The 121,896-nt window shown below is 50.7% G+C and overlaps 2 protein-coding genes and 1 long non-coding RNA gene across 8 annotated transcripts; 1 reads left to right on the top strand and 2 right to left on the bottom strand.

Annotated features, from left to right (window-relative positions):
• Positions 1-18,906: 18,906 nt before the first annotated feature.
• Positions 18,907-26,830, bottom strand: ATP5MC2 (ATP synthase membrane subunit c locus 2). 4 transcript variants are annotated; one of them, XM_025458724.3, is made up of 5 exons: positions 26,706-26,830; positions 23,410-23,479; positions 21,496-21,573; positions 20,751-20,944; positions 18,907-19,183 (listed from the first exon to the last, which is right to left on the bottom strand). In XM_025458724.3, exons 1-5 carry the CDS (start codon positions 26,780-26,782, stop codon positions 19,069-19,071), a joined length of 534 nt encoding a protein of 177 aa, XP_025314509.1. In that variant the 5' UTR covers positions 26,783-26,830; the 3' UTR covers positions 18,907-19,068. The 4 variants fall into 4 exon arrangements, with proteins under 4 accessions (XP_025314509.1, XP_025314510.1, XP_035563209.1 ...); XM_025458725.3 differs by having other exon boundaries at positions 26,644-26,713; XM_035707316.2 differs by lacking the exon at positions 26,706-26,830 and adding an exon at positions 25,635-25,772.
• Positions 26,831-54,695: 27,865 nt separating this feature from the next.
• On the bottom strand, positions 54,696-71,386 carry CALCOCO1 (calcium binding and coiled-coil domain 1). Of its 3 annotated transcripts, XM_025458722.3 has the most exons (17): positions 71,229-71,386; positions 68,938-69,117; positions 68,506-68,608; positions 67,524-67,714; positions 65,221-65,379; positions 64,357-64,505; positions 62,271-62,361; positions 59,623-59,778; positions 59,144-59,398; positions 58,558-58,683; positions 58,004-58,099; positions 57,580-57,688; positions 57,233-57,429; positions 56,749-56,855; positions 56,578-56,668; positions 56,429-56,500; positions 54,696-55,776 (listed from the first exon to the last, which is right to left on the bottom strand). In XM_025458722.3, the coding sequence occupies exons 2-17, from the start codon at positions 69,091-69,093 to the stop codon at positions 55,696-55,698; spliced, it is 2,139 nt and encodes a 712-aa protein (XP_025314507.1). In that variant the 5' UTR covers positions 69,094-69,117; positions 71,229-71,386; the 3' UTR covers positions 54,696-55,695. The 3 variants fall into 3 exon arrangements, with proteins under 3 accessions (XP_025314507.1, XP_025314506.1, XP_025314508.1); XM_025458721.3 differs by lacking the exon at positions 56,578-56,668; XM_025458723.3 differs by lacking the exons at positions 56,429-56,500; positions 56,578-56,668.
• A 738-nt stretch (positions 71,387-72,124) lies between these two features.
• LOC118352603 (uncharacterized) lies at positions 72,125-73,683 on the top strand. The gene is made up of 3 exons (XR_004809972.2): positions 72,125-72,260; positions 72,760-72,887; positions 73,639-73,683. It is a non-coding gene; the product is annotated as an uncharacterized LOC118352603 (long non-coding RNA).
• The last annotated feature ends 48,213 nt before the right edge of the window (positions 73,684-121,896 follow it).

The raw sequence follows: 121,896 nt of genomic DNA, 5'->3' as shown, positions 1-121,896 counted from the left end.
CTTATCTCAGGGGCATATCAACCCTCTAACCCTACAGCAGAATTTAATTTACAGTGGCCTTGAGTGTCATTCCTTTCCACAAGATACTGCACTGGCCCATTACATCAAGAACATGATGCTGATTTGTACAGCCAGGTGGCTCAGTGGTTTAGCACCGCCTTCAGCCCAGGGCGTGATCCTGGAGACCTGGGATTGAGTCCCACATCGGGCTCCCTGCATGAAGCCTGCTTTTCCCTCTGCCTGTGTCTCTGCCAATCTCTGTCTCTCATGAATAAATTAAAAAAAAAAAAAACCACATGATGCTTAGTTTTTGTTTTGTTTTTTTTTGATTAGTTCTTGTGAGCAAGAAGTAGCAACCACTGCAGACCGATTTGTAAGATATTTGCATGCTGGTGGGTGGAAAAGAAATCCTGCAATTCAAGGGTCTTCTAGCTCAGCGCAAGTTCTAGGGGTCCAGTAGTGCGGGGCATGTGGAGATATCCCTTCTACAAGGTGAAGGATAAGTTGTTGCATCTGGCCCCTCCTATAAGCAGTAAAGTCACAATGGGCCACTTTGATGCAACATGCTCCTCATTTATGTGTGTCACTGCAGCTTATTTACCAAGTGACCCCAAAATCTGCTAGTTTTGAGTAGGGCTCAGAACAGGAGACAGCTCTGCAACGGGGCTTATGCAAGTTGCTCTGCCACTTGGGCTACATGATCCACCAGATCCAATGGCACTTGAAGTGGCAGTGGTAGACAGGGATGCTGTTTGGAATTTTTGGCAGGTCCCTACCAGTGAATTGCAACACAGAACCTTCAGATTGTGAAGCAAAGCCCTACCATCCTTTGCAGAGAACTACTCTCCTTTTGAGAAACTGTTCTTGGCCTGCTAGTTGGCCTTAATAGAGACTGAATTCCTAATCATGAGCCAAGTTACCATATGACCTCATCTACCCACCATGAACTGGGTGTTATTTCACCCACTAAGCCATAAAGTTGGGTGTACATGGCAACACTCCATCGCCAAATGGAAGTGGTATATATGTGATCAGGCCTGAGCAGACCCTGAAGGCACAGGCAAGTTACAGAAGAAGTGGCCCAAATGAGCAGCCTGTACTGATGGCCTCAGTCAGAGTTCCCTATGATCAGGGGATAAAGGAAGAGGAAGCTGAGGCCTAGTTTATAGGTTGTTCTGCATGGTATCCAGGAATCACTCTGAAGTAGACAGTTGCAGCACTACAACCTTTTTCAGGGACGTTCCGAATGGGAAATCCTCCCAGCAAGCAGAACTGGTTGTTCTGCACCTGGTTGTTTACTTTGCCTCAAAGGAGAAATAGCCAGACATGTGATTATATACCAATTCATGGGCTGTGGTTAACGGTTTGGCTGGATGCTCAGGGACTTGGAATTTCCACTCATGTTGGAAGGAACATGAGTGGGAAGTTGATGACAAGGAAATTTAGGGAAATTTAGGGAAGGAGGATGTATATAGATTTCTCTGAATGGGCAAAAAAATGTGAAGATATTTGTGTATTTTGGGAATGCTCACAAAGGGTGACCTCAGCAGAGGAGGATGTTAATGTCCAAGTGGATAGGGTGATCCATTCTGCGGATACCAGTCAGCTTCTTTCCCTGGCCACTCCTGTCATCACCCAATGAGCTCATGAACAAACTGGACATGGTGGCAGAGATGGAAGTTATGCATGAGCTTAGCAATATGCACTTCCATTCACCAAAGCCAAACTGTGTATGACCATTGCCGAGTGCCTGAGTAGGGACTATTCCCTGGGGCGATGTGCTTGCTACCTGGTGGCGGGCTGGTTACATTGGACCACTTCTATCACAGAAGGGGCAGCATTTTGTTCTTACCAGAATAGATACTTACTCTGGATATAGATTTTCCTTACCTGTGATGGTTCAGCCAAAATTACCATCCATGGACTTACAGAATGTCCTTATCCACTGGCATGGCATTCCACACAGCATTGATTTTGACCAAGGAACTCACTTCATATCAAAGAAGTACAGCAATGCGTCTGTGCTCATGGAATTCACTGGTCTTACCATGTTTCCCACCATCCTGAAGCAGCTGGTTTGGTAGAACAGCAGAATGGCCTTTTGAAGACTCAATCAGAGTCTGCTAGGTGGCAATATCTGATTATTTTTGCTAATATATATAAATACAACTGATTTTTACATATTTATCTTCTATCTTGTACCTTTGCTAAACTCACTGATTAGTTCTAGTGGGTTTCTTGTAGATTCCATAGGATTTTCTATAAACATTTATGTTTCCTGTGGAAAAAAAAGACAGTTTGCTTCTTTCTTTCTAAAATGTATGCTTTTTATTTCTTTAGTATATGATTCCTCCAAGTAGAAATTCTCCTAGATAACATACTAGAGCCATCACAATCAGAAAATTAGCATTTGATACTTTACTACCATATAATTCACAGACCTTAAAGCTTTGCCAGTTGTCCCAAAGATATCCTCTAAAGCAAAAGGATCCAGCGCAGAATCACATGTTGCATTTAGTTGTCCTGTGGCTTTCCTCTCCTTCAATATGGAGAATTCTTGTTCTTTCCTGGACTTTTATGACTGTGACACTTTTAAAGATTACAGGCAGCTACTTTGTAGAATGTTCCTCAATTTGGTATGTTCTGATATATCCTTGTGATAGATTCAGTTTATGCATTTTTGTCAGGAATTACAACAGAAGTGATGTTCTAATTGCATCCCACCAGCCTATACATTATTTTGGTCTGTCCCATTAATGGTAACATTAAGTTCGATTTCTTAATGATGGTGATGTGCACTGTAAAATTATTTTGTATCCTTTTCTAATTAATGAGTGTTTTCTGGGAAAGTACTTTCAGGCTATGGAACTATCTATCCTATTCTTCATTCAATTTTCACCCACTGGGTTTAGAATTCATTGATGTTTTGTGGATTACTATGATAGTTACGAAGTGGCATTTTCTTTCTTTCTTTCTTCTTTCTTTCTTTCTTTCTTTCTTTCTTTCTTTCTTTTTTTTTCGAAGTGGCATTTTCTAATTCCATCATTCCTTCTATGTTTGTCATTTTACTGAGAAAACCTTTTTTCTTCTTCCCATTTATTAATTACTATCAGAATGACTCATAGATTCGTATTTTATTCAGTGGATTCTAATCTTTTACTGTTATTATTTTGTTTGATATTCATATTGTCCCAGATTTGGCAGTGGGAACCCCTTCAAATTGGCTCTTGCATCCTTTGTCAAAAGCCCTATCGCTTGGGACTGCATCCTTTGTCATATCCACACTTTCTTAGCAGAATCAGATATTTCAGGTTTATCTTGTACTTCCTCCTCTTACCCTCAGCCCTTGAATCAGCCCTCTCTCCAAGGAGCAATGGTCCTTTTTTATGAAGAATGGTATTTAGAAACCAATACCAGATGTGATCAATGCTATGGTGAGCCATTATTCTGAGGTCCTTTCAAAACAGAAATTGGGGACAAATATATATGTATGTATACACATATATGTATATGTATATATTTCACCCTCGTATCTCCAATTCTAACCTAGTTACAGAATTCATTCTGATTTTGTCCTTTGCCATAGTTGAGACCCTTATCTGGCAGAAAAAACTCTGGCTCTCTTTATCCTTGATATATTTATTTGATCACTCCCAATCTTCTGTTGCTATTGCTGAGCATCCCCTCCCTGCACCATGAATGCCTGCTTGACCTCCAGTACCTCATGCCAGACTCCCACAGCATTCCCCCCATTGGTAGAATTGGAACCCTCTCCACCCTCCTCAGGCTCCAACACTCCACAATGGGCCACTGTTGTTGCTCAACTAACTGGACTCCTACATACCTCAGCTAATGGCTTTTAGACTGAATTATTCAGGAAGGAAGGAGGAAGAAAGGAAGGAAGACAAGCAGGCTCATAATTACTTTTTAATTAAGAAGAAAATATCCTCCAATAATTTTAATTTCTCATTGTTATTCACAATATTGTTAGCTACTCTTTTACTTGTGGCAGAAAGGTTTCATTATTAGACTAGGTGTGTCTACTCTGTGTCTATAATATTCTTTTTCATTATATTTTATTATTATTTTTGAAGGTTTTCTTTTTATTTTAAGATTTTATTTATTTATTCATGAGAGACATAGAGAGAGAGGGGCACAGACACAGGCAGAGGGAGAAGCAGACTCCTTGCAGGAAGCCCGACATGGGACTCCATCCCGGGTCTCCAGGACCACACACCTGGCTGCAGGCGACGCTAAACCGCTGCTCCACTGGGGCTGCCGGGTTTTATTTTTTTAAGTGATCTCTACACCCAACATGGGGTTCAAACTTGCAACTTCATGATCAACAATCACATGCTCTACCAACTGAGCAAATGAAGTACCCCCATGTCCATAATATATATATATATTTTTTTTAATAATTTTTAAAAAGATTTTATTTATTTATTCATGAGAGACACAGAGAAAGAGGCAGAGACATAGGCAGAGGGAGAAGCAGGCTTCCTGAAGGGAGCCCGATATGGGACTTGATCTTAGAACCCCGGGATCACGACCTGAGCTGAAGGCAGATGCTCAACCATTGAGCCACCTAGGCGTCCCCATAAATTTTTTTTTTTTAAGATTTTATTCATTTTGAGAGAGAGAGCAAGCGAGAGAGCATGAGCAGTGGTGGAGTCAGAGGCAGAGGGAGAAGCAGGAAGCCCAACATGGGGCTTCATCCCAGGACCCTGAACTGAAGGCAGCTGGTTAACCGACTCTGCCACCCAGGTGCCCTTATGTCCATAATCTATGTATTTTTTAATTTAATTAGTTAATTTTTTTTAATTTTTATTTATTTATGATAGTCACACACACAGAGAGAGAGAGAGGCAGAGACATAGGCAGAGGGAGAAGCAGGCTCCATGCACCGGGAGCCCGACGTGGGATTCGATCCCGGGTCTCCAGGATCGCGCCCTGGGCCAAAGGCAGGCGCTAAACCACTGCGCCACCCAGGGATCCCTAATTAGTTAATTAATTTGACGGAGAGAGGGTGAGAGAGCACAAGCAGAGGTGAGCAACAGAGGGAGAAGGAGAAGCAGAGGAAGAGGGAGAAGCATGCTCCCCACCGAGCAGGGAGCCTGATGTAGGGACTAAACCCAGGACCTGGGGATCTGGTGACCTGAGCGGAAGGCAGACTCTCAACCAACCGAACCACCAGGGCGCCCTAATTTTAATGGCTTGCATAGCCATACCAAAAAGGACCATATTTGAAGTTATTAGCTATACAAACTTTTATATTTTATTTTTTCTTCTTCTTCTTCTTTTTTTTTTAAGATTTATTTATTCATGAGAGACAGAGAGAGAGAGAGAGAGAGAGAGGCAGAGACACAGGCAGAGGGAGAAGCAGGCTCCATGCAGGGAGCCCGACGTGGGACTGGATTCAGGGACTCTAGGATCATGCCCTGAGCCCAAGGCAGCTGCTCAACCACTGAGCCACCCAGGCGTCCCAGCTATACAAACTTACAAGAAAAAATAGAATAACTGAGTCCAAGAGAGCTACCAGAGACTCAGTATTACTTTCTTATTTTTGACTAAATTCTGAAGAAGCTCAAGCATTTAGAGAAATGCCCAAAGTACTTAAAGGAAGCCATGCCTGGCAGCTTTGGTTACACTAAGTCAGGTTTCAGATTTAAGAGTTACCTTGATGGGGATGTCAGATCTGGACCTACAATGAATGATAAATATTTCACGCTGGTTCAGGGAGGCAGTGGTGCATAAGAGCATGGCCTCTTGAGCCAAAGGTTCCAACCTTCCCTGTCAAACTTACTAGTGGTGGGATCTTGTAAAAATTGCTCAGTCTCTTTTGGGCCCCAACATCTTCATCTCTAAAATGGAGACTACTTCATAGGGTTGTTTAGGGAGATTAGGGTAATACTTTAGAATAGTGCTTGGCATTAGTGGCAGATTTGACTTAAAGCTAAAGATACTTAAGTTGGGGATCCCTGGGTGGCTCAGCAGTTTAGTGCCTGCCTTTGGCCCTGGGCGCGATCCTGGAGTCCCAGGATCGAGTCCCACGTCGGGCTCCCGGCATAGGAGCATGCTTCTCCCTCCTCCTGTGTCTCTGCCTCTCTCTATCATAAATAAATAAATAAATCTTAAAAAAAAAAAATAAGATTCTTAAGTTTCAGGGGCTCTCGTCGACACAGGCTACCTCTGAAGCTCTGAATTTAAGTTTGCATTTATTCAGGCACCCAGCTGGCTTAGTCAGTTTAGCAAGTGACTCTTGATCTTAGGGTTCTGAGTTTGCGACCCACATTGGGTGTAGAGATTACTTAAAAAAATTATGAATTTATGTATTTATTTATTTATTTTTAAAAGATTTATTTATTTATTCATTCAGAGAGAGAGAGAGAGAGGCAGAGACACAGGCAGAGGGAGAAGCAGGCTCCACTGCAGGAGCCCGATGTGGGACTCGATCCCGAGTCTCCAGGATCACACCCCAGGCTGCAGGCGGCGCTAAACCGCTGCGCCACTGGGGCTGCCCCGGTATGTATGTATGTATGTATGTATGTATGTATGTATGTATGATTTATTTATTTATGATAGTCACAAAGAGAGAAAGAGGGAGAGGCAGAGACATAGGCAGAGGGAGAAGCAGGCTCGATGCACCGGGAGCCCGATGTGGGACTCGATCCTGGGTCTCCAGGATTGCGCCCTGGGCCAAAGGCAGGCGCCAAACCGCTGCGCCACCCAGGGATCCCTGCATTTATTTTTTTAAGTAGTTTCCACACCTAAGGTGGGGCTTGAGCTCATGACTCCAAGATCAAGAGCTGCATGCTTGGAGCACCTGGCTGGCTCAGTCCGTAGAGTGTGCGACTCTTGACCTCAGGGTTGAGTTTAAGCCTCATATTGGGCTTGGAGCTTAATTTAATACACATATTATAGCACACCTATACAATGAAATACTACTCAGCAAAAGAAAAAAAAAGGAAAAATTAATTACCTGTATCTAATTTTAGGAGTGGTCCTCTAATGGGGTACTCAGCTCACTCAGTTGATGACTCTCTTGATCTTGGGGTTATAAGCTTACGTCCCACGTTGGGTGTTAGAGATTACTTGAAAAAATAAAATCTTGGGGCACCTGGGTGGCTTAGTCAGTTAAGCAATGGACTCTTGATTTTGCCTCAGGTCATGATCTCATGAGTTATGAGACTGAGGCCCAAGTGAGGCTCTGTACTCAGTGAAGAGTCTGCTTGGGATTCTCTCCCTCTGCCCCTTTTTTGTCAATTGTATGTGTACTCTCTTGCTCTTTCTCTAAAATAAACCTTTAAAAATATAAAATCTTAAAAAAAAGAAGAGTGATCCTCTAAGGTATATTTATTTTTATTTTGTGTGTATTTTGTTTGTCTTGCTTTTAAATTCCTCCATTTTGTAGAAAGATAAGCTATAAGATAAGCCATAATGTAGGATACTTTTTTTTATTTTAAACTTATTTATTTATTTATGAGAGACATAGAGAGAGAGAGAGAGAGAGAGAGAGGCAGAGACACAGGAGGAGGGAGAAGCAGGCTCCATGCCAGGAACCTGATGTAGGACTTGATCCCGGGACTCCAGGATCACACCCTGGGCCAAAGGCAGGTGCTAAACCGCTGAACCACCCAGGGATCCCCAGGACACTTCTTTCATTCATTTGAAAACTATTTATTGAGTGGCTAGTATGTCATAGGTACTCACAATCTTATAGCCAAGACAGATATGTACATTAAATTAAAAACATAGACAATATAAAATGCTAGGGACGATGAGGAGCAACTGGGACTCTCATATAGTGCTGCTGGGAAGGCAAAATGATATATCCGCTTTAGAAAACAATTTGGCAGTTCGTTTGCTCGTTCATTCTTTCTTTCTTTCTGAAGTATAGGTGACTTATTATATTAGCTTCAGGTATACAAATTGGCAGTTTCTTATATCATGACACATGCATTAACCAGAAATCCCACTCCTAAGTATTTCCTCAAGAGCTATATGCCCACACAAAGACCTGTACATGAATGCTTATGGCAGCTTTATTCTAATAGTTCTAAACTGGGAAATACCTAAATGTCTTATCAACCAGTAAACTGATACACATATGATAGCACACCTATACAATGAAATACTACTCAGCAATAAAAACACATGCAATAACACAGAAGTACTACACATAGTGAAAGAAGCCAGACATAAAACCCTGCATACTGTATTATACTACTTCATAACAATCTGGAAAGGACATAACTATAGAGACAGGAATCAAATGAGTGGTTGCTAAGGGCTGTGGTCATGGTGGTGGTGGTGGGGGGACTGACTACAAAGAGGCACAAGAGAACTTGTTGGGGTGATAGAAATGTCCTATATCCCAATTGTGATGGTTACATTATATTATGTATCAGCTCAATTTCAACACATTATACATATAAAAATGGTGTATTTGGGGGTGCTTGGGTGGCTCAGTTGGTTAAGCATCCCCACTCTTGGTTTCAGCTCAGGCCATGATCTCAAGGTCGTGAGTTCAAGGCCCATAGCAGCTCCTCATCACCTCAGAGTCTGCTTTCTCCCTCTCCTTTTGCCCCTCCCTCCCTCTGCTCACCTGTACACTCTCCCTAAATAAATTTTTTTTAAAAACGGTGATTTTGGGATGCCTGGGTGGCTCAGCGGTTGAGCGTCTACCTTCGGCTCAGGGTGTGATGCTGGAGTCCTGGGATCAAGTCCTGCATCAGGCTCCCCGCAGGGAGCCTACTTCTCCCTCTGCCTATGTTTCTGCTTCTCATGAATAAATAAAATCTTTAAAAAAGGTGAATTTTACTGTATATAAATTATTCTCCAATAAACCTGAATTATAGGCCATAAAAGGCACTGTAGCTTTCTCATTGTTCTCTCTCGATCACTCACTCTAGGGGAAACCCGGTATTGTGAGGACAGTCACCATTCTTATGGAGAGGACTGTGATAAGGAACAGATACTTCTTGCCAACATGTGAATGAGACATCTTGAAATCTCATCCTTGAGCCCCAATCCTTGAATTAACTGGGGCTGCTGCCCCGGCCAATATCTTTCCTGCAAACTCATGAGAAGTCCTAAGGCAAAATCAACTAGCTAAGCCAGTCCTTAATCTCCGACCCAAAGAAACTGTGAGATAATAAGTATTTGTTGTTTTAAGCTACTAAGTCTGGGGTAATTTGTTATACAATTATAGATAGCTAATACATTGAGAGATGGAGGAGTAATTTGAGGTGAAGTTGGAGAGGTACAGGTGGATAGGGACCAGATCTTGTAGACTTATAGGTATTGTGAGAACTTCAGATTTGATTCTAAGTTCAGTGGTAAGCCATTGGTCATTTTATTCACAATTTCACTTTAAGTAATCACCTTACTATGGAGTGGTCAAGAATGAAGCAGAGAGACCACTTAGGAGACTTCTGCAATAGTCTACGTGAGACGATGGTGGCCTAGAGTAGGTTTTGCCAGTGGAGATAGATGTATAGAGTGAAGGAAGTAGGGGAATCCAGGATGAGCCCAAGGTCTTTCAGCTTAAGTAGTTGAAATGAGAATAACTATAAAAGGAATATACTAGGAGAAGTGATAAATGAAAGCAAGTCCTAAAGGAGTATATAAGCATCATGTGTCACTGCAAATTGCAAATAGGTGAGTATGGTTGGAGTTTAGGGCGACTGGATGGAGAGAGTGATGAGAAAGTAGGCTGAAAAGACAGGCATGGAAGAAAGACTGTTTACCACCATAAAGTATCTGGACTATGCAATTAGCCACCAGAAGCCACTCAAAGATTTTAAGTAGGAGAGTGACTGATCAAATTCACATTTTAGAAAGATAACTAGCAGCAGCAATAGAGTTTGGATTGAAGGTAGGAGACATTGGAAACCAGGAGACATTTTGAATAACTTTCTGATTTTAAGCAGGCAGCAGAGTATAGTAGGAAGAACATATGGGCCGCCTGGTTGGCTCAATCAGTTGAATGTCAGACTCTTGGTTTCCGTATGGGTCGTGATCTCAGGGTTATGAGACTGAACCCTGCATCCAGCTCGATGCTCAGCAGAGTCTGCTTAAGATTCTCTCTCCCTCTGCCCTTCCCCCTGCTCCTCTGACTCACATTCGCATGCTCTTTCTCAAATAAATTTTTTTTTAAAAGATTTTATTTATTTATTCATGAGAGACATAGAAAGAGGCACAGATAGAGGCAGAGGGAGAAGCAGGCTCCATGCAGGGAACCTGACGTGGGACTCTATCCAGGGACTCCAGGACCACACCCTGGGCTGAAGGCAGCGCTAAACGCTGAGCCACCTGGACTGCCCCTCAAACAAATAAATCCTAAAAAAAAAAAAAAAAAAAAAGAAAGAAAAAAACTTTATTTATTTGCGAGAGCACAAGTGAGTCTATAAATGTGGGGGTGAGGGTGGGCAGAGGGAGAGGGAGATGCGGACTCCTCACTGAGCAGGAAGCCCGTTGTGGGGCTCAGTCTCAGGACCTGAGTTCATGACCTGAGCTGAAGGCAGACCCTTAACCAACTGAGCCACCCAGGCGCCCCTGAATGAATAAATCCTTAAAAAACAAAGCAAAGCAAAGCAAAACAAAACAAAACAAATGATTTTGGAGTCAGACCCAAATTCAAATCTTGACATAGCAAATTACAGGGATGATGCCATTTGAACATGAAGGCACAGATCTACAGGTCAAGGAATCCTGAAGATTGCCAAAAATCCACTGGAAACTAAGGGAGAGGTATGGGACAGATTCAGCCTCCCAGCCTTCGCAAGAAATGGACTATGCTGACACACTGATCTTGGACTTTCAGCCTTCGGAATTGTGAGATGATAAATTTCTGTTAAGCCAATCAGTTTGTGGTACTTTCTACTGGTAGCCCTAGCAAGGTAATACATCATGGACAAATTATTCTGTTTTGCTACTCCCCAGTGTCCTCATCTGTAGAATAGGGGTAATCGTGTCTAATGGGGGGGGGGGTGTCACAAGAATTAGTGAAACACATCACTAATTGTGTTTTGAGACATAATTTTTACATCATTGTGAAACACCTGGCATAAGCAAGCAATCCATAAATATTATTGGCACATTTCTGGAGATTTTTTGAAAGATTGCCTGCAACTATCAGGACCATGTGCAATATAACCAAAAAGTAACAGGATGAATAAAATGATCTCAGAATCCCTTTTCCTGTTGGATTTTTCAGAAAGGAGGCCTGGGATTGTCTCGCGGTCTGTTGGGACAGAACACTAGTACAAGAACCACAAGCATCCTCAATGGCAGGAAGATTGAGGCTATTAACATCCTGGGGTGGGGTCAAATTGGAAAGGGAAAGAGGTGAACAAAGTTAGAGAAGCATGGGCCAGATACCTTAGGCCTGCAGGCCTCCCAGCTCACTTCCTTAGGTAAAAAATTTAGGCTGGGGATTGTCCTCTCCTTAGCTCCATAAGGGAAACCCAACGGAGGCCTCATCAGTTTCTGGAACGCCTAGTCCTTTCAAGCAGGGAGTCCCTTGCCAAAGCAAACAATCCCAGCTCTACGATTGTGCTCTGGCTGGGGTAGGGGAGAACAAAGATCCCTTTCTTTGCTTCCCCAACTCTATGGCTCCAGCCAAAGGCACTGTTTACACAATCTTCCCTGGTGAAGAATTTGTTCCTTTTCTCTCTCTAGGTTGCAGCTGGAAAAGATTGACTCCCTCCTTGCCTGTTTCTTTCCCCCAGATCCCTGGTCAGGAAAAGTGCCCCATACCTGAACCTCCCACCCTCAGGCAGGATGTCAGCACACTTAGTAATAACTCTAGGCCCTTTTGTGATATGACAGAGAACCTCAAGGTTTTAATGACAGAAAGCCTATCTGGTTGGGAAAGGGAGGCTGGCTAGAGAGACCAGGAAACTAGCTTGTCTCCATTCCAATTCCGTTTATTCCTCCCTCTTTATTCCCAAGGGATTCCTAGGCTTTCCCAAGTTCATCTGCACAACTAAATCAAATAATCAAAATTCAGGGCAGACTTGGGTTCCTTGTTTAAAAGGGTGATAAGATGGGTAGGATGAAAATAGTGTTTCTAATGGGTAAAAGTTTTCTTTAGGCTTCAGTTTATTAATTCTAGTGGTACATGTTTCCCTCAAGCCCTAAAACAAAGCAAGGAGGAGGAAAGGAAGCCCCAGAGTGGTGGAGTCTAATTTTAGTACTGGCAGAGAATCCTAGCGTTAAGTTACTCCTGGTAAATTAGCAACCAAGAAAGAGCAGAGATAGAACAATTTATAAGATATTGTGTTCTAAAAAGAAGTTTTAAAAGCTAATTCCACTTATTTCCATGACATCTCCAGGAGGCACATCTCAAGGAAATATGCTCATTTCACACAAGGGAAGGAACCTGAAGCCTAAGAGTTTACCAAAACTGACCTCAACTCAGGATTCTGGGACTTTCAATCTGGTCAACTCTACAGGGCCAAGCTGCTTTCTGAAAATGTATGGTTCTTTTGCACTACACACATTTCCTTGAGCTAAATCCCCACTGACTATTCTCCTGTTGCTAAGGGAGTTACAGGTTAGCTGTTTGTTATCCTTTGCAGCTATGTTTTGGAAACTTAAAGTCCTCACTCCAACTGCTGGGAGATGTGAATGGAAAGGTCTTAGGGGTACAAAGGAGATGCAAGTCTGTCTGGTCTTAGATACCACCCCTACATATACATAACCCTCCCGTTCCACAAGATCTGCAGAGGTGGTTTCTGTAAAAGCATTTACATAATTCCTGGAAGGCTCTAATCCACAAAGGTTAAAAATATCCTTGTTGAGGGCAGAGCTGAGCCAACTCAACTGAGCCTGCCCAGAAACCCAGGAAACAGGCAGTGGGATAAAATGAACCCAGGGGGAAGGCAAAATGCTACCTATCTTCAAGTTAACAATGGGATGGTAATTTTAAGAAAAACAGATCAATTACCTTCACTGGGAAATCTAAAAAACTATCTAGGTTTGTCCTTTCCTCGCCACCAATGTTATCGTGGCCCCTATATCTTGTGGGGTAATAAAACATAAGCAGCTTTGGTCATGGGTTTCTATTTAGTTTTAATCATTTCCTACCTAAATCACCTCAAGGACCAAGTCATCACTCATGAATCTGAGTCTTAGTTTTCTCACCTGTTAAATCAAGAAAAGATATCTACTTCATACAAATGAAATGGCTATAGTAAAAGTTCATGGTATACAGTTTTCGTTTAAAGGTCTTTCCTGGGACATCTGGGTGGCTCAGTGGTTGGTCTGCCTTCGGCTTGGGTCATGATCCTGGGGTACTGCGATCGGGTCTCACATCGGGCTCCTGCATGGAGCCTCCTTCTCCCTCTGCCTCCCTGTCATGAATAAATAAATAAAATCTTAAAAAAAAAAAAAAAAAGGTCTTTCCTTCTTTAGCCTTTCTCAGCTAAAGATTAGATTCAATGAAGAGGCAGAGAGTCGGTAAGTCAACTTTTGGTTTCCTTTCAGTGTAAGGTTCAGATGAAATGTTACTCTTTTTGTAGGTTGAAAAGTTGCACTTATATAAGCTTTCTATCACTACATAACAAATTATTACAAACTTAGTGGTGCTTTTTTTTTTTTTTAAGATTTTATTTATTTGAGAGAGAGAAAGAGAGAGTAGCATGAAAGACCACAAGCGGTGGAGAGGGAGAAACAGGCTGTGCATTGAACATGGAGCCTGATGTGGAGTTCAATCCCAGGACCCTGGAATCATGACTTTGAGCCTGATGTGGGCCTCAATCTCAGGACCCTGGGATCATCACCTGACCCAAAGGCAGCCACTTAATCAACCGAGCCACCCAGACACCCCCACAAACTTAGTGGTTTAAAACAACATCCATTCATCACCTTACTGTTGTGTATATCATAAATCTAGGAAGGCTTAATTGTGTTTTCTGCTTAGGGTTTCACAAAGCCAAAGGCAAGGAAGGTGTTGACTGGGCTGGAATCCTTTTTCTTTTTTCTCTTCTTATGTAGGCGCTACGTCCAGCATGGAGCCCAACGTGGGGCTTGAACTCATGACCCTGAGATTAAGACCTGAGCTGAGATCAAGGGTCAGAAGCTTAACCAACTGAACCACCTGTGTACCCCATGGACTGGAATCTTATCTAGGGGTTCTGAGGAAGAATCCACTTCCAAGCTCACTCAAGCTATTGGCAGAACTCAGGTCCTAGCAGTTTTAGACTGTGGTCCCCATTTCCTTGCTGGTTGCCAGTTAGGAGGTCAATTTCAGCACTTTTCAGTCCTTGCATTCAAAGCCAGCCATGGCACATTGAATCCTTTTTCTTTCTTTCTTCTTTTTTAAAAGCATATGCTATTTTTTTCTTTTCTTTTTAAAAAATTTTATTTATTTATTCACGAGAGACACAGATTGAGGAGCAGAGACATAGGCAGAGGGAGAAGCAGGACCCCGAGATCACGACCTGAGCCAAAGGCAGATGCTCAACCACTGGGCCACCCGGGCAACCCCCACCTCCCTTTTTATCTTTTAAAATTTATTTATCTGAGAGAGAGTGTGCACATACATAGAGAAGCAGACTGCCTGCTGAGCGGAGAGCCTGATGAGGGGATCGATCTCAGGACTTTGGGATCATGACCTCAGTCAATGGTTAAGACACTCAATGGACTGAGCCACCCAGGTGCCCCCAAATCCTTCTTTCAAATCTCTCATTTCTCTGTCATCAGCCTAAGAAGGCTCTTTGCTTTTAAGAGTTCATGTGATTAGCTCAGGCCCACACAGATAATCTCCCTGTTAGTCAACTATGCCATGTAATCTAACAAAACCACACCCACCACATCCCATCATTTCCACAGGCTCTGGGGATTAGAGTAGGACGTATTTAGGGGAGTCATTTAAAAATTTCTGCCTACCATGGCACTTACTCAAAAGATGAAAGGAAATGATCTCTTATGGGGTGAGGGGAGGAAAAAGCAGGAACAAATTCTCTAACCAACCATTTACACTAATAAGAGAAGCCAAGCATTTGAAAGAGGCCTGACCTCATCCATCGTATTCTATCCATCACGTCTTCTGCCATTTCTAAGGTTGCTAGCTTGATCACAATGTACTAACAAGGTGCCTTGAGATAAAATAAAAACATTTTAAGGAATGCCTGGGGACTAAAAATATCTTCTTGTATTTTAATTTTTCCTCATCAAATAATGAAAACACCAAGCTGTCCAAGAGTGTATCCTAGGAATACATGTTGGAAAATGCACGATAATTTTAGATACAACTCAATAAAGATGAAGTTTCATTGTCCAAAACGCATAGGACAATATTCTCTACTTACCAGTGTGATGCTATTCCACTTCTTTTTTCTATTCAGAATTCAATTAGAATATTCCTTCATCTCATTTCTCTTGAAAGGATGGAAGACACAGAGCAGCCTCTAAGTTCCTGGACACCAACCTAAGCTAAAACATCAATGCTGTTCCTGAATGTATTTCTCATCCTGATGACCTGAGAAAGCCTCAAACTAATAAATCCATCCTGAAAGGGAGGCTGGAACAGGGTTACTCATTACTGCTGTTTAGTATTTAGATTATTTCCAAAGGACATCATTTTCCTCTAATTAGAATGGCACTCCTCCCCTGGTTCTGAAGAAACACAAGTGACTTGAAAAAACTGAGGAATAAGAGGGAAGCAAGCCTATGTTCAGCATCCCTGGTGCTCTCTCAGATGGCTCTGTTTATAGCTAGAATTTCTACATTTTTTGGATGGTCAGTTCCCTTTTCTATGCCAACCATAAAAGAGGGAGAAGCTATCTACAAATGCCTATAATATGCCCTGAGCAACATGGAGAATGAGAAAGCAAATTATAACCAATATATATTGAACATTGATGGCACCTTCCTCTTCAAATACTCAAGGTACCTCTGTGTGTATGCATGTAATTCCTGGATGAACATTATTATCCTTATTTAATAGATGAGGACAAACTGAGGTCCTAGAAAATTACTGGTTAGTGATGTGCCCAGCATCACAGTGCCAGTGGTAGAAGAGAGATTAGAACATCTCCTGAAGGGGATCCCTGGGTGGCTCAGCGGTTTAGCGCCTGCATTTGGCCCGGGGCGTGATCCTGGAGTCCCGGGATCGAGTCCCACGTCGGGCTCCTGGCATGGAGCCTGCTTCTCCCTCCTGTGTCTCTGCCTCTATCTCTGTGTCTATCATAAATAAATAAATAAATAAATAAATCTTAAAAAAAAAAATCTCCTGAAATTAATGTAACATTGTGGTCAACTACACTAAAAAAAAGTAAAGAAAAAAAAATCTGACTACAAGGACAAGTAGAAAGCTTTCATTACATAATGTAATCAAAGTTGGAAAGATCTTCATAAAATTTGCTCTTGGACCATCTCTACTAAAACATAGCACTCTCCTTCCCAAGTTGTTAGCAACTTGGGTTGCCATTAACTATCTCCTGGGGCTTGAAACTAAGAGGTTGCCTTGATTCCTCCCAAAGAAATAATTTGCTTCCAAGCTTCTTGCAGCACCATCTCATCATTCACCTCAGAGAGCACAAAAACACGTGGGCCACTAAGCTGTGCTCTCCCCAAGCACCTAAGTTGATAAAGGGTTAGCTAGAATCACTCCCAAAGAAAGGTCCAAGGAAAGAAGCAAAACAAATACCTGGTGACTCAGAGAGGGGATGGGCAGCAGGGGCCAAAACACAGATACAAATTCAAGATACTGTAATAGAGATCTATTCCGTATCTCAAAATATATAGAATAACTTCCACTCACTCTGGGTTGGAGGAGCTATTCTTGTGAAGGCCCCACTTGGGAGCCCCAAGGCCCAGAATGCATTTTAGTTGGGGATGGTACAGCAATCTGGAAGCAAGCTATGGATAGGATCCCTCTCAACCCTTGATTACAATAGCAAAGGGACAAGGGTGAATGATTTTGGGTGACCTGCTTCCTAAGAATCAGTTTACTCTGGGGTTAAGTCTCTGCACTGGGCTTTAACTTCATAGTCATCAATTAACGCAAAAGAAAACTGTTGTGGTCATTCACATTATCAGGAAAGGACTTTAAACATACTTAGGATAAGGCTTATTTAAAGTGTATCTAATTGGGGGCACTTGGGTGGCTCAGTTGGTTAAGTAGCGCCTTTGGCTCAGGTCATGATCCCAGGGTCCTGGGATCAAGCCCTGCATCCAGCTCCCTGCTCTGTGGGGGGAGCCTGCTTCTCCCTCTCCCTCTGCCTGCTGCTCCTCTGGCTTATGCTGTCAAATAAATAAAATCTTTAAAAGACAAAACAAAATACTACCAAAAATAAACAAACAAACAAATACAATGTATCTAGCCGGGGGGGCCTGGGTGGCTCAGTCGATTAAGGGTATGCCTTCAATGCAGGTCCTAATCCTGGGGTCCTGGGACTGAGCCCTGTGTTGGACTCCCTGCCAAGGGTGGGGTCTGCTCCTCCCTCTACCCCTCTCCCTGCTCATGCTCTAATAAATAAATAAAATCTTAATTTTTTTTTTTTTTTAATGATAGTCACACAGAGAGAGAGAGAGAGGCAGAGACACAGGCAGAGGGAGAAGCAGGCTCCATGCACCGGGAGCCCAACATGGGATTCGATCCCGGGTCTCCAGGATCGCGCCCTGGGCCAAAGGCAGGCGCCAAACCGCTGTGCCATCCAGGGATCCCAATAAATAAAATCTTAAAAATAATAAAGTATATCTAGCCTTTAGAAAACAATTCTTCACTTTCATATTAACTCCACTGTCCAATGTTGCTTTTCAGGAATTTTTAAGGGAAAAGGCTTATCTTTGCTTATTCTTTCCCTCTTGCTTGGGAAAATAAGTCTTTGGCAACACTGGGCATGGGGGTCCCAAGACCGACAGTATGGTATGGCTCTAAGACATGATCCTTATTCTAGCTCCGCCTCTACTAGTGAATGATCCTGAGAGAACCCTTTAACTTTTCAAACTCTTCGTTTCCTCATTTGTAAAGTAAGGTGCGTGGTTTAGATGATTAAATAAAAAATTCGACAAAGATATTTTTGAGATGCATCATCCTAGATACTTCTAGGAATATAAAAATGAATATGACATAGTCCCTTCAAGGAACCGAGACTAACTTGGAAGATAAAAGACACACACACATATAAATCTACAATTTATCATAGACCAGAAGCATTAGAAAGGATACAAAATGCTCTAGAGTCCTTTTTTTCAGTTAATGCTCATTTGATTGATGGTAGATGGAAACCAGATGAAAGCTTCATAATCAAGAGGCAGCATTTTAAACTAAGTCTTTAAAGATAACAGGGAGTTTAACTAAGAGGAAAGTGAGTGAAGATTCAGGAAAAGAAGGCAAAGATGGCCAAAGAGCAAGGCCTGAAGATAAGGACAAGAAAGAGGGAAAGTATTTGAAAATGAAAATACCAGTTTGGGTAGAGTGTATGGGAATAAGAGATAAAGCTGAGAAGGCTGAGGTCAGACTGTTTTTGAATTGGTAAATGACACAACTAGTTTCATACTTAAGGATTAATCTGGGAGTGGTGGATAAAAGTAACTGCTAGAGGGAAGAGACTGGAGGCAGGAAGCCAGTTAAAAGGTTATTGCAATAGACCAAGTGGGTGGCAATGAGGGCCTGAGCCAGGATAGTAGCAGTGGAAACAGCCCATTCGTCGTAATTTTAAGCCAGCCTTGTTTGTTTCCACTGACCCAATCCTCCAAGATAACAGGCCATCCCAGGTGAAAATTATTAAAAAGGACTGCTAATCTGAATAAAGCCTTCCTGACACAGAATGAAGAACAAGTGAGCCCAGACTCATGCAGAGTTTAGAATTGTCACCACCCACCAGGCCTTATACTCTCACCAAGGCACTCAGCCAACTGCGGAGAACAAATATACACAGGAGACACAAGAAAGATCTTATTAATACAGTATTTATTTGTCTTTCCTCTGTCAAACCCTGAGCCAACCACTTTCCCCAGGCTGCCTGGGGAGGTATAGGAAAAGGAACATACAGGGCATACAGGGCAGACAAGACATGGGAGAAAGACCTATGGGAGGTGGAGACGACTCCTTCACATGGCGAAGAGGATGAGAAAGGCCACCATCAGGCAAAAAAGCCCCATGGCCTCCGAGAGGGCAAAGCCCAGAATGGCGTAGGAGAAGAGCTGTTGCTTCAGAGAGGGATTCCTGGGAGAAGGGGAGGAGAAAAGACTGAATTTCTAGTCCACACAAAGAAAAAGACAAACATCAAAGGCAGGCTCAGGGAAAACTCATCTCCATCTCCTCAAGCTCATCTTATGTAATGAGTCTCTCAGAGTGACACCATCATGCCCCCAATTCTTGCCTGATACATCAAGGGCTTACAGACTGAATGATGGGAGTGGAAAATACAAAATTCTGTAACATGGCCCAAGTACAAACATTACCTTCTCTAGTGGATTACCCGTATCATAACTTAAGACCTCTGGGCCTGGACATTTAACTATCCAGGGCCCAACCATAATGGAAGAGGTATCCAGAGTGGCAGAGTCTATCAGAGTAGTGTTTTGAAACTTTAAGTAGCAGAACCTCAAAATACAAAATGTATAAAAATCAAACTACAATGGCAAAAAAGTGCGGGATTTTAAAGGCTTGTTTGACTGGTCTCCCCTTCATTCTTTAAGATGGTCTCTGGGCATATTTCAAAACCCTAGGGCTTTATGGAATACAACCAGAAAAAACCCATTCTAGAGAACAAGGGAATTAGAGGGACAGACTATTTTCTTTCATTTCAAAATAGTCAAAGATTTTGGGCTTTAAGAAGCTACAAATGGTCTGTGGGGTTTAGAAACAAAATGGGATAAAAGACTCCCAACTTTGGAAGTCAATGTATCATTCTATTTCCCTTAGTCTGTCCCCTCTGGAAGCCTTGATGGATAAGGCAAAGAACACCAGCTTCTAACAGAACTGTGGACACAGAAGCAGGCAGGCTAGTTTCATATAAATCCTAACAAATAAACCTATTTCCTCAAAGGCATTAAGAGAACTAGCAGGTCTCAAGAGGATTAATTTAGTTCTAACAGTGAGTTGCCCAGAGCTGGTGGAGACCAAATAGTCCCAAGTGTCAGGAAGCTGTGGGGTTGGCTGCAAAGGCAGTTTTCCCAGGAGTGATGGGGAATTCCCAGGGATGGGGAAAAGCAGCAACAAAACCACTATGCTGACTTGAGGCTCTAGACCAGTGGCAGCAAACTTTCTCTGTAAAGAGCCAGACAGTAAATATTGTAGCTGTTGTGGGTCACACACAGTCTGTTGCCCCCCCACCCCACCCCCATTTTCATGACACTTTAAAGATGTAAAACCCATTCTTAGCTCAGCTGTACGAAAACCAAGTGGTGGCCCAGATATGGCCCTCCCACCTTGTTTTGCTGACTTTCCAAAGCTTTTCAAAGGAATTTTCCAATATGGTAGCCACTAGTCACATGTGACTACCTAAACATATTCTAAGCACACAAAATTTAAACTTTATGTACTTTTAGTTAATTAAAAATTTATTTATTTTTAAGTAATCTCTACACCCAACGTGGCACTGGAACTCATGAACCTGAGAGTCACATGCCCTACTGACTGAGCCAGCCAGAAGCCCCTACTTAATTAAAATTTAAATTCAAATAACCACATGTGGCTACTGTATAAGAGTGTAGAGCTCAAGATCCCTAGATATTTCTGCCTAGATCTTTGGAAATATATCTGAGAGCCAATGGAGGGCCCATCTTACCTGGCATAACCAATGATGAGGCTCCCAAACACAGTCCCAATTCCAGCCCCAGAGCCAGCCACCCCTACAGTGGCAGCCCCAGCCCCAATGAACTTGGCTGCCGTGTCAATGTCCCTTGAAATGGCGCTGGTTTGGAAGCTGCGGCTAGGAATAAGTGAGGTCAGGGGATGTGGGGCTGTCAAGCTGCTGAGGCTCTGTGAAGACACAGGTAGAAGGTAAAGATTTTTAAAAATCTCTTTTTGCTTCGGTAATTTTTGTACCATTTAAGCCTTCTGTGTTATCACATTCCATGCCTTTTCCCCCAAACAGAAAAACTGTTAACTCCCTGGAAAATCCCATAAAATGTTGCCAAGAACTTTTTGATACAAGGTGGGTATCAAATACCTTCAAGATTCAGGTATGGTCTAGAAGTTTAAGACTGAAGCCCTTGCCAGTTGTTGGTGCCCTGAAATCATCATCTATCTGCATGGGACCAAATACCACCAGCCAAAGTCAGTAAACTAGGTCAGGTAATGGTAGTTATCAGCAGCACACACGGGCATGTGCTGTCAGTGGCAAAAGTTGGAACACTAGATCATATGTAGTATGGGCTGTCCTCCTATCTTCACCTAAACCAATGGCCTTGATCCTTCACTAACTTTTGTCTGTGATGACTGTCCTCAGCACTCCCCCTACTGGTGCTGCCAGGCAGCCCTCTTCACCCTTCACCCCCAAACCACAGGCCCAATTCCACCTCATAAGGTACCTTATCTGTCAGTGTCTCTGGTGGTTTTAGCACCACTGCAGACAGTGATCGGCTCAACAGCTGAGAGGTGCTCCGGACCTAAGGGGAATGACACAAAGGCAAGAGGGTCAAGAAAGGCAGTGGAGGAGTTTCAGAACCATCCCAAGTTGTCACATGGATGCCCCATTCGTTCTCTTGAACTTAAATCAGAATCTTGGATCAGGGCAGCCCGGGTGGCTCAGTGGTTTAGCGCCACCTTCAGCCCATGGCCTGATCCTGGTGACTCAGGATCGAGTCCCACTTCAGGCTCCCTGAATGGAGCCTGCTTCTCCCTCTACCTCTGTCTCTGTCTCTGCCTCTCTGTGTCTCTTTCATGAATAAATAAATAAAATCTTAAAAAAAAAAAAAATCTTGGATCATTCTTTTACTTTAGCAAATTTTAGATTCAAGAACTACACTAGTTCTCTTACTTTCCAGGCTTCTCCTTTGGTTTAAGGGAAGAAATCTACTTCCTTTCAGGCCACAAAGTATTACCCTCTCACTATATCCTTTCACAGGCCTTGAGAATGGGAAGAAAACCAAGCCTCAGAAGCAATTGCTTCACTTAGTAAGAGAGATATATTGGTAATGGCCAGCCTGTAAGAGGGAAGCCAATGATTGGAGGAGCATCTTTTCCTAAACACATCCTTCAGGAAAACATGCAAAATGATCCATGCTCAAAATCCACTCCATCCTGTAGCCTTTTCTAACCCCCAGCAAAAGCAGACAACATAGTGGTTACCAGCCAGGGTTCTAGTCAGATACATCTAGAATTTTTTTTTAAAGATTTTTAAACTTATTTATTAATGATATATATGGGGGGGGGGGAGGCAGAGACACAGGTAGAGGGAGAAGCAGGCACCATGCAGGGAGCCCAACGTGGGACTCAATCCCAGGTCTCTAGGATCAGGCCCTGGGCTGAAGGCGGCGCTAAACCGCTGAGCCACCAGGGCTGCCCAAGATAGATCTAGATTCTAATTTTAGCTCTATTTCAGCTGTGTAATCTCAGGACAAGTCACTTAAATCTTTCTAAACCTGCTTTCTCATCTATTAAATTGGCATACAATAATCCAGGGTTGATGTGAGAAGTGAATGAAATTATATACACAAAATGGTACACTCAGTGGCAGGCATAATAAGTATTCCACCAACGGTATCCAGGAATAGCACCACCCTTTTCCACTCACGGATGTATGAATCAGTTATCTCCATCAACAAATAATCTGTAATTTCTGGGGCACCTGGGTGGCACAGTAAGTTATATGCCCGACTCAGTTTTAGCTCAGGTCATGATGTCAGGATTGTGAGATCGAGCCCTGCATCAGGCTCCACACTCAGAGCTGAGATTCTCTCTCCCTTTTCCTTTGCCCCTCCCACTTGTAACTCTCTCTTCCTCCCTCTAAAATAAATAATACATCTTAGAAAAAAAAATCTTTTTTCCATGCTGCTGCTTCTGAATCAAATATTTTTCCAATGTGTATTTACAGGTGTTTCAACCACCCCAATTTAACCTCCCAGAGGGAACTCTGGGCGGTGGCTCTCGAACACTCAGGGCAAGATCCTGTACACAGTGTATACTCAGTTCAAGTTAGGCTATCTACTTCATGTTTACCATTTCTAGATGGGTTCTAGTTTATAGAACAGAGAGTCAGGATACAAATAACCTGATCTTAGTCTAGATTCTCCTTTACACTCTTCTTCTAATATGGTTGGATGAAAAGAACCAACAGCTTCCAAGGGATCTGAGACAGGGAGTATCTGGTAAGCATTCACTCTCTGCTGTCAGGCTAACACAGCAAAGGACCTTCCACCAGCTCAGCTGTGAAGACAGTCCTATGGCAAGGAGAGATGAGATGGCCCTCCTGAAAAATTCTTCCAAAAAAGGCAGGTACTCACCAAGAAGGGGGTGGAGACGAACTTTGCACAGGCGTACATTTTCAGGGGATGAGGGGCTGTAGCAGGAGAGCTGGAATTACAGAAGCAGCATTGTAAACATTGTCCTTGTTCACCAAAGGACATCCTTATTAGCAGAAAAGGTGCTCTGGAAAAGTTAAATGGCCCTGAGAGCAGAGTGAATGACCTCAAGTCATCAGCAGAGATGGAATTAAAACCAAGTCAAGACTCCCTCCACAGCTGCCTTTCAAGATTTCCTTGTCATCAAGTGACTCCCCCTGTCTGAACAAGTAGCCACCTGGTCTCAACTTTAAGACCTGTCACTCAGTTCCATAGCTCAGGAGTTGGTGTTGTCAGAGGAAGTTCCTGTGTCCTCTAAATTTTCTTCAGTCTCTATTCAAAAGGAACTCTTCTCAAGATTTCATTGTCTGGGACTGAAACAGCTGCCCTTTAAAGACTCTTGGGACATATTTGTTGAAGGCCAAGACCCTGGAAGGATCTCCAACAATCTTTTACTGAATTACCTAAAACTTACTGGATTCCTCAAACACTTCATTTTCCTACCTTAATTAACAGGGGCAGATCAATGAGGAATCCGCCCATTAGTCTAACTATGACTGTTAAAGTATTCATTTTCACATTCACACTAAGAAGCATTCAATTTTGTACGTTCAAGATCTAAAACAATGCTAATACCTGTAGGTGCCCTAAGTTGGTAGAAATATTTGAGACACTTGTTGAGTTAAAGACCTACAAAAATGATTTCTCCAAGTGAGACATCCACCTGAACTACTTACCTGAGGAAAGGGACAGTGTATTCAAAATGTGTATTCAAAAAATTTTGCATATTTGGGTCCCACTTTAGACGTTCTCGGTCAAGATCTCTGGGTATAAGGCCCAAGTATCCTATACTTCAAACAAGCTTCTCAAGTGATCCTTAGGTACACTGAGAGCACTTTTTTTTTTTTTTTTTTAAAGATTTTACTTATTTATTCATGAGAGATACAGAGACAGGGAAAGGGAGAAGCAGGCTCCCTGCAGGGAGCCCAATGCGGGGACTTGACCCAGGACTCCAGGATCATGCCCTGAGCCAAAGGCAGATGCTCAACCACTGAGCCCCCCAGGCATCCTGAGAGCATGGTCTTTAAACCAGTCTCCTAATGATCGTACTCATAGAGCCAGGAATCTTCTCACACTTAAAATGCTTCCTAGCGGCACCCGAGAGCCTTTGACTCAGATCGTGATCACAGGGTCCTGGAATAGAGCCCTGCATCGGGTTCCCTGCTCAGTGGGGAGTTTGCTTCTCCCTTTACCTCTGTGCTCTCTCTCAATAAATAAAATATCAAAAAAAAGTTAATGCTTCCTAATATGAAATACTCAAGGATTACTTAAGCCTGTTAACTAACACTTCCTTAAATGAGTTGTAATCAAGATTTTCCAAGGCTACCCTTGAATCCAGCATCAGTCACTTTCGGATTAATCGATGCCTTCAATTCTTGTCCTGTCTCCAGGTGCTCATATATAACTCTAACCCAATTTTGCTGCAGACTATAAAGGTTTTCTTTGGTCAAAATCAGAAAATTTCCTTAAAGCTTAAAAAAAAAAAAAAAAAAAAAAACGTGGACAGGGAGAGGGGCATCTGGGTGACTCAGTAACTGAGTGCTCCACTATTGGTTTCAGTTCAGGTCACTGGCTCAGGGTCCTGGGATTGAGCCCCACAAAGGGCTCTGCACTCAGGCTGGAGTCTGCCTGAACTTCTCTTCCTCCCCCCCCCGCCCCCCCCCCGTCCCTCCTCCCTAAAATAAATAAGTCTTAAAAAATAAAATAAAATAAAAAAGGACTAGACATCTGGCTGGCTGTCAACAGGACATATGACTCCCAGGTTGTGAGTTCAAGACCCAACTTGGGCATAGAGTTTACTTAGAATGTAATAAGTAGGCTGCCCGGGTGGCTCAGCGGTTTAGCGCTGCCTTCAGCTCAGCTCAGGTTGTGATCTTGGGAGTCCCGGGATGGAGTCCTGCATTGGGCTCCCTGCGTGGAGCCTGTGTGTCTCTCATGAATAAATAAAATCTTAAAAAAAAAAAAAAAAAAAACGTAATAAATAAGTAAATAAACAGTTTCCCCCCAAGGCAAATTAAACCTCAGTTATTTGCAAAACATATTTCTGCGGGGGGGGGGGAGGGGGAGTAAATTAAGCAACAGGTTAACAAGTTCAAGGCGGTACTGACGTGTACAAGCCCGCAACATGGGATCCCTGAGTGGCTCAGTGGTTTAGCACCGCCTTCGGCCTAGGGCGTAACGGGGGGGGGGGGGGTCCCGAGATCGAGTCCCACGTCGGGATCCCTGCATGGAGCCTGCTTCTCTGTGCCTCTTTCACGAATAAATAAAAAAATAATAAAATAAAAATAAAAATAAAATAAAATAAAATAAAAATAAAATAAAATAAAATAAGCCCGCAACAAAGGGTGCCACTACAGGAGGCTGCACGAGGTGCAGACGGCTCCCCTGGCCACCTAACCAGGGCGGGCCTGCACCTGCCAGCCTACGCCACTGCGGACCAGGTGAGGAGCAGTCACGTCGCTAGGGAGCTGCTGACTGAACCACTAGCCGTTCGTTCCCTCAAACCTCTCCGTGTGGAGAGCGGGGTCTGGGGAGCGTCAGCGGCCCCTGACAGGAGAGCCGGCGGGCGAGGACCGGCCCACGCGGCCCCGCGCCTCCCCGGGGCCTGCTCCTCAGACAGAACCCCGCCGGCAGCCCACTTCCGGTCCTGGCGGCCGCGCCGGGGGAGGGCTGCGGGTGTAGCCCCCGGCCGCCTCCTGCGCCACGGCCTGCGTGGGAGCGGGTTTCGGCTGCCGTCCCACCACGTCCACGTGGGCTTACAACAGGAGACACCGGCCACCCCCACGGCTTGGGGCAGCAGAGGCGCAGGAGTCGGAGGGACGAGAAGGGGAAGCGGAGGCCGGCGGGGCCTGGCGTTTGTGGCAACGCCCGGTGGGCAAGAGTGAGGAAAGCGCCTCCGTGAGGGCCGAGTGGCCAGGGGGACCGAGTCGCCAGCTCCACGGCGCTCCTCCCGCCCCCCCCTCCCTCCCCACGAGGCTCCCAAGATGGCGGCAGCCCCGCGCGGCTGGAGGTCACCGGCACGCGGCGGGGGCGGCCCGAGGGCGCGGGAGCAGCGGGACGAGGGCGGGCGGGAGGCCCCGGGTGGGAGCGCGCAAGGAAGGCCCGCACAGGACTCACGCGACGTGGGCGTCCCGCGCGCGTGCGCGGCGCATCGCGGGCGCGAGGGCACAAGGCCTTACCTGCTCCCAGAGCGGAGACGACCGAGAGGGGCGGGGGTGGTGGTGGGCGGGAAGAGCCAAAGGAAGGCTCGGCGCATGCGCGGCCTGGACCAACGAGTCGCCCTACGAGGGCTAGAGTGACCGCGACGTTGGGGGTCGGCCCGGGCGCCACAGCGCCGCCTGCCAGCTGTGCGTCGGGGCCCGGCCAGTCGCTCCACCTGGTGTTGGAGACGGGGAACTGCAGGCGGAGCGGGCCCCGTGCAGAAAAGAGCTCAGCTCGGCCCGGAAAACCCGAAAACCCGAAAGCCCATCCGTAACGTGGCCTGCGGTTTTGGTCGGCCCAGCGTTTGGGGTCTCGGACGCGTGTCCCCGGTCCCAGCATGTGCAGTCGCGTTGCCAAGCCTCCCTCCCCTCCACACACACAAATACCAGAATCCAGTGCTAAGTAACAGACATCGAGTTTGGGGTTCGGGGGCTCAAAATGTAGCAGAAGGAAAATGAAGTCACGGGACTCCTGCCTTCTGTGGCCCAGGAGCCCCGACCTTATGGATGGGAAGCCCGTGCAATGGGCGAGTAAAGCCGCAGGTCTTTATTGCCCTCTCCCTCTTATTCTAGTGATGAGCCAAGAGGAAACGGGCCTCGCGGACCAGAAGGTAGGGGCTCCCGGGGGCCATGACTCCAGCGCCCGGACGCTGCGCGACCGTCGAGGAGCGGCGGGCACCAGCCTCCGCAGGGCATCGGAGGTCCCTGCAGGGCGGGCGCCATCTGCGGGCGTGGACATGAGCGGCCCTCGCGCCCTTTGGCTCTTCCCTGCCCCCCCCCGGGGGGGGGCGCTCCCGGCCTCACCCCTGCTCCGGGCCTCCTGGTCTCCCCGGGAGGGAGGGGGGCGGCAGGGCCTAGCGCCTCGGCTCCTGCCCCAAGCCCGGCCATCGGGCGTCGGGCTTGAACGCAGCGCGAGAAGGACGGGGAAAGCTCGCCAAACCCCCATAAAAAATAAAAAATAAAAAGAGAGCCGCGGCTGTAAATAAAGCCAAATCCGCCACCCTCCGAGGGGCCGTTTGTCCTCCCCTCCTTGGCCCCGTCCTTCCCGCCGCCCCCTCCCGGCTCCCGGCCCCGCGGCGCCCCGGCCCCGAGCTCCTCCATTTAATCGGATTTGGGAGAAGGGGAGGATAAATCACGGCAGCAGCTTTACGGTCCCGGAGGAGAGGCGAGCCGCAGCCAGGCACACCCCGGCCGGCGATAAAAAGCGGCGCTGAAAGCCCGCGGAGCAATTTCCCGGGACCCCGAGCGACGCCATTACAGGAATGTAATTTTGCCCGGATGAGGCCCCGAGTTTAATTATCCTCGCGGAGGAATTTCAATGCGGCCAATCCATCTTGCAGGCGGGCGGCAGAGGGATTTATATGGGCCCGTTATTTCACACCGATCCTCCATCTGCATTTTTATGGCCCTGAGCTCCTGGAGGGAGGGGGAGGCGCGGGGAGGCACCGGGCGCGGGCGCGGGCGGAGGCCGGGCCTCCCCGCGTCCACGCCGCCCGCTCGGGCAGGATTCTCACCCGTTTCCCCGAAACTCCCACACCGCCCCCGGCCCCAGGGCTAGACTCGGAGCGGGGGGGAGGGGGGAGGTGAAGAGGGGAGCTGGGATCGTAGGGAACCCATCAACAGGTATTCACCCGGCGGCCAGGGGCGCTGCAGGGAGGTCCCCGCCCCCCGCCCCACCCCACCCCCACCCCCACCCCCGAGCCCGCAGCTTCAGGAGCCGCCACCCAAGGGTCGTGGCAGCCGATGGCCCGACAGTTCAGACCACCCCCCCCCCCCAGGATTGGAAGAAGGGGCCCGCGAGGACGCTGGGGGCTACAGGCTGCAGTGCTGACCCCCCCTCGGTGCTGGGCTCCGGATTCACGCCCGACTTGCCGTGACCTTGGGCGAGCGGCTGACCCTCCTGAATCCCTGTCCGCCTGGCAGCGGGGGGGGGGGGGGGGGCGTCAGAGGGCTTCCCCAGCCCCACCCCCACCCCAACCCCCACCCCCTCCCAGCGAGGGCGCAGGTTACAGGCCCCGGAGCTCTTAACAAGGTGCTTGGAGCTCAGTACGAGTGCAGTAAGTGCTAGTAACACCAACACCAGTTCTTGGTATTGTTGTTATCATCGTTGGAGCCGGAAGCATTGCGGTTCGATTCTGCACTGCTCCCTGGGGAGACTCGATTGCAAGATCCCTGCAGGGTCGTCTCCCGAGACTCAACGATCACGTACTGCACTTTTTTCACCCTCATCAATCATGCAAAACAAGTCCTTTGGTCGGTGGATGGAGAGACGGGTGGGGAGGACGGCGACCCGGGGAGGCCTAGGGCTGCCAGGCCCGAAGTCAGAAATTAAATCAGTAGGGGGGCGGCGAGGCTGCGGGCAGGGGCTGCGGTACGTGGGACGGGGCGAATTTCAAGACAACAAAAGGGAACGTTAGGGAAGGGTCTAGGGATCTTCTGAGCCCAGGGCTTGGGAAAGGGGCCTTCCACCACTTGAGCGATGGAAAACTGGAATCCGGGAAGGAAAGGGTGTGGAGCCAGACTATCCTTTCCAATCAATCCCTTTCTTTTCCTACCAGACCATGTAACAAGGTTGGCCTGATTGGCCAGTTTTTCTAATGACTGTTAGTGGCACATTCTGACTGGTTAGCAGCCTCCCTGCACAGTGGTGACGGAGAAATGAGATTGATCTTTTCTTTCTTAGGATTGGTTAATAGCCCCCAGGGGGGCCAGAGGCTCATTTTAATTGACTGGATAGGCTAGGAGGGAGGTCCAGCACCTCTCATACAGAAATTCTGAGTGTTCTTTTCCGCAAAGGTCACCAAGAAAGAGTCCTGATTGGCTTATGTATGTTTGCCTTTGGACTGGAAACAATGGCTTAGACAAGAAAAAAATCAAAAGAAAAAATCAAAAGAATCATGCAGGCTTGCCACAGTTCCATTTGAAACCCCAGAGATGGATTCACAGAGAGAAACATAAGAAGGATAAAAAGAGAGAATAGGACATAGAGAAATGCAAAGGAAAAAAAAATTGCCAGAGAGAAGTGGAAGGGTTTGAATAATTTATTTTTCACTCCTGATGGCTTACGATGAGGCTACTTTAGGATGCGCTTTGCTAGATGCACATGTCAACCAGCACAAGGCATGGAAAGAACAGCTGTCTTGGAAGCAGGAGACTGGGGGGGGTCTAGTCCTAGCATTACTACTAACACCCCCAATAATTTTACATGTTACCATATATCTCAAAACTCCAGTTTCCTCATTTGGAAAAATCGGGGGGAAATTTTTTAAGGTTTTTAAGGTTCTCTCCAGTGTTAACCTTCTAGGATATCCTTTGTGTTCAACAGGCCCTTTTGTACAAGTTGGAGTGGTACCATTGCACTGCCTATAAGAACTATTCTTATTTCTTTTTTCAATTTATTTTTTGTGAGCCTCTAAGTCCAACGTGGAGCTCAAACTCATGACCCCAGGATCAAGAGTTGCATGCTCTTCTGACTCAGCCAGCCAGGCCCCTGGACAAGGAGGACACTAAGTCTTGAACTCCTCCTTTAGTGACTGTTAATTTCAAGCGTGGTGGGTACGCCTGTCAGATTCCCTACTTCTCCTGCTAACGCAACTCCCCGGGAGAGCTGCTGGACTGTGAGCCATCAGTAAACCTGCCTATTCCTGGAGAAAGAAAACAGTAGATGGAGGGAGGGAAAGAGTCATTAGCATCTACGCTTCCAAGGAAGGGACCAGTGATGGCAGGATAGCCAAACAGATTCCTTTGAATTTGTATGATGAATTTGTACAAGTCCTACATATTTACCTAGAAGCTATGATTAGGTATCTGTGTGAACATAGATTTGGTGCTTGCCATTTGGTAGCTCCCAAGCCAAGGAACACACACAGACAACACAGAAAACAAAAGTCATTCTGATATAATGTGAAGAGCTGAGGACACAAACTAGAGATCTGAATCTAAATTTTGTAATACTACTGTTTAGTTATATGACTGAGGGAATCATTTCATCTCTCTAGACTTCAGTTTTTTTAGCTGCAAAATGTAGGAAAGCACTAGACAACTAATTAAGTTCTTTTTTGGCTTTAAATATAAATAGCATGGCTTTGTCCTTTCTGGTTTGCCCTTGTCTCCTGTGACTTTAAGTAATCAATCAACATTTATTGAGCATCTACTATGTGCAAGGTATTGTGCTTCATATTGTAAATGGGAATAAAAAGGGGGGAAAACATAACCCCTCGTCTTCATAAGTGTATAATCTGTAAGGAAGAGTTGTGCATATACAGCTACAATATGCAGCAAGATTTAATAGGTTATTTGAGTAATAGGAGTTGAGGAAGCAGTATGATTCCAGCTAGAATGATCAAGAAGACACCACGATTAAAGAGGTCTTTTCCTTCTTTTAAAGAAGTATGAAATATTTAAATCATGAATGGATGCAAGTAACATACTATTTACTCAACAGATATTTATTGCTATCTTACTATGTGCCAGGCACTGTTCTAGGTGCATGAAACACAGATGTGGGCAAAAAAAGGACAAAAATCTTTGCTTTCCATGGAGTGCCTAGCTGGCTCCGTTGGTAGAGCATGTGACTTTTGATCTTCGGATTGTGAGTTTGAGCTCCACATTGGAAACAGAGTTTACCTAAAAAAGAAAAGAAAAGAAAAGAAAAGAAAAGGAAAGAAAAGAAAAGAAAAGAAAAGAAAAGAAAAATATTATCAATGCCACTGGGGGCCCACATATGCTTCTCTCTTATAGTAGCCTCTGAATTTTATGTTGATCATTTAAAGGATTTTTTTCATATTTTTGCCGTATATTGTTTATTTTATCTCCCCTCTTTTTCCGTTTTTTTTTTACCATGCTAAGAGTGATGTAATATTCTTTGTAGACTCCCTTTGCTTGCTCTTTTCATTCAACATTATCTTCCTAAGATTCACCTATGTTGATGTAGATCACTGTAGTTTATTCCTATTCATTGTATAATAATCCACCAATTTGATTAATTCCCCTGTTGATGAGTACTGAGGCTTGTTTCCAGCTTTTTGCCATTACAAATAATACAGCTCTGTACATGTCTCTGGATATACGTTGGCAAGAATTTCTGCATAAAGGGAATTGTTAGGTTGAGGATACGAACTTTTCTAGATAATGTCAGTTTGTTTTCCAATATTTATGTCCACCAAAGTATATAAGAGTTTTAGTTGCTACCCCTATCCTCACCATCTTTGATATTTAGGCTAATCTGTTGGATATAAAATAGTATTTCATGGTGGCTTAAATTTATACTTGCCTGATTATTACTGAGGCTGAGCATCTTTTCATATATTTATTGGCCACTCATGTTTCTCCTTCTGTGAAATGTCTATTCATGTATATCCTTTGCCCATTTTCCTATTGGGTTATTTATCACCTCCCTATTGATTTTTTAGAAATTAACAAATATATATAGCCTAGTTCTGATCCTTTGTTAGTGCCAACTATCTACTTCTAGTTCGTAGAGGGGTTGGCATTTTAGTAAAGGCTTAAAGGATGGACGATTTCAGTTCCAGCTCAGAGTCCTCGTTTAGTTGGATTAATTCATTCTTAATTCATTCATCAAATATTTATTGAATGTCTAGCCAGACAGCATGCTGGACCATGAGAATACAAATATATCCCACATTTACTCACCCCTTACCACTTCCAAAATCTAGTTGGGTCCAAGCTACTGACATCTCTTGCTAGATCACTACAATAGCTTCCTATCTGTTCTCCCCGAACTCCACAATCTATTTTTGTTACAGTCTACTCTCCACACAGTAAGTAGCTAAAATGATCTTTTATTTATTTTATTTAAAGATGTTATTTATTTATTCATGAGAGACACAGAGAGAGAGGCAGAGACACTGGCAGAGGGAGAAGCAGGCTCCCTGCGGGGGAGGCCAACGCAGGACTCCATCCCAGGACCCTGGGATCACAAATTGAGCTCAAGGCAGATGCTCAACCTTGAGCCACCTAGGTGTCCTAAAGTGATCTTTTAAAATGTAGATTAGACAATGCAACTTAACCACCCCCCCTTACTTTTCCAGTGTTCATAGAAAAAATTCCAGGGTTCAGCTTGTTCCTGCTGATTCTCAGACACACCATCTTGGCTATTTCCTATGCCCAGAACATTCTTCTCCCAGATTATACTCACTCTCATTTCATTTAGGTCTCATTTCAAATAGTACCTTCTCAGAGAAGCCTTTCCTGACTACCCCATCTAAATAGTTGCTACCTTCCCTTCTTTGGCTCCTTTCTTCTTTTATTTTTCTTTTTACCACTTACCATTGTTTTATTTATTTTTCTTTTATTGATTTTTTCCCCACTAGGAGATAAGCCCCACTGGGCCAGGACCTTATTCACCGCTATAACTTCAGCAGTTGCAACAGTGTCTGGTACATAGTAGGCTGTCAGCAGAAATTTCATAAATGACTGAACAGTGAATAATATAGAGTCCTTGGCCTTAAAAAGTTAATAGTCTATCCAGGACTACCAAGAATTAAAAGGCAAATAATTTCAACCTGGTGCAGTAGTATTGTAAGAGGGGTAGACAGTGGATGCTATGAAAACACATAGGGAGGGAATGCATCCCAGTCCTGAGAACTGGTAGTCAAGGAAGGCTTCCAGGAGGTGGTAACATTTAAGACTCACATGGAGGACCTGCATTGGGAGGGAAGAGAAGGATGTTCAATGGAGAAGGAGCAGTAAATATAATGGTTTTGAAATGAGGGGTTACATGGTCTCTTCCACAAAGGCCAAGTAATTCAATGTGGCCAGAATGAACAGTTGCAAGTGTAGCAGGGTGCAGAGAGGTGAGACTGGTTCTAGTGGCTGGGTCCTGAAGGATCCTGAGCATCAATCAAGCTAAGGCACTAAGACATTTGAATTTTATCCAGAAGGTAGCAAGGAGTCATCTAAACAGAAGAGTGAGGAAACTCTAGCATTTTATTTTATAATTTTATTTTCATTATTTATTTAGATTTTTAAAAAATTTATTTATTTATTTATGATAGTCACACACAGAGAGAGAGAGAGAGAGGCAGAGACACAGGCAGAGGGAGAAGCAGGCTCCAGGCACCGGGAGCCCGACGTGGGATTCGATCCCGGGTCTCCAGGATCGCACCCTGGGCCAAAGGCAGGCGCCAAACCGCTGCGCCACCCAGGGATCCCCTATTTAGATTTTTAAAACGTTTTTATTTATGTATTTGAGAGACAGAGAGAGAACAAGAGCTGGAGGGAGAGGGAGAGGGAGAATTTGAAGCCAACTCTGTGCTGAATGCAGAGCCTGCTGTGGGGCTCCATCCCATGACCACAAGATCATGACCTGAGCTAAAACCAAGAGTCAGCTGCTTAACCCACTGAGCCACTCAGGTACCTCTATTTTATTTTTAGTTTTTAGTTATCTCTACACCCAATGTGAGGCTCAAACTCATGACCCTGAGCTCAAAAGTTGAACACTCCACTGACTGAGACAGCCAGGTGCCCTAAAGATCCTGCATTTTAAATTTGCAATTTAGAAAGATCATTCTAGCTCTAGTGTGGAGAATGGGTGAGACGAGGGGCACTGGGGACATGGTATGCAATAGGAGTCTGTTGTCAAAATCCCGCTGGGAGTGGAAACTGGCTGGCTTAGTCGGTAGAGTATGCGACTCTTGATATCAGGGTTGTGAATTTGAGCCCCACATTGGGTGTAGAGATTACTTAAAAATGAAATCTTAAAAAGAAAAAAATCCAGGTAGGAGATAGTTGTTGCCTGAGCTCTGAGATGATAGTGAGAATGGAGAGAAGTAGACCGAACTCTAGAGGTTTAGTTTTTTAAAGATTTTATTTATTTATTTATTCATTCATTCATTCATTCATTCATTCATTCGATACACAGAGAGAGACAGAGACACAGGCAGAGGGAGAAGCAAGCTCCATGAAGGGAGCCCAATGTGGGACTCTATCCCAGGACCCTGGGTTCACGCCCTGACTGAAGGCAGACGCTCAATCACTGAGCCACCCAGGCGTCCCTCAAGAGGTTTAGAAGGAAGAACTGATAGGCCTCAGGAATTACTATGGGGGATAAAAGAGAAGGGGAGATGAAAATGGCACTTGGTTTTCTGGTCTGGGTCACTGAGTGGTGCCATTCTCCAGCTTTCTCCCAAGCCTGGTCCTCTTCCATCTCCACATTCTAGGAACCAACCTGATAGGCTCTCCAACCTAGGAGCTGCCTCTAACCTTGATCCTAAGGCTGATCTTTCTCTAACCTTGATCCTGTACCCATAGTCCTGCATGAATCTAACCTCTCTAAGTTCTACTCCCTTTATATCCAACACAGTAAATGAAACTGAAGGGGCACCTGGCTGGCTCAGTGGGTAGAGCATGCAACTCTTGAGCTCTGGGTTGTGAGTTCAAGCCCCATGTTGAGGGTAGAGCTTACTTATAAAAATAAAAATGAAACTGAAACCACCATCTAGATAACCCTGGTTCTGTCTTCCAACCCTGCCTGAGCCACTAGGCCCGCCTTATATATTAGATTGGGAGCTCATCTAAGAACAAGAATCTTCCCCAATATTTCTTTATAGAGGGTACGACAGGGTTGTGGTCCATGGTTCTGTAGGCCACCAGGAGACTCCCAGACATAAAGGACAGAAGAATAGGGAGACAGTAAAATGACTACAGGCATGCAGGTAAGTTAGTTCCATTGTCTTCAGCTAGGAACAGCAGAAGTCTTGGCAGCTGTGAAAGGACAGGCAAGAGGAGGAAACCAGCACTTCCTTCGGGGGTCAACTGGAAAAGTTTTAGGTGAAAGGTGGATTTGGGAAGCTATGAGAATGAAGAGGGACAAATTGCTTGGTGGGCAAGTCTAGGGGCTTTCTAGGCATAAAGGACAGAATGGAGGGACACCTGGGGGGCTCAGCTGAGTGGTCCCGGGGTGTGATCCTGGAGTCCTAGGATCGAGTTCCACATCAGACTCCCTGCATGGAGCCTGCTTCTCCCTCTGCCTGTGTCTCTGCCTCTCTCTCCCTCTCTCTGTGTCTCTCATGAATAAATAAATAAATAAAATATTTTTTTAAAAAAAGGACAGAATGAAAAGGGCAAGAGGAAAGGGGTCAGCATCACTATGAGACGAACAGGCTTACCCCTAATACTTTGGGGGGCTCAGGGCAGTATAAAAATATATAGGCCTACATACCAAATGTCTAAATATGTAAAAGTTATAAATCAAAGGTAACAAACTGTTAAAACACGTTCTACCCTCTTGACAACTATGTCAATACCAACTGGAAGATTTGTATTTAGGATTCTGGGATTCTTCTAGTCCCTAATCTGACATTTGGGGTTCTCTTTCCATGCTTGGCTCTGTCCTACTACCAGAGGGGCCTCACACAAAAGCGTGTGCTCAGTGCAGTCACACATCTAAGCTCCATCCACTCTCCAGGCCAACAGCGTTAGTGGTGTTCCTCTAGCAGCTCCTTCTGTGCTTTTAGGAGATTGGACTCAGAAAGAGGCCCTGGAAATGGGCTTGGGGCCGCTTGGCAAGGGATTCTGGCAACTGGAGGGTGGGTTAGAATGGGGGAGGCATTTCCCCTTGGCCTTAAGTTATCCTAACTCTGGAGGAGGAGACCATCTAGAACAGGCGTCCAGGGTAGAGGTCCGTTATGCCAGGTCGCAGGGCACAGACTCTGGAATCACGTAGACTGGGCTCAGATCCCTATTCTGATATTAACTCTTTTTTGAATCTGGGCAAACTCTTGGAGCCTCAGTTTTCTTACTTATAAAGTGGGGATAATAATATCTCCCTCACGGGGGTTACTGTGAGAATAACTACGCTAATGTGTACAAAGCATCCGGGATTTAACAACAACCACTCATTCACGTCGTTTTCCTTCCACACATCACCACGCTTTCCTCAAAGCAGCCGTGGAGGTTGGGGAAGAAATGCGAAGTTTTTTTCAGGCGAGGCTGTCTGGGAGGAGTGGGTCTGGGAAAAAAATTGTTGATGAAGGAGAGAGTCATAATCTAGGCAGTAACAATCCCGTCTCAGGCTGGGACCATGTGGGAGAAGGAGGAAAAGTAAGTTGTCTTGTATGCAGATAAATGAGAACCAGTGAAGGCTTAATTGCTTTTACAATCTGTTTGTTTTGCTGACGGTAGCAGCTGTTTACTTGGTTTTCAGGTTAAGATAGGGGAAGGAGATGGGAATAATCTAAAATAATAGGAAATCCAAACATCATTTTTCTGGTGACCAGGAACATCATCAGAGACACGCACGGTTGTAAACACGTGTAGATCCTGTCTTTCAGGTACAGAGACTGACCTTTCCGAACCGATCGTGTATCGGTCCTGAACATGCGTGGGTTCTTACCACCTGCTGTCACTCTTGCTACGCCTGCAGCTGGAATGCCCTTTTTCTCCTCAGCCATTTTAAATTCTATTCTTTATGTCAGGTCCACTCCTTTCACTTTAAGTAGGCTCCAGGCCCAGCGTGGAGCCCAGTGTAGGGCTTGGACTCACAGTCTTGAGATCAAGACCTGAGCTGAGACCAAGAGTCAGGTGCTTAACTGACCAAGCCACCCAGGGGCCCCTCCACTCCCTTCATATTGAGCATCCCTTCCCACCACCTTCCCCCTTCCCTTGAGCTCTTCCTAATTTATATCACCTAGAACTCATTCACAGTCTTTTTTTTAGATTTTATTTATTCATGAGAGACACACACACAGAGAAGCAGAGACACAGGCAGAGGGAGAAGCAGGCTCCACGTGGGAAGCCTGACGTGGGACTCGATCCAAGGCCCACAGGATCAGGGCCTGGGCTGAAGACGGCGCTAAACTGCTGAGCCACCCTGGCTGCCCTCATTCACAGTCTTAATGTGTTCTCTGTCTTCTATTGTTCTCTGACCCTTTCCTGTCTTGTCTCCCATTTATTTTTGAAAATTTATTTTTAATTTTTGTTTCCCTATTTAGAGTTTAAGCTTATTAAGGAAAGGAACTGTTTCTACTTCTCTAACATTTCCCATTTGTCTGTATCTGTGTGTTCATTCAATATCATTTATTGTGTTCCCATGTGCCTGAGCCGTGTTAGGTGCTGGGGATATAAAACATTTTCTTTATATGTATCTGTATTGATCATACACATATACACATATATACATATGTCCTTCACTAGAGGAGCTAATAATGAACGATTCATGGTTTGATAACTGCTTATAAATGTGTTGCACACATAATGGGTGCTCAGTATAGGTTTGCTGGATTGAGGGACCATGCTTCTTTTCAAGCAGGCATTCAACAAGGGAACAAATGAATAACTGAATAATGATTCCCGATACAGCTGTTCCAGGTGTACCCTCCCCTATGGACTTGGTTCTGGCAGACTTAAAGGTGTAAGAATGTTTTGAGGGGAGAAGTGGTTTTTGGAGTCATCAGAACAGATAGTCTTTTCAAGGCAGTGTTCCCTGCTTCCCTTAAGGCCTGGTGATTAAATCACAAAGCATTTTACAGGCACCGGTGAATACCTTTTGCCAGTTTGCCTCATTTAGGTTGGTGAGTTATGAGAACTGTGTCCATCATCATAATGACAGCAGCTAGTATTGGATGCTTATGATGTGCTAGGTGTAGTGGTTTCTTTATATGAATTATCTAAATCCTAACAACAACTCTATGAAGCTGTACAATCATTATTTCTACTTTACACAGGGGGAAACTGAGGGGCAACTGCTGAGCAAAAAAGATAGGACTTGAATCCAGGGAGTGTGATTTCACACCGTGTTGTCTACATAATGAATTGGGACAGTGGAGAACTGGGTTCCTTTTTTTTTTTTTTTTTAAGATTTATTTATTTATTTTAGAGAGAGAGCAAGAGATCACACGAGTGGGGGAGAGAGCAAATCCTGAAGGAGACTCCCCTGCGGAGTGCAGAGGGCTCTATGTGGGGCTCAATCTCCAGATCCTGAGATCCTGACCTGAGCCCAAATCAAGAATCACATGCTTACCTGACTAGGCCACCAAGGTGCCCCAAGAACTGAGCTCTTGAGTGGCCCTGCCTCTTGCTTGCTGTGTGACCTGCAGATGTCATTTCAGCTCTTTGGTCATCAGCTCCTTCTGATCACATAGCTCAATGGTGACCACACGGGTCTTAAGGCCTATTCTTTTGAATTCAAGTCCTGTGCTCTATCAGCCTCAACTGCCCAAGTCTTGTGGTGATCCCTTACATATCACCTTTCACCTCCTTGTGGTATCGGGGGCACCTTGTGGTACTGTCATTCATGAGATGGCTACCCTTTTTGGTAAGTTATATACAAAGATTTTGATGGCTTCATGAAAGTCTTGGCTGATGGGGAGCATAGAGAGCTGCAGAAGGACCCCTGAACCCAAATTCTTTCTGTGACTCCATCCTCCAATTGCTAGGTTTAAATGAAAGCATTTTCCAGCATGCAGGATGCTTGCTATCAAGGAAGGCTTCAGAGATCACACGGCTAAAACTAAGCTATGATGGAAGGGCAGGCGGTCGATCCAGTTCACTTCTGGGTTTAGAGCTTAACCTACAAGGGCCATAGGTTGAAGCCAGGTAACAGGGAAGAGCAGGCGAAAGTTGACTTCTCTTAGGAGCCTGTGCGTGGAAATGGACGCTACCGAGACCCTGCATTTTGTCCCTTCCTAGTGGGATTTTTGCCTTCTACGTGTGTAGACAAAGGCTAGTAATTCTCTCAACAAGTGTGCATGGTTGGCTGGCATCAGTCAGTATTCTAAATTAGTGTGCTTACATAAAAATTGGTTTGCTGTACCCCTCATGTTATTATTTGGCTCATCCCTCTCTCCTTAATCTCCCTTGTTTGGGTACCAAGAGTAGCTGTGGGTTCTGCTCACGAGGGCAGCCTCTGATTGGGGTGCCTGCTAGTGTGCTTTCCTAGGGCTCCTTTAACACCAGCCAACCTGGCAGGATGGCCTTTATGTCCCTGCCCTCACCACCTTCCCTAGCCTCCAATCTCATTTTGTCATTTTCCAGAATCATTTGCATGGTTCTCCTGTAGGCTTCTTTTTTTTTTTTTTCCAATCTTCAGCTCTGCATAAAATTCTGCAGAGACTACGGACAAAAGCCTACTAAAGAATAATCTACCCCCCCCCCCATTCTCTCTCTCTCTGTGTCACACACACAGAATGGCAGGCAGACATCGTCTCTCATCTGACCTTACCATACCCCCAAATATCAAATCAAGATCACTTCCAAAACAAACAAGAACAAAACCCTCCAAAACAAAACAAAAAAATGGAGCAAAATTAAAAAAAAAAAATCACTCCCTTCTAGGAGATGAGTCCACTTTTGGGAGGGGGGGGAATCCTCCTGAAGTTACTAAAAGACTGAATTTTTGAAGCAGCTGCTTCTATGTCAGGTTGCAGCCTGGTGACCTTGGCTTGGGGTCCTGGGCCAGGTGTATGTTATTTGCTTCTAAAGGTGTTTTCCGTAAGCAGAGAGTAGCTCTGGTTATAGGTTAGTATTCTAAATGTGTGTATGTGAGAGGCGCTTGGGGGAGATGAGAAAAGTCCTGCTCTGACCCCTGGGGGAAGGGATTCCGAAAGCAGTTTTGGTCTCTGCCTTTCCGGGAGCCCCAATCTCTGGGGGCAGACTCTGGGTCAGACGGGGTGCATCAGAGGAAGGGACCAGGGAGTTAAACTCCGTTTAGGAACAGACCCACGAACAACTGCAGACACTTCAGGCCGGGACACCCTGCAGCTGCCAGCGGAGAGCGGAGCCGGAGCCGTGGAGGAGGCAGTCGAGGGCCAAGGGCAGACTTTGCAGAAAACCGGGCAGAGCTTGGAGGAGGCGGCGCGGGAGGTGCGGGGAGGTGCGGGGAGGGGCGGGGGCCGGGCAGGGCGGGCTCGCCTCTGTCCTCGCCATCCCGGGCCCCTTCCTCCCGCTCCCCCTCGGTAATCCGCTGACATCTCTTCAAATCCAATTATCGAATTAATTGACGTGCTAACCGAGAGGCAAACAGAAAGGGGCGGCGGGCACCGGGCGGCTCAGATTTATCCTCCGGGCTCCGCAGGCCCGGCCGGGCGAGATTTACTGGGCCTCGAACACGGCGACAGTTCAAACCTTTGATTAATCATGTTTTTCTCCCGGCCCCATAATTTAGTTGCACTTTTTCCCTCCCTGCCTTTTTTTATCAGTGGAAACAGAGACGGAGTCCTCATCAGCTTCAATTACAAATATTAAGCCCCCGGACAGCACTTTGACGGAGAGGCGGCCCGCCCCCCCCCGCCCCCCTAAATCATCCCCGAATTAACATCACAATCGGCGGCCGGCGCGCCTTCGGACTTAAACGGCGGCATATTGTCCGCGGCCGCTCGCGCTCGGCTCCGGCCTCCCCGCGAGGCCGTGGCGCCCGGGCTCCAGCGGGGGGGGGCTGCGCGGGGATGCGCGGGGGTGCACCGGGGGGAGCGCGGGGATGCGCGAGGGTGCACGGGGCGAGGGTGCACGGGGGGGTGAGGGCAGGGATGCGCGGGGGTGCACCGGGGGGAGCGCGGGGATGCGCGAGGGTGCACGGGGCGAGGGTGCACGGGGGGGGGAGGGCGGGGATGCGCGGGGGTGCACGTGGGGAGGGCGGGGATGCTCGGGGATGCACGTGGGGAGGGCGGGGGTGCACGGGGCAGGGCGGGGATGCGCGGGGGTGCACGGGGAGAGAGGGTGGGGTTGTGCGGGGCGGGGGTACGGGGGGGTGCACGTGGGGAGGGCGGGGATGCGCCGGGCGGGGCCCGCGGAGCCAGAGGAACCCCAGGAGCGGGCTGGCGGGGGCCCGGGGCGGTGCAAGTGGATGCAAATGAGGGCGCCGAGGCCGCGCCTGGGCCTGCAGCTGCGCAGCCCCGCGGGGGTCGGGGGTGGGGGGTGGGGGGTGGCCGCCCGCACCCCGCGCAGGACCCACGGGCCCCTCGGTGGGTCAGGGTGGAGCAGCCCGGAGGTAGGGCTTCCTCGTGCCCCGAGTCTCCCTGGGCGAAGGAAAAACGTGGGACGAGATTTCTCTACTTCCCGAGCGTTTCCGGGAATATTTGCCCTAAGCCCCAGCCGGAAAGTCTTGAAGGCAGGTCCCAGAAAGGACTGACTGAGTGGGAAGACCGAGCGCGAGGTTGAACTACCCTTGGGGATTTTTCGGATTAGAGGATCCTGGAAATAGGCAGATTTCTCTGAAGGCGTTTGGGGGGTGGGGGTGGAGGCACATAGAACTATTTGGCTCCGTCCCACTCAAGCGGAGGAGAAATCGGAGAGTCATCCCCCTGACCCCATCAGTCCTTTAGGAATACAGGAGATCGGGAAGAAAAATGTCAATCCGGGAGTCTGGGTTTCCAGGTATTTTCATACCCACCTGCCTCCTCGGTCCTGCCCGCATCAATCTCCAGGACTCCATTTCTGCCTAGCAACACCACAACCAATCAAGATGCAATTAAGCGGGGCCGCGCGGCTCAGCCTTAACGGGATTGGCTGCTCGCGGTGGGCGCATCCCCAGTTTTCATTGGCCGACGGCCACCTGGATGGAGATGAGGATCCCGGGGCCTGGTCTCCGCAGGGCGGACCTGTGGCTGCGGCGCCGAGACCTGCGAGCTCGAGCCGGACGCCTGGGCCGTTGTTGCCCCCCTGCCCCCCCCATTCCCAAGGGGATCTCCCGAGCTTTTCCCTTCGCCCTCAGCGCCCCTGCCCGGGGCCTAGTCGGGATGAAATCCGACCACATAACGCAGAAATAATGCGGATTTGTATGCTGTTTGTATCGTCTTTGCATTCGTTCAATGTCAAGATTTGGCATCTCCCTTCCGTCCAAAGCCGCCCCACTTCCTGCCCCTTTCTCTATCCCTCGTGCATCCAAGGGGCGGCTTCTCCTTGGTGAATCTCTCAGGCCCTGCCCTCTCTTGCCCCAAACCCTCCCTTGGGCTCAGCTCCACGGATTCCCGATTGCCCCCTCCTCCCAAGCAGGATGCAGTGTAAAGAACGGTGTAGGAGGGAGTTAGAGAAAGGACCCCCCCAACACACACACACACACCCCAACCTCCATCCTCGCTCCCCATCCATTTTCTCCGAGGGAGCCGAGTTTGACAGCGAATTCATTCCGAGCGGGGAGGGTGATTTATTCTTCAAATATACCGACAAGTGCGGGCATGATGGAGCCCATTAAAATGTTGGGAGATTGTTTTTATGATTGAAGTCTGTATTACTCCAACCATAAAGAAAGAGAGCAAGGAGTCATTAGCATTTTCATGATGGTGTATTTCTGCTTGTCTCCGCGCCATCACTCATCTTTACTGCCCGTCCCTTTGCTCTCGCTCTGCTACAACGAGGAGAGACTGCAGCCTGAGTTGGGGTTGGGGGTGGGGGAGGCGGGGGCCAGAGATGCCCCAGCCGCTCTGCCCTTCACGCCAAATCCTCACCCTCCTTGGGACGCAGATGGGGGTGCGAGGCCAGACACAGAAGATGCGCCTCACCTTTCTCCCGTGGGCTCCTCCAGCGCCTGAAACGGTGGGAGCAGGGGGTCCCGCCAAAGGGTGCTTGGAGATCTGGGCAGACTGGTTAGGTAGGAGGTGTACCCCTTCCTTTCTTTGGCTCTTCCCTTCCTGGCCTACACGCCACTTAGAGCCCTCCAGCGTTATCCGGGAAGGGGTGAGGTCAAGAATTCTTGGCTGGATGCCCTGGGCTGGAGATGACAGAATAGAAGAGGATAAGAGGGGAGGAGACTCCAAGTCCCTGGGTTTGGAGACTGTGTTGGCAAGAGGATAGAAGCCTGCACATTTGGCTTTTGTCTCTGCTATTCCCTCAAGCACCCTTTGACTTTGCTCTGGGATGGGTTTAAGCCTACTGTCTCCACCCTAGTTCCCCAGATCCTGCTCCTTCCTAATTCCCTAAATCCTTGATTCTTTTTTACCCCTGTCATTTACGAGACTCTCCAGTACCCCCAAGGAAAAATTCATACCCTCAGTGAAAATAAGGGAGATAAAAATAACCACTGCCAAGGTAGGAGCCTGGAGAAAGTTGGCTATGAGTAAAACGGTAGCTCCAGGTGCATGAGGATTGTTGGAGTCACCTGTCTCTGATGAGATCCTTAACATAAAGAAACATTCTTTCTAGGTTGGGAACAACCTTCTGCGTATCCTACTGTCCCAAACTGTATGGTGGCTCTTGAGGGAGTTGATTGGGATAAAGGCTGGTTAAGAGGCGATGGGGAAACGGAAGGGTTAGCTAGCAAGACATTAACAGCGGTAACGATTAGTGGACCACTTTCCTCTTGGTCCGGTGTTTTCTCGTTGATGTCTTACAACTTGAGAGGTAGGTTTCATGACCCCCATTTCACAAATGAGGAAGCGAAGGGTCAGATGAGAGTGTGTAGGGTACCCAAGGTCATCCAGCCAGTAAACAGAAGAATCAAGATCTGAACCCTGGACTATCTTCATGAACTGATGCTGCTTGAGAAGGAATTTAGGGTCTCAAAAGTGGAAGCCGGGATGACAAAACACCCCATTTACTTTACCTGGGCTCGTAAGGAAGTGCTTACTAGGAATATTCATCCCTTGGCCACTGGTCTGGGTAGTTGGGTGTCGTTAGCATTGCTGGGTTTAACCCCTCTCTAATGGTTCAGGGAACATTAATTGAACACTTATTATGTGTCATTTTTGGTTGGCCATGCCCTGACCCCCTCTCCCTATCCCAGGCCTCCCCCTACCCCACTGAGATGGTACCAAATAGAGTTCTGGTTCCCTGGGCAGGGGTAGAGGCCCAGACAGAGATGGAACAAAGTGGGGTGTGGAGGTGAGAGCCCCCCTACAGCCCGCACAGTGCCCAGAGGCGGCTATAGCAGCAGCCCCAGATTTACAGCTGCCCTGGTGCTGATGCCATAAAAGCAAACGATCCTTCTCTGTACTAATTTCTGTGTAATTAGATCTCTCCTGGCATGGAAAGTGGGGAGTGGGGGTAGCCAGGAGGGGAGGGTGCCAAGGACTCTCCACAGAGGTGGGAGGAGGAGCTGTAGGACATAGTTGGCTTCATGGGGGTCCAGTTGGGCACATGCATCTGTGTGCACTGTGACAGAGATGGGAAACGCAATGTCACACATGGTAAAGAGGCAGGTGGGTCCCGATGTGACGACACCTTTGTGCCCAGGTTGGGGCAAGGTACGAAGTTGGGGCCTGGGATCATGTACACAGATCCTGAAGCTGGAAGAGTAACTCCTGGCCGGTCTATGTGCCCACGGAAGGTATTGAAATCCTCAGAGGAGCTGCACACAGGTTTCCCCACAGGCAGCTAGATACCAAACAAATTCCTCAGGCCTGACCGGCAAGGAATTCCTGCAGAAGCATCGCATTTATGTCCACGTTTACAGAACAACATATACATTCTATCCGCACATTTACCTGCGTGACAGTAGATACACTCGGCTCTTAACCAAAGGTTGAAATGATAGCATCTGTACTAAACAGGAGCTCAGCAAATGTCTGTCCCCTTCTCCACCCGCACCCACGGCCTGCCCCTCTTGCAGACAGAAAAACTAATGGTTGAAAAAAAGCCCTTTCTTTAAGGTTTTCTTCAACATGCTTGCAGGTGGATCCCATGAAACCAGGAAAAACAAAAGTTGCAGAATGTGGGGATGGTTAGAGAAGGAAAGATCCTGGAGCCTTTCCTTTCCTTAGGAAGAGCAGAGTCCCAGAGAGGAGAACAAGGTTGTTATTTTGACCTCCCCTCCCCCTGCTGCCTCCACCCCACGGTGACAAACAATGACCACGAGGATGGCAGTAATGCCATTTGGAACAACACTTCTAGCCGCTGAGTGTTACTTCTGCGCTGGGGTGTGTTTGTGGAGGGGCCTCGAGGGCCTCTTCCCAGGCTCTCCCCGCAGCCTCCACTCCTGCCACAGGAAGCCTGCCGGGGAGTCAGCGGCCTCTGCTTCCATCCTTCTACTTGAAATGGAGCTCTTTACTTCATAAACAGTTTGCCCCATCGCTGGGCTGCTGTAGGGATTAGAATATTCTTTCATGGAAACCGAAATCCATCTTCTTTTTAATTTCAGAATATACCATTTCTAACTACCTGTCATATCTCCTTGAGTTATTTTAATGTTTTAAGACCAGTTCAATCAAAGCATTAATCGGCCCCCACAACAGCAATAACAATTAGAGACCCATTGGAAAATCAGGAGATTTTGATCTCCTCAGATGATTGTCATGTACTTATCTTAAGCCCTTGTTCTAATGGGTAATTCCTGATTAACCTGAGTAATGAAAATGTATCACAATAAAGAAAGATTTGTCATGCCTTGTTATCACTTCATAAGGCCATCCTTCTAGATACCTGCCATAACACCAGGATATTTCTGTCCCAATAAAACATGATCATGATGTGCTTGGCTAATAAAAAGGAAAAAAGCCGTGTATTAAAAATATGTTTAAAATGATTTGCATGAGTGATGTAAATATAAACCACCACCATCATCATTGTCAACATCATCCTCAGTTTATTTGCCTTTTGAGATCCCTGCTCGACCTTGGGGGTGGGAGTAGATAAAGGAAGAGGGAGGCAGAAAATTAGCACCCATTAAATGCCAGGCACTGTGCTAAACACTCAGGGTAGCTCCACGAGGCAGCATTATTATGCCCTTACAGGTGAGGGGATTGGGCTCCAAGAAGTTAGCGGCACTTGCCTGAGGTCATGCAGGTCGCAACCAGGGCATCAGGACTTAAACTCAGGGATGTCTGAGTCCCGAACCCCCACTTCCCCCAGCCCCCGGGCCCCGGACTGATTACTTTTACTGTGATGCTGGCGGTGCCCCACCGAGTGGATCTGGACCACTCCAGGGACCGTGTGAGCTGCGCTCAAGACCTCACGCTTCCTGCCCAGCCACCCAGACTCCCCGCAGGGGCCTCGGGGTTCAGGGCCTGAACCTCGTGGCCTTGTGCTCAGTCGCGTTTCTGCCTTCACCCAGGGGCGCCCCCGCAGAACCACGGGTAGCACGAACGCGCGCGGGCACCGCGTCCAGGGACATTCCCACGCGCAGCGTCCCAGGCGCCCGGCCCCGCGCCCAGGTGGTGGCGAGCGCGGCCAGCAGGGGTCGCCGGCACACCAGGAATCGGGGCGTGCGGGCGGGTCCCCGTCCTGCGGGATCCAAGCGTTCCTCTCCTCTGCTCCCCTCCTAACATCTCTGGCCAACCCCTCCCCTTCGCTGCTTTCCTTTCCTAGGCACCCCCCACCGCTCTCCCCGTCGCCGTAGGTCTCCGATGATGCGCTAAGGCAGCGCCCCGAGCTGCCCAATCCCACCCTGGACCAGGGCCCGGGATGCTGGCGCCAGTCCTGCTTTAGGAGTGGCCCGGGGGCTGGTAAGAAGCCTGGGGTGCCCAACCTCCCGGTTCGTCCTTGCCCCATTAGGCCTCTCCCTCCTCTCGGGCCTCCCCAGTGCCCATCGCTTCTCAGCCTCCTTCACTTCCCGTGTCTGGAGCATTTATTGTCCTGGTGTTCACAAAAGCGTTTGTCCTAGTTCACTAAGCACTTGTCCCAGACATCCTCAGGCCCCGGGGGCTTTAGCTCCCTGGTCTCGGGAGGGCCTAAGAGTGGAGGAGGAAGCCAATCCCTCAGGGAGTGACCTGTGGCCAATGGTTCTGCATGAGAAACCAGGTTGGGGAGGGTTGGGGAGGATATGGGAGGGACCCAGGGACCCTGCTTCTCGACAGCAAGGCCAGGTGTCTGCTCCCTGCAGGAAGGGGGGCCAGACACTGGCTCCGGAGGCAGCTGCGGCCGCCTTCGGGGAGTGGCATCTCTCCGCTCTTTCTGCCTCCCCCCTCCCCTGCTGTAGCAACAGTGCCCCAGCCTTCCCAGGCCCCCACCTCCCGGCAGCCCCCTCCCCCAACTCCTGGAGCCTAGTGATTGGCGGCTGCCTGCTGCAGGGCCGGCTGCTTTATAGCTTTGCGGCAGCTGGGGAGCCGGCGAGGCCAGAGGCGGAAAAGTGGAAACCGACCAAGAAATGGAGAAAGCGTCAAAGAGAGGAGGACAGAAACAGAGGCAGAGAGACCTCAAGAATAACAGACACCCCGAATGTAAATAACGAGAGGGACAGACCGAAGCAGAGATGGACACAAAGAAAATTATAGAGATACTGATAAAAGATGAAAATGTGATAAAGATGGGGGAGAAGGGAGAGAAAATGCAGACAGAAAAGCATCTGCATAAGTCCTGAAAGTAGGGATGTGCTGGGCTTTCCAGGTGGGCAGGGATTTCTTGGTTCCGCAGAGGGTTCTTGGGCATCTAGGGGCTCCCAGAAATTCTATGACCCAGAGGAGCCTGGAGGGTCTTGCAGCTAAACTTGCAGTTCTCCCCACACCTGTGCTCCCATTCATCCGTTCTAGCCTTTCCCAGGGCCACAGCCTCCAGGAGTTGTTTGTTTGTTTAAGATTGTATTTATTCATGAGAGACACACAGGCAGAGGGAGAAGCAGCCCCCCCACCCCCCCCCCCGTGAGGTCTGCATCTCAGGACCCCACGATCACGACCTGAGCCAAAGGCAGACAGCCAACCCTTGAGACCCCAGACGTCCCAGCCTCCTGGAATTTTAAGGTTGTTACAGAAATGTCCTCCTTTAGGGATGACCCATGACCTAGGGTGGAAGAATCATGTCCCATTTTCCACGAAATGAATGGGAAAGCTGAGCTCTGACGCTTGGGAGGGTCTGTAACATTACAGCTCTCCTTCGGCTGTACATGGATTGACTTGTAAGGTTGTAGACTCTCTCATGGCGCCTCAGTTGGCACACACCACATTTGCCTTACGTGACAGTTGTTCCCCTACATATCCTTTCGCGAATACAGAAGCTCCTTAACAGTAAGATCTGTGTCTGCCCTTCTTTGTGGCTCCCACAGTGCCTTGTTCTTATTTATTGAGTGAACCAATGAATGGCCCTCGGAGATGTTTAAGCAGAGGTTGGATGACTACCAATGAGGGATGCAGTCCAGGGAATTTCTGTACTGAATGAGAGGTTGGAAATACACGTCTGAGCGCCCTTTTGGTTTTAAGGCCCTATCAACCCACATATACGACCCTGAGTTTGCTCTTTCTCCAAATGTGCAGGGATAAGATGCAAAACAGAACCCCCCAAATGATAAAATAACTACCATGTGCCTGGCTCCATACAAGGCATTTTACACATTTGTTCTCGTATAATCATCACAATGAGTTTTCTAGGTGGGAGTTACCCACATTTTGTGGGTAGGGGCTCAGAGAGATGGAGTGTTTTGCTCCAGGTCACATGCTTAGGACGTATGACAGATTAAATCTGGAGACCTCTAGCACCCATGTGCTCGCCGCAGCACCATGATTCCACCGATCTGGGAGATTTCCAGTTTTAGAAAAGCATAGGAGTTGAGAAATAGGGAAAACAAAAGAAGGAAGTTATGGTTTCTAAATTTAGGGCTGTGAGTTAGAATGGGACACTTCTACTCTCACCTGATGATTAACAGACCTGGAGAAAGAAAAAAATGTGAGGGGCTCAGATTGGCAACTGGAGATGGGGTCCTAACCACTGGCATCTTGTGCCCTAGGTTATGGCCTTAGAAGCATGGGGCAGAGGGGTGCGTCTAGAATGCAGTCTTGGAAATTACAGGCATGTATCTCCCTGCAAGGAGGGATGCTGGGAGTCTAGGGGTGTCCAGGTTTCAGGGGTCCCTTTCTGGGGGAGGGCTTCATAAGCACTGTAAAGTAGAAATTTAATACATAGTTTTAAATTTGTCATTTTAAGTTTTCTAGTAGTGGGATCCCTGGGTGGCGCAGTGGTTTGGCGCCTGCCTTTGGCCCAGGGCGCGATCCTGGAGACCCGGGATCGAATCCCACGTCGGGCTGCCGGTGCATGGAGCCTGCTTCTCCCTCTGCCTATGTCTCTGCCTCTCTCTCTCTCTCTCTGTGACTATCATAAATAAATAAAAATTAAAAAAAAAAAGTTTTCTAGTAGTTACATTAAAAAAAGTAAAAAGGGGAACCCTGGGTGGTGCAGCGGTTTAGCGCCTGCCTTTGGCCCAGGGCGCGATCCTGGAGACCCGGGATCGAATCCCACGTCAGGCTCCCGGTGCATGAAGCCTGCTTCTCCCTCTCCCTCTGCCTATGTCTCTGCCTCTCTCTCTCTCTCTGTATGACTATCATAAATAAATAAAAATTTAAAAAAAAGTAAAAGGGATCAGGGGTGGGTCGCCTGGCTGGCTCAGTGGGGAGAGCATGTGACTCTTCATCTTGGGGTTGTAAGTTTGAGCCCTACGTTGGGCATCCAGGTGACTTAAAAATAAAATCTTAAAAAGAAAACCCAGGGCACCTGGGTGGCTTAGTCCGTTAAGCGTCTGCCTTCAGCTCAGGTCATGATCTTGGGGTCCTGGGATCCAATCCCGCATCAGGTTCCTGCTCAGTGGGGAGTCTGCTTCTCTGTCTCCCTCTGCACCTGTCCCTGCTTGTGCTCTCTCTCTCTCTCTCTTGCTCACTCTCTCTCAAATAAATAAAATCTAAAAAAAAAAGAACCAGATAAAATTAACAACATATTTTATTTGACCCAATATATCCAAATTATTGTCATTTAAACATGCAATCAGTATAAAATTATTTTAAATTCTTTTTTTTTTTTTTGGCCCAAAGTCTTTAAATCTGTTATGCAATTTATACTCACAACATTTCAGTTTAGATTGGCCACAGTTCAAGTGTTCAGTGTCCCATAGTGGACAGTGCAGGCCTAGAGTGTGCCTCACACCTGGCCCGTCAGAACCAGTGGGAATTCTTTGATGTTGGATCAGGACATCTCGGTTCCTGCCCTTGATTTTTCTTACACCTTGACTCAGAAGTCCTTGTTTCTGGAGACATATTCCCAATTCCCACGGGTCAGCATTGTGTAACTGCTACAGGTTCTATGAAGTCCCTGCAGCACAATAAGCCTACAGAACTTCCCTCAAGCTCCTCTGGCCAAGCCACCAGTGACCTCCGGGCTGCCAATCCAGAGCTTTCCAGGAGTCATTTCCTTGGCCTCTCTGCTGCACCCGCCACACAGTCCTTCCTCTGACTGATCCTTCGCAGTCTCTGTGACTTCTCGTTCTCTGAACTTGTCTTCCATGCAGATGGTCACCTGGGTCCCGCCCTTGGCCCTCTTACCCTCTCACTCTACACGCAGGGACACCTGGGTGATCTTTCTTCCTTCTCATCACCTTTACTTTCAAGGATCTTACGTCTCTGTCTTCAGTTTCAAGCTCTCTTGAGCTCCAGACTTACATTTATCTATCCAACTGCCCACTGGATCTCTCTCTCTCCTTTGGAAGATCCCAAACACACTGGAAATTCAACATGTCCACACTGCACCAGTCATGTTTCCCTTCATGTGCTTCTCCACTCATATTATTTCTTTGGTGAATGGCATTACTGGTTATCTGGTCAATGAAACAAGAAACCTGGGATCAACCTGACTCCTGTTCACTTCCCATGTCTCATTATCACCAAGTCCCATTAATTTTGCGTCCTAAAGAGTTCTTGTCCCCTTGACACTGCCTCATCTGAGTGTTCGCCATTTTTGCCTGGGTTAGTACAAGGGTTCCTAACCGGTTTCTCTGGACTTTCATGATCTGTCATAGGGCGTAAGCTTCGTAAGGGCAGGCAGTGTGTTGTCCGGGCTGTTTCCCAGTGCCCAGAGCAGCACCCGGCACGTGGTAGCACCCAATGAATATTTGCTGAGTGGACGTCTGAGTATGTATCTCTCAGTCCATTTTCCCATCCTCACCTCACACGGTGTGACCTTCACTCAGCGGCCCTACCTGAGTGTTTAGGTTTCTGAGCCAGTTATGACTTTCCACATTCTCTTCCTTGTCTCTTTAAGATTGAGCCTCGGGGCACCTGGGTGGCTCAGTTGGTTAAGAATCTGCCTTCAGCTTGTGCTATGATCCCGGGCTCCTGGGGTCGAGCCCCGTGTTGGGCCCCCTGCTCAGTGGGGAGGCTGCTTCTCCCTCGAACTCTCCCTCTGTGCTCTCTCTCTCTCAGATAAATGAAAATCTTAAACAAATAAATAAAAAAGATTGAGCGTCTACATCGTCACCCACAGGCAGCTTTGTGTCCCCCAGTCCTGCTTAAGTATCCTTTCCCTGGGTCCCATGGCCTGCTGTGCGGATCTCTAAAGCAGTGCTTATCTTGCCTTCTTGTTTTTATGGCTTTATGTTGACTAGAAGCTGCTTGAGGGCAGTTTTTGACTGTTTTGACAGGGTTTTTGACTGTTCCATCTCTATTCCCAGCACTGGACCCATAAAGAGCACTCCAGAAAGTTCTCTCAATTAGTGTACGACATGCCTCTGTCCTGGATGACACCACGTTTTCCTCTTTCAGGCTACACGGGGCACTTTAACAGTATTGGTAATTTTTTCTAAAGCTGGCTAATCAGTCCAATGATGTCCACGTTGTTATCCTTTATCTCTTATACAAGGATATATATATCCTTTTGTATGTATGAGATATTTTATTAAAATAATCAAAACAGGGATCCCTGGGTGGCGCAGTGGTTTAGCGCCTGCCTTTGGCCCAGGGCGCGATCCTGGAGACCTGGGATTGAATCTCACGTCCGGCTCCCGATGCATGGAGCCTGCTTCTCCCTCAGCTTGTGTCTCTGCCTCTCTCTCTCTCTCTCTGTGTGTGTGACTATCATAAATAAATAAAAATTAAAAAAATAATCAAAACATTTATTTTAGGGGGCGCCTGGGTGGCTCAGCGGTTGGCTGTGTGCCTTGGGCTCAGGGCGTGACCTCGGGGTCCTGGATCGAGTCCCACATCAGGAGCCCCGTGGGGAGCCTGCTTCTCCCTCTGCCTGTGTCTCTGCCTGTCTCTGTGTGTCTTTCATGAATAAATATCTTAAGAAAAAAAAAAACGCTTTATTTTTGGAAGGACCGGCCCCATGTCCCGATCTCTGTACTGGACTTCAGGAACATGAGATGTGCAAACACAGAGCCGGCCCTCCAGCTGCTTAGAGCTGCGAGAGAAGAAAGACTCGTAAACACGCTGTCGTGTTTTTATGAAGTGATGCGCAGGGCACCTCAGGGGGTGAGGGAGGGAAGTCCGGGAGGGCTTCGTGGAGGAGGCGTCCTCCGCGCTGTGGGGAAAGCGGGCGCCGAGGCGGGCCAGGGTAGCGGAGGGCGTCGGAGACGCTGGGGTGCAGAGGAAGCGAGAGTCCGCTGGTGAAGGCCCTGACCTGCGCCCTAGGGACCCGCGCCGCAGACCCGTGGGGTGACGGCAGCCGCGGGGTTCTGCGAGCCGGGAGGTGTTGGGGCGTCTCTGCCGCCCCAACTGACACCTCAGTTCCCGTTCGCCGCTGCCTGGGCCGCCTCTTCCCTCGCACGAGCGCCGTGGGCCCCATCAGAGCCCGGGGTTTGGGGTTTGGGTAGTTGCTGGAGGCGGGGGGTGCGGGGGCGAACCCATTCCAGGAGGGAGAGGAGCGGGACGGCCGCGGTGCCCCCGCCCCGGGGGAGTGGGAGAAAGGGCTCGCACTGCCCCCCCCGACACCCCCCCACCCCCGGGCGGCTCATTCCCCCCTGAGCCCCGCAAGGTGCTGGCTCCCGGGGCGGGCGGGGCGGCTCTAGGGCGAAGGGCAGACAGGAGAGCCGGAGCGCTGGGTACCTGCGCAGGGGCCCGAGGGGCACTGGGCGACTCCGTGGAGGGGGCCGTGCCGCGGGCGCGGGGGGAGGATGGGCCACGAGAGTGGGCGGCCAAGCCCTGGAGGAGGGAAGACGGGAGGCCGCAGCCCGTAGGGGTTTAGCTGCGCCCGTCGGCGGCCTCGCCCCTGCCCGGGGCTCCTGCGGGGGGCGGCGGGGGGCGGCGTGGCAGGGACTACGGGGCGCCCGGGCTCTGGGTGTCCCTTGCTGTCTCCCTTCCTCCCCTTTTGCTCTAGGGGCGACACCCTTCCAGAAGCCAGGATGCCTGGGTTCCAGATCCTTCCCTCCCCAGCCTCCCCCAGACATAAATCACAAGTGATTTCATTAAATGCACCTCCTGCGGGGGCTGTTGGCTCATAATTCCTCTCTGATTAACCCCCAGTACCCCGGCAAGTTTATAGGCCAAGCGAGGGAGGGGCTCGGGGGAGGGACAAAGGAGGGGTGGGGGGAATCCCGGGCTGGTGATGGATGCCTCTGTCAGCCCAGCTCGTATTTATTAATAGTCTTAATACGGGAAGCAATAAAGGAAGAGAGGGATTCTATTAATTAAATCATTGTTATAATTAACTTTCATTAAAGGAGGATCAATAAAGAGGAGTTGAGATGGAGAGGGGAGAGATCCATTATCTCTAATTTCCTTGGAAGGGATTCAGGGACCGACATGGGGTTGCTAGGAGACAGAGACGGGAGGGAAGAAGGAGGGATGGAAGATGTCATCCAGGTGGGGCTGGAAGGGGGGCTCAGGTGGGTGGAGAGAGGGGCCCTGAAGGGAGAGGAGGGTGGCTGGTGAGGGAGCTCCGGAGGCGAGGGCCTGGTGAGCACGCGGGGCCTCAGGAGATGCCCCCCGCCGGGCGTAGCCTGTGAGGCTGCTTCGAGGGGATGGATGCGCTTCTGTGACTGCGGAGCCGGTGCGCAGGCGGGCGGTGAGGAGGCACCGGGCCGAAGGCGAGGCAGGGCGGGGAGGAAGGAGTAGGAGTAGGCCTCGGAGGCCGGCCGGGGCGCAGGCCTTTCTGGGGCTCCTCAAAGGTGTGAACTACTCCTGGGAGTAGCGCCTGCCTCTGGCCCTGCCCGCCTCTGGCCCTGACCCGCTCTGTCCCCCCGCCCCCAGGCCTGAAGCTCCCAGCACGGTCCACGGGGACCCAGGCCTGCTCCCCCTGCCACCGCAGTGTCCCGGAGCCGGACCCCCAGCCTGGAGCCCCAGCCGCAGCTGCGGAGCCCAGGCCCCAGGCAGGCAGGGCCAGGCCCCCCCTCGCTCCCTCCCCCTCTCCGCTCTAGGGGCCAGGGGCCTGGACCTTCCTTGCTCTAGTCACACCTCATGAGAAGAACACATTTTATTAGAATCGTTATACATATCATATAAATATATTTGTCCCAACTACCGACGGAGGGAGGGATCATGAAGGAAAGCTCTTATTGCTGTGGGGGAACCTGGAGAGGGAGGAAGGACCGAGAAATGGGGACACCTGGGACTGTTTGTTCCCCCCATCCCTCACAGAAGGCACAAATGCATTATTTCTTTCCATGTGAGGACACTGGGGGGAAGTGGCGGGGAGGGGCAGGAGACGGAATACAGAAAACCTCAAAATACAAAAGAAACCTCCAAACTTCATATCTAATGTTGTGGAAAAGGCCAGGGTGGGGTGCAGAAGGCAATGGGTTGGGGGTGGGGGGCGGGAGGCAGAGAGAACCACTGAAGCTCAGAACCGAGAGACCCCAAGAGGCTGTGGTGTCCGTGCTACTGCCTCCATGCAGGCCCCAGAGAAAACTCGGGTAAACCAACACAGACCCCAAATGAGAGGGTGGGGCGCCCCAGGAATTGGCTTTGGGGCATCAGAGAGTGTATATGAGTGTGAGTGTGTGTACGTGGTGGTGGTGTGGTAGCTGGTGTCAGTGACAGAGCAACCAGGCCCAGGAGGGGCTGATCTTATTCCCCCTGGGGAGGGCCTCCTCCTGGTTCCTCCAAAACCGCTTTCAGGGGGTACAGTCAGCCGCTGCTTCCAGGAAGGGCCCTGCCTGGGCAACGAGCCTGGTAGGAGAGGATGAAGGCCAGAGCCCCGGATGAAAATGGTTCGGGAGCGGTTCTCAGGGACCAGAATGCCATGGAGGCCAGTGTGTCAGAAGAGGCGTGAGCCTAAGTGTGTGTATGTGCATGAGTGTGTGTGTGTGTGTGTGTGTGTGTCAGTGTATCTGTGCGTGTCCTGGGGTGGGGGTGGGTGAGATCACTCAAAGGTAAAGGGGTCCTGGGTGCTGAAAAAGAAGTGTCCATCCATGTGGTCCTCCAGGGCGTCCTTATCACTCTCGGCTGGGAAGCGCTCCTTACAAATAGGGCACTCCCTCCACGGGGGGGTGGCGGGGCCCCCAGTGCTGGCCTCTGACAAGGGACCCACTGCGAAGCCACTGCGGGAGACGGGAAAGGAGCTGGTCAGCACGCTGCAGTGCCCTCCTGCCCTGGGGACCGCGGGGAGGGGGGGCCCATGCTCGGGGCTCCCAGGTCCCCTTCCTCGGGCAGCTCCCTGCTGGCTCTCCCCTGACCTCCCCAGCATCCTTCTCCCCACGCTCTCCTCTCTCCTCGGCCTCCTTCCCTAGTCCCTGCAGAGGCTGAGGCTCAGCCCATCCCCCACCCCTGCTCTCCTCCCTCCATCTCCGTCTGCTGCCTAATGAGGCTGAAAATGAGTCTGACATCGTCCTTCATCTTCCTGCTCCAGCTGAGAAGGATGACAGCATCACCCCCTCCCTGCCCTGAGCCCATCTCACTTCGAGGAAAGCTGGGGGCTACATGATAAAATCTCTCTTCCCCCTGCCTTCCCCTTTTGACCTGCAGAAGGAAAGGGAAGGCTGAGGCAGCCGTCTGATCCCTGAGCCCCCAGCCCCCGCCCCTGCATCACCCAGAGGGTCTCCCAGGGGAGCGAGGGAAGAGGGTCAGGGAAGAGAGACCTCTCAGGGCTGGCCAGATGGACGCCGGATCCCAGGCTTCTCTGTGATCCCACCCCTCAGGGTATCGGGGTACCAGTCACCTCCCCTCCACCCCACATGGAGCCTAGGTACCTACCTGATGGTTGGGGAAGGGGGAGGGGCAGGAGAGAGGGGATGCAGGGCAATTTGGGCTCCACGGAAGATGGTGCTAGAACAACACAGAAGCCAGTTAAAGGCAGGGCCTCTGAGTGCACACGTGCGTTGGTAAGATGGGGGAGGAATTACCTGAAGGCACCTGGGCTTTGGAGTGGTGGGTGGTTTTCTGAGCCAACCATACCTAGGTCTCCTTTCCTTGGCTAGGGCCAAGAGCAGGGAGCTTGGGGGAAGGGCATGGCGGCCGTTCACCTGGACGCCCTTTCCACTGGCACCCCCCCGCGACCCCCCTTTTGCGCTCACCTGGCCATGTCATAGAAGGCACTGCCCAGCTCAGGAAGCAGCAGATTGGCCTCCTCACCGCCACTCTGAACAGCTGCCATGAGGACTGACTTCTCATCTTCGGCCTCCTGGGCACCAGAGAGATAGGGTTGGGTTTGGGGGTAGTGAGCACCCCCAGATAGGGGAGCAGACCCTGGGAGCCGGTGAGGGAAGAGCAGTCTAGGCCCAGACAGCAGACAGTGGGCTCCAGTGGGAGTGAGGCCGGCAGGAGTTCTGGCGCGGACCAGCGGGTGAGAAGGGAAGCGTGGGGAGCAGGGGCGAGCAGCCGTGAGCTCCCGGTTGGACGGGATCTGGGGGTGTTGTCCATGGGACGGCCTTGAAGGGAGGCCGAGCCTACTCTCTCCCCCAGGGAGAAACAGAGCCCTGTATCTAGGCTGGGGCAGTCTGCTCCGGAGGAGGCCCCGCCGGCCCCCCACCTGCCCCCCGCTGCCCCTGCCCTGCTCACCGAGTCAGAGCTGGTGTCCTCGGCGGCCCCCGAGAGCTGCGGCGCCACCGGAGCCGGCTGGCTGACCACGACCCGGCCAGAAGCCTCTCGCGGCCCCGCGGGGGAGCCGCTGTCCCCGCGCTCGCAGAGGCCGTAGGAGGGGGGCCGCATGTCCTCCGGGGACTCATCCTCGGAGTCCGTCAGAGCCTCCGGGCAGCCTGGTGGTGAGGGGGGCAGGGAGCGCGCTGTTAGAGGCCGCTGGGCTGCCTCCCCGGCCAGGGGTACGCTCCCTAGACCCCCGCGGGGCCGCACAGGCTGTCCCAGGCAGGGAACACGGTGGGGGGGGCGCAGAGGGAGGGGGTACAGACTCAGCCCTGCAGCCGCCTCCTCATCCTCTGTGGCGGTGCCCTCGCTCCACTTCTCGTCTGCCACCTTCTCCAGGCGGGCCTCCAGCTTCCTCATGTACTCAAGCAGCTCCTGGAGGGGGAGCAGAGAGGTGGGGGAGGCTGGGAGGGCGCCCGCCCTGCGGCCCCACCGCCTTCCCTTGCACCCAAGGGGAACTCTGTGCTCTTCACGATCAGACGCCTTCCTCAGAGTGGGGGGCCGCTCAAAGCAGAGCCTCACTCCTGCCCCCCAGGGGCCCCCCTATGCCCAGCAGTCCTCCCCTGTCCACGAGAGGAGCCTCTGGGCCCCTCACAGTCCTCGGTGTCTAAGCCAAGAGACACAAGGTCCGGAGCCCTCAGCCTCAAGCCCTCCCTTCTGGCATCCGGGAGCCCAGGCCCAGGCTCTCACCTGCTTCTCCTCCTGCAGCTGCTCCTTTTCCTTCTGGAGCACGCGCAGGGCTGACCGCAGCTCCGTCAGTTCCCGCTTGCTCTCTGACAACTGCACCTGGGGGCACGGGGAGCCTCGAATCACCCCTAAGCACCCAGGCTCTGCGACCTGGGCCGGCCAACCCGGAGCCACATCCCCCTGTGCCTGTGTGCCCCTCCCGCCCCGACACATAGGGGGAGCCCCGAAGGCATCTCCTTCCAGGAGTCCTTTGTCTTGGTCACAGGAGACGTCGCCTGAGTCCCAGGCTCTGCCCCTCGAGTGTGGGCCTGGACGCTGGTCGTAGCAGGGACACTACAATTCTCCTAAGGCGTCCCCGTGAGGCCCAGAATATGTCTTGAGGACAGAAAGGGACATTGTACGTTTCAAACCAACGAGCTGTGGGCCCTGTGCAGCGAAGATGCCACCCCGCATGGAAGTGAGCACCTGGCACTGCTGAGCCACGCCCAAGGCAGCACCAGGTGACTGGCCGCCGCGGGAGGCCGCAGGACGCGACTATGGGTGGCCGCGAGCCTCACCAGGCTGGAATCCTTCTCCCGGGCCAGTTCTGTCTTGAACACTTGGTTCTGGGTCTTCTCCTCCTGAACTGCCTTTTCCAGTCGAAGTATCTCCGCGCTCAGCTTCAGGATTTTGTCTTTCTCTGCCTGCCACACGGCCGAAAAGGAAAACGGGAGGGGAAAGGGGGAAGAAAGAGACGCTACTGGCAACAGCACCTTCCTCGCTGTGTCCCTTCCTTTATTTAAGTGAATATTTTGGGAGCAGTTTCCCATCTTGGCTTCCTCGTTCCCTGTGGTCTCAATGAAGGAAGGGACACGCCAGCAAGGTGCCTTGTCGACCTGGAACGGGCATTACAGACGGGGCCCAGGGCCACAGGCAGTAAATGTTTCTGAACCAGATGGTAACCAAGGAAGGTGCTACAAGGATGAGGACTGGGACACCTACTCAGGGACAGGTCGTCCCTGGACAGTGAACTGTACCTCCCTCAGAGCCCCGCCCCCAATCCCTGAGTCCTCCCAGGTCCTCATTCCTCTCTGCCCACCCAGGGCATCTGGCCACATGGAGGTGGGGTGGCGGCCGCGAGCTCCCAGGTCCCCATCCCTCTACCTCCACGCTCTGCAGCAGCCCGGCCCGCTCCTTGCTCCACTGGCTTTTTTCCTCCTTCAGATGCAGGCTGAGCTCAGCCAGCCGGCCACTGACTCCAGCCACCTCGAGGCGGCTGCGGTGGAGCTCAGCCATGGTGCGGTCCCTGGCTCCTGCCGCGCTGGCCAGCTCCTCCCCAAGGAGAGCGGCTTTCTGCTGACTCGAGGCTGCAAGCTCCTGAGCTCCTCGAAGCTGCTCCTTCAGGGGCTCCAACTCAGCCTCAGAAGAAAGGGGGAGATGGAGATTAGGGCTCCCCGAGAGCTCCGGGTGAATCCTGATCTCCTGAGCCAGGAAGGTGAGCAGGCTCCGTGCCACCCGCCACCGCATCAGGACTCAAGGTGTGGGCTGTTCAGTCTATAGCCTTGTCTTTTCCCCAGACTTTCTGCAGCCAGCCCTTGGAACTTCCCCTACTTCCTACGGCCTAGGAAGGGAGAGGCACTCACCACACGCTGCTGGGCCTGGCCTAGGGTGTCCTTCATCTGGGCCACCTTGTCCTTCAGCCGCTGGGCCTGAGCACCCTGTTCCTCCTGCCGGCCCTTTGCTTCCTGCAGCTCCAAATTTAAGCGATGGTTTTCTTGTTGTGCCATCTGGAGCTCAGCCTGATGGAGGCGGTAAACAGGTAAGGAAAGCGGTACGTGCATCTGGGGTGGCTGGACAGGGTTCTGCTTCCCAGACTTAACGCAAACTCAAGCACTCAGCTCTGGTCAGCCCTTCTTGGGGCCTCCGCTCACAGCCGCTCAGTCCTGAACGCCCAGTCTCTGGCTCCCAACACAGAGCGGCATCACAGCCGGGGCAGGGTCTTACATGGATCTAGGTATCCCATGTACCACTGCTGCTTCTCTGTTCTTCCTTTTATTTTTTTTAAGATTTTATTTATTTGAGGGAGAGACAGAGATAGAGTGAGCAGGGAGGAGAGGGAGAAGCAGACTCCCCACTGAGCAGTCCCTGACTCGGGCTCGATCCCAGGACTCTAGGATCAGGACCCGAGCTGAACGCAGATGCTCAACCTACTGACCTACCCAGGAGCCCCTCTGTTCTTCCTTTTAGATCAAAACTCAGTCTGGATGTCCCCGGCCCTTGAACTCAGCATATTCCACCTCCCACTCCACTCCTTTCCACTCTCACTCCGCCCGTGGTACTGACTACTCTCCCAGTCGCTCCAGCTGGATCTGCTGGTGCCATGGCTGCTGGGCTCCGTCCTTTCCCTAGTGACCCACGGAAAGCCTTCTGCATGTCCGTCCTCCACCTCGTTCACAGCCGTCTTTTTTTTCCACTATCACTGCAACTGTATGAGCTCAGGCTCTGGCCATTTCTTACTTGGATTATTGGATAATCTCATCTCATACCCAGTTCATCTCCCACAAGGAAATCACATGAATCTTAAGTACACGTCGCCCTCCTGAAAATCACTGATGCCTCTCACTGCTTACAGGACACAGACTGAACTCCAGGTCCTCTCCAATCTGACCTAGGCCTTCTTGCAAACTCTTCACCCACACGTTCAATTGCTCTGAGTGTTCTGGGCTCTCAGCCTTTGCTCACGTCTTTCTGTTTCCAGAACAGCCTCCCTCTCATCTCTTGTCTACTCAAATTCTCCTTCCTCCTTATTGCTGAACAAATGGTTTTTAAATAATTTTCCACGGAAACCTAGGGTTTGGAAGAAGCCATTTAGAGGCTCTGTGAGTATCTGATTTGAATTTCTTCTAAATTATTTAAAAAACACATGAAAACAGCACACAAACTCACAAGTTAACAGTCCTAATCCACTGACAAATGCTTCTAGGTTAATTTATTTTTGTGCAAACCTCAGAATGAAGTCTCTATCGGATCTTCTATTGAACTGAACAGCACACTGAGATGGCCAGGTGCACAGTTCAACAATGGCTGTCATTTGCTCCTATGGCATGTGAGACTCAGTGTTCTCAGTACTGCACAACCAAAACACAATGCACACGTATATTAGTGGCTGAGGCTGACTATCACCTATAACCTCTGATTTCAAGGTTTGGCATGCATCAGGATTACCTGATTACTTTTCTTACAAGTCAACATTGAATATTTGAATTTATAAAAAAATAAATTTATAGTAATAAAATACTGCTTTTATCTATTTTTTAAAAGATTTATTCATGAGAGACACCCAGAGAAAGGCAGAGACTTAGGCAGAGGGAGAAGCAGGGACTCCATCCCTGTACCTGGGATCGCACCAACGCAGACAGACACTCAACCACTGAGCCACCCAGGCGTCCCTGCTTTTTCAGTGAGGTTCCACATAAGATGGAAAACTTCACTGGGGGGGGGGGGTGGGAAGGAAAGCTAAAACCATTAGAAAATATGAGGATAGTTTATTCCCCCTTTTTCTTTCTCTCTCTCTTTTTTAAAGTAAGCTCTATGCTCAAAGTAGGGCTTGAACTCACGACCCTGAGATCAGGAGTCCTATGCTCTACTGACTGAGCCACCCATGCAACCCTGTACCCTTCCTTTTATTTTTTTATTTTTATTTTTTTTAATTCTTTTTTTTTTAAATTTTTTTTAATTTATTTGTGATAGTCAGAGAGAGAGAGAGAATGAGGCAGAGACACAGGCAGAGGGAGAAGCAGGCTCCATGCACCGGGGGCCCGACGTGGGAATCGATCCCAGGTCTCCAGGATCACGCCCTGGGCCAAAGGCAGGTGCCAAACCGCTGCGCCACCCAGGGATCGTACCCTTCCTTTTAAAAGCCCTTTCTAATGACCCTAAAAAGATGTGCTTGCACCCACTCACCTTATTTTTAGGCTCCATGCCCAGTGTGGAGCCCATTGTGGGACTTGAACTCATGACCCTGGGATCAAGACCTGAGCAGAGCTCACGAGTCAGGCGCTGACCCACTGAGCCACTGGGTGCCCCCCATCATAACACTTGATTATTTTTCCCTGGCGATGCTTGGTATGTTCCGCTTGGACTCATCCCGATTTGGGTATACATTTTATGTTTCTAGGAGAGGGCACACGATGTTCTCTTTACATTTTTACCCCCTTTGGTGCCCGGCACTTAGGACTTAATAAACACTGGATGAACAATTCAGAAAGCAAACCAACTGGGAGCCCCTTACCTCACTTTGCTCCTTGTCTGCTTGCACTTCTTTCAGTTGCCCGAGGAGCTTCTCCTGTTCCCGAGTTAGGGCCTTCACCGTGTCCCTCACCCTGTGTGTGGGGAGAGGGAATGTCAGCCGACTGGTCACCAGAGAAGACATGATGCGGACTTCCGTCTCGAGCTCTTCTACTGGTGCTCCTGTAGGCCCTGACCTCCACCTGTCTTTGAGGAGTTCAATTCCCAGACCAGGGTGATCTCGTTTTAAGCCCCAAGTACCCAAGGTTCCTGGTTCTAGAGCACAATCTAGAAATAAAGCTTTTCTTTGCTCTTTATGTATCACTTTAAGGAAGGTTCTGATGGTTTCCTAGTTGTTTTCATTCAATCAAGAGACCAGAATCCGGTCTTTTTTTAGACAAGAGACAGCTGTGATTGATTACAAACTTTGGCTCTAAATCAGAAGTTGGCAGACTTTTTCTGTAAAGGGCCTGACAGTAAATACTTCGGCCTTTGCAGGCCAGGAGGATTCTGTGGCAACTACTCAACTCTGTCACTGTGGTGTGAAAGCAGCCACAGACATCATGTGCATGAGCAGCATGGCTGTTCCAATAAAACTTTATTTATGAACACTGGAGTTTGAATTTCGTATAATTTTTACATCACAAAATAGGTTTCTTCTTTCGTTTTTTAACCATTAATTGTCAAAATCATTCTCACCTCGCGGGCTGTACAAAAACAGGTGGCAAGGTTAGATCTGGCACACAGGCTGGGGTTTACTGACCCCTGGTCTAGACAGTCCCTAATCTTTTCCAGATGCTCAGTCTGATGCCTGCTTTTCTATTCCATGATTTAGAACCTAGACATTTATTATCTCCCTAAGGCAAGACTAACATATTCTGCATTGAAGAAGTCTCAGGGAGTAACTCATGTTTTACTCTGGCCCTTGGATAATATGCCTCTTCAAGGAGTTAAAAAAAATACATAAAATCCACCAGCGCTGAATGCAGAGACTTAATTGTGTGATTCGAAGAAAGGACTAGCACAGTTTTCCTGGTGAAATTTCGAAGGACAGGCATGGGAAGTGGTCAATATTCGTGCTGTTTGGTAGAAATAATAGTTGTCTCGTAGAAGAAAGAAATTCATTCTGTGTGGCTCCAGAGGTCTAAACGAGGGCCAGTGGAGGAAAGTCAGAGGAGGGAGTTACAGGAAGGAAAGTCTGGTTCAATCCAAGAGACATGATGGCAGCTGTCTGATACTGAAAGAGGCTGCCTTCTGCAGTAGTGATCCCCTCAGGTACCTTATATTCCTCCCAGCGCTCACATTTATGACTTACACCTTTTTCCAGAGGAGAGAATCCCAGTAACATTCCTGGATCACCAGTTCAAACGTTTCCTAACAGTGAGAATGGAGTCTAATAATCTTCTTTTAAATTCATTTTTACTTTTTATTGTTTTTTAACACAGTTCTTTTATGAAGATTTTTATTTATTTATTAAGAGAAAGAGAGAAAGAAAGTGCATGGGCACATGCCCGAGTTGGGGGGAAGGGCGGAGGGAGAGTCTCAAGCAGACTCCATGCTGGGCGCCGAGCCTCACGCAGGGCAGGCTCCAACTCATGACCCTGAGGTGAAATCAAGAGTCAGGCGCTTAACCGACTGAGCCACCCAGGTGCCCCTTCTTTTTGTTTTTTAAGATTTTTAAAGTAATCTCTACGCCCAATGTGGGGCTCAAACTTACAACCCCAAGATCAAGAGTCACCCGCTCTACTGACTGAGCCAGCCGGGTGCCCCTCTAATCTCCTCTGCTGCAGTAAAATCTGACATCCATCCTCTCTTGTGTTGACTGTTGTATCCATTCTCTTCTTCCAAATCCTCCACTCTGAGCTCCTGCTTAGCCTCTGCCATACCGAAAATAGTAACTCTGATTACTTTTGAAGGTGAGGAATACAGAACAAGCTTAGGAAAAATGGGAGAGCGCTAGGCAGGAAAAGATTTCCCCAGTGGGGAGGATAACCACAGGAGACAGAGAGCAGGGGTCTGAAACAAGAGGCTGGAGTCTGGGAGCGATGGAAAGCGAAAGGAAGTAATGGGGGCAGAGGAGGTCCGCTCACCTGTCCAACTCCACCTCCTTTGTCAGCACTTTCTCACTGATGGTCTGGATGTCATCTTCCAGCTCCAGGATGCGTGCCACATGGTCTCCCTGTTGTCGGCTCAGAATGTCCCTCTCTTCTATGAGCTCCCCGTGGGACCGGGAGAGCCCCTGCAATTAAGGTTACCCCAGAAGAATGAAGCTGACACCTCTCAAGGAACAGAACAAGGGCTTAGGAGGAGCATACCAGAATTTGAGTGTCCTTCACCCCCCTATCCTGTCTCCTTCCTTGAGAAAGAAACTGCAAGGGGACATTCCCTTCCTGGTGAATACGGCCACCTCCACCCTACCTCAGCACTCCTGTGTGCGAAGAACTGAGTCTCATTACATGACTTTTGCAAGGTGTCCCCTGGCACTTCAAGTTAAATCCCACTTGTTACTCCTTAAAGCTATCTTAAAGATTTTATTTGGGCAGCCCCGGTGGCGCAGTGGTTTAGCACCGCCTGCAGCCTGGGGCGTGATCCTGGAGACCCGGAATCGAGTCCTGCATCGGGCTCCCTGCATCTTTTTTTTAAAGATTTTATTTATTTATTCATAGAGACACAGAGAGAGAGAGAGAGGCAGAGACACAGGCAGAGAGAGAAGCAGGCTTCCTGCTGGGAGAGGCTGATGTGGGTCTCCATCCCAGGACCCCGGGGTCACGACCTGAGCCACCCAGGTGCCCCTCCTTATTTTTTGATGCCAGAACCACCTTAAAAACCCACTCATGGAAAAAAAAAAAAACAACCCACTCATGTCTCTCCTCTCCCATCTTCACTGGGTTCAGATTTTGGACCCCGGGTGACAGCCAAGCCCTGCTCTCCCCTCCCCCCGGCCCAACTCCCACCTTGTACTGCTCCCTGAGCTCCGCATGCTCCTGCCTGGCAGTCGCCAGAGCCATCTCGAGATCCTGTACTTGATTCCTCAGCTCCGTCACCTGTCCCTCCAGCTGCAGCTTCAACTGCATCAGGTCATTCCTCTCTTGCTGGCTCTCGTCCAGCTGGTTCTACAGGGGGTGGGATGAAGGGGTGTTTGTGTTTGTGAAGGTCCCGGCCCTGTCACTCTGCAGATGCACAGACATTTGGGGCTGGAAGTTACACCAGTAGGAGCTATAAAGAGGTGAGCAAGGGGAGGCTCTGTGTGTTACTGAATCCTGCCCACCACTGGGCAGACACTACCAGCTCCTGACACCCTTGGAAGAAGTCTCTCTCAATCCATGCAGACAAAAGGGATGGCTCCCTGAATCTTACCATATCTATTCCCGAACCACACAGATGTAGGTTAGTTTTTACTAGCTGTGTCACTTTGAACGAGTTACTTAACTTCTCTGAGTCTCTGTCCTCATTTGTAAAGTGATCTCTTAGCCTAGACTGTTGAAAGGTGATTGTGATAAGAATAACAAATGTAAAAACAGAACATGGAAGACATCCAGCTGGCCAACAGACACATGAAAAGATGCTCAATATCGCTCATCATCAGGGAAATGCAAATCAAAACCACAATGAGCTATCACCTCGCAGCTGTCAGAACGGCTAAAAGAAAAAACACAAGATACAAGTGTTGATGAGGATGTAGACCAAAAGGAACCCCTGCACTGCTGGTGGGAATGCAAACTGGTGCCGCCACTGTGGAAATGCTATGGAGGCTCCTGAGAAAGTCAAAAATAGAACTACTCTAACCATCCAGTAATTGCATTCCTAGGCATTTACCCCAAAAGTATGAAAACACTAATTCAAAGTGATATATGCACCCCGACGTTTACAGCAGCATCAGCTACAATAGCCAAACTATGGAAACAGCCCAAGTGTCCACCGACCGATGAACGGATAAAGATGAGGCGTATAGACACACCACTCTCTTACTCAGCCGTAAGGAAGAATGAGGTCCTGCCATTTGTAACATGGATGGAGCTGGACGGTTTAATGCTAAGTCGGAGAAAGAGACAAATACCATAGGATTTCACTCATGTGGAATTTAAGACAAACGAGCACAGGAAAAAAAAAAAGAGAAACAAACTGCTGGTTACCGGAGGGGAGGTGGGTGGAGGGATGGGGGGATAGGTGAAGGGGATGAAGAGTACACTTGTCATGATGAGCACCGAGTAGTAAGACGTGAAACTGCTGAATCACTGTATTGTGCACCTGAAACTAATATAACACCGTCTGTTAACTAGAATTAAAAAAAAAAAAAAAAAACAGAAGCTGGGGTCGGAGCTCACACAATGTCCGGCTTATGTAAGATAGAAACATCTTCCTACTCTTGCGTTGATTCCACGTGTTTAGAGGGTTCAAGAAGCAAGAATTTACTTAAATCACAGACGAGCTGCCCCTTCTCACCCCCTGGGCCTTCCTCAAGTCTGCCCTCTGGTCTGGGGGGTCTACTTCCTCCCCACCCATCCCTGTCCTTTCTCTTCAGGAAGTCCTTGCTGACATCTGCCCTCATCCTAATTCTCCTCTATTGGGTCCATTTGGTCCAACGGGAAAGGAATATAAGCCACGTGCAGAGTTTTAAATTTTCTAGTAGGTACTTCACACAAGTCACAAGCAACAGGTGAAATTCACTTTAATGATGTTTCGTCTAACCCAGTCTATCCGAATTGATCATTTCAACGTGGAATCAATATTTAAAAAAAGATCTTTTACTTTTTTTAATACTAAGTCTCCAAATCCTTTGTGTCTGTCACCCAGGTAGGACAGCTCAATTTGGACCAGTCACATTTCAAGTGCTCAAGAGCCCCCAGGACTGCACTGTGCAGGTCTGGGGCCCTACTATCTGCCTCGTTCCTCACTGCCCTGGAAGTGGGTCTCAGTCTCCCTTCCCTCTGGGCATTCCCTCCCCTAGATTGGCCTCCCTCCACCCTTTAGATCTTCCTCTAGGGCCTAGGAGAGGACGTGGCACTTGGGAGGAATGCTCGAAAAGTACTTATGAAATCTTGAGTGACACTGGCCTGTGGGCGGCTTGCTTGCTTTCCTGCCCTACGTGTTTGTGTCTATGTTAGATTGAGACTTTCTTCATGGCAAGATTGTGTAACTCCCAGTGAGGTCTTCAGTTGAGGCCACAGCCCAGGGGAGGGTGAAGCAGAAAAGGGTCCCTCGCCCTGCGACCCTCCCACTCTCCTTCCCAGGAGCAGCTCTGTTGTTCTGTTCTCACCTGCAGCACAGTGGCCTTGGGGACAACCAGCAGGATGTCAGAGCCTCCATCGGTCTCCTCCAGGGTCACCAGTTCATCCATGGGCCTTGGCTCTCGGAACTGGAAAGGGGGACTCTGCCCACACACCCGGCCCTGGCGGTTCACGTACCGGAACTGGTAGAGCTGGGCTCCGGGTTTGGGCAGGTAGCTGGCTGTGCGAAGAGGAATGAACCCGGGACCCCACCATGATCCCAGGCCCTCAATGCTTGGCAGGTCCCCCTTCCCCTGGATGCGTCTTATTGCCCACTGTCCTTCGCGCCAGCCCCTTGTTTCCTGTTCCACAGACCGGTTTCTTTCCACCTCCCACGGGCCATTTCCATTTCCTGGGATATTCTTCTCCCTCCTTTCTGCCTTCCTGTCCTTCCTTTCTTTCCCAAACCTACCCTCCTCAATAACAACAATAATACTGATGATGATAATGATGATGCGAGTTACCTCTTACTGAGTGCCCACCCTGTACCGGGCACTATGCTAACTCTTTACCTGTGTCATTTTAAACCTTCATATTGTACCTATAAGCCATAGATCCCCTTTTACTGTTGAAATAACAGACACAGAGAGATTAGGTAATTTGTCCAAGGTCAAACAGCTTGTAAGTATTAGAGCTGACCTTTGACCCCAGGTCTTTCAGAATCTAATGACCACCTTCTCAATCTATGACCCCACCTTTTCCCCTTTCCCTCTTCCCTACACCCAGTTCCCTAAGAGGACTTCAATTTTTTTTTTTTTTTTTTTTTGGTAGGAGGCAGGATTAGTGGCCCTCCTTCCATCCTTGAGTCGCTGATTCTATAATAATCCCATGATTTCATGTCTGCTGAGCCCTATTGGATATAATTCTTATTTGCACTTATTTTTCTTTGTCATCAGTACCTAACCTTTGTTTCTGAGCCCACTATCCTGCTCTAAACCTCTATCCCCCTGGCTCTTCCCTCTTCCCTTGTACCTTGGAACTGGACACTGGCGTGGACAGGAGACCTGTCAGCTGCACTCTCCGGCACTGAAGACCAGACAAATGTGTGGTAATCCCGAACACAGGCAGCCTCCACCTGTGAAGGCCCAGGGTGGGAGAGGGGGATGGTGATAGAACTATAGGCTACAGATGGCAGAAAGGACTGAGGGATTGAACAGGGGACAGGATGCTGTTACAGGGGCAAGGAGGTTAAGAGACAGGGAAAATAGAGGGATACCCTGTGGCAGGAGAGAGCAAGGCCAAGATGGGGAGATGAGCTTTGCTTACACAGATGGCCTCTGTTCCCTGTAACAGCTTTTCCCTTCTCTATCAACATGAGGTTGAAAATCCAAGGACTAAGTCATTCCCCTTATTCCAACCAACCCATGGCCCATAAATCTGAGCCAAAAGGGGTTTCAGGGATACCTTGAAGATGCCAATCCAGTCGCTGGCACTGGGCACGGTGCCTGGGGGAAGGGTATAGTGACATTCCACCTTGGTGTTGGGGATGTAGGTCCGTGCTACATTCAAAAAGTTGACTCCACCTCGGGAAGGTGCCCGGCTTAGTGATGATTCTTCCATCCTGCCCTCAAGCTATTTGCCCTCCTACAGAAGAAAGTGTTAATATCCTGAAAATCTCTCCAATCCATCTCTTCTTCCCCACAGCTCCATTCCCACCCACTCACAGCTCCTCCCACTACACCTGGAGATGAAGGCATATCTCGTTTCCAGTCCCTGAGGAGGTATCATTTTTAGTCTCCAGAACATAGGTCTGACCTTCTAAGTCAGTCCCCATGCTGTCTCATGCTGCACCTTTGACCAATCCCAGTATCCCAGGCTCTGCCCCCCAAGTCCCTCCTTTTCCACCTTTTAACATCCTGACCATTCCAAATTCTTCAGATCCCACCTCCCCATCTCAGCCCCCATATCTTTTGGCTCTTGGATTCAAAATTCAACTGAGGTGTGGGGCCCCCTCATTTTGAGTGGGTCTCCTTGCCCACTCCCAGCATACCCTGGATGACTTATGACACCTGAAAAACCACCTAAATCCCCCCCTAAAATAATGACTGAGCCTTTAGAGCTGGGAAACGGCTGGACTAACAGCCCAATCCTCAGGCCCTGGAGGTCTCAGTTCTCTCCTCTCGGAGTCGTCTACCCTCATGAATTTAAAGAAAAAAAGCTTCTGGTCTCATTCAGGAGACAAAGGGAAAGGGAGGATATGGGGGAAGACAGGTTTTGTCTCTCCACTTTGTTACTCCAGGAAGTCAAGAATTCTGGAGGCGGCTGCTTCAAGGGTGGAGTTGAAACACTCAGCAGGAACGTGGTGGTGCGGGGAGATGGAATGTGGGAGCCTGGAGCCAGGAAAGCCCCATTCCCGGGGAGGGGATAGACTGGAAGGTGGGAAGTAAGGGCCCTAGAGAAGGGGAAATATATATTTGATGTTGAGAGGAGGGAGAGATAATGTAAAAAGAACCTAACGTTCTTTTGTTTAGGTCTTGCCGGGAGCAGAACTAGACACCTGCTGCTTTGGCTGTGTTAACCCAGCTGTAGTATTTTCCTTCCCATTTTCTCCCTGCCCACTTCAGCCTCGATGCTAAGTGCCTGGATGGGGAGTTGGAGGCATCCTGTGAGATGGGACTGGGGGGAAGTGGTGTCCCCAGTTGGGTGGGAACTGTGGGGATGGAGTGAGACACAACGACAATAATCAACAGAACTGCTCAGCCTAAGGCTCTGAGATGGCCCTCGTCAGCGCTCCCGTCCAGCCCACTCATTTTCATCCTATGCCAACCGCAGAGGACGGCGTCCAATCAGCCAAGGCCACTAGTCAGGTGCACACCCCTAAACATCACAAACCCATGGCGGGGGCTTTAAAAATCAACAGAATTTCAGTAGAGAAGGAAAGGTGAGCCAGTTCTCCAAAAAAGAAGCAACTTCTCCCTCCAAAATATGGATTGGATGCAGGACAAGAGGTGGTTTTTTTTGTTTTTGTTTTTGTTTTTTTTTTTTGGCTTTGGGGTTTCAGCTCCGAAAAATCCCCAGCTAAAAATCAGCCCGCGTTTTCTCCAAATACAATTCTTCTGGCCTTCTAAGTGAAGATGAGTTGTCCCCAAAGATCTAAGCCTGGGGAACCTCCAATATGCCCCACAAATAAAATCCGGAGCAGCTGGAAACATTCATCAGTCCCGAAACAAAGCTCTGGGCGCCTAAAGTGTCTGTGTGCAGCTCGACTCCAATGTTCGCGGGGGAGGGGAGAGTCCCATCACCCCCAACTCTGTAGGGCTCCAGAGTTCCTAACGACCTACCACTTGGAAGGTTCCCCCCCCCCCCTCCCCGGGATTCAGCGTAGTAAAGGCCTCTGGCTTGGGGCGGGAGGGTCAGGAGAAAGGGAAGGTTTGTGAGGGTCGAGTCTTGCCGGGGAGAGAATGAGTAAATATTTCAGCTTCTCCCAAATACTTTAAGCGTAACAAGCTTTTCAGAGGAGGCCGAGGGAGCGGTGCGAACAGGGAGGGCGCACCATCCTGGTCGCGGCCCCCGGAGACCCCAAACTCTTCCAACAGTAGCGGTCGGCTTCTCCAGTACGCAAAGTGTTAAAACCCAAACGCTCCTCCACCTCCCTTCTACGGTTCCCTTAGGTTATCCTTTCGCACACTGGAAAGTGGGGTGACCCCCCCACCGCCCCGCATTAGGTCGCCCCCAAATTAGGCCAAGTTTCTTACCCACACACGGATCAGCTGTTCCCTCACCTTCTACCAACAACAAAAACAGCACTCCGACTCTCGGAGGGGAGGGAGGCGGGTGGACGCGAGGGCTTCTGGGGCTTGTGGTTCCTCCGCGCCCCTGTACCCGCGCGCCGGCCTGGATCTGGGACTACACATCCCAGGAAGCTGTGCGTGAGGAGGGCGGAGCAGAGGGCGGCCGTGGCGGCGGCTTCCTCACGGCATCTTGGGAGGTGTAGTTCTCGCTTCCGGGACTGTAAACGAGGGTGTGGCCCCCGAAGGACTTCACGCCCCAGGATTCCTTGGGAGGGGGCGGTCTGTGTTAGCGGGGACGGCGGGTTTGTAACGTGCGTGGTGGGTGGGCTGGTGGGCGGGGCTAGGGTCCTAACGTCCCCGTGCGTAATGCCTGCAGCGGGGCTGGACCCGTTGCGTTGCAGCCTGCTGTTTGCTTTTCGGAGCGGGCGTGGGGTGGCTGGTGGTGATACTTACAGTCTGTAGAGGAAGACACTAAAGCCCCCGATATTTAAGGAACCAGTCTAAAAGCATCCAAGCTCCACGAAGCTAGAACTCCCGTGCACGACTCCCGAGTGCGGTGCTCTTGCCACCGTATCGCAGCTAACCTGCTATTTAGGGACGGGAACAACTGGCTGGGAGGGGGGGCAGCTTCTTCTTTGCTCCAACCTCAGCAGCAGCCCCTGTGAACACTGTGCCTTGCACCACTATATGCCCCCCCCCCCCCCCCATGTTGAGGGACTCAGTGTCAGGGGTCTGCCAATATTCATACACCTGACCTGGCCTCTCCTCAAGTGGCCTGTAGGTCTAGGAAGAGGGCCCACTGCCTGAGGTGGTGTTGGCGGGGGAGGGGGGGGCGCGTGGGGAGGTGAAGAAAGAATGAGGCTGAAAGGGGAGCCTGACATAATTCAGGATTGGTCAGAACTCACAAACAAGCCACTTAGAGCCCAAGCCTTTTAAGTGGCTTAAATGAATTAGGATGACAATACATGTTATTGTTCCTGTTTCTATTTAGGAGAGGTAAGAGACTCACACTCCTCCCACAACCTAAGTCAAGTTAAAGGCTTGGGCATCCTCTGGCCTCCCCCTTCCCGGACCCCAGGACCTTCCAGGTAGTCTGAGGCCCTCCAAATGATCTCTCTCCTTGTCTCTGCACTAAGGGATTGCAGTCTAAGGATTGATTTGCTCTTCTTGGGTGCCTGCTTTAATTCTCTGCTTCCTAAGTTATGGAGCCTCTGCCTTTCCCAAGTTTTTTGGTAGTATTTTGCTTTTATGACTGAATAGGGTGTCTGATGCCTGCCCTTGGGTGCCTTTCATCTGAAGATCTCCAAGCACTTAACAATAAGTCACTGGGCTTCACAAACATTAAGGTGACACGTCTGTGTCATTAGTCAGGATTTATGAGTTAGGGAATAAGCTGCTGGATGAGGAGCTGGCTCAAGGTCCTGGGGTGGGTTAAGAGTGGAGCCTGTTCAGGGACCCAAGTCTCATGTGTTCTTGATTTTTGTCTTCCACCTAGAAAAAAGGCTTGGAAGAAAAAATCAGTCTCAGCTGGAGCTAAAAACAAAAAACAACCCACAATATTTTCCATTTTTTTGTGTGCTTACAATGTGTTTATGCTAAGAATTTCTCCGTTTACTGTGACAGGTAGGTCCTGTTATTATTCCCATTTTATATATGATGAGGGTTGAGGCACAATTACAGTGACTTACCTGCCATCACCTAACTACTAAGCAGTAGAATCAGAATTCAAGCACAAGCAGTCAGTATACTAGGCCCCCACCCCAGAAACTGCTGGTATGTGATATTAACTCATTATTCTAAGGAACGGTGCTATTAGTCAATCAAGGGACAAATGTTCACTAAGCATTTATGTGCAAGGGGCACAGATGACGTGATTAATTCAAGAAATAAGTGTGTGAGGTACTATGCGAGGTATTCAATTGATTTTGTTGAAAGAACGAATATAAAGGGCACCTGGGTGGCCCAGTTGGCTGAGTGTGGGACTCTCTGGGTCTCTGCTCAGGTCATGGTCTCAGGGTCAGGAGATCGAACCCCATTTTGGACTCCTGGCTCAGCACCGGGTCTGTTTGAGATTGTCCTCTCCTTCTCCCTCCCCATCTACCCCTCCCCTACATGCGTGTGCTCTCTCTCTCTCTCTCAAATAAATAAAATATTTTTAAAATATTTTTAAAAATTTTAAAAAAGAATGAAAATAAAATACAGATATTTGAAGGTTGGATTGGATTCAGATAGTTTGGCAGGACAAGGTCTAGGAAGGCAAAGCTTATTCCTGAAGCAAAGATTCAGAAGTGGGAATTTATAATATTTATTGGAGCCTAGGAGGTCATATAAGAACAGTGTATAAATTTCAGCTTTTTTTTTTTTTCAAACTCAGATTATTGGCAATGACTGCTTGAAATGCGTTGAGAAGGATTCTGAGTTTTCCTCTTTCGAGTGCTGGGATTACTTAGTAATGTCTGCCAGCTACCCTCGAAGGAAGATGGCAGTTGCAATAGATTGACTTGTTGTTTGAAATTATTTGCTCTCCCCTCCCTGCCCATTGCTATGTGACTTGAGGTACCTCCTTTAGGAGAATATATGTCTCATTTCATTGACTGTGGACTTGATCATGTTTCGTATATTGGCTCACGGGATGTGAACAGATGCCATGCTTGTGCGTGTGAGTTTCCACTTTCTTGTTCTTCTCTGCCACAAGAATGGGTGTATCCCGCACGAGGGCCCCTCCCGCCTGGGTCCTGAAATGACAAGACCTGGGGAGCAGAGCTGTAGCCTGCCCACGGCCTCAGTACATAAGTCAGAAATAAACCTTTATCCCTGTAAGCCACCGAGATTTTGGGATTGGTTGTTAGTGCAGCAAAGCTGACCAATAGTCATGCCTGTGTAATGGGATCAAGTTTGAAAGACCAAGTTTAGGGATCACTGGGTGGCTCAGCAGTTTAGCAGCTGCCTTCGGCCCAGGGCGTGACCCCAGGGTCCCGGGATTGAGTCCCACGTCGTCGGGCTCCCTGCATGGAGCCTGCTTCTCCCTCTGCCTGGGTCTCTGCCCCTCTCTCTCTCTCTGTGTTTCTCATGAATAAATAAATAAAATCTTAAAAAAAAAAAAAGATCAAGTTTGAAAGCCAGAGTGTGGGGAATCTTGCATGCCAGGTGAGGTGGAGACTGCTACGTGTTTATCATAACCTCTTTGTTGTTCTTGGACATAGAACTGGACCGCAGATTTTAGTTTCCTTTTAAGGAATATATTCGGTTTCCAGGCTTGGCCCAGGAAGCCTCCCAAAGGAGATCCTTCATGTTGTTTCCTTTGTGGTTTGATGAATGTGACCTTAAGTGCAGTGACCCTGAAGGCCAAAGGTTAAAGATGGTAGGCCCACAGGTTGGAAGGAACCTAGTTCCCTGAACCACCACTTGGCAGAGAACTGCCTGCTATAATCAGAAGCATGAGTTTTGGACTTCACTTAATCAATAAATCAATTTCTCCTTGTTACAACACTAAAATTTGGGGCCTTCTGTTTTATAGTAATGTTTTCGCAACCAGTACATCAAGTTAAAAATTTTGGATTTGGGACGCCGGGGGCGGGGCTCAGCGGTTGAGCGCCTGCCTTTGGCCCAGGGTGTGACCCCGGGGTCCTGGGATCGAGTCCCACATTGGGCTCCCTGCGTGGAGCCTGCTTCTCCCTCTGCCTGTGTCCCTGCCTCTCTCTCTATGTCTCTCATGAATAAATGAATAAAATAAAATCTTAAAAAAAAAAGGTTGGATTTGATTCCCATCAGGAATAGGAAGTTATTCACTAAAGATTTTTTATTTTTAAATTTTATTTATTTATTTATTTATTTATTTATTTATTTATTTATTTATTTATTTATTTATAGATTTTATTTATTCATGAGAGACACACACAGAGAGAGAGGCAGAGACACAGGCAGAGGGAGAAGCAGGCTCCTTCAAGATGCCCAAGGTGGGACTCATTCCCAGATCCCGGGATCATGCCCTGAGCTGAAGGCAGACGCTCAACCGCTGAGCCATCCAGGCGTCCCTCACTGAGGATTTTTTAAAGAAGATATTATTTATTCATTTATTCTGGTGGGGGGAGGAGCAAAGGGTGAGGGAGAGGGGCAAGCAGAACCGTGCTGGGCCCCTCCAGGTGCTGGATCCTACCACCTGCAGATCATGACCTGAGCCGAAACAGGAGTCTGACACCTAACCGACTAAGCCACCCAGGGGCCCTAGATTTTTTAAAAAGTATTTTAATTAATTTATTTAAGAGAGAGAGCAGGGGGAGGGGCAGAAAGAGAGCATCTCAAGTAGGCTCTGTGCTGAGTGAAGAGCCGGACATGGGGCTGGATTCCTGGACCCTGAGATCACAACCCGAGCTGAAGTAAAGACTCTGACCCTGAGCCACCCAGGCACGCCACCAATGATTTTTTAATAAGAAAAATAATACCAAGAAGACCAGTGGAAGTGACAGGTAGAGGCACAGAGAGAGGCGGGGACCCAGGCAGAGGGAGACGCAGGCTCCCTGCGGGGAGCCCGACAGGACTCGATCTGCGACCCTGGGGTCACGCCCTGGGCCCAAGGCGGGCGCTCAAGCACTGAGCCACCCGGCGCCCCTGAAGAACGCTTTCCGAGTGAGGTGGTGAGATCTTGGGGCTGTCGGGGTTGTCAGGATACAGAGAAAGTCCTGACCGGCTGGGGTTAGGTTGACGGGACTTTGAAGGTCTGGCCCGAGGCCGTGGAAGGGGCTGCTGCAACATGACCCCTATCTTCCTGAGGATTGAGGTCCCCTCCCTCTGTTGGTGGAAGCCCCGACCCTCCGGCATTGCTGCATCGAGCCCAGGGCCTGCCCCGTGACAAATGGGGGTGCGAGCGGGTGCCGGGCTCCTGGAGGCCGCGGGGTGCCCAGCCGAGCGCCCCCCACCCGCGAGCTGCTGGCGAGCTTCACGCTGAAGCTGAACCCTGAGTCGAACCCGCGCCCGAGGGTCCTCGCAGCGATCCCGCCCTGAGCCCGGACCTTCCCGGTGTAACAGGGCGCTCCTGACACATCGCAGTGGCTCGGGCCCCTGGGTGCCTGCCGCGGCCTGTAGTGGGGAGGGCCCGGGCTGCGTGACACGGTGGCGCTGGGCGGCACAGCCGGAGCTTGCGGCTCACACTGCCAGGTGTCGGCAGGGAAGTCCCGGAGCGAGGTGCTGGCCGGTTCCGCTCCTGACCAGGACCCTGATCCTGGCGCGTGGACAGCTGATTCCTCTCGGTGTCCCCGCGTGGAGGACAGTGACAATGAAGCGACATCTCTGGTCTTTCCCTGTAAGGGCACCAATTCCATCGTGAGGGCCGCATCCTCAGACCTCATCTGGCCCTAATTTACCTCCCAGAAGCCCATCTCCAAGTCCCATCATATTGTGCTTTAGGGTTTCAACATACAGATTTGGGGTGCACACGTGCAGTCCATAACAGTAGGGAAAACATCAACATCATTGTAGGGCAAAATCTGATTCTTTCGGGTTTTTCTTTAGGGCCTGTGTCCCATTTTCTTTTGTCTCCCTAGTTCTTTGGCTTCATTTTCCTTAGGCTGGATGGAAGGGTGCTTTGGGGTTCTCACTAATTCTCAGGTCCTGCTTCGCCTCATGGACCCGCAGACGTACTCTAGTCTCACAGTGTTCAGATTGCCTTGGTCCTTCCTCTATTAGTAGGGAGCAAGATAGGCTTTGCTCCGAGGACGCATCCATCTATTTTTCAGTGGATTAAAAAATGTTTCTGTTTTTAAATTTGTATTTATTCATTTGTATTTATTTTTAAAATAGACTCCACACCAAATGTGGGGCTTGAACTCATGACCCTGAGATCAGGAGTCACATGCTCTACCAACTGAGCCAGCCAGGTACCCACATTCAACAGAATTTTTAAAAATAAGCATTACGTGTCACCTGTTGGAGTAACAGCTGACATTTGTAGCGGTCTGGTGTCAAAGGCCTTTTACATTCTTGGACTCATCTGATCCTCACAACCAACACCACGAAGTGGGTTATATTATTACCATGTCTCTTTTTCTCCCCCATCATTGAAGAAACCAAGGTTCAGAAATATTAAATAACTTGTCCACAGTCACACAGCTAGGATGAGATTCAAATCAAGAATTTCTGACTTCCAAGTGATCTCCTTGCCCTCCACAGCCACCACAGTCCAAATTCTGCAGTGCCTCCGGCCTACCTGCCTGCATTGATGACCTTTTCCCCTTGTTTCATGTATTAGTTACAGGTGCAAAGGACAATCAGATTTCAGTGGCTTAACATGAGAAAGATTTATGTATTATACAGTCCAATGTGGATATTTGTGATCAGGTAACTCTGGAGTCCAGAGCTGTTCAAGCTGTGGATCTGCCACCTTAAATATATGGCTTCAGGTGGCCCAGGTGTCACCCAGCCAGCGGGTGGGGAAGGCACCACCACTCTCGATTTCCTCAGCTGGGACATGTGTATTCCCTTGGCGATAACCAGCTCTATGGCCTCACCCTCCCTCCAAAGCGACTGGAGATCAAATTTAGCCACTCTCTATCAACACCGGGTTGAGTTAACATTCCTGAGTTGATAGGGTTATCCTGGGCGAGAGATGCCTCCGGAGAGAGCGATCCTAATCTGCCACACGTGCAGGCCCCATCCGTGTCTCACTCATCCCGCCGGAGCTCAGCGCCAGCCTGTGAGCCACTCGCAGCCTGGCTGAAGAGCAGCCGAGCCCAGGCAGCCAAGTGTTGGGGGGCATCAGGCCCAGGCTGACTGCGGATGGAAGTGGTCTTGTCCCTTCAAGAGGCTGTTCCTCGTTCTGTAGTTTTTCTTTGTTTTTATGTTCTACTGAAAAGCTTGAGAACATTTACACTGCAGAACACAGAGCTTTGTGGTGGTCGGTCCCTATTTAAGTAGCTGACTTCGTGTCCTTAAAGTTCGATTACCTCTCTAGGGGTTTCACAGCACTTACCTCGGGGAAACTGTTGCTTCCCTGGCCTCCCCAGGACAGGGGGAAGGGAGAGGGTTAACTCTGGAGCCTGGGAAAACTGGCAGGAGGTAGCTCAGGTGTCTTGCTGAGAACTCACTCTCCTCCTCAGCTAGAGAATGGAGCCAAGTGAATAGACTCAAGAGTGATTTAGGAGGTAGGTGGGCAGGTGTGGGGCCGGTGAGGGAGAGGGGAGCAGGGCATTTTGATTTGTGAAGTCATTTTGATGCCTGTGGATGTGTGACCCTAAAAAAGTTCAACTTTTAGCTTTTAAAAAAATTGCCACTTGGGACGCCTGGATGGCTCAGCGGTTGAGCGTCTGCCTTTGGCTCAGGGCATGATCCCAGATCCTGGGATTGAGTCCCACTTCGGGCTCCCTGCATGGAGCCTGCTTCTCCCTCTGCCTGTGCTCTCTCATGAATAAATAGATAAAATCTTTAAAAAAATTTTAAAAAAGAAAATTGCCACTTATGTCACTTAATGTGTGCAGCAGAGTGTCTTGTCCCATCTCTAACCCAAGGGGAAGGAAGAGTCATGCTGATCACAGGTTCCCGACTGTGGCTACATGGATGGTGGTCCCTCTTTGAGATGGGGCACTTGGTGGGAGCAGGTTTTGGGGTGGGTCTGGTGGAATTGGGATGGGGGAATTGTTCCTCTACTTCTGGATATAGAAATTTTAAATACTTCCTGGTCTTCAGAAGGCCATCCCTGGTACTGTGGAGCTCAGCCTCCCCAGCCATCTTTCTTTTTATTAAAAATTAAAAAAAAATGTTTGTTTTAAGTAGTCTCCACACCCCACATGGGGCTTGAGCTCACGACCCCAAGATTGAGTCCCATGCTTTACTGACTGAGCCAGCCAGTCCCCCACCTGCCATCTTTCTGAAGCTCCAAACTTGCTCTCAAAGACGATGAAGGGTGGTTCAGATATGTAGATGCTGGGAGAAGCAGAGGAGCCAAACATCGATAAAACAGGGAAAGATTGTGTGTGTGTGTGTGTGTGTGTGTGTGTAAAGACCACTAGGAGCAGGTTGGGATTGCAAAGACAATAGATGTTCATCTGCATTGTGCGTAACATTTGCACACTAATTAGCACACATAAAAATACATGGAGACCCCCCCCCCAAGTCTCAGCCCCTCTCCTACCTGGAGTTCCTCCTCCTCCTCTATTCCAGTTATGCCCCCCGCAGCCCCTAGTTCTTGTTTAAAGTCCGGCTGGTCATGCTTGAAGAGAAGCAACTGGTTGGGGTCCCTCCTGTGAGAAGAGGGGGACCTTCCCTTTGTGCCTGGGTCAGAGTTGTGGGGGGAAGGGGGCCAGGATAGGGACGGAGATGAGCTTAGCGTGGTCTCAGGGCATGTCCTTGTCTTTATCTGTCTGAGACCTTCTTTCCATCTCTTTCCATCACAGATTGTGCAGCATTTTGGAGGGTGGAGTGCCCGGGCACCTGGCCCACTACTTCCCGCCCCAATCTGGCCCTGGCACAAGCCACATGGTGCCGTCCATCAGCCTGGCCTCTTGCCCACCCATTAGAGCCTCAGCTGCCAGGCTGGCACAGGTAGTAAAAGGAACTCTACTGCCCTCCCCCCAGTTCTGTTCCCGAGGCCAGAGTGGTGGGGAGTCCCACGAAGAGAGGGCACGCTGGGCCGGAAACCAATACCGAGGCAAAGCCCTGGGTGCTGGAAAGGGGCGCCGCGGGCGGGGAGGGCTGTGAGGGCGAGGCTGGAGTGGTGGAGGGGGAGCACCTGATGTGCCCTTGGGCTCCCCCAGTGCAGGAGGGGATGACTCCCTACTAGGCCCCCCTGGTCTGCGCACAGCCTGTGGGCCCACCCCCCGTTTCCCAGGAAGGCTGCGGGCAGGGCTCCCATCCCCGATGGAGGGGACCTTGGCGGAGGGGCAGTGCCAGGGTGACCTAGAGTGAATACCGCAGGTCGGGGCGCCCCAGTCTGCCCCGTGTGGGGGTGACAGCTGAGGCTACAGGGCGTGGGGCCCTCAGCCCCAGGAGAGGCACCCGCTGTACCCGCTCCGTGGGGCCCACGGCCACCACCCACGGGGACCCCGGCTGTGGAGGCCTGGGCGGGTGTAGACCGCGCCCCGCAAGCGCGGCGAGGGCGGCCCCGGGGAGCGGGGTGTTCACGTGTGCGACCCCCCCCGAGATGCCGGCGGCGAGGGGGCGGGAAGGCTGAAAAAGATGGAGAATTTATGAGCTGCTTTTGTGGGGAGACAGTCGTAATGAAGAAAATTCAATTTTCTGCAGCTCGGAGAGTCAATATGCTAAATCTCGGAGAAGCCGTGGAGTGACAGCGGAGCGGCAAAGTCAATGGGACGTGCGTGGGGGCGCGGCCGCGTCTGCGGTGCGGGGCCTGCTCTGGGACCCTGGAAGCGCGGCGGCAGCGGGGCTGGACACCTGCCGCCAGAGCCTCCTGCTCCTAAGGAGGAAGGCGGGCCCTGCCCAGCCGCATCCCACGCAGGCCGCGCAGGAAGTCCTTCTCACAGTCTAACCAGCACTCCTCTTGCCCGAGTGACCGAGTGACCGACTTCAGAGGGCCCTTCACAGCCCAAGGGGTCGGTGGCAACATGCTCCTCTGGAGCTCCCTTCCTAGGGCCCCCCAGCTACCCTGCGGCTGCCCCCTGTCCCCCGCAAGTGTCAACCTCCCCAGCCGATTGCGCCTCCTCCGGGTCGGCGTCCCGGGCCTGGGAGGCAGGGGCTGGGCGGGGGCGCGCCGGGGAAGCTGGGGATTCCTCGTGAGCCCCAGTGTCCCCGGGAGCGGTGATTAGCCGAGCTGCTGGCTGTGTAATTGGTGTGTGCCCGCGTCCCGGGGGTCTGGCGTGTTAACAGCGGGTCCCCGTGGTGAGTAACGAGATGGTGCCTATGGCTGGTTGCACACGCTAATTAATTAGTGCTCCTCTGGTGTCGGGAATGAGGAGGATGGGGGAGGAGGGGCGGGGGTGTCTCAAGGCCCCAGAGTCCGGCTCTTCAGAGGCCAGGGGTCACCTAGGATTCCAGCAGAATAGGGGCGTTCAGGGCGGTGTGCAGGGGTGGCGGCCAGCCCTGGAAGCCCTGGCTGGAGGGGGCGTGTGCACGGCAGGGGGGACAGTGTGGCCTGGACTCTTGGTGGAGGTGGGCGCAGAGGGAGGGCACCCCCTTGGCCTAAGGAAGGCTCCGCTTGGGCCTGTGTTCTGGCACATTCTCTCCAGGTGGGGGGGGGAGATGGGATGGGATGAGAGAACCCACTCACTCTGGTGCCTCTGCAACCCCCCCTTCCCAGCAGGCCTTTCACACTCACTGCCACGCAGAGCTCCCCTTTGGCCCTTTGGCCCTTCCCACCTCAATAACCCCCACCGTCCCCTCCTCCCCTTGCTGCCCTCGCAGATCCCGGGGTTGATCTGGGGGCCCAGGGGCCTCCTCTAAAGCCTGGAATCTGGAACCTAGATACTCGGGACATCCCATGGAGAACCCGAAGAAGGGGGGGGGAGGAAGGGGAAGGTTGGGAGAGGGCCCCGCATTTCCCCCGACAGTATCATTACTTTTGGCAGCAAGAAAGGTCAAAGTGAGAGCAGAGGGAGAACTTCCAGCATCTGCGGGCGCCACTCGGCTTCTGGAGCAGAAACCCTTCCCCTCTTGCAGGGAAGGCTCGGGATGAGAGGGGACCCGTGGAGGGAGGTCCTCTCCCCTTGGGTGCTGGGATTCAGCAAGGTGCGGGGGGAGGAGACAAGCAGAGCCAGGGGCGGAGGGCGACGAGCCTGCGGCGGGATCTTGGGCTTCCGAGGGAGGCGCGCGGCCCGTTCCTGCGCACGGTAATTGCTAAATTACCCGCCATCTGCTCGGCCGCAGACATAAATTATCCGCGAGGAGAGGAGCCGCCGAGGCTGCGCGCTGCCCTCGCGCCCCCCAACGCCCCCAAGCCCGCGCCGGGAGCCCCTCCAGCCCGCGGGACGCGGGGGCCCGACGGCCCCATGGGCGGCCTCCCCGAGAGCGAGTGGCTTTGCAGTGGCCGGGTCACCGGGCCGCCCCGAGGTCCCCGGGCTGCGAGGGTCCCCTGGGGCCCGGGGCGCGGCCTCGGGAGGGGGGCCGGCCCCGCGGGTGTGCCCGGGTCACCCCGTCCCTCCGTGCGCCCCGCCCGGTACCCGCCGCGGGGAGAGGTCTCTAGCTCCGGTTGGGGCCGTCCGGAGCGGTCGGAAGGAAGGGGCAGGGGGGTCGGTGGGGGGAGCGGAGAGAGAAGGGGGCCCCCTCCTTCTTTTCATTCGGCCCTGAACCCCGCTCTTCCTCCCCAGGTGCGGGAGGGCGGAGGTGTGGACGCGGATGTAAAAATTACATGAAATGGGGCAAAATGGGGGGATGCAGCAGGTTGGGGAGGTGGAGGCAGCGGGAAGGCGGCGCCCCCCGGGAGGTGGGGCTGTGGGCGAGGAGAAGGAGCAGGGACAGGAGGCGGGGTGGGGGGTGGGGGAGTGGAGGGGGGGCTATCGGGCGGGGCGGGGTGCGGGGACCAGGACGGGGAGACAGCAGACGGGAACTCGGAGGCGGGAGGGTGGGGAGGACCTGAGCGGGACAAGGGGAGGCCGCAGCTCCGGGCGGGTCAGAGCCCGGGAGGGGTCCAGGGGGGCGTTCAGGCCGCGGCCGGGAAGGCAGGGATGTCTGGGTCCTCGGAGGGTCCCAGGAAGGTGAGGGTGAGACCTCCATTGCCACTGCCCGCTCGGGTGGGTGGAGGCCTGACTCTGGGGGGAGCTGCGGAGGCCGCCTGAGACGCAGGGGTAGGGGTGCGAGTCCCCCCCCAGCCCAAGGCACCTGCAGGGTGTGCGGGGGGGGGGGGTGCAGGCCGGCGCCTCCCAGCTCGGAGCGCAGGAGCTGGTGGGGTTTCTTCCGAGCGATTGTTTAGTATTCATGGGGCGACGCAATCTCTCCCACATCTGCTTAGCACAGCAAGTCCTGTCATATAACTGTCTCCCGCACTGTCTGTCCATAAAGAATGTCTCGGAATTGGTGTAATTCAGAGAAATTAATGACGACTTTCCGCGGGACGGCTCCCTGGGGGATGATTAACACTTCATCGTCCATCTGATGCGCGGGGCCCGGCGCTCCACCGCGAACATTTGGGCCGCGGCCAGCCGCATTAAAGGTTATTACGGAAAACGCGACCTGCAAACGGGCGAGAGGCATGATGGACCAGCAGGGGCGGGGGCTGGGCCGGGGGCAGGGGTCGGAGCCGGCTGAGGCGGAGATCAGGTTGCCCGAGGTGTGCGCACCTGGGGGTCTGAGGCTGGAGGACTTGGAATAGGCTGGGAAAGGTGTTGGGGAGACCTCAGCAGGGGGCTGGGGATGGGAATGGGGTGGCTTTCAACGGCCGACAGGATGCTGATGGAAGCTTTTCCTGTCTTAATCCTCGCAGGATGATTGGGTCAACTTTAGGAACCCCACCTTACAGGTGACAAGACTGAGGTTCAGAGAGGTTGCATAGAGTGCCCAAGGTAACACAGCTTATTAAGAGGCAGAGGCGGGATATGAACTCAGGTTCTTAACTCCTCTTTCCAGAAAGAGGGCAGAAAGCCTCACTCTCCCATGTGTCTGCCTCAGCTTCAGGCCTGGGGTGGGGGGTGAGATGGGTTGTGTGGGGGAAGCAGACAGGTGCCCACAGATGCTCACTGCATGAACGAATAAATTATCTTTGCAGGTTTCACTTCCATGGCGTGGCCCAGGGTCTTACAGACTCTGGTCGCAGGAAGAGGAATAGAGCAAAAGCGTTCCAACGGGGGGTCAGGAAACTGGAAATAGGTTTCCTGTGGGTTTCCCTGCTTTCTTCCGGATCCCAGACCCCTAGAATCTACAGGACGGGGCTCTGGACCCTTAGAATCAAGGAACGGCGTTGCATGTGTATATGTGCACAAGGCTGTTTGTGTCTGAGTGTCTGTAATTTTGCTTGTGGATGCCTGTCTGTAAATGTTTGAGGTTGTGAGTATGTGTGTTGCACACATGTGAGAACGCTTGTGACCTCTGGGTGTGTATATGTACGTATTTTGAGAGTGTGTGTATATATGTATGAGTGTAAGTATGTGTGTGTGTCTGCATGTGTCAGGTGTGTGTGTACATGTGTGTGATGTCCAGGGGGGCCTGGGACTCCGAGCTGAAGATGTCCTTGATTTGATTTGCCCAAATGTCTAGCAGGTTTGAGGCTGTGGTATGTGCTGGGATGCGGTGGGAGGCCAGCAGAGGAAGGCCATTTGTGCTGGGATGTGGGGTACTGGGAGCCTGAGCAGCGGGGACCCCTGCCCTGCCAGGCACGGGGGCATGGTGTCAGGGTCCTGCGTGTGAGGCTGGGTGGACACTGGGTCCCGAGCCTGCCCTCGCGGCTTGCACTGGAAGTGCTCAGAGGCTGGCCCTGACGGGAAGGGGGGGGCGTAGAGAGGGGGGCTAGGGTGGGAAGGCCAGACAGTGGAGGGTCCAGGCCTGCTCTCCCCGCCACCAGGTTTCGGGAAATGCTCTAAGGAGGCTGCGATTCCTAACTGAAGGGTCCCCAGAAGTCCCCATATTCCGTCTCTGACACTGGGATGGCCAGAAGCCCAGTGAAAACCTCTCTCTGGAGTCAGAACTACCCAGACAGGTCGGAGACGGGTCCTCGTCTCCTGGAGGTCTCTGGTGAGGTCATGTATGCATTTCTCCTGAAGGTCACGCAAACGGTCAGACCCCTTGTGCTGGGAGTTCTTGCTGAGTCTAACCCAAAACCCCCTTGCTGCATTTCATGCCAAATAAGCCCAGGCTGAGTTTGTGAAGAGGTTGGAACCCAGCACCAAGCATGGAGGACGTTTCCCCTGGATAGGAGAGTGGATCTGGAGTACAGGGCTCCCAGGAGGACAGGGGCTAAGGCCTGCTGGGTCCCGGGTGGTCAGGCCGTTCCTGGGTGGGAGGGCAGCGGTCCGCAGGGCGCGTCGGGCGCGGGAGCTCAGAAGTGCGGCCGCAGTAGCCTGCCTGCAGGATGGGAGCCGAGGCCCTCCACGTGGGAGCACCTGCTGCGACTGCTGGTCCCGGGGTCCTCCCCGCGCCCCATCCGGAGGACCCTGCTTCTGTGCCGTCCTCTAGGCCGGATGCGACGGCGAGAAAGGCCAGACTAGGCCAGCCGCATTAAAGGTTATTACGGCTCCCTTCCTCCTGCTTAAGATCCTAGTGACTCCTGCACTGGGCGTCAGGGCCTCTGGCCCGCTGCCGCCTGCCCTCCGTCCTGCCCTCCATCCTGCCCTCCCTCCCTGCTCTCCCTGGATCTGGCCTCTCAGCTGCACCTGCGCCGCAAGCCCAGCGTCCGGTGTGGACCACCTATTCTCCTCCTCTTCCTGCAGACCAGCCTCTCGGCCCTTTGCAGTATAGCCCCCCTATTCTCCTCCTCCTCCGGAAGTCTTCCTTGATTATTTCTCCCCGTGCTGGATCCCAAATCTTTTCTTTCCAGACAACTGCCAAGGTGCCTGCGGGCCTTACCTTGTTCTCTCTTCTCTTTCCTGGCTGTGTTCCTTGTCCCTGTTCCCTCCTCTGACACCCCCTCCACGTCCCCAGGCCCCCAGGTCCTGTGCCTCCCCCACAGGCAGGGCTGGGTCCCCCCCTCCATGCACCGAGAGGATTAGGACTGCAGGACAATTGACCGGGCCCTTTTCTGTGTTGTGGGAATAGCAGAGGCCTGGGTGCAGGACAGGGTCCGGCTGGGACCGCGCGAGGCCCTGGCCGCCACCCTGTGGCCATATCGAGAACTGCAGGGTGGGGTCCCCGCGCAGGGGTGGGGACGGGGGATGCGGGGGTGGGGGTGGGGGGCGTTCCAGGGCGGCGGGCCTTAGAATTCCTAACTGACCGTGGAGGTTTCCCGGGAGCCTTGGGATTCCTGACCGACGGGAGCAGGGCCCTGGGAGGAAGGCCAGGGACGAGGACACCCAGCCGGAGAGAGGACTGAGACCCCGGCCGCCAGTCTCAGGCTCCCGCTCAACCCTCTCCCCAAAAGAGCCCTGACAGGGAGACGGTCTGAACTACAGCCGGAGTTGATACCTGGCCTGCAGGAGAACCTCCCAGGAAATCCCAAATTGTGCCTGGATGCCGCTGCTTCTCACAGCCGCGCAGCTTTTGCAAAGACCCCTCCTCCCCGCATTCCCACTGAGCTGTCCCGCCCTCCCCAGGCCCCCTGATCTCTGCTCAGCCCGCTTGGCCCCCGCAGCCGGCGTGTGGCTGCGGCCTGGGCAGTCCCTTCTCTGCTCTAGCTGCGGTCCTTCCCGTGGCGCAGGACGCAGAGGGACCCCCACATAGCCGAAGGCCTGCAGACGGCAGGTGGCCAGAGGAGGGACCCTGTGAGGAAGGTTCTGAGGGAGGGCGGTGCTGCCTCGGTTTCCCTCACAGCCTCCTCCCCTGCCCATCGGATCCCTGGGGACGGAGGAGGTGGGACGGACTGGGACCCTTCACCCGGGACCGCTCTCTGCTTGGGCTTCAGGATTCACAGGTGCCGGGGCAGTGGGAAGCTCTGAGTTCCAGTCCCGACCCTCATTGCTGTCTCCTGCAGAGGGCATCTCGGGGAGGGGGCTCGGGGCCTGAGTCCCTTTGGTCTCACCCAGGGTCCCTTTGAAAACATTTTCTTCCCTGGCACCCACATCCCCGTCCCCCGGGAGCCCTCACGGCGATGCCTCCTCCTCCTCCTCCTTCTCCACCCCGCGCCCCCTCCAGCAGCAGTCGAGGGGCTGAGGGTCCTCGAATCCCCCCCGCCCGTTTCTCCATCACTGCTCGGAGATCCTGGCCCGGAGCCCTGGCTCTGAGGGCCCAGGGTGGGGGCCGCGGCCCGCCGCCCTCCCTCGGAGGTGCCATTCCTCCTCTGCCTCATTTGCTGCCGCTGACCTTACTGAGTTAAATTAAAAAGCAATGTTCTGTGTGCGGCTCCAGCCCCGTGGAGCTTGACTCTGGGAAGACGAAGACAATTACCGGCCCCTCCGTCTCCCTCTCGTCTGGCTGCCTTATAATTTTTTCCCCTGCTGCCTGGTATGCAACATTTATGTTTTTAATAACACCAGAATGGTTTTGACCTTGGGAATTCATAGCACAATGGGCACCGTGAGAGGCCCCAGCCTGATTGGCGTTTGTCTCAGTCCTTTGCAGGGAGGAGGCTCTGTCTGGGGCCTCTTCCATTCCTGGGGAAGCTGTGTGGGGGCTGCACCCAGAGGGTCGAGGGGGGAATTGCAACAGCCAACATGGATGGGGGGGGCACATGGGGAGAGGTAAAGAAAAGGAGAGGGTTTTGTCTTTTCCGGTTTTCCCTGTGGGATGAAAGTTAGAATAAGGGGTTTGAGAGGCTGACATGTGGGTTTTTTTTTCTTCTTTCTTCATCTTGTTTTATAAGGAAGGAGTCCCAGATTGGGGAAGAGCATGGAGTTCATGTGCATGTAGGGGTGCTGTGCGGAAAGGGCGGGGTGGGCCTGTATGCACACACTCAGCCCATTAGCTCACGAGTTTGCACAGGTTCCCCCCACCCCACCCTGCTCCATTCCACTGAGTCCATGCTTCAGTCCAGTTACTATCACTGTCATCAGGCCTTTTGCTCCGAGGACAGGGCAAGAAGTAAGGGCTAGACCGAAGACCGGAGTCCTACCCACAGCAGAGCTGCCCAGCTGAGGATAAAGAGAACAGCACAGAGCCCTCCCCTGCTCTGCAGTTAGCTTTTCTTCCCTGTCCGTCTTATCTTTCCTTTTCTCTCTGTTCTGTGCTCACCTCCTAAGTGACCCAGCGTTTGAGGTTAGAGGAGAACCAGTGGCAGCAAGAAGGATCTGGAGGTGGAGTAGGCGGGTCTGCAGAGGGACGGCAGAGGCAAGGGGCAGTGAAGGGCCCAAGAGAAAGGATCCTTGGGGAGAGAGAGTTGGGGATGCTGGGTGGCCCCCCTGGTGGCTCCTCGTCTCCATGTGTACAGGGCTGTGGTAGGAGGGACCGAGATTAGAACTGGGAAGATGCGCCCCGTCTGCAGCTTCAAGGAGCCTCTGTAAACACAGGGAATGAATGAGGTTCCTCTAGCAGTTCAGGAAGTAGCAAGAGAGGGGCAGGGGCTGTGGGCCTCTGGGGACCAGAGGGGTGTGTGTTCCGAGGCCCGGGTGAGTGTGTGTTGCACAACGGGGATTTGTGGCGGACCCCTGGGTGCTCTGTGGTTAGGAGTCCTGTGTGTACCAGTTAGGTACGGGAACATGTATCACGTGGGGAAGGGGGTAGCTTTGACATCAGCTTTTTATTTTTAAGATTTTATTTATTCATGAAAGACAGAGGCCCAGGCAGAGGAAGAAGCAGGCTCCCTGCGGGGAGCTCGATGCAGGACTTGATCTCAGGATCCGGGGGGTCAGGCCCTGAGCCGAGGGCCGACGCTCAATCACTGAGCCACCCAGGCGCCCCTGACATCAGATTTTTATTTTTATTTATTATTTATTTATCTATTTATTTTTGACATCAGATTTTTAAACCTAGGGTTGTGAGCTGGCTTCCCACTGGGATCCTGTGAAGCATCACCCTCTTTGCGCTGGGATGTCCAACCGCAGAAGGACAAGCCGTGTGACCCTTCTGTGCCAGCAGCCCCAGTGCAGGGGACCAGAAGAGGGAAAGGGGCTGGGGCGGGGGATGGCATTTCAGGGGCCGAAGGGAACAAGGGATGCCAGTGGAAAGGCCTGCGGGCGGGCGGGTGTCCCCCACCGGAGCCCCTGGGTTCTTGCTGGAGCCGAGGCCGCCCGGGCCGCCCGGCGGGGACAGCCGTCTCTGGCGCCCTCTGGTGGCCGCCGAGCCCTCCGCACGTCCCGCGGAGACGCTCCCGCTCGAGGCCGCAGGCCCGCGCGCCCGCCCCCTGGTGGAAGCTGCGCGCATTACAAGAAGCGATCTCGGGTCGGCCGCCCCCAAGGGCTCCCCTGGTTTTCGGAGGCGCTCACGACCTCCTTGAGGCTGGGGAAGCCTTCCCGAGATTTCGCCCTCGTTGCCATTGCCTGCGGGTTTAAGTTCTGCTTTGGGGGGCGTGCAGTGGAGACCTGGGGCTGAGCCCGAGTCCTTGGGATCCGTCTACACCCCACCCAGCCTCCCAGGGTCAGCGCGCTCTCACGGACGGCAGGGGCGGCTGACATTCCTGGGGAAGGGGCCTGGGTCTGGAGCCGAGCGGGCCCCCTGCGCCCGGCCTCCGCGAACCTGCACCTGAGCTCAGCCGTCAGCAGGGAGATGGATTGGCAGGCGCCGGGAGGCAGGAGACAGGATGATGGACGGAGATGGCATATTTGACAGATGCTGACAGGACTCGTTATTTGCTAGGCTCGGAATCCCCTCCCACCCACCAGGCTGCCCTTGGCCCTCCCCTTCTAGCGCTCGGTGCTCATTAGCGTCTGGCTGTCTTTGGGGAGCAACCCAGGCGGCCAAGCTGCAGTGGGGCGGGCGGAGGGGGGAGGCGGGAGGGGCGGCAGGTGAGCGTGGAGCAGGAGTGGTGGGCAGGCGGGACTCGAGCTGGGCCCCGACCATCCCCGGGGTGCTTGGAAGGCTTGGCGGGGGAGGCTGCCCCCCGGGGCAGAGGCCGAGTTGGGGGGCGAGTGGGAGGGGTCCCTAAAGGAGCTGGGCTGCACTGATGTGGGCGCTCATTTGGGGAGAACGGGTGGAAGAGGAGCCAAGGTCGCTGGAGAGCTTCCTCTGTGCGAGGAAGGGTTGCAGGCTGTGCGCGGGCAAGAGGCGCACGCGTGTCCCCCGTGGACTTGTTGCTTCACGCGTGCTCGTGCGAGGGCCGCTGCGCTGTTGGGCGCCTCTGGGCCCGCTCACGTCCCGCCTGCACCTGCCCCTGCGGCCCCCCCCCCGCCTCCCCCCTGCTCCCCGAAGGCCCGGGCCGCGGGGACCCCGGGCGCGCTCCCAGATCCTCCAGGGGCGCCGGGTGCACGACCTGGGGACGCGGAGGGTCGCCTCGCCTGGGGCCAGCGTCGCGGGGGGGTCGGTACGGCGCGGCGGGAGCGCTCGGCGGGGACGGGGACGCTGCTGCAGTCGGAGCCCGCGCTGCATCCTAATCAGCGCTGCGGAGGCCGCGAGGCCGGGCCGTCAATCTCCCACACAAAGGGCCGCCCGCCGCCGCCCCGCCGGCGCCCCCCGCGCGGCCCGGACGGACACACGGACAGGGCCGGGGAGGGACCCGGGGGCAGGGCCCGGCCGGGCACCCTGGAGGGGCAGAGACGGTCTCCGCCGAGAGGCAGGGAGAGGCGGAGGCAGGCCGGGCGGGAGCAGGAGCATCCCGAGAGCAGAGAAGGCCGGGGCGGGGCACACAGGCCCCCAGAGGCCAGGGACCCCGAGACAGGAGCTGGCCCCGGCCCCCGGCCCAGGGCTGGAGGACAGGAGCGGAGCGCACAGAGAGGGAAGGGGCGCAGAGGCTGAGCGGGGACAAGGGCAGGGGGAGGTGGCAAAGGGCGGGGGCAGGCTGCGCATGGGAGCTCAGCTGGCCTCCCGGACCTGGGACTCGGCGGGAAGAGAGGCCCCTAGGGGTGCGTGTGTGGACACGGCCATTCAGGGCTCTATTCAAAGTGCCAGAGTCACCAGGTGCTGGGACTTCCACACACCCTCCCTCTGCAGCGACTGCAGAAGACGTGCAGGGGCGGGGGGGGGGGGGGGAGTGCAGCAGAAAGGTGGAGGCTAGAGAAAGAAAGACTGAGATAGGAAAAGACGTGACAGGGCCCCGACCGGGGTCAGAGGGGGAGAGACTGACAGTGGAAAAGGGAGTAGAGAAAGGGACAGAAGACAGAGAAGGGCAGTGGTGGAGAAAGAACCATGACAGGGGGTGTGGGTGAGAGACAGGGAGGGAGAGAGGGGCAGGGAGTGGCCATGGTGAGGGGGGGAGGCGGGAAGCAAGCAGGGCACCTGTCTCCCCTCTTTGGAGACAGCCAGGTCATCCAGCCCAGGGTACAACAACCCTATGGTGAGGTAGGGTAGGTCCACGAGTGCTTTTTAGGATGACCTTGTCTCTGTCATTTAAACACAATGAACCTATTCCAAGGCCTGCGCCTGCTTCAAGGCAGCGCTTCTAACGGCTGCTGCAGGTGCCCGGGTCACTCCTGGCATCCCTCCTTGGGGATCGCCTTTACAGCCTGCGGCACAGCTCTGAGCATCCTCACCAGAGGCCAATTTTTATCCTTTAGGAGGGATCTAATTTTTGAAAATTGCCATTTTCTCCGAGGCTGGAGAATAAGGTGAGGACCCAGCTGGGAAGCAGTATTTTCAGTTAAAAACAAAGTGAACGTGGGAAGGCAGAGTGGAGGATGCGCCCTCCTCCAGAGCTCTGAAAGGTCATTCTGAAGGAGAAGCTTGCAGCATGTGACGGGAGACATTCCTGGTGGCTGCCGGAGCCCCAGTTTAATTTTTCTGCCTGTTTGTTAGAACCGCAGTAGTGCTCCCGGGATCATCCAAGGCCTGTTACTGGAGGAGCAAGGTCTGGCATTCGCATGAAATACTTGGTCAAAGGGTCCTGCCCTTGGGGAGCTTACAGTCCCCCTCCCTGCCAACTACTACGCAAAGTACCGTGGAGACACTCACCCAGCTCGATCTACAAGTGCAAAGGACCAGGGCTATTCAGAGTCCGGGGCAGTTAGTTTAGGGAAGGCTGCCTGGAGGAGGAGAGTGTGTGCCGCGAGGGAGGGGACACCCACCGGGGCGGGGCGGAGTGGAGTCGAGTGGGAAAGGAACAAGAGACCCTCTCCCTGTTGCTTGGGAAGCAGGAGGAGCAGCCCACAAGCCAGGCAGGAGCTCTGCTGGCCTGGAACGCGTCGTTGGGCTGGGGAAGCAGCGTGCAGGGGATGGAGAGGGGCAGATCTTGGTGGCCAGGCTGGGGGATCTGAATTTGGAGAGGGTGCCCAGGGGGGGGTGCCCCGACATGTGTTAGGCGCTGATGTGTGCGCACAGTTTCTGGAGAAGAGAGCACTGAAGTTTGCATGTCGTGTGTGTGTGTGTGTGTGTGTGTGTGTGCATCCAGGTGGCTTTGTGCCCCAGGCTCTTATCCCTCCATCTGTGCGCGTGATCGGCATGTTGCTACGTCTGAATGTGTTTGTTTGTTCATTTGTGTGTTTCCATGTGGTCATGTACGGATGGCATCTCGGTTGCTTTTTGTGTGTTTTACTTGGCTGCATGCGGGGGAGTGCGGCTGGAGTGCATGTGTGTGCGCGTGTGTGCGCGTGTGCGTGTGTGCAGGAGGAGCGCCGGCGGGAGCCCTGGCTGCCCAAGCATCGCGTCTGTCTCTCTCCCTCCACTGGCTCCATCTGCCCTCGCCGAGGTCGTGACAAGGAGGCAAACAGCAGACTGCAAACTGCTGCGCCCCGCAGGCCGGACACGCTGCACGGCGCCGCGGGCCCTCCCCGGGGGAGAAACCGCACTCCCCGGCCTCCCCCAGCAGGTGCACCCGCGGGCCCGCCCCGCGCAGGAGGCCGCCCCCGCCCCCCGCCCCCTCCGGCCCTGCGTCCCCGCCTCCCGTCCCTCCAGAGCCGCGGCCCGGGCGCTCCCTCGGGGCTCGGGCTCCTCGGCCGTGGGGGGCGCGCGCGCGTGCCCCTCCCCCCCCTTCCCGGCGCGCCACCTCCGCCCCCTTCCGCCCGCGGCAGCTTCCGAAATCGCCCGGCGGCGAGAATTCATTAGCGGGGGGCGGATGTAAGCGCGGCGCGCCGGAACGTTTTAATTAGGCCTGAACAATAAACAAGCTAAACGAGGCGCGCAGGGCTCCCCGCGGCCCGCCTCCCCCGCGCCGCGCCCACTCGTTACGGCCGCAGCCGATTTCAGGCCGCCGGGCCGGGGCGGGGCGGGGGCGCGCTCGGGGGGGGGTCTCCGGGGGCGCGCTCGGGGGGGTCTCCGGGGGCGCGCCCGGGGAGGTCTGCGGGGCGCGCGCTCGGGGCTCGCTCGAGGTCTGCGGGGACGCGTTCGGGGGCCCGCGGGGGCGCGCTCGGGGCCTGCAGGCGGGGCAGCCCACCCTGCAGCGGCGAGGCCAGGCCGGTGCCCGCCCCCCCCCGTCCCCCCTCCGTCCATCTGCCTTTCTCGCTGTCCTTGAGATGAAGGTCCCCCCCCACTCCAGCCGGCCGGGGGGGTCTCCGGGCTTGCTTTGGGGCCCCCCCTCTCCCGCCCTCTGCGCTGCGGACCGGCTCCCCTTCCCCCGCGCGGCCGCAGCCTCCAGGCCTCGCCCCTCCCTTTGCCGCAGTCCCCGCATCTCTTCCCCGGGGCTCTCCCTCCCTCCCCCGCGGTCGGCCTTGAGCCTCCACGTTGTCTCCCCCCCAGGCCGCCGCTGACGGCGTGGTAGAGCCGTAGCCGCTTCTCGCTTCTCGGGTCCCTGCCCCGGGCCCGTCCACACCCGCCGGGTCCTTCCTGGACCACCCCCCGCCCCCCTCCCCCGCGCGCTCTGCGGGTTCGCGGCCTCCGTGTGTTTTCTGGACCCTGGGCTTGGGCCTTGCCCTCTCCCGGGGCCCTGGGGCCCAGCCGGAGCTCCACTTGCGCCCCTTTCCTCCCCTCCCTTCCTTTTGTGAAGCTGCAGGCCTTGCCTTGCTTGCTGCTTCTCAGTCGCTGCCAGGACTTGGCCCTGTTTGGGGGTGGCGCGGGTGAAGGTGCTCTTGGGCTGAGTCCGGATCCTGACCCTGTTCCTCGCCATGCAGCCTCCTAACCTGGACCTACTCGCTCACCTGTAAAATAGGGGAAATCATTTTAGGGGCTCGGTGGGATTGCAGTGAGAATCGGCACCACGGGAGGAATGTAGCACACGTGGCACGTAGTTGGCACTCGATAAACACCGACTCTCATGATTTGCCCTTCCTCAATCTGCTCCCCTCTGTCCTTAGCGTGGAATTAAAAAAAAATGTTTAGAGGAGAGAAGAACCAAAGTAATCGAGCGTATAAGCCAGAGCCGCTCGAATAACAGGCATTTCACACGGCTCGGCCTAACCGTGCTCCAGGGTCTGAACACAGGAAATGCCTGTGAGTGTGGACAAGAAGGGAGGATGGGGACTGGGCTGAACCCAGAACACGGGCAACCCTGTGAATTGGTGCCCCGCACGCAGCAGATTGGCACGGAGGCAGGACGGAGGCCCGGCCGCCTGCACTGGCCGCCCTCTGCGAGCGGTCGCGGGGCTGTGTCTGCTGCAAGGCTGCAGTGGGTCTGGGAGCCTAGATTCCCCCAAACTCTCACCTCCAGACAGGACCTGGACTCCGAGAGCCTTAGACCTACATCCTCCTGTCTCTTCCATGCATGTGACACACACACATGCACATATGCACAGACACACACACACACATGCATGCACACAGGTGCCCCGGGGCTTCTAAGGGGAAACACTACCCCCTAGAGATGGATTATTCCCTGCAGCTGCCATTCCCTGACACTAAACCCACAAGGCAGTGGAGGCTCAGAATGCTGCTCCTGCTTGGGGTTTTTGCCCCCTCTGTTCCCTTCTTTCTCCTAGGGAGCAGAATCCGTGAGTCCCACACTCTACCCTGTCTGTGTGTCCTGGGCACCTAGGGGAGATCCAGAGGGAGGAGCAGGGGCCCTGCCCTGGGCGCTCCCCCAGCAAGTGTTCGTGAGCCGAGTTGGTCAAGGGCAACTGGACCAGGCCCCATGACTCGGTTGACGGGAGACTGGCAATGACCAAAGGAGGGAACATGGAAGAAGACACAGAGGGCTCGAAGGTTTCCTAGGAGACAAGGAGAATGATACTCAATTAGTTACAAGGAGCAGGAAAATTGAGAGGAGACCATCGCATAAGTCAGAGCTCTCAGTAAGCGCATTACCTTGAGGGTAAGGAGTATGAACCTTGGAGACAGATGAGGAAGTGTGCGTGCGTGTGTGCGTGTGCGTGTGCGTGTGTGTGTGTGTGTGTGTGTTGGAGGCAGAAGGCTAGAGGAGGCAGGGAGCCGGAGAGAGGGGCAGAGAGCTGGGGCTGAGATGGCCTGGAGGGCCGTCCCTGCAGGGGTCAGTGTGATGGGGTGGCAGTGGTGGGGGATGTGGGGCGGCGACGCAGAAATGTGCCACGGGTGTAGGTTGTAGCTCCACGGCCACCGGGGCCTGGGCTGGCAAGATGCTGGGAAGCTAGGCCGACTTCCCTGGCCTTGATGTGTCCTCATACGCTGTGAGGATGGATGAGCCTGGATTTCATAGGCTAGTGAGCCATGGCTGGGTGGAGACAGCTGCTCAGGCCGTGAAATGTGGGGAAGAGGCCTCTGGGGGTCAGTAGACAGAGGGAGAGGGAGGCAGGGATGGGGATGGGGAGGGGTCGCGGGAAGACTGAAGGCTTTGAGACTTTTATCCTGGCTCTCCCCCTTACGTGGCCTTTCTGTAGATTGAATTATGTGTTTTAAAGCTAAATAATCTTCAGTAAATGATCTGGCTTAGCCTTTCATCTTCAGAGAGTAGGGGCATTATAGCCCCACTTTGCAGATGAGGCCTAAACTTGGCAAAGCGCTCCTGGGCTGAATATGCTGGAAAGGGTGCCAGCAGGCATGTCTTCGCCCTCTGGGGGGTGATTTCTCCCTTCTACAACGGAACCCCAAGCCTGGCTGCTTCCCAGGGCAGAACCTGCAGGAGGGGGCACGAATGCAGTCGTTTGATTCTTTGCTCTGCCCCTTACCAGCTCTGTGACTTGAGGCGGTTACTGACCCTCTCTGTGCCTTAGTTCCATTAGTTGTAAAATAGCGGTCCCAACGCCTGCTTGTGTAGTTTGTTATCGAGGATGCAATGAGATCTAAGTGAAAGAACTGTGAATAGTTGTAAAGCTTTATAAATCCACATATGTTAGGCCCCTCAAACCATCCTCATCCTCATCTTTGATACTTTCTCAGCTTCTCTCCAGACCCACTGAGCACATCAGCCTCCTGTCTCCCAAGCCCTATGTAACCCCCAGCCTCTGAATCTGGCATTTCCTTCCCTCTGATCTTGCTTTATATTCTCAATCTCTATTTCCATAGGTCCCTCAGCGCTTGAAGGTTCTGGCTACACTTTATTAACTTATATGCATTTTTTTTCTCTGCCAGGGTTTCTTTCTTTTTTTTTTTTTAGATTTTATTTATTTATTCATGAGACACACACACACACACACACACACAGAGAGAGAGAGAGAGAGAGAGGCAGAGACACAGGCTCCATGCAGAGAGCCTGACGTGGGACTCGATTCCGGGACTCCAGGATCACGCCCTGGGCCCAAGGCAGAGCTAAACCGCTGAGCCACCCAGGGATCCCCTCTGCCAGGGTTTCTTGTCTCGTGTGTCTCTCTTCTCACATCCCAGAGAACAGGGCCCTGTCTTGTCCTTCCTGGGGATGCCTTCCTTCCCCCTAGGGCTGGGTTCACAGGGTAAGTCCAAAGAATGGACAGTGAGAGGTCCAAGCAGGAGAGGCATTAGGGGATAGGACAGCAAACTAGGTGTCTGCCTGCGGGGCTCTCACCTACAGGCTGTGTCATCCTTCTTCGGAGTATTTGCCTTGACTGGGGGAGGGAAACAGTCCTCTCCCTCCTGGGGCTAAGGGTTAGAGGGGACTTGTTTTCCTAATGTTTAGAGCGACTGTATTTTGTGGCCTGATGTGGGACACATCATCTGGAGGTCAATCCCACATGAAAAGGAAGAGCAGTCAAGGGAGGGCTTTCCTTTTCCTGTTGGGGTCACGTGTGTGCCTGCGTGTGTTCGCATGCGTATGTTTATCTTCTTCCAGCCTTTACCAACCCTGGCTCTGAGGAATCCTTTCCAGAGGATTCTAAATTTCTTTTGCTGAAATTAAGCCCATCTTTAGTGGAGGCAGTGCACTTTTCAAAGTCCAGTATGTGGTTCAGTGTCTTTCATAAAAGGCGTGTGTCCAGGGGGAGGAGGAGAGTAGAGGGTAGAACGTGGAGAAGTGGAATTACCCGGCTCCTGGCTTTAATTACATGTAAGCCCTGGATGTTCTGCACTTTATTAAACTTCTGAGTGTCCGTGGGGGTGGGATGGATCTGGTGGGTTTTGCTCCCTGGTCTTGCCTGCAGGACTTCTCTGGAGGGTTCTCGTCCTACACGCCCTCCCACCTTTCGCCCTGCCACCGGTGGCGCTCTAACCGCCCCTCCAGAAAGGAGGCTATCCCCTGTCCAGCCTGGGTGTCTCACGGACTCTCTTTATATTTCTCAAGATCCTCTGATTCCTTCTCCCCAAACCCAAATGCTCTCCCCTAACACCACGTTTTCTGATAACCCACTTAGCCGTTCTGGAGGGAGGGGCTCTTTCTGCAGGGCACCTCGGCTCCTTACTAATTACAAACAGAAAGCCTGGCCTGTGAGGTTAGTCCCCCCAAGCTCCCTGGCTTGATGGAGGGAGCCAGGAGCTGGGGGATTTAAAGTGCAATTTCCTGTACCTTTTTCATTTCCTGCTGGGGGTTGTGGAGAGCAATAAGCAAGGTGGGTGGGCAGGCCGACTGCCGGGGCGCTGGGGGATGGGCTGGGGGAAGGTCCCTCCATCACTCTTCAGCCGTACCCCCTTTCCAGGTCTCAAGGTGAGTTCCTTCGGGATGAGGCACTTGATAAATCAGCGCCTGGCACTCCTTCCAATCCCCCTCTTCCCTCTCGGAGGTAAAGAAACTGAGTAGAGAGGACTGGGAGTTGATCCAGGTCCCGCGATTAGAATAATAGATAACAGGATGGGAAGGATCTCCTCGGGTACTAGACTACTAGACGGGGAAACTGAGGCCTTGGAGAGGGCGCATAACCCACCCCAAAGTCACCTAATGGTGGGCTGGTGTGACTGGTGTTTTTGTGACTCCCATGACTCTCAGTTCAGTGCTCTTCACTCAGGGTGGCTGTGGGTTGCCTGGTGTCTCTGTGTGCGTGAGCACGTGGGTGGGGATGAACTAGGATAAGGAGTGGGGGGTATGGGGAGGTATCTGGGCAGCTAGGGTTCCAGATTCTAAAAAATTCACTCTTCGGTGGGTCTTGTAGAAGAGCACAGGGAAGTCCAACCTCATGGACGCCTTTTGTGAGTTGGTGGAGGAAACAGACAGGTGGATAAAGAGGAGAGAGGGAGGCCCTGTGGCCCTTGGAACCGATTAGCCCCGCATCTCATCTAACCCTCCCCACAGTCAGAGGTGGATGGGGTGGGGGAGGGGGCACGGCAGAGGACAAAGGAGCCAATTATTGAGTGAGTGGATTAATTGATTAATTGTCCAGAAGCTTCCAATGCTCCCCCAACAATGACATCCCCTCCCCCCGACCCCAGTCAGGCATGGCCTCGGTTGGCCCGGATTATTAATTAGGGCTTGAAGTCATTTAACGATGATTTCATTATCGACGTGCTGTCTGTCTCGGGCTCAGCCCGGTTGCCAGGGCGACTCTGATCGATGGCCTTCCGGGCTCCTAAGTCGCGGCTCCTGCCTCCCGAGCTGGCTGGGCGAGCGCCCCCCCTGCTGCGGAGCCTCCGAGGCCTAGTGGGCCCCGCCACCCTGGGCACGCCGGGGCTCCTTGGGCTGGCCCGCAGCCCGCGCTGCCCAACTTTGGTGGCTCTTCCAGACACCTGGACCTACCTCGCTGCTGTCAGGGACCCCGGGGAGCGAGGCCTCCTTCCCCCTGGTTTGTGGGGTCCTCTGCCTCGGTTCCCTGGTGGCCGCCCACCTACCCCTTCGCAGTGTGCGCAAGAAGAGGTAGTGACCCAGTCCTTGTCCCGCAGCCTCTGAACTTAGCTCTTGGAGGCCCAAACCAGCCGTGATAAGGTTCTTCCTTTACAAAAAAATTTTTTTGAATTTATTTGAGAGAGAGCGTGGTGCACGACAGGAGAGACGAGCCAACTCCGCGCTGACGTAGGGCCCGATCCCAGGTCCCTGAGATCATGACCTGAGCCGAAATCAAGAGTCAGCCCCTTAACCGAATGAGCCACCAGGTGCCCTGATGAGCTTCCTACTGCTACAGACTCCTTGGGCTCTAGCTACAACCAGGCATCTGGCCTCTGGGACCTTAATATGTGGCTGGCAGGGAAGGGGTGGGCAAATCTCCCCTCTAGATTGCTTGAATTAGGGGCACCTGGGGACTCAGCGGTTGAGCGCTGCCTTCAGCTCAGGGCATGATCCTGATGCCCTGATCAGGATCCATGATCCGGATTCGAGTCCTACATCGGGCTCCCTGCAGGGAGCCTGCTTCTCCCTCTGCCTGTGTCTCTGTGTGTCTCATGAATAAAAAAATAAATCTTAAAAAAAAAAGATTGCTTGAATTAATGTTCTTGGGGTCTCCCCTGGCCCTGAGAGGAGCTGGGGAGCTGGCCTTTGCAGAGCCCCAAGAAAGCTGGGGAAAGGGCAGGAGCCAGCTTGCCATGCTGTCTTAGGTCTTCAGAAACTTCACTGGGTGCTTCATCGCTGGTCCCTCAAAGCCTGGGTTCACACGTGGGCATTGGCCTCGAGGCGCTGTTCTCTGCCTCAGCTTCTCCTTCTGTGGGTTTCATAGGATATCTGTGGGGGCCCTTGAGTGGAGGTTGCTTGAAGGCACTGATCATGACTGCTCAGAAGGCGTCTATATTGTCGATTCCAGATTAAAGGACAGTCACCAACACCTAATTTTGCTTATACTTACGGTGCCTCTGTGGCTCCCAGTGCAGACATCGCCCCAGTCCTTAACCCCTCCTCACTCTTGTCACCGTGATCCCTGCCCAAAGTCTGTCCCCAACACTTTCTCCAGAGCTTGTCCTCCTCTCTGGTCTGCCCACCTCTGTTTCTCTGTCTCTCTCCCCCTTGCGCCGGCTGTGCCAGGCTGCATTAACTCTGGAAAATTTAGGGCCGAGCCTCAGGCCTCTTCGATTGCAGCATTTTGGGGGAGGGGGCAAGGGAGGTGGTTTTTATGTCCATGCAGGGGTCCCTGAGCTCCCCAGGTTGGCACTGGGAGGGAGCCTGGGGGCAGCTCCGGCAGCAGCCGCACCCTATCAGCTTTCTGGGCACATCCACCACCAAGCAGCACCTGAGAGGGGAACCGGCTCAGCAGCAGCGAGTGAGATTGAAGAGGATCATAAAGAAAATATATATCCCCCTCCCCGGCCTCGCTCCCTCCTCCTGCTCCACACTTGCCTCCTTCTCTCTCTTTGTCTCGCTCGCTCCCCCCTCCTCGCCGCATCCCTGTTTTCTTTGTTCCTACTTTGCCTCCTTCACCTTCTTCTTTGTCGGGCAGATCTGTCCGTGTGTCGGTCTGTCTGTCGGTCTGTCTGCCCCCAGATGTATTTTGGTCTGAGTTCTTTCCAGGGCTGTGTCTGCCATCAGCTCTTCCTTCTCCCCGTCTCCGTCCCTGCGTCCCTCCCTCCATCTCTGAGGGTCTCTCTTCCCATCACCTCTTTATGAGGTTCACCGTGTGCGCCTTTTAGCTTCTCCATCCGCAGCTCCGGCCTGTCTCCCTTAGCTGCCTCCCCCATCCCGCTCCCTCTCTTGCCCCCCCCCCCTTCCTTGCTTCTCTTATCCCCTGGCTCTTCCAGCCTCTTCCCCTGTCTCTCTGTCTCACACCCCTGCCTCCTCTCCACCTCCCTCCTCCCGCCCCTCAAGGTTCAGATACTTCGTGTGAAATCACCTGGATGGGCTCCAACTGCCAGGTCCCCCATTCTGTACCCCCTCCTCCAGGAGAGATTTATGGCCCCAACTCTGCGTCCTCTGCATTCCCCCCAGCCCTGGGCCAGTTCTTTTCATTACCTGGTGATTATCTGGGGGCCCTGGCATTTCCCCCAGCCTCCCACCCTCTCTCCCCAGCAGGCGGTGAATAGCAGGGGGAGAAAGGGGAAGGGATTGCTCTTGGGACCAGATGCAAGGACATGGAGACCCTCCCCTGCACCCGCCCTTCTTTCCCTCAAGCAGATGCACATCTGGGAAAATCCCAGCTTGAGGCAGGGAAGACAGCCTAGGACTGCTGGAACAGACATAAATCAAACACCCAGCTGCCCCTCCCCTACGGTTCTGTCATTGCAGCCATCCTTTCAACTCCTGCCTGTCTCCTTTGCCTCTAGGACTTTTGGCTCTGTCGTCTAGGCTGGGCCCCTCTTCCACTGCCCACAATAGCGCCTGGGACAAAGGACGTGCTCAGCTAATGCCTTTGGTCCATGCCTGATGGAGGCGTGTGACGACAAGGTCAATGCGATTTTTAGGTTTTCCTCAGTTGGAGGTTCTTTCTGAGATCTGGAACAATTCTTTCCGCTCCAGTTTCAATGCTGTCTTAGTAGTCAGTGTGGACTCTGTCCCTTCCGTGTCCTGCCGCCATCCGTCTCTCCCCTGCCTCCACCTGCACCCCAACTTAGGGTTCAGAGGAATCTCAGCACTATCAGGTGAGGGCAGCGGTGCCCCTTTCCCTGAGACCAGTGGCTTTCTGGGCCAATCACCTGTGCACTCAGCCCTCGGGTGGCTGAGTAGGCCCCACCTTCTCCATTTCGGAGAATTCTTGCCTCTGTTTGAAGATTAAGGTTCTGGGAAGGAGGAGGCACTTTCCTTTGGTCACTGTTTCAGAGTTTTGGAAACCCTAATTCTTTTTTTAAGATTTATTTATTTATTAGAGGGGGGGGTGAGGAGCAGAGGGAGAGGGACAAGCAGACTCCTTGCTAAGTGCAGAGCCTGACATGGGGCTTGATCCCACAACCCTGAGCTCATGGCCTGAGCTGAAGTCAAGAGTCCGATGCCTAAGGGGCTGACCCACCCAGGCGCCCTGGAACCTCTGTTTTGGGCGTCGAGAGCAGGAAGCTCTGGAAGTAGGGAGAGCTTCCTTTCCTTTATTTCCCCCAGCACAAGGCTGATGCATATTCACTAGAACACGCGCCACCTGCGGGCGAGGCTGGTCCTGGTGGTGAGCGATGCGCTTCCCCTTTGGGTTTATTCCTGGGGTGAGGCGGCCCCTGGATGAGTGGTGGCGGGGGCTGAGGAACCTGGGGGGATGCTCTGGGGGAGGCGGCTGGAGGGCGCTGCTACCCTTGTTTAAGGGACTCCTAAGTAGCCTCTGTGGCTGGATCTGGGACTGGCCCCCAAATCCTCGCAGGCTGGGCTCCGCCTGCACCCCCCCACTCTCTGGCCCACTGGGACCTCCGCACCCTGGCGCCCGGCCTCACACAGAGTCCCCTGAAGCCCGCACTCCTCCTCACCCAGTGGAGGGGACCCCCCAGACAGGTGTCTCCTCACCAGACAGGGACCCACTGGTCTTCCTCGCCCACCTCCAGCTCTCCTCCTGGAGTGGGCTGAGCCACTTCCTCCCCCCTTGCCCAGGGTGCCCAGGGTGCCCAGGGCGCCGAGGGCCCGCCTCCCCGGCCCGCCTCCCTGGGGCCTTGGCTGGGCCCTGCTCCAGATCCTGACACTGCTTGGCCAAGTTCCTCACCTCTCCTGGGGTGTAGGTTGCACTTTCTTCTCCAGCCTTTCTCCTCTGAGGTAGAAAAAACTCACGGGTAAGTGATCTCTCGTGTTTATAGAACTGGCAAGAAAAGTGAGACAGAAGCCAGACAGGAAGAAGGCTGGGCTTGGAGAGCCACTGGTTGTCCAAGCCCTGTGGTGTTTGAGCAGAGGGTATTTCATGGTGCCAGAGCTAGACTTTGGATTGTAGGGTGCAAGCGGCAGGCCTTGCGGGTTCGGGGAGGGCAGGTAGGTTTGCTGGGGTTGGGTGATTTGGAGGCCTACGGTCTGTATTCCAGACAGGGAGGTTCTCAGCACTGATGAAGAAAATATGAGCTACAGGAAGTTATTCCTTGGTGCTTCTCCAGTGTCCTTCCCACTCTTTGCCCTGCCCTCCCTCCTGGCCTTTCCTTTCTGGCCTTGTGCAGAGCTTGCTTTCTTCATTTCTCCCGCAGGGCCCAGCACACAGTATGCTTAGACACGTTCTTTGTTTTTTGTTTTTTTTTTTTTAAGATTTTATTTATTCATGAGAGAGACATAGGTAGAAGGAGAAGCAGGCTCTTTGTGGGGAGCCCAGTGTGGGACTCGATCCCAGGATCCCAGGATCACGCCCTGAGCCAGCACATGCTCAACACCGAGCCACCCAGGTGCCCCTAGACGTGTTCTTTGAATGAATGAAGATTCAGCCATCTGCTCAGCTGCCTCCTTCATATTTTGCCTCACTTTCTCCTTGAGATTCTGAAAGTCTCTGTATCGTATCTTCTTAGGGAGGGCATTGGTGTGCATTTTGCAGAATAACAGACCCAGTTTGACAAGGCGGTCTGCCATCAGGAGACAGGGTTTGTGGGTCCTCCAGGCTCAAGGAGCTAGATATCTATTTTTACAGCTGCTGAAGGTATCTCCCTGCCTTTCTTATCTAATTTAAAGAAGCTGGGGTGGGGATTGATTATAGGCCAGGTCAGGGCAGAGGAGGAAAGATTACCAAGTTCCCCTGGGGTGTGGCTACGTAGTGGTCTTTAAAACACTGTAGGAAGGCTTGTCTGAGTTCCCTAATATATTGTAAATGAGCCAGTACTAAATAAACCTTGAAACTTGATGCCTCTGTTCTCTCTCTTGGAATCTATCAATTTTATGTACATGATAGGCATATTTATTGATTGATAAAGGCTTGGAGGAGAAGTCTGAAATAGGACTGGCTTCCTGGGACTCCAAGAGGCATTTTGCTATTATCACCAAACATATTTGCAACTCTTTAATTTCTAAGGCCCTTGGAGTCTTAAATTGTTCTCCGCCCAGCACCTCTGCCTCCCCCCACATGTACCCTGTAGGCAGTACCTTGACACCAAAAGCCCAGACAACACTTATCCATGCATGACACCAGTTGTATTGATTATATGTGGCAAATGTTGATTTCTAGGTTGTCTTCCCTTGCCCTCTAGCAGTTCTTGGGCAACTTCTCTCATTATCAATTGGTATGGATTATGTGACTCCAGAAGGCAGACTCATGGGATCCCTGGGTGGTGCAGCGGTTTAGCACCTGCCTTTGGCCCAGGACGCGATCCTGGAGACCCGGGATCGAATCCCACGTCGGGCTCCCGGTGCATGGAGCCAGCTTCTCCCTCTGCCTATGTCTCTGCCTCTCTCTCTCTCTGTGATGACTATCATAAAAAAAAAAAAAAAAAACCCAGTAGGCAGACTCATGACTCATTTTGTTCGTAGTTTAAGCAAAACATGTGGAAAGGCTAATTTCCTTCACCAAGTATATTCCAAATTGATAAAAAATGATTTTTGGGTTATATTCTTTTGGTTTATCCTCATCCCTTTTTTCTTTCATTATTGCAGAAATCACAAAGCAGACTGGGGATTAGAAAGAACAAAGGAATAAGGATAAGGAGTGTCCCTTAAAAAAGTGGTGGTGGAGGCTCTTTGTTGTACATCATGGTGGATGAGCTGGGGTGAGGCAATGGATTTTTTATATTTTTCATATCTCTATCTATCTATCTATCTATCTATCTATCTATCTATCTATCTATGTTTAGAGAGGGAGAGAGGAAGTATAGGGGTAGAGGGAAAGGGAGAAAGAGAATCTTAAGCAGGATCCACACCCAGCACAGAGCCCAACACGAGGCTCCATCTCAGGTCTGTGATCATGACCTGAGCCGAAATTAAGAGTTGGATTATTAATTGACTGAGCCACTCAAGCGCCTCTATTTTTTAAAATTTTAAATTATTTCCAAAATTTTCTTTAAGTAATCTCTAAGTTCAGTATGAAACTCAAACTCATGACTTGGATCAAGAGTCTCGTGCTCTACCAACTGAGCCAGCCAGGCGCTCCCAGATGGGCCTTGATGGAGAAGTCACATTGATCTGTATTTGGATAAGAACTGAGGATTTTGAGGCATGATACAAGTTTCAAAGACTCAGACAATCCCATGTCTTTCCTACAGCAAAACAAAACAAAACAAATTAACTTTCCAAAGGGGATGGTGGCAGTGTGGAGGAGCTACTTAGGGCTGTGAGAGCAACCAAGCAAAGTCTGGTGAGAGAGATCAGAGAGAAGGACATAGCCAAGCTCGTACACTGGGAGGACAGAAGGATACATTTGAAGATGTGAAGGAAGATAACCAGAGGATAGTTGGCCTTCCCTAAGCCACCTTGTGTGCAGTGTATTACTGAGGGTGCCTACTGGGGGGAGGTACATGGAAGAAGGAGCCTTGGGCTCTGACCACTCATAGCTGCTAGTCCAAAAGTAGAGACAGGGTATAGTGATAGATGGGACCACTGGATGGATTTCTAGATTCTATGCTTTAAGGAAAGAAAGGATTTTGGGCAAAAACCCAGCAAACAGCTGTTTAGCAAAGCTTCTTGGAAAAAAATGAGTGTGGATCAGTGCTCATTGTAGACAAAGGCCATCCTACCTTATAGCTGTAGTTTGGAAAAGAGGTGGGCAGGTAGATGGATTTCCTTCTATTGTTTTCTCCTTAGGACTTTTTTATTTTTTAAAATGTTTTATTTATTTATTCATGAGAGACCCAGAGAGAGAGGTAGAGACATAGGCAGAGGGAGAAGCAGGCTCCATGCAGGGAGCTCGATGCAGGACTCGATTCCGGGACCCTGGGGTCACGCCCTGAGCCGAAGGCAGGCGCTCAACTGTGGAGCCAGCCAGGTGTCCGTCTTTAGGACTTTTATTTTTATTTTTATTTTTATTTATTTATTTATTTTTTTAATTTTTATTATTCATGATAGTCACACACAGAGAGAGAGAGAGAGAGAGAGGCAGAGACATAGGCAGAGGGAGAAGCAGGCTCCATGCACCGGGAGCCTGACGTGGGATTCGATCCCAGGTTTCCAGGATCGCGCCCTGGGCCAGAGGCAGGCGCTAAACCGCTGCGCCACCCAGGGATCCCTCTTTAGGACTTTTATTATGTGTTCTGGGCTGACAGGATTCAGGGTTGAGAAAAGGGGAGTAGAGAATCCTGGAGGAATGAGAGAAGAAATTAATTTTCACTGTTGACGTCAACATATCACATTACTTTCTAATCCCTTAATTTCATACCCTTCCTGGCTTTCCCCAGCTCTTTCTTTTTCTTTAAGATTTAGCTATCTATCTGTCTATCTATTTAGAGAGCATGCGAGCGGGGGGAGGGGCAGAGAGGGAGAGAGAGAATCTCTCTCTCTCTCTGTTTTCTTAAAAGATTTTTATTTACTTATTCATGAAAGACACAGGGAGAGACCCAGGCAGAGGGAGAAGCAGGCTCCATGCAGGGAGCCCGATGTGGGACTCGATCCTGGGACTCCAGGGTCATGCCCTGGGCCGAAGGCAGACGCTCAACTGCTGAGCCACTCAGGCATCCCGAGAGAAGGAATCTCAAATAGACTCCCTGCTGAGAGTGGGGACATGGGCTGAGCTCACAACCCCAAGATCATGACCTGAGCAGAAACCAAGAGTCAGGTGCTCAACTGACTGAGCCACGCAGGGTCCCTCCCCAGCTCTTTTTCTGATTCCTGTTTGGAAAATCTAAGTCTAATTCTTCCTGGTAGCCCATCTAGTTTCTGAAGACCTCGAGAAGCAGAAGCCCAGGCTTTTCTGATTTGTCAAGGTGATCATCTTGTTTTGGTGAGATAGAAATGTTAAGAATTTCCAACACTGGATTCTGACCGAAACCAAACCTTCAATGTGTCACGTCAGAATGAAGAACATTGGATTTAACTGTTTTCTCAGAAGTTATCCCAGAGGAACTGAGAAAAGCCACCTTGTTCACCAGCGTCCCAGAATGATGCTAGATAATATCGAGCCTCTATGGCCTCTAGAGAAGCTCTGGCCCTTTGTTTACCCAAATAATGGTACAATGAAACTAGTGTGGAGCCTGCATATGGCAGGAACTCCAAAGATACTGAAAGAGGGAAGCGAACATGTTTTGGTCTACATCTGTATCTACATTGGGGTGGATGAACTTGGTCTACATACAGGCAGTCTGGCGTGTGTTAGTCTGCATCTGGATGGGTTTTCGCTGTCTTGGGATTCAGCCTCTGCCACACGGGGATGGGATTTGAGAGGTGTGGTGCAGGTGGCTCGGTTGGTAGGTGAGTTGGAGGAGATGCTGTGTTTCCTTTTGGTCTGATGAGCAGACAGTCTGGGGGTGTCACGCCTTCAAGCTCAAGTCTTGGTTGCACCTAGTAATGTTTACTTGTAGAATTAGGGTTTCTAGCCTCACCGAGAGAACATGAAGTATGTTCTACCTTAAGGAGTTTTTATTTAATTTTCTTAGTTTTCCCCCCCATGATTTTATTTATTCATTTGAGAGAGAGACAGAGAGAGCATGAGTGGGGGGAGGGACAGAGGGAGAGTGGGGAGCCAGATGTTGGGCTTGATCCTAGGGCCCCCAAGATCATGACCTGAGCCAAAGTCACACGTTTAACTGACTGAGCCACCGGGGTGCCCCATTTTATTGACTTTTTAGGAGTTTTTATTTTAGTTTTAAAAATGATTTTATTATTTATTTGAGAGAGAGAGAGAGAGAGCACACAAGGAATGGGGGTGGGGGGAAGCGGGGAAGGGGGGAAGGGGAGGGGCAGAAGGAGAGGGAGAAGCAGACTCTCTGCTGCACGCAGAGCACTGGGCTCAATCCTGGGATCATGGCCTAGTCGAATTCACGAACTGATTGAGCCACCCAGGCACCCCAGGAATTTTTATTTTAGAAAGGGAGACAACGTAGTCTTCCAAGTGACATTTAAACAGAGTATACAGTACAAAGTGAGATCAGAGCAGATCACGCCTGTTAGGTGGTCTGTTTGGCGAGGTTGTTCTCAGAAGACTCCCGGGAGATAAGTTTGGGTATTTATTTTCTTTAGTACAAGCTGGATTTGATTACTTCACCCTTAGTGTGGGGGTGCAGAGGGGCAGTAGGAGTGGGAGAGAAGGAATCTCAAATGAGCTCTATGACCAGCATGGTGGCCGACATGGGGCCACCCCAGGGCCCTGAGACCACAACCCCCAAGAGTTAGAGGCCCAACCAACTGAGCCACCCAGGCGCCCCTACTTCAGCTTTCTTTCCAACCTTTCAGGGAAGCTGATCTTATCTTTTTCCAGGAGGGAAGTAACACAAATGATTTCTCTCTCTCTTCCTTTTTCTGCACAGACCAAGGGTGACAATTATTATATTTTAGTATCTAGATCTGTATTAATATCTGTAGCAAATATTCAACTGGGTCTGTATAGTTGGGCAAACTGGATTTACTGGTTCAAGGCACAGTGGAGTTGTTTTCTCTTTTTGGTGGGGGGCATGGAAGGAAGGCCTAGAAGAGGCTCTATTTATTGGATCGTGGCCCAAGCTGAAGATGTGGCTTGAACTGACCTTTTCCTGGGAAACAGTTCTACAAAATGCTGAGATGGAGTAAATGCCTTCTCTTCCATGCAGCCTCCTCAGGATGACCCACAGCGCACGGAAGATACTCCCCAGTCTCGCCAACCCTGGAAAATGAGGCCCTTATGAGTCTAACTTTCCTTCAACTATGAAGCCATCAGGCATCTTGACAGGCCCTTGCCTTGACTGTTCATTTCTGATTTAGGAATACCCTTTCCAGTTCATGGTTTATGTATCTTTTTTTTTTTTTTTTTTATTTTGGCAGGTGGGGAAGTATTCACAAAATACCCTTAATTTTAAGTTTCCAGAGAGAGGAGCTCTCCATTTGCCCCCGTGGTCTTGCACAGTATGTAAATGAGTGCCTGCTGACTTGGGGGTGACAGTGGTGGTATTAAGAATTAAGAGGAAAGAAAAAGTTGCTTTTGCTTGAGTTCTTTTGCACAAAGAATCACTGTGGTGCCTGAATTTTCTAATTTGGAATTTGCCTTTGTATTCATTTACACTTAGTTGAAATCTGATCTTTAATAGATTGAATCCAGGCTTTTTCACTTAGAAACTTTTTGTGGTTTCTACTTGAGGGACCATCCAATTTCTCACTTTAGACCCAACCCAACAGATGGAGTCTGTGTAGTGATTTACAGACGGTCCAGGAAAAATGGTAGCAGATACAGCAAATTCTTTTCCCTGGGGGCTTACAGTAGAAGGGCATTTCCTGGACACTTCCCTCTCCTGAAACAAGTGAAATCCTATCCTGCACACCATTCGGTCCTTTGACTACCGTCCCCTCGCCCCTTCTGCAGGAGGCCTTACATGTAGTTACAACAGTTTGAGTTGCCTGAGGCCAAAGCATTAGGTGACTTATTTTCCAAATTAAGTAAAGCAGTGGAAGTAAGAAAACTCTGTGTTGTCTATTTATTTGTCACTCATCAAGGGGATGACACTGGAGCAAATCCTAACTGTTCATAGCACTTGATCTCAGCTAACTCGGGTTATTTCCTTTGTACTTTCATTTTGTTGTAGTGAAAGTGATTTGGGCCTCAGTTTTTAAAAAAAGATTTTATTTTATTTATTTTATTTTTTTTTAATTTTTATTTTTTTATTTATTTATGATAGTCACAGAGAGAGAGAGAGAGAGAGAGAGAGAGAGAGACAGGCAGAGACACAGGCAGAGGGAGAAGCAGGCTCCATGCACTGGGAGCCTGATGTGGGATTCGATCCCGGGTCTCCAGGATCACGCCCTGGGCCAAAGGCAGGCGCCAAACCGCTGCGCCACCCAGGGATCCCCTAAAAAAAGATTTTAATTAATTAATTAGTTAATTACTTTGAAAGAGAGAGTGAGAGGTAGTGAGAGAGGAGGAGAGGGAGATGCAGGCTCCTCGCTGAGCAGGGAGGCCGACGTGGGGCTTGGTCCCAGGATCCTGGGATCATGACCTGAGCCAAAGGCAGACACTTAAAGGACTGACCCACCCAGGCGCCCCTGGGCCTCAGTTCTTATTTCCGATCTCTGACATCGCTGTGGATCCTGGGAGTACTTCCTTGGTTGCGGCCAGGTAACTCTGTACCTCAGGCTCCGGCTGGGGAAAGGAAGGCAAGCTGATGACACCTGCAGCTGAGGCCTGAGGGAGAAGGGCGGTCATCAGCTCTGTTCCTGGGCTCCACCTCACCACCTTCTACCCCTGCCCCCTTCCCTAGCTGCCTCTCCCAGCGCCGAGTTCTAGGCCACTGGATATTAGTGAGGAGAAAGCAGGGGGCGAGGAGAGCAAACTGGAGAGCTCGTATGTCTATCGGTAGGTGTGGCCGGAGAAGCTTCCAGAAGGAGGGTCATGTTGAACTGGGTTTGGAAAGAGCATGTTCTAGGCAGGGAGGGACAGTCTATGTGAGGGCTGATGTTAACGCCAGCAAGATGTGTACGTGTGGGGACAGATTTGTCCTCACCTCGCAGAGAGACACAGTATAGGTTAATGGTAGGAGTAAGTGGTAGCAGATCAGTGAAAAGGAAGCCTTGTGGCAGCCCCGATGGCTCCTTCGGCCCAGGGCGTGATCCTGGAGACCCGGGGTCGAGTCCCAGGATCGAGTCCCATGTCAAGCTTCCTGCGTGGAGCCTGCTTCTCCCTCTGCCTGTGTCTCTGCCTCTCTCTCTGGGTCTCTCATGAATAAATAAGTAAAATCTTTAAAAAAAAAAATAAAGAGGGAGAGGGGAAGAGGGAGAGGGAGAGGGAGAGGGAGAGAGTCTTTTTAAGATTTCAGGCAAGTGTCATTTTCCAGAAGGAGGGTAGAGGGCACTCACACTTCAGTTATCTGCTGCAATGCAGTCGTCAGGGAGAATGTGATTTAGGGCTTCATCCTGCTTCAAGGAAGGGCAGCACTGTCTGATGGCTGCTGGGTGAATCTGAGTGAAAGCTGAGAGGATCTCATTGTTTAGAGTTACCAGTTTTATGGATCAGGAGGGTGGACCAGGAAGTATGGCAGGAGGCTGGCCCTTGATACGCAGTATTTGCCAACTCTAAGAACCTACTAGATGGAGGCCTAGCGTGGACAAGGTGCTGAGTGTCTAACTTCATGTCAGTTGAATTGAATTGAGGGCTACGTTGGTGATCCCCAAATATCTGAAACCAATGATTCAGTTGGAATCCTATAGATTTAATCCAAATTTTTATGCAATTTCCCTGAATAAAATCAGGATCCTGGAGGCTGCTTTGTCAATGCTCTTGTTCTTGGATAGATTTGGGATTTCCTTCCTTTTGAAATTAAAATAGAAAGGCAATCCTTTACTTTGTCTTTTGATCTTCCTATACTAATGGCATGTTCAGAATACCCATTATTTCTTATCTCAAGTCCATACATATTTCTTAATAACCTTAAAAAATAACGAAGAGATCCAAAAAATAGACAAAGGGGTCTGAATTGATGCCTCATGTCCATTGGTCTCTGTGTTTATTTATTTCTATGGATGATTAATAAATGCTAGTAATGCTCTAGATGCTGTGAGTTCAGAGCTGGTCAGAGATATGGGTCACAACGGGGAATGCTAATGCTCATTTTTTATATTCTACTGGGTCAGGTCTCTGGTTGTCACACCAGAATGATCAATCTGACAGAGCTCAAGTCCTTGTCCCCAGCATCTTCATAAAGTTTTAGCTCTGGAATGGGGTAATCATATTTTGGAGTGACTGGTAAGCTGACATTTTTCTGGTCCTGGGTTCTTCTGGGTTAAGGGTAAAGAGGAGATTGCCATTCTCTGGCAAACATTCCCAGTCTGCTCTTGATTGGCAGCCAAGTCTGGGGAGCAAATGGCCAAGTGAATTAGGAAGCTTAAAAAGATGTTTTGTTAAACCATCCTCATTAAATTGGCACCGTCTGCCTTCCTACTCTCCTTTGTCCCAGTTGGGGCAGTCCGTTGTGACAGATGTTTCCTAATGGTGTGTGCCGGCAACATCTGGAAGCCTTGGGTGACGGCTGAGGTTTGGGAAGGCCAAACCTGGAGGTTTTTAGGTTTTCAGGGAAATTGCAACCATTTTCCTGCTATTGCGCTCCCATTTTTAGAAATACCTGCTCCTCATCCCCATCCTCTTTTATGCAATGGGAATGAAGCCTTCATTTCCTTCTCTAGCTCTTCCTGACCTTACTGGGGATGTTTTGTTTCCCCCCTTCTCAAGGGTGAGGTAGTCACTAGAAAAGGTTTGGAATAGAATGATGAAAGAATAGGATGATGAAAGAAGTCCCAGGCGGGTGACATATTTGGCATCTAGGGATCTATTATATTACCACTAAATGCCAAGCAAGGGACGCCTGGGTGGTTCAGTGGTTGGGTGTCTGCCTTCAGCTCAGATACTGATCCTGGGGTCCTGGGATTCAGTCCTGCATCCAGCTTCCCACGGGGAGCCTGCTTCTCCCTCTGCCTGTGTCTCAGCCTCTCTCTCTGTGTCTCTCTTGAATAAATAAAATCTTTAAAACATATAAAAGCCAAGCAAAAGGAGATGGGTTAAAGTTTGGGTAGGAATTACAATTAGCTGTAAAATCATATCTGGGAAATATTGGAATAGATGTGAGGATGCTTTGGAATCTTCCTTGGCATCTAAAAATGTAGTCTGGAGACATTTTGGCCCTAGATTGGGTTAGGATTTTTCTTTTTCTTTTTTTTTTCTTTCTTTTTTTTTTTTTTTTTTGTAATCTCTACATCCAATATGGGGCCTGAACTTAAGACCTTGAGATCAAGTCAGATGCTCTACTGAAGGAACCATCCATACCCCGCCCCCCTAGATTGGGTTAGGATTTTAGCAGGACATGGTTAGATGGAGCTTTCAGATTTAACGATCCCTCTGCTTCTAGCTCTGGTCCATCAATATCTATTTGGGATGAAAGGGAAGACATAGGCAGAGGGTGACCTGGGCTCAAAGATACAAACTGGCTCAAATTCTCCTTAAATAGCCATGCTCTAGAGTCTTGACTCTTTGGGAAAGAAAAGTGCAACAGTAGAAAAAAACATGGTCTTCGAAGTAATAAAGAACCAAGTTCAAGTTCCAGCTCATCTTTTTACTGGCTGCATGAGCTTAGGACAGTTGTCTTACTTCTCAGTCTGTAAGTGGAATAATAATACTTCTTTCATTGGGTTGTTAAATGAAATAACACATGTGCATTACTTATAGCTCAACAAATTCTGGTTCTCTTTCACCCCTCTCTCCATGTATCCCTAGCTCTTGCACCATATACCTGGCCCCCTTATTTGCCAGATACCATTTTTCTCTGCCTCCAGCCTCTGCACATGTTCCCCAATGCCTCTTAGAGTTCAAGCCTAGGGCCCTGATTTATTAATTTGTTTTAGCCCCACAAAATGACAATAACAGTATGTAGTTTTTATAACTGTACTAACAGGAGCCAAGGTTGTGGTTTCTTTCCAGGCATTTTTGCTTGCTGACAATTTTGGTTGTAAATCAAAGACAAAGGAGTTCTATCTTCCCACCCACTCCTCTGATCTAAAGGGACTGATCTGGGGCTAGGTCATTCTGGGTTGGATTTTGTTCCAACCAAAAGCAATGGCAAGCTTGTTTATAAAGGTCATTCAGGGAATGAGAATCCATAACCTTTACTGCTGGGACATTCTTGTTTCCCCCTTAACTTTCTCATTTGAAAAATATCAAACCTACGGAAAGTTGCAAGAATAACATAATTTACAGCCATTTATCTTTCACTGAGATTGACTGTAGTATTTTGCCACATTTGCATGCTCTCTCCAGTGTGTTGTGTGTGTTTGTGTGTGTATGAAATATTACATCTCATTGTTGTGTCTCTTGATTCTCCTTTAATCTGCAATAGTTCTTCAGCCCATCATTCCTGACATTGAGAGTTTTGAATGGGCATAGGTCAGTTTTACAGAAAGTCAGCTTTCTATAGAAAGCTGTTTTGTGGGATCCCTGGGTGGCGCAGTGGTTTGGCGCCTGCCTTTGGCCTAGGGCGCGATCCTGGAGACCCGGGATCGAATCCCACGTCGGGCTCCCGGTGCATGGAGCCTGCTTCTCTCTGCCTGTGTCTCTGCCTCTCTTTCTCTCTCTGTGACTATCATAAATAAATAAAAATTAAAAAAAATATTAAAAAAAAAGAAAGCTGTTTTGTAGACTGATCATTTTTATCATTAGATTCAGGTTACACACAGTTTTTAAAAAGATTTTATTTATTTACTTAAGAGAGGGAGAGAGAGGCAGAGAGAGACAGAGAGATATAGAGATACAGAAAGAGAGAGAAGTGTATGCACAGAGGGAGAGGGAGAAGCAGCTCAATGTGGAACTCGTTCCCAGGACCCTGAGATCATGACCTGAGGCGAAGGCAGATGTTTAACCAGCTGAGCCACCCAGTGAGTGCCGTGTAGGCAGGGAACACATCTTCTTCCTCCTCGTTGTGTTTGTAACATCAAGCACACAGACTGGCATTTAAAAGGTGCTTAATATTTATTAAATGAACAACCAAATGAATGACCTAAAACTTTTCACCGCTACCTAGATCTATTATTTTTCTACTTGAGGAGAGGAGGAAAAGCAGCCTTCTCCTATATCCTTGTCCCATTTTTATTATATGTGTTTGAAGGCTTAGAGGTACCTAAGACCTCTGTAATGAAGCCACAGAGAAGGGAAATGATATGGGGACTATGATGTGAGGCTAGCTGTGGGGTCTCTTACCCTGGGGGATGGGTGGTGATCATACGATGTTGAGACTGGAGGATGAATAAGGTGGTCCTTAGATGGAAAGAACAGCACACAGAACCTAGGAGTACACGGCCTGTTTCCCTGCTGAGAGAAATTAGTTATTTCGGTTTCTAGATTTTACTATACTTCCCTTCCTTAACCCCCATTTGAATCCTAAGAATGCCATGGTGAAAATAGATTTCTGTCCCTCCTCCTTTCCCAGCGGGGACAACCCCATAATTCTCTCCTTCTCTACCCTCTATCTCCCTCCCCAATCCACACACACAAGTGTGTATTTTCTAACATTTATAAACGGTGGTTGGGCGGCCATTCTCTCCAGATTATTTATTGTTGAGAAAATCTATAACTCCTTGGACTTCTCATTTTGATGTAGAAGCTTTCATCCCTGTCGCCCGGGGGAAGTGAGGTTATGAGAGGTACTCTTTGCCTCTCAGAAATGTGTTTTCAGGCTTCCCTTTGGGGCCCTTTCTCTCTCCAGCTCTGATCATCTCAGACATTTCTGACAGTCCTTCCTGAGGCATCTGGGGCTGGGGACTGGATTCATCTATTTAATCTGCAAGGATTGCGAGTGCCAGATTCACATGGTTCCTGCCCCCTTCCTGAGAGTCTACCTACCCCTGTCTTTGCAGTTCTGTATTTCACCAGGTTCCAGAAAAAAAATACCCTTTATCTCCATGTCAGCTCTTGATTATCCAGGGTAATGGTGGGAATAACCTAAAATAGTGAATGATACAAAAATGACTTTTGTTTGATTTTTAAGTGATCGAGTCCTGTCTAGAGATCATCCATAACATGAACAGCCTCAATGAAAGCAATCCATCATGTTACTCCCCCATGGGAGGCTGTCTGGCATCTTGTCTTTGGCCTCTAGAGAGAGAGGCAGATGCAAGAGCATAGCTTGTTCAGCCCTCACCGTGTTGTCAGAAGCACCGGATATCTTTTGAGGGCTCTGCAAAACTTGTCTCCATGCCTTGTTTTCAAACTCTGGAAGAGGCCTTTCCTTAGTTTGAGAACCCAATACGTAGGCCAAAAAACATGAAAATCAGTAGCCAACACATGCAACTTTACTTTTTTCTAGGGTTTCCATCACACCCAGAGTAAAAGCTGAAGTCCTCATAGTGATTCCCAGGCCCTACTGTGAAGGATCTGGCTTCTTCCTTTCTCTCTGACCTCATTCCCTACGGCTTCCTGCTCACTCACTCTGTCCTGGCCCTACAGGCCTCCTTCTTAAGCCTCAAAAATAGCCAAGTACCACTTCACACCCATTAGGATGGCTGTTATTAAAGAAACAGAAGATAACGAGTGTTGGCAAGGATGTGGAGAAATTGGGACACTTGTGCTTTGTTGGTGGGAATGTAAAATGGTGCAGCTGCCGTGGGAAACAGCATGGTGATTTCTCACAAAATTACATATACGATTATCGTATGATCCAGCAATCCTCCTTCTGGATATATATCCCCCAGAGTTGAAAGCAGGGACTCAAAAAGATATCTTTAGGCCCATATTTATAAAAGCTCTCTTCACAACAGCCAAAAGGTGAAACAACCCACGTGCCCATCATTGGATGAACGGATAAACAAGATGTCGTACGTAATACAATGGAATATTATTCAGCCTTAAAAAGGAAGATATTCCTATACATGCTACAACATGGATGAACCTTGAAGACATCACGCTAAGTGAAAGAAGTCGAGTACAAAAGCGAAATACTGTATGATTCCACTTACACCTGGTACCTAGAGTTGTTAAATTCATAGAGACAGGAAGTCGAATGGTGGTTGCCAGGGCCTGTGAAGAGGGAAGAATGGGGAGTTATGTTTAATGGGTACAGAGTTGCAGCTGAGGAAGATGAACGAGTTCCAGGGCTGGGTGGTGGTGATGGTTGCACAACAGTGTGAATGTGAGGCTGTCTGGGCCCACCTATTTTAAAATCACAACACCCGCCTCGAGCACATCCTAACCTTCTCTTGCTTTACTTCTCTCTGCAGCACTGATCCCAAATCTGACACAATCTGTCTTCTCATTACACGTTTGCATTCCTCCTGCAGGAATGTAAGCAACTCGAGCGGAGGGATTTTTGTGTTTTTCTTTGCTGTATAGCAGTGCTGAATAATTGGGGACCAGTATATTTGCTGAAAGAATAAATGAATGACCATGATGAGATGCACACACCCCTCTAGATAAGGCATAAACAGACGGAGAAAATGGGAAGTTTCCATTTTTCATTTGTTTTTGTTAACTAATTCCTTCTACCCTTGGATACGAGACTCTGCCCCAGTGTTCATGGTGGCTTTGCTCTGTTTACTTTTTTGTGTATATTCTGAACTGTTTCCACTTTGGAAGTGTTGGGGTACTGCATACGCTGCACTTGCTATTATTTCAAGCTCCTGGCCTGAACTCAAAGCCTCTACTCCTATATTCCTGACTGCTCCCTTCCAGATTTGCAGGATTGCTTGAATTAGGGCTTTGGAACTCTTGGAAAGCTCAGCCATCCAGAAAACTTTATATTTGTTTGTTCGTGAGCCACTGGTTTGATTGGCTCTGGAGTTTTCACTCTTTGGAAATTTCAAGGTGGATGAGATAATTTGTATAATTTGGGATCAGGGAAGGAAGGAGCAGTGCTTGGATAGAAAGAGATTGATATAATCTCTGGAGATGTTGCGTTTAGAGTCCACTTCTCTGAAACCTTGAGAACCTGAAAATAATTATTTAACAGCCTCATTAGCCTTCTTCTCAAGTCTTTATGAATCTTCTAGCAAAGCAACTTGTATCCAAACTATATTTGAAGCTATTTAGGAGGAGCCACAAGGCCAGCTTCCTGACTGGCAGGAGTGTTAACACCCAGTCACGGGAACCAGTGGAACTTACTTCCTTGGAAAAATGTTTTGAGAAGGAAAGGTCCAGAGTGAGCGCAGGACCCTTCTTAGAGACGGAGGAGTGAACACAGTGACCTCCAGGATGGAGGAGAGTGGGTGGGGCTGGCTGGGAAAGCAAGACAGCCTGCAATTTAGTGGGTGGATTGTTGGATTTGACAGGAGTTCTTGGCGACTTGGGATGGAACTTTTGTTTTGGATTTTGGAATGAGCTCAGAGACTGAGAGAAACACAGGGAGGAGGAGGGAGGGGAGGGGGGAGCCGGGGGCATTATGGAATTCATACAAGCTGGCTTCATATTCCCTGGCCTCTCTCTGCATTTCTTTAAGTACCTCCCCTGTGCCAAGCACCTCCTTTGGGAGAGACTGTTTCCTAATTAAACTGAGATTCACAGACCGAGGGCCCTCATTAGGAAATGTCCTCAGGAAATGCTCTTGAAATAGATGATTGTGCATGTTCTAGTCTCCTGTTTCCACCTCTCTTTGGCCATTTCTCTCTTTCCAAAAAAATGAAAAAATAAAAAAAATCCTATTTCTAGGGATCTCAAGATATAGGAATCAATCAATACGTCTGTATATTCATATCCTCTGTCCTAAATGCCTCTTTTGGTTGCTTGGTATAATTGAGCAGATCCTTGTCCTGGGTAGTGAGGGTTGGGGATGGGAGTGTGGGATTCAGAAGGGGAGGTGTATGGATCCTGGCACTGCCCTCTGGAAGCTTTTAGATTGTAAAGGAATTTAAGTGACACACCCAGGACACCACCAGACAGAAAGGGGGAATGAGTTTCAGCTGAGCATCAAGATGGGCTGTAAGTGCTGGTGGGAATGGGAGGAAGGCTGGAGATGGGGCATCAGTCACGGTGGCTTAGGAAAGGCTTCCTAGACTTTGGGGGGAAGATTGTAGAATAGGGTTGAGAAGAGCTAGAGGGTCAAGACTGGACTGAAAGCAGTGAGAAGGGTGTCCCTGGCAGGGCGGGTAACTTACCCAGGCCAAAGGATTCTCTCAGGAAGGGTAAGTCAGGATGTGAGGAGCTGAGTTAGCAAGGAGGTGATGGACCCAAGGGAAGGGGAAGAATTGGGCTAGGGCTCTGACAGCTGGGTCAGAGAGTCTGGACTGAATAGAAACCATTGGAATAATCGCAGATTGTTGCACGGAGAAAGGGCATTTCTGAACATGGCATTGGGGGTGATGTTTCTCCGTATTGTTAAAATCTGGATTGCAGGTAGACGTTCTCAGGATTTCCAATCATGGGTTTGCTTTTTCCTCTAGAAGTGTGGTTCTTCACTTGTTTGTTCTGCTTGCTTCTGTTGGAGTCATAAAATATGGTTGTTTAATTCCCATGTGTTTTGGGTTGCTTCCCTGGTATCCTCCCACTTTGTCCATAGACCCATCTTCGGTCATCTTCAGTAAAAGTGGGAAGAGCCCAAGGACCACCCTGTGTAAGAGAGTTGAGGGAAACAGAAGTCATTCAAAGCATCTCCTGCCCTGCCATTCAGTTGGCCCTCCCCTGAGATTCTTGCTCAGAAGAGTGTATAACATTTTTTTTTTGAGGTGAACAACCTCAGAGGGGTCTTTGATTCAGCAAAGGTGAAGAACCACTGTTGTACTCTTTGTTGGGACTTAGGTGGCTGAAGATGGTTCCGCAGAGAGAGGAAAGTGGCACGAGCATCCTTACTGTGAACTACAGGGGCCTCCAAAGACAGTTGAAGGAGCTGAAGGAGAAAGAAGAATTGAGAAAAAGACATGGGTTCAGAGGGAACTAGAAGGAGGGGTGCCCTATCTTCCCTGTTCTCACCCTCTTTCTTTGCATACCCTGCGTCCTGATGACTACAGGATTCCGGGTCCCCTTGCAGTTTAAATCTACTGAGTGTCTGCCATTGATCAGGCTCTGTACCAGCTACTCTCACAGCATCATCTCTTGCAATTCCTTTGTTGAACCTACAGTGCATAGAGCGGGGTCGGTCCCCTCCCTCAGTCATGGCCCATTGACACCATCACTGCCTGTCGGGTCCCTTTCCAATGCATTTTCTTTCTTTCTTTCACCCTTATCTCTATTCTGATTTCCCCTCCTCACTGGAGGCTTAGTGTATTTATCAATGTCTCCTCCAATCCATGTTTTCTAAGTGTGTGTATGTATGTATGTATGCATGTATTTATATTTTTAAAAGGGTTTTATTTACTTATTTTATTATTTTTTAAAAAAGATTTTATGTATTCATGAGAGACAATGAGAGAGAGACAGAGACACAGGCAGAGGGAGAAGCAGGCTCCACGCAAGGAGCTTGATGTGGGACCTGATCCCGGATCCCGGGATCACGCCCTGAGCCGAAGGCAGACACTCAACCGCTGAGCTACCCAGCTATTTACTTATTTTAGAGCAAGAAAGAGAGTGGGGTTAGGGAGGAAAAGGGAGAAGGAGAGAGCGAATCTCAAGTAGATGCTGTGCTGGGTGCGGAGCCCAATACAGGGCTCGATCCCAGGACCCTGAGATCATGACCTGAGCCAAAACCAAGAGTTGGATGCTTCATTGTGCCACCCAGGCGCCCCTCTCTGTGTATTTAGACGCACTCATCCATTTGACAAGTATATGGTGCCCACTGTGTCAGGCACAGTCGTGGGTGCGGGGAATAGAGCCAGGGGCAAAATAATGGAAAAGTCCTGTTTTCATGGTGCTTACGTTTTTTTGGAGGGAGACAAATCATGAGCAGATGAATAAATAACACATACAGTACCTTAAATAGTGATAACTGCTGTGGATAAAAAAGAGCAGGGCAGAGAGTTAAGGTCTGTTGTGGGAGGTCAGGGGCAGATTGCATATGGGGTGATTAAAACAGGTCTGCTACAAAGGTGCTATTTCACCAAATGCAGCGAAGGGAGCAACCCGGGGATGTCTGAGGCGGGAGCGCTCTGTATATAGGGGATGGCAAGTGCAAAGGCCCTCAGGTGGGGTCTTGCTGGGTATGTTAGGAGGCCGGCGTGGTTAGAAGGCCGGTGGCTAGAGAACAATGAATGGGAAGAGAGAGAAACAGGAGGCTGAGAGGCAGCGTGGTCAGTGCAAATATTGTAGGACGTTGTAGGGCATCATAAAGGCAGACTTTGGCTTCTACTCTGAATAAAAAGTGACACCAGTGGAAGGCTTTAAGCAGAGGAATGACGTGAGATTTTTAGCAGATAAATGTGTATCCTTGACAAGCAAACAGCACTTGGGGGCTGTTTTCAAAAATGCGCATACATGGCATCGTGCCATGCACCTCACTCTGCTTTTGCTTTTCCTACGGAACCTTGTTTCTGAGATCTACCCGTGTTGCTATCTGTAAATCTACTTTATTATTTCCGACTGCTGTGAGTTACTCCATTGTGCACATACAGCACATTTTACTTATAAATTCCTCTAGTAACAGATGCTGGCCGAGCTTCCAGCCTCCCGCGACCACTAGCAGTGTGGTGACGGACGTGCTCCGGTGGGTCCCCTTACGGGCCCAGGAGAGGATTTCTTCGGTGTATGTACCTAGGAGAGGGATGGTGGGGCTGGAGGACAGGAGCGTACTGGGTTTTGCTAAGATTGTGCTTTGGGATGGTGGCATCAGTGACGCTCCCACCAGCAGGTGTGGCGGTTTGTATCTGCTCACCGAATTCTCATACTGATCCAGTGAGGGAGCTGGATAAAGTGAGGTTCCTTAAGGACAAGGAAACTGAGGTTTAGCGAGATGAAGCAATTTACTCGAGTTTATATAGTCAAGTGGAAGAGCCACGACTCAAATCCACGAATTTTGACATAATGTTCTTTGCTCTTACCAGTTGGGTAACCCACCCACCGCTACCTCTTCTAGAAATAAGATGGAGTATCTGTAGAGAAAGATATTATTGTACTTGAGCCTTGCATTTTTCTTTTGTTTTTTGATCTCTGTTTTGTTTTCTTTTCTTTTAATTTTCTGTAGGCTCCCTTCCCAAAGTGGGGCTTGAACTCACAACCCCAGATCCAGAGTCAGATGCTCTACCCACCGAACAAGCCAGGTGCCCCAAGCCTTGCATTTTTCCATGCCTGGTCTAACTCAGTCAGCCTAGGACTCCAAAGTGTTTAGCACCAGCATGTATGAGGATGTCTAATTAGAGTCATTAGGATTTCAAGGCAAATTATATGGAATAAAACAATTTTCATTTTCTCATGAGGGCTTAGCTAACAAGCTTGAATTTTAGTGCATGGTTTTGAGGCTGGACATTTATAAAGATTAACTGATTTTCAAAGCTTGGGGACTTTGGATTAGATTTTAATATTAAATATTAGGTAGATTATATTACTTAGCTATGGTTTGCTAGGCACTGAGCTAAGTACTTTCCAAGCATCATTTCACTTACTCCTGACGACAATCCTATGGGTTGTGATTTGAACCTGAACACTCTACCTGCAGTGCCTTTACTCCCCACTACTAAGCT

This window comes from Canis lupus, chromosome 27 (genome assembly GCF_003254725.2).
Source record: "Canis lupus dingo isolate Sandy chromosome 27, ASM325472v2, whole genome shotgun sequence".
NCBI classification, from domain to species: domain Eukaryota; kingdom Metazoa; phylum Chordata; class Mammalia; order Carnivora; family Canidae; genus Canis; species Canis lupus.
This window is presented reverse-complemented; position numbering and strand designations above follow the sequence as displayed.

Bases quoted from the DNA above. Each gene is read 5' to 3' on its own strand.
- CALCOCO1 (XM_025458721.3), bottom strand. From the start codon at position 69,093: ATGGAAGAATCATCACTAAGCCGGGCACCTTCCCGAGGTGGAGTCAAC. The intron at 58,684-59,143 runs GTAGAGGGATGG...GCCGTGTGGCAG, and splicing joins GGCTGCTGCAGAGCGTGGAG to GCAGAGAAAGACAAAATCCT. The intron at 56,501-56,748 runs GTGAGCGCAAAA...GTGTTGTTCTAG, and splicing joins GCCTTCTATGACATGGCCAG to CACCATCTTCCGTGGAGCCC.
- ATP5MC2 (XM_025458724.3), bottom strand. From the start codon at position 26,782: ATGCGCCGAGCCTTCCTTTGGCTCTTCCCGCCCACCACCACCCCCGCC. The intron at 23,480-26,705 runs GTAAGGCCTTGT...CTGTAATTCCAG, and splicing joins CGTCTCCGCTCTGGGAGCAG to CTCTCCTGCTACAGCCCCTC. The intron at 20,945-21,495 runs GTACCTTATGAG...GTGTCTTCACAG, and splicing joins CAGAGACACTGACAGATAAG to AGCCTCAGCAGCTTGACAGC.